The sequence below is a fragment of the Oncorhynchus clarkii genome, chromosome 12 (assembly GCF_045791955.1).
Source record: "Oncorhynchus clarkii lewisi isolate Uvic-CL-2024 chromosome 12, UVic_Ocla_1.0, whole genome shotgun sequence".
In the NCBI taxonomy this organism is placed as follows: domain Eukaryota; kingdom Metazoa; phylum Chordata; class Actinopteri; order Salmoniformes; family Salmonidae; genus Oncorhynchus; species Oncorhynchus clarkii.
The window spans coordinates 77,137,242-77,256,391 of record NC_092158.1 but is presented as its reverse complement, the minus strand read 5'-3'; the positions used below and the strand labels follow the sequence as shown (position 1 = coordinate 77,256,391).

The window sequence follows — 119,150 nt, the reverse complement described above, 5'->3', positions numbered from 1 at the left end:
CTAGGCACTTCCTCACGATGCCCCGGTGAGTCCTCCCATCATCATCTCAGATTACAATTGACAGTCCTGATCTAACTCACCAAACTGGGTTATTGATTTGAGTACAAGACTGATTCCTTTGTCTGTGTGAATGCCTGCCTGTTCATCCTGTCTTTGTGAATGTCTGTCTGTCTGTCTGTCTGTCTGTCTGTCTGTGTGTGTGTGTGTAAATGCCTGCCTGTCCGTCTGTCTCTGAGCAGGGTCCTAATGCTTCATATTAAGCGGTTTACGGCAGGCAACTGGGAGCCAGAGAAGGTGGACGATCCCATGTCCATCCCTGCAGAACTGACCCTCCCAGCCCTATGTGGGGAGACAGCCCCTGTCCAGCATGGAGCCAGGTTGGTTTACACTCTGTTTGGGGACATTGCACATTGAGCAGCCAACACACACCAGGATTTTCACACACTAGATATTGATTTTCATTGCCATCGATTTACACAGGGCAAGCTCACTGGGGAACAACAACATGGACAACACATCTGCAAACTCCCCGAAAGGCACCCTTGATAAACCAGGTAGGACATTGTGTTACTGACATCATGCAGAACAAATGGAGTCAATCACAACAATGAGTCACCCTCTCATGAAACAGGACTGTTGAGGAAAGCAAGTCGGAAGCTGAAGTTAAAAGTATATTTGTTGATAGGTTTCCACTTCACTTTCTGGTTTGTATTTACACTATATTTGATATACCCCCACCAGCTTCAAATTCCTCTGACCAGCTAGAGAAACCAGCTGACAGTGAGAAGGGGCAGCAGGCAGTGGTGAGGAGAGAGAGAGAAATATATATATATAGAGAGAAATATATATAGAGAGAGAGAAATAAATAAATAACAGATAATTAGATCCAGTTGAGATAGTTTGGGGGCAGGTCAAGATAAGGCAGTTATAGAAGGCACAAAATAACAATCCTATTATTAAATGTGTTTTCTTACAGAGACACCAGCCAGACAATATCTACAAATTGTCAAGTGTGATCTCACATCTGGGAGACAACATGTATACAGGTATGCAGGCACTCAGGTATGCACGCACGCACACGCATACACAATTCTGAAAGCTTAATGTACACTCTATTCTGTCTCCCTTGTTCCCTAGGCCACTACATCAGTGATGTTTTGGACAGCCGTGGCAGTGGGTGGCTCTGCCTGGATGACGCACGTGTCTTGAGGACAGATGAGGCCACTGTGCTGAGGGCGAGGGCACAGACTGCCTACATCCTGTTCTATGTCTGCAGGTAAGGCTCTAGCCCACACATTTGAGAAGAATGCCACAAATGGAGTCAATCACAACAATGAGTCATCAAGAAAAAAAAAAGTGTTTACCAAAGCTAGAAAGATGATTCATTTACCACACATTAAGAGTTGAATGTGTAATCTTTAATGTGTAATCTTTAACCTGCAATCCCTCTATATGTGTTATTTTCCAGACATTGTATGTACATGTAAGATCTCCCTGTCATTTCTCATTGTAGTGGAGCAGGGGAAGGAGACCAGGCCACTCAGGACCAGGAGAACCCATCATAAAACTCAGGGAGATGCACAGAGCCCAGGGACCACCTGGAGTAACACCTACCACAATAACAAGAAACATCAGATTAATCGAATTAGGCTGCCCTACACCACCATCAAGCTGCCCTAGACCACCATCAAGCTGTCCTACACCACCATCAGGCTGCCCTACACCACCATCAAGCTGCCCTAGACCACCATCAAGCTGCCCTACACCACCATCAAGCTGCCCTACACCACCATCAAACTGCCCTACACCACCATCAAGCTGCCCTACACCACCATCAAGCTGCCCTACACCACCATCAAACTGCCCTACACCACCATCAAGCTGCCCTACACCACCATCAGGCTGCCCTACACCACCATCAAGCTGCCCTACACCACCATCAGGCTGCCCTACACCACCATCAGGCTGCCCTACACCACCATCAAGCTGCCCTACACCACCATCAAGCTGCCCTACACCACCATCAGGCAGCCCTACACCACCATCAAGCTGCCCTACACCACCATCAAGCTGCCCTACACCACCATCAGGCTGCCCTACACCACCATCAAGCTGCCCTAGACCACCATCAGGCTGCCCTACACCACCATCAAGCTGTCCTACACCACCATCAAGCTGCCCTACACCACCATCAAGCTGCCCTACACCACCATCAAGCTGCACTACACCACCATCAGGCTGCCCTACACCACCATCAAGCTGCCCTAGACCACCATCAGGCTGCCCTACACCACCATCAAGCTGCCCCAGACCACCAGGGAATAAAGCTGCCTTAGACCACCATCAAGCTGCCCCAGACCACCAGGGAATAAAGCTGCCTTAGACAACCATCAAGCTGCCCTAGACCACCAAGGAATAATTCTGCTCTAAACCACCAGGACATCAGGCTTCACTACACCACCAGGACATCAGGCTGCCCTAGACCACCAGGCTGCCCTAGACCACCAGACTGCCCTAGACCACCTGGACATCAGGCTGCCCTAGACCACCTGGACATCAGGCTGCCCTAGACCACCAGACTGCCCTAGACCACCTGGACATCAGGCTGCCCTAGGCCACCTGGACATCAGGCCTACACCACAAAGCATGTACCCACTGTAGGCCATCTACTGTATGTTTACAATTATATAAATATAAAACATCTCACTGACCTAGTGCAATTTATTTTCCTTTACTGTACATGGTAGTGAATAAATGTACCTACAGTGTATTCAGAAAGTATTCAGACCCCTTGACCTTTTCCACATTTTGTTAAGTTACAGCCTTATTCTAAAATTGATTAAATTGTTTTTTTTCTTCTCATCAATCTATAAACAATACCCCATAATAACAGAAGAAAAATTATTTTTAGATTTTTTTGCAAATTTATATAGAAAACAAAAATCTGAAATATCACATTTACATAAGTAGTCAGAACTTTTACTCAGTACTTTGTTGAAGCACCTTTGGCAGTGATTACAGCCTGGAGTCTTCTTGGGAATGATGCTACAAGCTTGGCACTCCTGCATTTGGGGAGTTTCTCCCAGTCTTCTCTGGAGATCCTCTCAAGCTCTGTCAGGTTGGATGGGGAACGTCACTGCACAGCTATTTTCAGGTCTCTCCAGAGATGTTAGATTGGGTTCAAGTCTGGGCTCTAGAAAAACATCCCTACAGCATGATGCTACCACCACCATTCTTCACCGTAGAAATGGTGCCAGGTTTCCTCCAGATGTGACGCTTGGCATTCAGGCCTAAGAGTTCAATCTTGGTTTCATCAGACAAGAGAATCTTGTTTCTCATCTGAGAGTCGTTAGGTGGCTTTTGGCAAACTCCAAGCATGCTGTCATGTGCCTTTTACTGAGAAATGGCTTCCGATAGGCAAACTCTACCATAAAGGCCTGATTGGTGGAGTGCTGCAGAGATGGTTGTCCTTCTGGAAGTTTCTCCAATCTCCACAGAGGAACTCTGGAGCTCTGTCAGAGTGACCACCAGGTTCTTGTTCACCTCCCTGACCAAGGCTCTTCTCCCCCGATTGCTCAGTTTGGCTGGGTGGCCAAACTGTCTTTGGTTTTTGTTCTGACATGAAATGCCACTGCAGAACCTTATTGACAGGTGTGTGTGCCTTTCCAAATCATGTACAATCATGTGCAAGTATTTTTGTTTTTAATGTTGTATACATTTGCTAGAATTTCTAAAAACCTGTTTCGCTTTGTCATTATGGGGTATTGTGTGTAGATTGATAAGGATTTTACATTTTTTTGTCCATTTTGAATAAGGCTGTAACGTATAATGTGGAAAAAGTCAAGGGGTCTGAATACTTTCCGAATGCACTGTACAAGAGGCAATCCCTAGTGGAAAAAGTTAATATTACAATAATACTGTGTGTCTGTGCACAGTCTATAGTTTACGCGCTCCCTCAGGGCTTCAATGTAACCACCAATGAAGTAATGGAACAATGAATGGCAATGTAACATGGACCATACGTCACATATCAGTTTGGAAGACAGTCTTTCCCACAGTAGTTGTGGGAAAGACTAAGAGGACATCAACGTGTTGCACAAGAATTACAGAATAAATTAAATACTTTTCTATAATGGATATGTTTATTGGTCTTTTACAACAACAACAAAAAAAGGCTAGGAATACAAGAAATAAAAGGAGATGATGAATACCTGGTCGTCAACAGCCAGTCCACTAATAATAACAACCTTCAGGATGTTAAAGCTTTGAGCCCATTGAAATCCTACTTTCTGCCTGGCAGACAGAAGGCTCCATAAATCATTCTGTTATAACACTGGTTCACACCAATGTGACGCGAGAGGTGCTTATGGTATAATATGACACTAAAGCTATGAAACTGATTCAAACACTATACACTTGTTTCCCCCTCAAGTCTTTATTGAGAAGTGTCTTTCAAAAGAAACAGATAAACCTTTTTCGCCCAATTTGTTATGGTTTAAAATAATTAATTAAGGCCTCATATGTATTTACTAATTTACAAAATGGTAATTTATGTTTAACAATCAAGGCATCAACAAGTGTGCATATTCAAATTGATCGATTTCTCTACCCTGAACCACTGAATTAAAACCAACGCTCTAACACTCAATAAAAATGAATTACCCTTCTGTAAATCATGCTAATATTATTCAGCCATTTGTAATGCAATGATATTATGGTGACAAGAGATGCCAAAGAGACCTTATGCATTTTGAGTTAAGCATTTTGTACATGGTACAGAAAACATAACTGAATGGGCAGAATTATACATAGCAATATTGCAGTATGTCAAGCACACATTTGGGCTGTCTTCCTAAAAAAAGGGCCTTTGCTCCAAGTCTGACAAACCTAATTCCACACATTATCGTACACCACTTAATGTAGATTGATATGTCAAATATAAAATGGTGGGTTATTGGACAAGGTTATATTGGTAAAGTTAACAGGGTCTTTTGCTGGTCATATATATAGGGGGAATGCTGAGGCAACATGGCGTGGTACAATCTAATTCACTACAAACCTGCTACCAAATAGTTATTCACATAGTTATTTTTATAGTAAACTAAGTGGATTGCAGTATCTCTATGACAGTGGTGGTTTTGATGAGAAAAAAAAAATTGGTGGGATCGTCATTTAGGCTGCCATTTAAAAATCATTCCCTCGCTTATGCTGTGCTTTGTTTTACATATCCTGGTCCAATCCTGTACAATCATCAAAGACACATGTTTTTACAGACTTGTGTGCTGTCGTCCACCTGTGTGCCAGTAAACCAGCTGAAATGACAGTGGTTAATTCTAGCTAGAGGGCTGTTAGATTCTAATGGCTGTTCCAGGGAAGTAGCTTAACATAATTATGGTAAACTCCTGCTATTTGTTTTCGAGTGCCTATGCACACTCAGACGCCTATGCAATTTAAATGCACTTTTATCTGCAATTGATGTTAAAAACGAATCCAAGGCTTGATGTGCGGTATATTCATATGGAGGAGGTGATGGAGTTGCTTGGCCCTGCAGCTTGCCATAGAGGGGTAAGGCAGAGTAGTGGGGTCCACTGCTGGTGTCTGGGGTTAGGAGGACAGGGGGAAGGTTTGTGGGGGCGGAGGCCATGCTGCGTGTGGGCTGGAGGGAGAGCTTCTACTCTGGTTGGGGAGCTGCTGGCGTCTCGTTGGCATTGGCGTCCGTGGTCTTGTTTTCCACCTCGTCGTCGGATAGGAGGTCAAGCGATGTTCCATCCACCTGCAGCTGACGCCTGCCCGAGCGGCTGGAGGAGAAACTGATGGGGCCTCCACGCCTGCAGGGGACAGATGGGGCCAGAAGAGTTGGAGAGGTATTAGTAACGAGGACCACAATTTGGCCAATATACACAACTGATTGTGTGAAAAATATAATCTTAGAGTTTGTGTGTGTGTGTGGGGCTCTAAATACCTGAGGCGGCTCTTGAGTGTGTTGACCTCGCGGCTGAGACCCTCACTGGCCTCAGTTGCATCGTCCAGCTCCCTCTGCAGCTTCCTGCGGTAGGCGTTGGCACGTGTGGCCTCCTCCTCAGCCTCCTCAAGCTGCCTCTTCAGCTGCTTCATGCGAGAGTTGGCCTTCTCCATCTGACTCAGCCAGGAGTCACAACAGACATCAACAATGATGAACAGTCAATAATAATGCTTACAATACTCAGCATTCCTATGGTCCAGTGGTTACTGGAAAGAACCTACTGTTGGAAAGACTTCATTCCTAAATCTTCACACCTATCCAATCCTGTCCCACCTTTGCAAGTTGTACTGAATTGAATAGAATTCCGTCTTTAGCTGTGTACATCTTAAAAATGCACTATGCAGAATTTGCCTAATTTCTGTTTGAGTCAAAACAAGCAGTCATTGTGTAGAGAATCCATAACCAAAAAAATAGATATTTTCAGCTGTTGTACAAAACCGAAAGTAAAAGACGCAAAAACTAAACTTAAGAACAGGAAGCATAGAAATAGAGCACATAGAACAAACCTATCGCTTCTTAAACTTGTTTTCAATGAGAATTAAGTATATCGTAGCTTTAAGATCTGGGACATCCAAACATCCGTGACAAGCTCCTCACCTGTTCCTTGTACTGGTCGGAATGGCGGCGCTCGTCCTCCACCTGCATGCACACCTCCTTCAGCTTCTTCTCTGTCCGTCTCACAAGCTTATTGGCCGCTGCTCGCTCCCTGATAGGAGGACAGAGGAATGAGGTCATAGGACAGCTAGAGCACCACAGGAACTGCACTGTAACAAAGGCTGTCAGTCATAGATCTTCAAGTACATCTCTTAAGATTGCTTTTGACTCATTACATTGATCACATTAACATTTAGATCACATTCAAGAACCTCTCTTCCAACGGGCTGAGCCTGTTCTAAAGCCCTCATGAACTCCTCCTGAGTCTTGGTCTCCTATTTCACCCTGTCTAATAAGGTTTGGAGTTGTTATAAGAGAGTTGCTGTGTTTCTCACTTAGCCTCCTGCTCCAGCTGCTCCTCCAGCTGCAGTATCTTGGCCTCCAGGGCAGTGATGGAGGCCTTGAACCGGCTCTTCACAGAGCCCTCCAGCTCACCCAGCTTGGCCCGCAAGTCCTTGTTCTGCCTCTCCAGCTGCTGGCGCGAATTCTCACTCTTCTGGGCCAAGCTGCGCTCTGCCACAAGCTCCAGGGTCAGGGTGTCCACCTGGGGGAGGAGAGAGGTGGAGAGAGGAAAACAGGGAATGAAGGCAAGAGGGGAAAGTGAGAGAGAGATAAGAGTACTTTTTATGGTAGGGGCTGAATTATGGATTGTTCCCTAAAAGTCAGAGGAACAAGGGTAGTATGATTACAATGATCAAGTCTGCATGAAAAGGTTTCCTCCTGGCTCATACCTGCATGGTGGTCTTGCGGAAGCGGTCGTTAAGCAGCTCCATGTTGCCCTGTTCCTCCTCTAGTTCCTCCTCCAGCTGAGCAATGCGAGCCTCCAGCCTCCTTTTCTCATCCATCAAGGCAGACTTGCCCGAGGTGCTGTTGGAGATCTCGTCCGCTAGCTCATCCCGTTCCTGCTCTGCGTGGCGCCGCGCCCTCTCTGACGCCGCCAGGTCCTACAGGGCAGAGGTCACACAGAGGTCAAACACAGGTCACCATTTCTCACAGTAAGATGAGCCAGTCTAGACTACAGGAAACAACAGACCAAAACACAGAGTTATGATGGGAGCAATACTACAGCCCACTGTACCTCATGCAGCTGGAGAACCTCGGCCTCCAGGCTCTTCAGCTTCTTCTCGTTCTCCTTGGATTGGGAGAATATTTCGTCCCGAGAGGCCCGGGCGTCCTCCAACTCCCTCTGGTAGTCTTTCATCTGGGACTGAGGGAGAAAGTGGAGATAGATCGAATCCCATTATTGACCAAAATAATAAATTGTATATTTTTTTATTTGTCTTGTCTGTTCTACAGACGGTGTGAGTTTATTACCTGCAATTTGCGTAGCTGCTTGATGGCTTCGTCACGGGCCTTGTTGGCGCCATCTATCTGTCCCACCATGTCCATCAGGTCCATCTCCAGCTTCTTCTTAGCAGCCATGGCCAGGGCTCTCTGCTTCCTCTCATTCTCCAGCTCTGCCTCCATCTCACGCACCTGAGGAGACCAGGACAGACCAGGTCAGAGGAGGGGAAGGTGTACATTCTCTGAGAGTATGACAACATATTGTTCCTGGAATTTTTTCACACAATTCTTGTTTGTATGGAAGTAATGTGTCCTCTTTGCACCTGTTTGACAAGCGCCCTTTTCTTCTCGTCGTTCTGGTCGTCTCGCCCCTGCAGGTCTCTCTCGTACTGGGCCTTCATGGCCTGCATGTTGACCTCCAGACGCAGCTTGGCGTCCTCCGTGGCCTGCAGCTCGTCCTCCAGCTCCTCCAGCTGAGTCCTCATCTCCTCCAGCTGCTGATCCAGAGTCCTCTTGGACTTCTCCAACTCATGGACCTGGACAGTGGTAGAGAAGATACTTTGAGGTGATGATATTTGGAATGAACTGGCTTTTAAAGTTTAGGTTAAACCTAGTTTATTTCTGTAGGATGCAGAGCAGTCCATCTGAAAACAACAGATGCAAACCATTCTGCCCTCAGCTGAACAAAACACAGGTATTCAGTGCAACACTCACGTTCTTGCCCACGTCGTCCTTGGAGCTCATCAGGTCCTCCATCTCACTCCTCAGCTGCTTGTTGAGTCTCTCAAACTCCTCCTTGGCCTCCAGAGCCTCATCCAGAGCCCGGGCCAGAGACAGGGACTTGGTCTCCTTCTCCCTGGCCTCTGCCTCAGCCTTGTCCCTCTCCTCAGCGTAGCGTGCAGAGATGTTCTTCTCCTCAGCCAGCAGCTACAACACAGGGTAAAAACTGACTTACAGAGGGAAAATGTCCACCATCTATCTACACAATGCCATTCCATACTGTGCTCTAAGACCAAGCCAATTTAGCTACCATTATGGATGGCTTAGAGTGATCAGTCAAACCTGGTCAAACTTCTTCTGCTTCTTCTCCAGGTTGGAGACAATGGTTCTCTGGTGGTCCAGATCCACCATGAGGTCGTCCAGCTCCTGCTGCAGGCGGGTCTTGGTCTTCTCCATCTTCTCAAAGGCAATGCCCTTCTCCTCCAGCCTCAGGGTGGCCAGCTCCATGTCCTTCTGCAGCTTCCTCTTCACCTCCTCCAGACCCTCCACCATCCCCACGTCATCCTCCAGCTTATTTTTAGTCTCAACCAGCTACACATACATAAAGTTTATAATGATATGATGCTCACTGAAGGATGGCTACAGTAGGTGGTAGCTTGTTATGGTGATATCATCTGTGTTGCAGTTAATGTGTAATATTATTTGAATAGATACAATTAAGCTGTAAGGCACTGTATTGACCTGGGCCTGCAGTGTGCACAGCTGTTTCTCCAGGTTTCTGCACGCCACCTCGTCCTCCTCCTGCTGCTCCTGCAGGGTGCTCTTCTCCTCCTCCAGCTGGCGGATACGACTGCTCATGTTCAGCTTCTGACGTGTCTCTTCCTGGAGAAGCTCCTACACAGATAGACAGACAGACAGACAGACAGACACAGAGACAGAGACAGACAGACACCATCCCATATCCCAAAGATGAGACATTGACATGGAAACAGAATGCTACCTCCTCTTAATGTAATGTGGCAAAAAACAATTTTTCAAGCAACAATTTTGCTAGGACTGTCTGGGAGTGGGGAGGGGAAAACTGAAAACTAGCTGCTATTAGCAAATCGGTTTGGATCGCTCTTTGTTATTGGTCTATTAAATCAGTTTACCGCATGGCGATGTCACCATGGAAAGCCGAAACTCCCACGCATGCAAACCTGCTGATTAGAAGGACTTGCTGGTTGAAAATACAATTTATGCAATTATCAGGAAATAACACTGATCAAATTTGGTCAGTGTTAGTTTCATCAGCTGTTGTACAATATGATATAAAAGACAGGAAAACAAAATTGTGTCTGCACTGGGCCTTTAAGATACACATAATGTGTTCTTCTCCGATGAGAGGTTGTCCAGTCTAGCTCACCTGTGTGTCCTGCAAAGCACTCTCCAGGACAGTGGTGTCTTTAACCAGCTTGATTCCCTTCCTCTCTGCATCTTCCAGCAGAGCAGACACACTATCCAGCTCCGTCTGCACACACAGCAAAGTCCAGTTGAGAGACCATCACCAGCAGAGGTTAACGTGTGTGTGTGTGCTGCAAATGGCCCTCTCTCACCTGTAGTTTGTGGGAGCGGTCGGCCAGCTCTCCCTTGCCCTTCTCTCCCTCTGTGACCCGGGCCATGAACTCCTGGAGCTGGGCCTCCAGCTTCTTCTTCTTGTGTTCTGACTCCGTCTTGGCCTGCTGCAGCCCCTTTACCTCACTGACCAGCACCTTGTTGGCACTCTCTGTGCTCTGCTTGTTCTTCTCCAGGTTGACCTTGAACTGGACACAGACCAAGAGATATTACAATAGGAATCATGCTCAGACAACACAAAACATTTAAAACAGAGGAAGTACTACCTCCACTACCTCATCCAAGTTTTCTCTGACTAAACATGACCATGCGGTTGTTGTGAAGCCACCCACCCTTTTGGCCTGCTCTAGCTGCTCAGACACCTCCTCCAGGGCCGTGGAGTGTCTCTGCCTCATCTCCTGGATCTGAGCCTCGTGGTTCTTGGTCTCCTCGTCGATGGCCTTCTTCAGCTCCGTCACCTCCTGCTCACGCTTGGTCCTGAGCTCCTGCTGGGCTGCGGTGGTGTCCAGGGTGTCCTCTAGCTCAGTCTTTAAGGCCTCCAGCTCCTCACTCAGATCTCTCTTGAGCTTCTCAGCCTTGTTCCTGGAGACCTTTTCTGATTCCAGGTCTTCCTGCAGCTCTGCCAACTGGGCCTGTAGCTCCCGTACCTGCTTCAGGGCGTTGTTCTTCTGGGTCACCTCCTCGTCTCCCCTGACACACACATTTTAAATTCTTTATTAGGATGCAAAATACAACATTGTTGTACAAGTACAAAGGACCCCAAATAGTCAGGCCTATGCTTGGACAGTTGAACTAAGTTGCTATGCATGTATTTTCCACTGGTTGGCAGTATCAGACAATATATCCTGAAATAAACACAGATACCTTGTTTGTCACTACCATTGAGTATGTGAGTTAGTCCTGAAAGAGCAGAGTGTTTTTAATGGCCAGTGTTCAACACAGACTAGACGTGGGGCCAACATTTACACATTCCAACCCAGTGAGATCTGCTGAATAAATAGCTGCTGGGTGGTCTGGTCAGCACCGTATCATGACGAGAGGGCATAAAAATGGTAAATGCTCATAGGGTTTTAATAGTCAGATTACATGATTACCGGTGCAAGTCTGGCCAACTGTAGACCTACCATTGTTAAATATGGCATATAAAAAGACAGGTGTTGAGACAATTAAAATAGGAGGGAATTTGATGACGGCGCTATACAGCTATGTGATAATTACTTCAGTCAGAGAATCAGACTTCCTCGCAGTCAAACACCTTCCAATGGCAAAATACATCTGAACTATATCTCCAGGTGGCTTCCATCCAGCTTTGGGCCCTCCCTCCCTCCGTCCGTCTCACCTGGCCTGTGTCTGTCGGTCTCACCGTCCGTCCGTCACTCTGTCCGTCCGTCAGTCTGTCTCACCTGGCCTGTATAGCCTGCAGCTCCTCCTCCTTCTTAGCCAGCTGCACCTTGAGCTCCTCTATCTGGGCCTGCAGCTCAGCTATCTGGTCCTGCAGGTCTGTGGTCTCTCCATCCAGCTTCCTCTTGGCCTTCTCCAGCTCCTGACGAGTCTTCTCCTCCTTCTTCAAACGCTCTGAAGGGAGAAGGGAAGGAGACAGATGGTGTTAAAGTGTCTGGACTCACTACCTATAACTAGTGAGACCTTGTAGGTAAGAGGACACCTACCTTCCAGGTCCACCATCATCACCTCCTGCTTGTTCTTTGTCTTGCCCAGGTTCTTGGCCTTCTCCTCCTCCTCGGTCAGCTGGGACATCATCTCATTGACACGGTCATCCAGGAGCTTCTTCTCCTGGAGGGGGAAAGAGGAGTCCGGTTGTTTATAATGATAGTAAAGTCCAGCAGCATAATGTTAGTAAGGTCCAATATTTCTCAACACTAGACTGCCTTTCATCTCTACTCACCTTCAGGAACTTGGAGTTCTGGTCCTCCAGGAGCAAGATGTCCTCCTCAAATTTCTTCATCTTGGCCTCGGCTGTCACCTTCTCCAGCTGCAGCTTCTGCTTGGCAGCCTCCTCCTCATCCAACTGCTCCTCCAGGTCCTGAAATTTAAAAAAATCACAGCATTTATTAAGAAGGTAACTGGTAGAAATGTTTTGGGTCCAAAGAAAATATATTTTCTGTCATAAAATACATGCAACCACTTCCATGTTCAATCTTCACAAGCTTCCACTCTGCAGTCTCCATGTCTCATCAGTACCTGGATGTGAGACTGCATCTTCTTCTTCTCACTTTGCAGGCCCTGGGTCCTCTCCTCCTCCTCCTCCACTCTAGACTCCAGGTCATGAAGGATCTCCTCCAGCTCCTGCTTCTTAGCGGCCAGACGAGCTCTCATCTCCTCAGCCTCTGCAAACAGCTCCGTCTCGGCCTGCAGCTGCTCCGCTAGGATGTTCTTCTCCTCAATCAGCTACACAATGCAAACATGGGCATAATGGAATGAATGGTACAATGCGGAATTGAAGATCATAAAGGGATGATCCTTAGGGTCTACACTCTTAGAAAAACGTGTTCCAAAAGGGTTCTTTGGCTGTCCACATAGGATAACCCTTTTGGGTTTCAGGTAGAAACCCTTTTGTGTTCCAGGTAAAACCCTCTGTGGAAAGGGTTCTACATGGAACTCAAACAGGTTTTTACTTGGAACCAAAAAGGGTTATTCAAAGGGTTCTCCTATGGGAACAGCCAAATAACAATTTTACGTTCTAGATAGCACCTTTTTTTCTAAGAGTGTAGTCCACTATAGTTGGTGTGGACTGGACACTGACCTGTGAGTGCTTTCTTTCCATCTCCACCAGTTCTCCCTCCACCTTGGTCTGCTTCTCCTTCACCTTGACAAGCTCATCGTCCTTGGCCTGCATCTCCTCCTCCTGCCTGGTCACCTGCAGCAGGGGCTTCACCTGGGGGACAGAACACAGACCTGGGGTCAGCCACTGTTCAAACGTAGATGACTAGGAGCCTTATCATATAGCTATATAGAGAGACGTGACAATGCTGGTGTTACAAAGACAGATTAGCCATATACAGTAGATATAGTGTACTGTAATGGAGACATGCCCACCTTGGTAAAGAGTCTCCACCACTGCCAATGCTTCAGCTTCAGGTAGGCAGAACAGTTCCTCTGAAGCACCTTCAGACAATTCAGTTGCTGCTGCTTCTTAACAAACGCCCTGTCAGGTGAGAGAGGGGAGACGTGGTCAGACATACTGACCAAGAAGGTCAAAAGAAACATATATCTGTGGCATCTTTCTGTCCTAAGAAGTGTTCTAGTGGTCACGAAAAGGAAGGAATTGAGGAAAGGTAAGGCCATTGCATATATAGAACTCACTTGCGGGCCAGGTATCCCCGGCAGACAGACTGGAAGTAGATGATGATGTCCGTGATCTTCAGGTCTCGCTCCTCCTCCAGGTGGGCCAAGACTCCAGCCCTGAAGAAGATCTTACTCTGCCCAATCCTGAACAGGTTAGGATCCAACTCCAAGGCTCGGATCTGGAGTGAAAATGGGTCATAGATTTAAATCCAGGGAAGGAAGGCCAAATCATAATAAACAGTGTCATTTAAGCGATGCCCTATAAATACTAAGGAATAATCATGTCATGGGTGTTTATGAAGTCGATATACATTTAACATGCTTACCGTGCTCTAGCTTGTAAAAGGACAAAGAGCCTCTCCCAAGTATTCAATGTGCTAAACACAGTAAAATAGTGACACACAAATCCTCACCATTCTCTCACAGGCTTGCTTGCCATCCATGAAGCCCTTGGGGATGGCGTTGGGGGTGAGGATCTCATACCTGGCAACAGAGTGGACATGAACGTGTAAAGGCCCTGGGTCATTACACCACACCTCAATGTTGACTAGGACCAGGGTGTGAGGAGAGACGTGAGAGGCCTCAGATCTTACAGAAGCCTCACTGTTCAGAAATAGAACAGCTCCATGAGATAATCAAAGCACAACACCCAGGCCAATGGGAAACCAATGCCACTTTGTCCTGTATAATATCTCTCTCAAAAGTAAACACAGGAACTTGGGTTGAAATCAATTGGGTTGAAATACATAAATAGTCTGTATGAGGTGCGTGTACAGTGAGTACAGTACCTCTGTCTGAACTCCTGGAAGACAATACGGTTGGGGAAGCCCTGTCTGCAGATACGGATCCCCTCCAGAACACCATTACACCTCAGCTGGTCCAGAACCAGGTGGGGATCTAGCTTACCAGCCTTTTGGGAGGGAGGGGCATTGAAGTGAGAGGTCAGGGAGAGATACAGTACAGTACCAAACTTCATGCAAAGAAGATTATTCTAAACTAAGAGTAACTAAATGCTGTTACTGTTCATTTAGCTTTGACAATTTCATCCAGAAAATGTTTTATAGGGAAACAATGTTACTTCAAATATACTTGTGTAATATTATGCAAAATGCCATTCTACAATTAGGATTGCATAGGGACTAGACTAACTACTTGAACACATTCACACCAAAACAACCAGTGTTTATATCCTCTTCTCCATCCATACCATCCATTTATGACAGTCATTTGTGGTTGCGGTGCAGAAACAAGCGTGTCTAGTCTAAATCCCCTGGAATACATTAGGGAATACTTAACAGGCCCACATAGCCCATAACTCTTCACTCTGCTATTGTTTCATTTCCAGCCTTCCATCTGAGCTGGTGTGGGGGTTGTAGTCTGGGCTACAGTGGTTATGGTGGGAGGTGTGGGGTGTGGGGGTTGTAGTCTGGACTACAGTGGTTCTGGTGGGTGGTGTGGGGGCAGTAGTCTGGGCTACAGGGGTTCTGTGGGTGGTGTGGGAGCTGTAGTCTGGGCTACAGTGGTTCTGGTGGGTGGTGTGGGGGCTGTAGTCTGGGCTACAGTGGTTCTGGTGGGTGGTGTGGGGGCTGTAGTCTGGGCTACAGTGGTTCTGGTGGGTGGTGTGGGGGCTGTAGTCTGGGCTACAGTGGTTCTGGTGGGTGGTGTGGGGGCTGTAGTCTGGGCTGCAGTGGGCAGAGGGGGGAGGGACTGGTGGTCAGTGGTGGGGGGGTGCTGTTCATTGCTCACCCTCTTCTCGTGGTTGGGGATGATGCAGCGGACAAAGTTGGGGTTGGTGTTCCTCAGTGTGGCCATGAGCTTGGTGAGAGACTCCTTGTAGAGCTGGCCCACCGTACGGAACATGCCCTTCTTGGTCTTATAGGCTGCGCCGAAGGCCGTCTCGTTCATCCCTGCTACCTGGTCCAGACCCACGATACGGTCCACTGACAGAAGAAAGAGGGAGAGGAGAGAAGGGCAGAGTTAGATGGGTAGACGCTGGTAGAGGGGTGACTGGTGCCAGAACTAAACATATATACTGTATAATCAAGGACTAGAGGCATGACCAGGACAGATGAGGGCTTCTAAGCGCATCAACATGTAAACAACATGACTGACAGCCAGAGTGGGTGGGATGGGCGGTTGGCCCTAGCATGACTACATGTTCATTAAAAGCAGACAAAGGAAACAAAGACTGAACCAAGCTATTGCAAAACCTAATCCAACTTAACTCAAAACATGTTCATAATACAGCTGTTTTTCCAAGAACAGCACAGCCATTTTATTTGACCTTTCCACCCCCACCGTTACATAAACTGCAGTCAATTGGTTTTATTTGAATGTAATTAGACTAGCTAGATCAGTGGTTGTTCTTGCCATGGAATACAGAGAAATAATATCAACAATACCATCTTGTTTGCATATTCAGATAGCATCAATATATGAGGCAATGTTCTTTGCAGAGATCAAGGAGAACGGAAGGGAAGAGATGTTATTATTCAATGTGGTGTGTGGCAGCTCACCTTCCTTTAGAGACCAGTTGGCTGTCTCCATTTAGGACAGACAAAACAACCTCCAGGCTAAAAAAGGCATTCCTCAGAGTATTACTAATATAGTGCCTTTGGAAAGTATTCAGACCCCTTGACTTTACAGCCTTATTCGAAAATATATTACAACTTTTTTCCCCCCTCATCAATCTACACAATACCCCATAATAACAAAGCAAAAACTGGTTTTTAAAAATGTTTGCTAATTCATAAAAAAATTAAAAACTGAAATATCACATTTACATAAGTATTCAGACCCTTTACCCAGTACTTTGTTGAAGCACCTTTGGCAGCAATTACAGTATCGAGTCTTCTTGGGTATGACGCTACAAGCTTGGCACTCCTGTATTTGGGGACTTTCTCACATTCTTCTCTGCAGATCCTCCCAAGCTCTGTCAGGTTGGATGGTGGGTGTCGTTGCACAGCTATTTTCAGGTCTCTCCAGAGATGTTAGATCTGGTTCAAGTCCGGACTCTGGCTGGGCCACTCAAGGACATTCAGAGACCTGTCCCCAAGCCACTCCTGCGTGGTCTTGGCTGTGTGCTTAGGGTGATTGTCCTGTTGGAAGGTGAACCGTTGCCCCAGTCTGAAGTCCTGAGCGCTCTGGAGCAGGTTTTCATTTAGGATCTCTGTATTTTGCGCCTTTCATCTTTGCCTCGGTCGTTCCGCTGAAAAACATACACACAGCACGACGTTGCCACCACCACGCTTCACCGTAGGGATGTTGCCAGGTTTCCTCCAGATGTGACGCTTGGCATTCAGGTCAAAGAGATGAATCTTGGTTACATCAGACCAGAGAATCTTGTTTCTCATGGTCTGAGAGTCTTTAGGTGGCTTTTGGCAAACTCCAAGTGGATAGTCATGTGCCATTTACTGAGGAGTGGCTTCCGTCTGGCCACTCTACCATAAAGGACTGGTGGAGTGCTGCAGATATGGCTGTCCTTCTGGAAGGTTCTCTCATATCCACAGAGGTACTCTAGATCTCTGTCAGAGGGACCATTGGGTTCTTGGTCACCTCCCTGACCAAAGCACTCTCCCACCGATTGCTCAGTTTGGCCGGGCAGCCAGCTCTAGGAAGAGTCTTGGTTGTTCAAAACATCTTCAATTTAAGAATGATGGAGACCACTGTCTTCCTGGGGACCTTCAATGCTGCAGAATGTTTTGGTACCCTTCACCAGACCTGTGTCTCGACACAATCCTGTCTCGGAGCTCTACATATAATTCCTTCGACCTCATGACTTGGTTTTTGCTCTGAGATGCACTGTCATTTGTGGGACCTTATACAGTGCCTTGCGAAAGTATTCGGCCCCCTTGAACTTTGCGACCTTTTGCCACATTTCAGGCTTCAAACAAAGATATAAAACTGTATTTTTTTGTGAAGAATCAACAACAAGTGGGACACAATCATGAAGTGGAACGACATTTATTGGATATTTCAAACTTTTTTAACAAATCAAAAACTGAAGAATTGGGCGTGCAAAATTATTCAGCCCCTTTACTTTCAGTGCAGCAAACTCTCTCCAGAAGTTCAGTGAGGATCTCTGAATGATCCAATGTTGACCTAAATGACTAATGATGATAAATACAATCCACCTGTGTGTAATCAAGTCTCCGTATAAATGCACCTGCACTGTGATAGTCTCAGAGGTCCGTTAAAAGCGCAGAGAGCATCATGAAGAACAAGGAACACACCAGGCAGGTCCGAGATACTGTTGTGAAGAAGTTTAAAGCCGGATTTGGATACAAAAATATTTCCCAAGCTTTAAACATCCCAAGGAGCACTGTGCAAGCGATAATATTGAAATGGAAGGAGTATCAGACCAATGCAAATCTACCAAGACCTGGCCGTCCCTCTAAACTTTCAGCTCATACAAGGAGAAGACTGATCAGAGATGCAGCCAAGAGGCCCATGATCACTCTGGATGAACTGCAGAGATCTACAGCTGAGGTGGGAGACTCTGTCCATAGGACAACAATCAGTCGTATATTGCACAAATCTGGCCTTTATGGAAGAGTGGCAAGAAGAAAGCCATTTCTTAAAGATATCCATAAAAAGTGTTGTTTAAAGTTTGCCACAAGCCACCTGGGAGACACACCAAACATGTGGAAGAAGGTGCTCTGGTCAGATGAAACCAAAATTGAACTTTTTGGCAACAATGCAAAACGTTATGTTTGGCGTAAAAGCAACACAGCTGAACACACCATCCCCACTGTCAAACATGGTGGTGGCAGCATCATGGTTTGGGCCTGCTTTTCTTCAGCAGGGACAGGGAAGATGGTTAAAATTGATGGGAAGATGGATGGAGCCAAATACAGGACCATTCTGGAAGAAAACCTGATGGAGTCTGCAAAAGACCTGAGACTGGGACGGAGATTTGTCTTCCAACAAGACAATGATCCAAAACATAAAGCAAAATCTACAATGGAATGGTTCAAAAATAAACATATCCAGGTGTTAGAATGGCCAAGTCAAAGTCCAGACCTGAATCCAATCGCGAATCTGTGGAAAGAACTGAAAACTGCTGTTCACAAATGCTCTCCATCCAACCTCACTGAGCTCGAGCTGTTTTGCAAGGAGGAATGGGAAAAAATGTCAGTCTCTCGATGTGCAAAACTGATGGAGACATACCCCAAGCGACTTACAGCTGTAATCGCAGCAAAAGGTGGCGCTACAAAGTATTAACTTAAGGGGGCTGAATAATTTTGCACGCCCAATTTTTCAGTTTTTGATTTGTTAAAAAAGTTTGAAATATCTAATAAATATCGTTCCACTTCATGATTGTGTCCCACTTGTTGTTGATTCTTCACAAAAAAATACAGTTTTATATATTTATGTTTGAAGCCTGAAATGTGGCAAAAGGTCGCAAAGTTCAAGGGGGCCGAATACTTTCGCAAGGCACTGTATATACACTGGTGTGTGCCTTTTCAAATCATGTCCAATCAATTGAATTTACCACAGGTGGACTCCAATCAAGTTGTAGAAACATCTCAAAGATAATCAATGGAAACAGGATGCACTGAGCTCAATTTCAAGTCTCATAGCAAAGGGTCTGAATACTTATGTAAAAAAGGTATTTCTGGGCCTCCCGGGTGGCGCAGTGGTTAAGGGCGCTGTACTGCAGCGCCAGCTGTGCCACCAGAGACTCTGGGTTTGCGCCCAGGCTCTGTCGCAACCGGCCCCCACCGGGAGGTCCGTGGGGCGACGCACAATTGGCCTAGCGTCATCCAGGTTAGGGAGGGTTTGGCCGGTAGGGATATCTTTGTCTCATCGCGCACCAGCGACTCCTGTGGCGGGACAGGCGCAGTGCACGCTAACCAAGGTTGCCAGGTGCACGGTGTAGCCTCCGACACATTGGTGCGGCTGGCTTCCGGGTTGGATGCGCGTTGTGTTAAGAAGCAGTGCGGCTTGGTTGGGTTGTGTATCGGAGGATGCATAGACTTTCAACCTTCATCTCTCCCGAGCCCGTACGGGAGTTGTAGTTTCGGGTAGCCTTCCACAAGCTTCCCACAATAAGTTGGGTGAATTTTGGCCCATTCCTCCTGACAGAGCTGGTGTAACTGAGTCAGTTTTGTAGACCTTGCTCGCACACATTTTTTCAGTTCTGCCCACAAATTTTCAAATGGGATTGAAGTCAGGGCTTTGTGATGACCACTCCAATACCTTGACTTTGCTGTCCATTTTGCCACAACTTTGGAAGTATGCTTGGGGTCATTGTCCATTTGGAAGACCTATTTGCGACCAAGCTTTAACTTCCTGACTGATGTCTTGAGATGTTGCTTCAATATATCCACATAATTTTCCTTCCTCGTGATGCCATCTATTTTGTGAAGTGCACCAGTCACTCCTGCAGCAAAGCACCTCCACAACATGATGTGGCCACCCCCGTGCTTCACAGTTGGGATGGTGTTCTTCGGCTTGCAAGCCTCCCCCTTTTTCCAGAGGACATTTCTCCAAAAAGTGCGATCTTTGTCCCCATATGCGGTTTTGGAGCAGTGGCTTCTTCCTTGCTGAGCGGCCTTTCAGGTTCTGTTGATATAGGACTCGTTTTACTGTGCATATAGATACTTTTGTACTGGTTTCCTCCAGCATCTTCACAAGGTCCTTTGCTGTTGTTCTGGGATTGATTTGCACTTTTCGCACCAAAGTACGTTCATCTCTAGGAGACAGAACGCGTCTCCTTCCTGAGCGGTATGATGGCTGCGTGGTCCCATTGTAACGGATTTCCTCCTCTTCGTCTGAGGAGGAGTAAGGATCGGACCAAAACGCAGCGTGGTAAGTGTCCATATTGATTTATTCAAAACCACAACAAAATAATAAACGTGAAATATACAAAACCGAAACAGTACCGTGTCACACGGAAACACTCACACGGAAACAAACACCCTCAAACCAAAAGTGAAACCCTGGCTACCTAAGTATGATTCTCAATCAGAGACAACTAACGACACCTGCCTCTGATTGAGAACCATACTAGGCCGAACACAAAAACCAACATAGAAAAACAAACATAGACTGCCCAACCCAACTCACGCCCAGATCATGCTAAAACAAAGAATAAAATAACAGAACTATGGTCAGAACGTGACACCCATGGTGTTTATACCTGCGTACTATTGTTTGTACAGATGAACCAGACTTGTGGAGGTCTACAATTTTCTTTCAGATGTCTTGGCTGATATCTTTTGATTTTCCCATGAGGTCAAGCAAAGAGGCACTGAGGTTGAAGGTAGGCCTTGAAATACATCTACAGGTACACCTCCAATTGACTCAAATTATGTCAATTTGCCTATCAGAAGCTTCTAAAGCAATGACATAATTTTCTGGAATTTTCCAAGCTGTTTAAAGGCACAGTCAACTTAGTGTATGTATACTTCTGACCCACTGGAATTATGATACAGTGAATTATAAGTGAAATAATCTGTCTGTAAACAATTGTTGAAAAATTACTTGTGTCATGCACAAAGTAGATGTCCTAACCAACTTGCTAAAACTATAGATTGTTAACAATAAATTTGTGGAGTGGTTGAAAAATGAGTTGTAAAGACTCCAACCTAAGCATATGTAAACTTCCGACTTCAACTGTATATATACTGTACTGAAATATCTTTCAGAAATCCTCTGTTGGGGTCAGGCAGTATTTCCCTTGGCAGGGATGCATCATGCCTCTTTGATGTGATTTTAGAGGCTTATTAGGAAACCATGGTTTCACAGTGTAGTCGGCTGTCCTTAAATGTGGCATGGTAAAAGCTTCATTGGCATGGTAAGCTTCATTGGCATGGTAAGCTTCATTGGCATGGTAAGCTTCATTAGCCTTATTATGAAAGGATCTGGACATATGCATACACATTCTTCATAGATGGTGCAAAGGATAAAGTCATCAGATGAAAAGGGCCCTGATCCGTTTGGAGAACCAGAACCAGGCTTCTAAGCATAGGGCAATGGTCAAGACTGACAACTGATTGGAACAGGGACAGAGCTGAATCATTACAACTCTTTGAATCATATTCTCCCCTTAACTCTCAGTGACTGCTCGGATTTACTTCAATGTCCAAGGGTGACAGAAGTTTAAGTGACACTGACTGATGAATCTTTTCTCCTTCAGTCATTCCACATCAGCTTCACCGATATCTACAGGGTGATATTTTAGCAAAGCTTCATTTCACAATCTATCTTTTTAAATAAAAGATTATGGAAATCAGATCAGTGATCCCGCATGCAGGTTAAGGTTGCTAAAAAATGTACCCTCAAAAAACAGGCTTAGCCCATGCCAAAGGGATTATGAATTCCAGCAAAGTCAGTGTGATCTGTAGCTAAAATATCCTGTGAAAGAGGTGGAGGAGGAAGTCGGTCTCTATCCATCACTCTCCAGTCAGCTCCAAGCCTTACTGGCGTCAGTTTATAGGGGAGTGTTGAATACATTAAACAGCCATGGCCCTGGCAATGTCCAGGCTTTTTCTCATACATTTACTCCACACCAGCAGATGTCTCCATGCTAGTATTCTTCAAGGTCCTACCTACGATGGCTCTTCCAAACAAATTATAACAATCCTGGTGCTTCCTTGTGCAGGTATATCAAATAAACAATCTGAGCTGAGATTTGACAGAGACAGAATGGCACCAGACAAACCAGCATCGCTGAAAGGTACGGTCTTGGTTAGCAACAGTGCATTACGGGTCATGCAAAGCCTAGAGGCGGTGGGTGCATCTAAGGGTGCAGAGTGCAGCCGTGAGCGAGCAGGAAGAGCCCTACAGAGCAGCAGCAACGTGTGCATTCACCTGGAGGCTCAAGGAGACCAGAGGCCTTGTCATAGAAACAGGCTCTCTGAAAGGTCTGAATGTCTACAACTCAGAAACAGAGAGAGGGGAGGGTGTGAGGGACAACTCAGCTTTACATAAACATCCATGCAGACACAGATTTATTCTTATTATGTTACTGCATACACACTCACACAAACAATGATTAGTTGTGTACATTGTAAAGGACAGAGACATATTGCTGTTACTGGTCTAGTAGAATATTCCATGCACAAAAACAAAGCAATTCAGTCATTTTCTTTCTATTAGTTGTTTCTGTATACATTGTAGACGTCTAATGACTCATAATGAAACTCAAACGCTTTTTAAAACAAGTGGATGTGCCAAATGGGGAAATGAAAGGCGGGAGGAGATTTACGAGCGGATATTTCAAGTTACCTCACAAATGCACAATGTTTTGGCTGACAATACTCATCACAGAGAAGCGAGCAGCTGAATATGAACCAGACAAGAAGTCGAATGGATGAGAGCGCGTACAAATACTCCCTCCATAGCCACTGTCCTAAGTTCCAGGTTTTAAGGGGATTCTTCAATACGGTCACTGAACAACCAAGACTCAAACAAAGTGACAACTACATGGTCCAAACAGGAAGAGAGTATGGGACACTCACCGTCCTTCCACAGTTCAGAAACAAACTTGTCAGTGGACTGGTTGAGCAGCGTGGCCACGTTGTCGTTCAGAGGGTCCATGTTCTTCATCAGCCACTCGTCAGCCTTGTAGTCCACCTGAGGAGAGACAGACAGACGTAAGCTAAACAGGCTATATGTACTGGTACATCGTGTTAAACAGCTTCCTTTTATCTTGTCTCACTGACTTTCATGTCTGATCAAATTAAATAGATACCTGGTCAAGAGAAAATGAGTTTATGCGCTGTATACCAAACCTATTTATTAAGTCTTAACATGTGTGAGGACTACTGGTGCTGTGAACAAAATGTACATCTGAACTTTGTGTGACAAATGTAATAAGAAAATGGATGAAGATGATATGAACTTTATTTCATGTGGAGTCTGGCCTGGAACGTACACAGGCCCTCTCCAGATGGGAGACCACACTGAGGTGAAAGTTGAAAAATCCGTGATTACGTAACAGTGTAAAATCGGTCTCACACCAATGTGAACCAGATGTGGAGATTGGGAGCACAACTGGGCTTTTGTGCTAAGGCAATTACCTGTTAACTAGAGCTTTAGTGGAGACATGTCTGCTGCCTCAAAGGCAGCACTTTAACATTGACTGGTTACAACGTCATTCAGAAAGAAAACATGTTTCTCAAGACATTATGGAGCTGAACAATCATTCTAATTTCAAAAACACTGCTTCATCTTTCCAACACTCCAAACCCTAACCAGGCAAAGCAACAAAAATGTAAAAGGCAAATCAGTTTCTACGAATGAATGAGGCCCTCGCCAGAAAAAGGGAGCTCATATGGCAGAAATACCTTGCTTTCAGCAATCAATGAAACGATATGAGAGGACGAGCTGAGGAGAGGAAGTCATTTCAGTGTATTGAGACCCAGGCTCTGCGTGGACGTACCCTGCCAGCGTAGTGAATGATGCAGAAGTCGGCTTTGTCCTTCAGCTGCCGGGGTTTCTGGAACTTGGGGTGGGTGCCCTGCTCCTGGAGCACCTTGTCTACAAATGTCTTATCAGTGGCCTTGGGGAACCAGCACTCCTCATCCAACAGGGCCAGAACTCCTGGAGGGTTGGTCTGCAGACAGAGAGAAAGGAGAAGAATCTGATGAAGTTCCTCAGACATAATCTTGAGTAAAATACACCTATATGTGTAAAGATGGAAAGCTGACCGGTCTCTCAATCAGGTCGATGCAGGGCTGCAGGTCCAGGCCGAAGTCGATGAAGCTCCACTCGATGCCTTCCCTCTGGTACTCCTCCTGCTCCAGGATGAACATGGTGTGGTTGAACAGCTGCTGCAGCTTCTCGTTGGTGTAGTTGATGCACATCTGCTCAAATGAGTTCAGCTAGAGGAGGGATATGGGGAGAGAAAGAGATGTGAGAGATGAGTATTACACATCAATAAGACAAGACAGTCCCTCTTGGACATGATTATATGCCTGCAACAAGAGATGAATGATCTTGAAAATAAATTTACCTCAAAGATCTCAAAGCCAGCGATGTCCAGGATGCCGATGAAGGAGGCTCCCTGTCTCTTGGTCCTGTCCAGGGCCTTGTTGATGCGGTGGACGAGCCAGCGGAACAGACGCTCATATGTGGCCTTGGCCAGGGCTTCCACTGCAAAGTCAGCCTGAGGAGAGAACCAGAGAGCGATAGACGACAGTCTGCTGGGTACCAGTCTGTATCTACTTAACCCAACTTCATGGACCTGCATAGATTGGTGTTAGTGAATGCAGAAACAGTTAGGAGTGTACAACTGATGGGAACTGGAGAACAGCTCCTACCTGTTCTTTGGTCTGGGCCTTCTGGACGTAGTCTCGGCCCACTTTGATGCGGGGGGATAGAATGGCCCTGGTAAACTCCATCACATTCAGTCCCAACAGGTGGCACAGCTTCTGAGCCGCTGGGAGGGAAGACAGGACATTGGGTTACTAGTGACCCATCAGTGTTGCAACCTGGAGATGGGCACAGACGGAGCCTTCTATACAGTACAAATAGAGAGCTTTGTGTCAATTCAAAACAGTTGGGGAAATGTCAGACAGGAATATGTAATGAAAGACCTCAGTAAAGCACTACCGCTACATTTCACCCCAGCTACCCAAGGATATGGCCACAGTATGATGTATGATTCATCAGTTAAAATCACCAAGGATAAATCTCAGCAGAGACACATCCATTTTCCTAATGACAACCAAACTGCATGGTTTACCGTTATCAACTGACCATTAATGCAGAGCAATGTGCCAGAAATAAATGAAAAATGACACATTTATTCCTACTAGCCATCTCCGTCTGAAGTACAATAAGTCAAATACAGACACGCAGCATGAGCCCCGGGGTATAACATACCTGATATGGACTGCTACAATGTGCCTGCATGTCTTTATATTAACAAAATCCGGACTGTCACTGCAGGAGTTCTGAGGAATCTGACCTCAGTTCAGTGAAGTGTCTCTGCGCTGCCAGGCTTCATACTGTACTAAGGACAGACATCTGGAGCTGCTGACGCTTTGCTATCCTTGTCTCAGCCACAACGGTGAAGGATGACTCTACTCTGCTAGTGTTGTGATTCCAGCTGACTCACACTAAGACCCAATACTGATTTCAGCAGAATTTTAATGAAGCTGTTCTGCAGTAAATTATGTGGCCCAAGTGAGTGGACTGTTTTTGAGACTGAGCAGCATATGTGGGAGGATGATCAATGTTGAAGACTTGCAGCCCAGAGAGTAAGCTCACTGTAAACTGGGACAATGTATTTTCAGCTGTGTGGTGAGAAATGGTTCAACTTAAGCTGGATGATTTCAAAGTGCTGGAGTGTTGGTTGGATTATGTATGGCCTCTGAGGGTATAGCATTACCTGTGTTCTCAGGCATGGAGGCCTGGTCTGTGTTCCTCTCCTTCTTGAAGACAACGTTACCAAACTGTAGTACTGCAGACACCACCTTCAGCATGCCTGCAACCACAAGGGAGAGTAAATCAGACAAGAATAAAGACATTGATACTACATGCATGGTCTAGGGTGTGTATACTCACATACAATCTCCTCATGGGAGAAGCTCATGATGTGCATGGCATCCATGGTCTCCTGGAAGTTGTCCTTGTCCTGCTGGCCAGGGATGGTAATGTTGCCATTGGACAGGAAGCGGTAGTTGTCGAAGCCCTCCAGGAGCAGGTCAGCTGAGAGGACAGGGGTAGGGGGAGACAAATCAAAAACCAGTACTATAACAGAACAGCCAGGACTTATAACATGAGATGAAATAATGAAATGGCATATACAATATTGAACGAGCCATTTCTGGCACAGAACATTGAAAAACTGAAAATAATAGACATAGTTGTGATTCTTCTTGCAGAAGACACTATTGACAACCATTATAATTGGAATGGTGTATAAGATACTGACTTTTGAGGTGCTCCCCGGCTCCTGCCAGAAGCTGGTAGAAGACATGGAAGGTCCTCTCGTCTTTGGCCTGGCGAACGGCCCTGGACTTCTCCAGGAGGTCTGGTAGTCAGGGAGTCAAGGTCCAAAGGAGCAATGCCATCATTCCTGTGCTGGTAAATGGCTTACTGGTTATTGTGCCATGTCTAGCAGAATCTTCTCAAACATACAATGGATTGGTATGAATTGCTGCTTCTTGCTATACTTGTATGTTATACTGTAAAATAATAAGTATTCATTTCTGTTAACGCCAAACTCAATAGACTAATATGTTAAATGCGGTCCCAATCTAGAGATACTGGGCATAATTTGCTGGCCCTAAAATTGTAAAGTCATGTGTTTCTGATCACTTGTGTCTGAGTACAGGGTGTTTTGTCTAAAGAACAACCATTTTGGGCTTCAGGCAAGAGCTCAACTGTGCACATCACTGGACCTTAGTTTTACAGGAGACTGAAATGCCCACTGAGTGGGTTGCTATTTAGTCAGTGTTTCCAGAAACCTTGAGTACCACCATCTCAGAAAGTGAAATGCCTGTATAGCACACACCACACTGCTTTATAAATCATACTGTCTGCAACGCCAAATCTTGCACAACATGCTATTCTTGAGGGACACAAATTTGACATTTCTCACAAGCATAACGACCAGATATAATTCAATTTTAGAAAACGAAAACCAGTATTCTCCAAAGTCAACCTAAACATGAATAAACAACGGCTGAGTATGAATATATCTAGCTCTAAGAACCTAAGTCTATCCACTATCTGGTGAGCACTCTGCATTGAAGTGTGGCACAAATCCCAGAGCCCCTTGAGCCAAACCCTGACTATGTATGTACATCTGCAGACTCCTACATCCTCTCCCCCTTCACTTCCCAGTCTCCCATCTTTGAGGATACAGGTCTCGATATTGGCCCCAACAATGTAGCCGGTCACGTCAAAGTTGACTCTGATGAACTTGCCCTGTAGGGAAGGATACAAAATGTGTAAGGCAGCAGTTCTAAACATTGTGTGACATTGTAGGCCTCTGTGAGCCCAAAAGTCCCCACTGAGTCAACAGTATCACTTCTGCAGACATCCGTGACGTATAATGTCAGGTCTGGTCGGAAGTGGGGATACACTGTGAGTGTGTACAGTGGGGCAAAAAAGTATTTGGTCAGCCACCAATTGTGCAAGTTCTCCCACTTAAAAAGATGAGAGAGGCCTGTAATTTTCTTCATAGGTACACTTCAACTATGACAGACAAAATGAGAAAATAAATCCAGAAAATCACATTGTAGGATTTTTAATTAATTTATTTGCAAATTATGGTGGAAAATAAGTATTTGGTCACCTACAAACAAGCAAGATTTCTGGCTCTCACAGACCTGTAACTTCTTCTTTAAGAGACTCCTCTGTCCTCCATTCGTTACCTGTATTAATGGCACCTGTTTGAACTTGTTATCAGTATAAAAGACACAACCTCAAACAGTCACACTCCAAACTCCACTATGGCCAAGACCAAAGAGCTGTCAAAGGACACCAGAAACAAAATTGTAGACCTGCACCAGGCTGGGAAGACTGAATCTGCAATAGGTAAGCAGCTTGGTTTGAAGAAATCAACTGTGGGAGCAATTATTAGGAAATGGAAGACATACAAGACCACTGATAATCTCCCTCCATCTGGGGCTCCACGCAAGATCTCACCCCGTGGGGTCAAAATGATCACAAGAACGGTGAGCAAAAAACCCAGAACCACACGGGGGGACCTAGTGAATGACCTGCAGAGAGCTGGGACCAAAGTAACAAAGCCTACCATCAGTAACACACTACGCCGCCAGGGACTCAAATCCTGCAGTGCCAGACATGTCCCCCTGCTTAAGCCAGTACATGTCCAGGCCCGTCTGAAATTTGCTAGAGAGCATTTGGATGATCCAGAAGAAGATTGCTGAGTTACATCCAAAGAACACTATACCTACTGTGAAGCATGGGGGTGGAAACATCATGCTATGGGGCTGTTTTTCTGCAAAGGGACCAGGATGACTGATCCGTGTAAAGGAAAGAAGGAATGGGGCCATGTATCGTGAGATTTTGAGTGAAAACCTCCTTCCATCAGCAAGGGCATTGAAGATGAAACATGGCTGGGTCTTTCAGCATGACAATGATCCCAAACACACAGCCCGGGCAACGAAGGAGTGGCTTCGTAAGAAGCATTTCAAGGTCCTGGAGTGGCCTAGCCAGTCTCCAGATCTCAACGCCATAGAAAATCTTTGGAGGGAGTTGAAAGTCCGTGTTGCCCAGCAACAGCCCCAAAACATCACTGCTCTAGAGGAGATCTGCATGGAGGAATGGGCCAAAATACCAGCAACAGTGTGTGAAAACCTTGTGAAGACTTACAGAAAACGTTTGACCTCTGTCATTGCCAACAAAGGGTATATAACAAAGTATTGAGATAAACTTTTATTATTGACCAAATACTTATTTTCCACCATAATTTGCAAATAAATTCATTAAAAATCCTACAATGTGATTTTCTGGATTTTTTTTTCTCATTTTGTCTGTCATAGTTGAAGTTTACCTATGATGAAAATTACAGGCTTCTCTCATCTTTTTAAGTGGGAGAACTTGCACAATTGGTGGCTGACTAAATACTTTTTTGCCCCACTGTATGTGTTGTCAGTTCTGGTCGGAAGTGGGGATACACTGTGTGTGTGTGTGTGTGTGTGTGTGTGTGTGTGTGTGTGTGTGTGTGTGTGTGTGTGTGTGTGTGTGTGTGTGTGTGTGTGTGTGTGTGTGTGTATGCCAGGATTATGGAACATGGAAAACGCATTGCCGTGCTCTTTAGCAGACAGTGTTCTCCTTCCTACACTATTTCACTGTATTCTGGAGAGGCAGGTCCTACAATGCCTATTTACACATAGGGTCTGTGTATAGACCGTCTACAAATGTGTACATAAAACACAGTAAAGCTGTCACATTCAAGACTATTTGTATCCAAGTGTAGCTTTTTGAACTTACGAAACGTGACGAGTTGTCGTTTTTCACCGTCTTGGCATTGCCAAAGGATTCAAGGATGGGGTTGGCTTGCAGAAGCTGCCGTTCCAGCTCGCCCTGTAAAGTGAGGGAGAAACTGAGTGATATAGAGCCAGTTAATACCGCCACCACCTAAACCAGCCATGAACCGCTAATGAAAGACGTATTAAATCGGTATGGACAAGTGCCATTGCTTTCACCACAGGGTGGACATGGGAAGTAAAAAGAGTGTGAGAATGGAACCTCTGTTATGCAGTAGACATCTGCTATATTTCTACTGAATGAATAACCCATTAAAAGTATGATGTCAGTAAGATGACATTGTACCCAATTATTTCATACAATGTTGAGAAACACTAAATGTAAACCATATGGTTCAGCTCATCTGCAAAACGGAAGGTTCAGTGCACTCTTGACTGAGGCTTTCTTTAATAATGCATTCCTCAATATCAATACCAGTCTTTGGAGAGAAAAATACATTTTTGTTTGACTGAACACAAAATGATGCAGCACTAGAATCCTCCTCAAAAGGCCTGATCATAATGCTCTTAAATCAGAAGTGGCGGTCGTGTTATACTCATATTAACATCTGGGACTAAATATTATTCCGTTTATAATATTAGACAGTTTAATAATATTATGTCAAAACATACACCAACTGATCAATTCGAGCTAATGAGCAGAGCAAATACAAGCCTACTGTATGAATCGTGTAGACAGAGGTTTAAATGCTGTTTATATGCTGCTGGTCATGTCCATCACAGGTTGGAGGGCATAGCCAACCTCAGGGCATAGCCAACCACAGGGAATAGCCAGCCACAGGGCATAGCCACCCACAGGGCATAGCCACCCACAGGGCATAGCCAACCACAGGGCATAGCGAGCCACAGGGCATAACCAGCCACAGGGCATAACCAGCCACAGGGCATAACCAGCCACAGGGCATAACCAGCCACAGGGCATAACCAGCCAAAGGGCATAGCCGACCACAGGGCATAGCCGACCACAGGGCATAGCCGACCACAGGGCATAGCCGACCACAGGGCATAGCCGACCACAGGGCATAGCCGACCACAGGGCATAGCCGACCACAGGGCATAGCCGACCACAGGGCACAGCCGACCACAGGGCACAGCCAACTGTCTCACAGGGTTTGAGAGGCCACTAGTCTACTTCTTCCCCACATACAGAGAGGACAGAGGGTAAAAAGCAGCACTGCCTGCAGTAACTAAAGTGAGACATTGTGGGGTGGTGAGAGCATTCCTGTGGTTGTGACGATGCTCACATGCACCCTCCACTTCTGGGAGAAACTGCTGTGACGGGGCGGTGGCTACTTTCCAAATCCTCGAGCGGTGGGGGCATTCCACCATCCCGCACCTCGCCCCCTTTACCCACTTTAACCAGGGCGCTGGCTGTGTGGGCACAACAGAAATAGCACTGCAACCAGTCAGCCTGTACCGCCCTGGTTTCTCTTCGGGGATGGGACACTGGGGCCAGGTTTTTGTTGACCCGGTGGGCCAGAGTTTTCTGTGATTTTAAAGGTTGGGGGGTAGCGCTGCCCAGCCCAGCACAGATATGTGGGACAGGCTCAGCCTACATACGGGTGAGTGAGAGAGTGGTGCAGAGAGAAGTAGGGCTGCTGCCAGAAGGACTGGCCCACTTAAACATACTGCAGCCTCTACCGTGTAGATTTGTCCAGTCAACCCTGAAGCACATCCTATAACTCAGGTTTCTAGAGTTTGAGAAATGCACTACAGAGCATACATATACTAAACCCCTGGTTCCAGACAAGACACATTATTAACATAATGTTGTCTGAATAGTTAAACATGTCAACGTAAGAGAAGGGAGCATCACCGGGGTAGATTGTGTTTAATTAGCTCAATGACTCCACATATATCATTTCCAGGAATGAGACTGGAGTCGGGGTGCCTGGCGGGGCAGAACAGGACGTGAGGACTACTTTTCTTTCAGGAGCTCAACTCAGGGTGGAAATCAGATCTAAACTGTACAGATCACATGGAGGTATTGAGTTCCTCCTCCCACTGTCTGGATCAGAGTCAGAGAGCTGCTCCAGTCAAACCTCTCTCTCCTGATGGCTGGACGCTAAGGAAGGGTCATGTGTACATTTTCACTCCCTCTCTTATCCTTTACCTACTACACTGCACAATACCTCCCTAATGCACACACATTGTATCAGATCAATGCAATACTTCCACAGCTCTGCCCCACTGAAAAATCCCCAAGCTCCTGGCTACTGGGTGTCTGGGGCCCACTCTTCTATCAGAGCTGCTACTTGGCCCCCAACCTCCCCTCCCCTCTCCTCCCTCCCATCATCCCCTCGCTCCACATTCCTCTGGCCTGTGCTCATAGGGATCGTAACTGGACACAGAGGTAGCGTGGTGTGGGAGGGCAGTGGGCTGTAGTGGACTGGTGTATTCTGGCACATGGACCCAGGTACAGAGTTACAGCCAGGATAACGCCACACATCAACACTACATACACACAACCTGGGTGAGTGTAATTTTTTTAGGGGGTGTTTAATCTTAGCAGCATCTGCTTCAGCAAAGCATAGCTTTACAGAGGGGGAAAAAAAGGTTTTGGGAAAGACAAATAGCTCCTGGGCAAACTGAGTGGGGGGACAATGAGGGCCAGTAAATATCTAATTTACACTCAGAAGTATCCACAGTGGAGTATTCAGTTGGAAAGAATGCTGTAAAGTTAGAAGTCTCTGTGGGGGAACAGTGGATCATGAATCAAGCTGAAAAATGATGTGCGGTGTATTAGTCCCAGGTGAGCCTCCATTGTTACTGAAGCATGCCCATGTTATGCAGCAGAGAGACAATAGTAGCTTAATTTCATTCCCAAAGATGTGAGGATTGAGATGGGGGATAGGAAGTTCACAGCATTCCCACATCACTGACCCAACATGTGCTTATTGATTAGGAACAATCAAAAGCAACAGCTACTCACAGACTGTACTGTAGGACAGGAATCCACTGAGTGTGAATGAGTAGTCAGGTGTTATTATGGACACAAACAGTATTAGTGTGGCCGTGGGCATTAACAGTGCATTAAAGGTATTTGAAGCTATGCCAAAGGCTTTCTGAGCTAATCAAATGAAAAGCTAGCATGAATAAAGGAGAATGGTTGAGATATTAGAGGGTTGTTGTGGAAGAGGGTTTGGAGAGCCACAGTCTGACGTGATTTCACAGTTCACACCAAATCCTCTCATTGCCATGGACATTCAAAGTGGGAATGACAAAGATAAATATGACTGGAACCTAAACACAAACAGCACATGCATATGGGGTTAGTTATTGTTAGGTCACAGAAAATGAACAGTCACTGTTTTTCAAATGACAAAATATTTGTTTCCCTTTTTAAGGCTTACTGTATGTTGACACTGTTGGGCATTTCCTTTAAATAAACCTAAAACAACTGATAAAACACAATGTAATACGAGTCTGTCGGTTTGATAGCAGACTTAAACGTTTTTCCAGCACAAACAAATACCACATATACCAGCAGAGATACGTTCATGGGAAAAGACAGTACAGTTTGATTTCGGGAAGGGCATGCAAAAACATCCAAACTGAGCACAAGTGTTTTAGAAAGTGGGGAAACACTTGCCTGGAGCTTGTTCAACGCTTTAGGGGATTCGGGCTGTTTGTTTCAGGTAATAAACAAAGGGAAGGGTTAGACCTGGAGGTGCTTATGTCAAACACAAGCCATAAGCAGTGAACCTACTGGTGGCTAACATTATCCTGCTAACATTATCCTGCTAACATTATCCTGCTAACATTATCCTGCTAACATTTGTCTCTGACAGAGTGGCACTGAGCACCACAGAGCTGGAGCGGAGACCGTTCAGGTTAAGATGGTACACAACAACAAACTGATTAGACTCTACTGGAGGAGCTACGTTAGCCATTAGCATCAGGGGTCATTAAACTAGAACACATTGTTTAGAAGTAAGTTGAGTACACACTGTGCTAAAGCCTCGGCCTTTGGGTCCAGCATGGACACATTGGAGGGTTTAACAGGAAGAGTTCAGGAAGGGAACAGGGAAGTAGGGAATGGAAACACTCACAGGAATGTTGTGGTCTTTGCGTCCTTTGTGTGACGAGGCGACGTGGGCCAGGTACTGGATGACCTTTTTGGTGTTTTCTGTCTTGCCGGCACCCGACTCGCCTCTGTGTGAGGAGGAGACAGACAGACAGGACCAATACATATCATATACAATACATTGGAAGAGAGGATGGGGGGAGAGAGAGGAGGGGGGGGGGGGGGGTGGAGGGAGAGCAAAGAAACTGGTCTAATCTACTACCAAGCAGGCCTCATAAAATAAATAACATTTCAGCACTGTTGAACACTTCCAGCAAATAGTTGCATTACCCTTTGTCTACTGTTATGAATGTGCCTTTGGTTGCTAGACAGAGCCAAGCTTCCTGGAAGGCTTCCACATATATTCTCAACCAAATACAGTCAAAACACATAAACGACCCAGCCCAGCCCATAGGCTCATCATGTCAGATGGGGTGGCTCTGCTCAGCCCTGGGACATACTATAGACTAGAGAGAGTCTGATACTGTTGTTTGTTTTCCCTGCTCTGCTCTGTCTGATTTTAACTCCAGGGTCCTGTGGTTGGGTGGGCAGGTCTCCAGGGTTTCTAGGCTCTGCTTTTGGCCCGGCTCTAATGACAGGGATGTCCACAGCTCCGCCCAACTCTCACTCCCCTCCAGACCCAGCACACAGCCACATACCAGTGGCTTTACCATAGCCAGCTATTAGCTCTCCACACAGAATGCTGGCTTAATGGATAAATGGCCAGAGTGCAACTCAATGTGAGTCTCCTCCTCTACATTTTGTATATGGGTGGTGTGGGGGTATAGTGTAATATATGTTAATCAAATGCCATTTCAGATTCATTTGATGTCACATTACAATTGTGAGAACAGTGAGATGTTTTAGGTTGAAATGACAACATCAGATTTGGGCATGGGACATACTTTTCTTCATTCCAAGCAGACTGGCTTTCTGTATTAGTCACTCTTCTTATTCAAGCACAAGGTAGCCAGGTCATCAGTGTGTGAGGCCTGTGACTCTTGCATCAGTGTGTCACACTCTTAAGGTGAGAGATTCCACAGGTCTTTGACCCACTTTCTGTTCTGTAAACCAAATTATTACTCATCATGTGGACTGGCATGTAAACCAGTTCTCACTGGTTTTCAATGACAGGAAGACTGGATTCTCTCTCAGATAGTACAACAGAGTAGGTTTCTGGCCAGACATGACAACTTTATAAGATGGTGTAAGATTGGTGTGCTTATTGCTGTGATAATGGGTCGGTCTAAATGAGATCATTGGCATATAGCACTCAAGAACTCGGGAAGTAGCATCCTGGCCAACAGGGGGTGTAATTGTTTGAAGACTGTGTACCAAACCACACTCATAACTCCCTCTACTCTGCACAAAGTTTCTCAAATGCCAACTTAGTTCCATAACTACATCATAAAGCTTTTTAGATCTAGTCCATAATTGAGAACCAGCAGGATGGCAGGACCTTGCTAATCACTTCAGTATAACTCCCATTCTGACCAACTAACAGATGCTAATGCTGCTCACTTCACTCCCACATACTGTAGGCTTGTTCTGCCTTCTTCCCCGAGTCTAAGAGCTCGACTGTAAATCTGAAAGGAGTGACTGGGGTGCAACTCTGCATGGAGGAAATCACCAAAATTGAACTCAAGGACAAGACAGGGTACGTCACTGCGACCCTACTTAAGGTACAGCCACATCAGTCTCAGCGCCAGACAGGTTACTTTTCCATCCCATAAAGCCACTGAGTCTCCTCTGGAATCGGCCCACCTTAAAAAAACAACCTCTACCCTCTGAGTCCTCTTTGAGAGATGGTGTCAGAGCAGGACTTGGCAGGCTGAGGCGATCTGTTTACCTTATTGGGCAGTTTAATGAGGTAATGTTTCAGGAGCAGGACAGCTAGCATACTGACGGAGCAGAGCAGAGGCCTCAGAACATCCTCAGGCGTCATCAGGTGCATTAGCATGATGCAGTTTAGATAAAGGTTTGGGATGATAATATACCTTGGATGTGGAACACTGAAATATACACATAACTATTTTTGATATGTTAAATTTAGTCAATGTCATTACCCCCATTTGATTACCTCGACTAACCTGTAGCCCTGCACATTGACTAGGTACCCCCTGTGTTATGGCCTCGTTATTGTTATGTAATCTTATTGTGTTACTTTTTATTTCATACTTTAGTTTATTGAGGAAATCTTGTCTTTACTCTATTTCTTGAACTGCATTGTTGGTTTGGGGCTTGTAAGTGTGTATTCGGCGCATGTGACAAATACAATTGATCATTATTGACAATGATTTGATTTGAAAAGCAAGCTGTTTTCAATCATGTAAAATGTTTCAGTGAAATGTGAGTGAAAAGGATGTCAATTGAAATGATCCCAACAGAGTAGTAGGATACTCACGTGCAAAGGATTGATTGGTCTTCACGATCTGTGGGGGAAAAAAACAAAAAGACAGAGTCAGAATCAGCCTATTCCACTACAGATAATGTGCACACACACATAGGCCATTTTATGACATCCAGACAAGAAATGAACCCCCCCCACCATGCAGTGTTTATGTCAACAGGAGTCCCCTGGCCTGCAGTGACAGTGTGGTCCTGTTCTGCCCCAGCAGACACTGAGGAGTGTGATCAGATCAGCCTTACAGCCCATTCATAAAGACTCTAGCTGTATGAGAGACAGTCATGCTGTGTCAGGGTCAGATCTTAACACGTCTTTCATTTCAAAAGAGATTTCGATCCATAGCAGATTAGACATGCCTAGTCCTAAACTCTGAGGGCAGCCATGTAGACTACAAATCCTAGGATCCACAGAGGACTTCTCTGACACCCTGGCTCTGTGGTTGAGGAGGTGCTTGATATGATCAAATCATGCCCTAATTTCATCCATATATTGAAAAACAAGATATTCAATATGACAGAACTACTAAAGTTGAACACCCAGTTGCAGGGAATTCCCAGATGAAAGCCGCCAATTTGGCAAGCGTCTTCCTCTATGCTGCAAGGCAAGTGTTTAATCCAGTAAACACAAGCAACAAACGAGGTTAAAGAGTACTGGGCCTAAGTCTCAGATGTAGCTGGATATCACTGAGTGTATGCAGGTGCTCTGAAACTATTCAATAATAATGTTTCTATAACCTTTTATTCTGCCGACGGCGGTATGATAAGATCCCTAGCTAGCTACAATTGGGGGCTACTAAATGAAATCCATATTCCATTTAATTTGGAATGGCAAGCCAGACAAAATTAAACAGGCCTATTTATATAATGAATATGAATTCAGCGGGCTCTCACCAAAGGATTCAGTCATACAACAGGTATACTTTATTCAGATTACAACCTCTCACTTGAAAATGAAATAATCTCCAAAATATCACTTTTTTTAAATGACAATTTTACACCCTTTTCGTGGTATCCAAATGTTAGTAGTTACTATCTTGTCTCATCGCTACAACTCCCGTACGAGCTCGGGAAAGACGAAGGTCGAAAGCCATGCGTCCTCCGAAACACAACCCAACCAAGCCGCACTGCTTCTTAACACAGCGTGCATCCAACCCGGAAGCCAGCCGCACCAATGTGTTGGAGGAAACACCGTGCACCTGACGACCTGGTTAGCGTGCACTGTGCCCGGCCCTCCAGAGGAGGCCCTAGTGCGCGATGAGATAACCGGCCAAACCCTCATAGTCAATCCACCAATAATATAATAATACTCTTAGCAAAAATTTTTATCTTTAATTGACAATATGTCAAATCTATGAGAATAGAAAGGTTCAGAACTTTTGTGAAACATCACAGCTGAAAAATATATGGCAAATAGACATCAAAACTGGATGGTGTTCAGAGATGGATGGGAGGGGTTGAGGGGAGCTGAAGGGTGGGACTAAAAATAACAAGATAACTAAATGTAAAATATACTGTGTCAGTAAAATGTATAAAGGTTCAGAATCTTAGTGAAACAGCACAGTTGAAAAATACATAGCAAATAGAAATCAAAACTGGATGGTCTTCAGAGATAGATGGGAGGGTTTTGGTATTGGATAGGACTAAAAACAAACAAAAGATAACTATTGTAAAATATACTGTGTCTGTAAAATGTATAGTATGTATAAGCTGGAAGTAGAAGCCAAAGTGTTGTTGTCCATTAGTTTACTACAATTAGGGGAGGGGTGATAGGGTTAGGAAAAATAATAAAGGAAAATATATATATTTTTTAATACATTTTTTAAATATATTTGTATATATAGGGGATTGGAAATTATGCAGACAATTACATTGATGTAAGCCAAAATCTATCTTCAAAATTAAAGCTGATCCACCTGATCTAAAAGTCAATGTTCAAACAGCCTAGACCAGGGCTCTCCAACCCTGTTCCTGGAGAGATACCCTCCTGTAGGCTTTTATCTCCAACCCTGTTCCTGGAGAGATACCCTCCTGCAGGTTTAATCTCCAACCCTGTTCCTGGAGAGATACCCTCCTGTAGGGTTTAACTCCAACCCTCTTCCTGGAGAGCCAGCGACTTCTAGGATTTTGCTCCAACCGTAATCAAGCGCACCTGATACTAATAATTAGCTGGTTGATAAGCTGAATCAGCGAGGTTACAAATGGGGTTGGAGTCAAAACCTACAGGATGGTAGCTCTCCAGGAACAGGGTTGGAGACTCCTGAGTTAAAAGCATAGATAGAGACAGATGCTAGATAGATCAGTGGTCTGCCAGAGAAATACCTGCTGCAGCTGCTGTCCTCATGATTCTCCTTCTGCCTCTCATTATTCACCCCCTCAGCCCACTCATGACTCAGCATCTATTCATCTACTCTAACAAGAACCTGCTCTGTGGACTGGACAGTAACTCAACTCTCTTTTTTTCTCCATAGATTGACTCCGATGAAGCTCTTTAGTGGGTGTTGTGGAGGCATGCCAGTTTATCGGAGTGGCTATCAACCCCAAAAATGTAATGGAACAGGACCTGTCGGAATGATGTGACAGGCACTCTCTCAACCTCAGAATGTATGGGAAATGAAATTATGAAAAGTTATTTGGGGATAGGTGACATAGCTGACATGACACAGTGACACCAGAAGGTATATCATCCGGAGGGATGTAACACAGAGTCAACACAATGAGGGTCTCTGGGTAGGAAGCTATTTGAGTCCAGATGGAAACATCTTGTAAATTGGACAAACATCATAGCCACGGAGGCCCCTCTGTGTTTGGATAACCTTTTCTCCTAAAATGCAAACAACGTTCTGACGCTGTAAGGATGGAGTCCTCGACATTCATGGGAAGAAAGACAGAGGTTGTTTCATTTCCTGTGGAAATCCTCCAAACATACCTTAAATTCCTAAACATCAACATCACTGGGAGGAATGCCCCCTCCACTAATACCACCAACTCTTACCACCTCCATCAATATCTAACCAGTATTGCTGTGCTCTCCAATCTCTGAATGGGTTTGATTTCACAGTCCCGCTGCTGTAGGTTACACTAATAAAGTTGTCTTGTCACGTTAAAATGTGTCTGTGTAGCCCCGGCATTACAGACAACCACGCTGTGAGTGGCATTACAGACAACCACGCCTGACGCCCCTAAATCTACCCACCCTGGGGATGACGCTTTGAGCCAGGGAGAGAGTGGGAAAGGGGTGAAGTGAGGACACACTGATGATTCTTTGTGTGCATGTGCATCATGAATCCACTGCAATTCTTTAAAGAGAAAGGCATGTTGTAAACGGTGAAAACTGACATGACAGCTACAGTGGATGGTTATAGATGAAACAGTCAGAGCACTCTCAGAAGGGATCAGAGGGACACGAGCTTACTGTGTATGTGTTGGTGACAACTCTGGTCCTATTGCAACCCCTTCCCTCTCTGTGTCTCTGTCATAGCTCTGTCCTCACTCCCTAAAAGCTCATTGTGCCTCAGCCCCATTCAGACTCACCCTGGTAGCCCATGGTATGAGGTGTTGTCAGTGTCAGGTGGCTTGTGGAGGTCTGGGCGTGACTCAGCCACACTGAAGGTCACCATTGGATACCCTTTAAGGTCACTGTGTTTACCTGACCAGCCCCATGTCCCTCTGACTAACAGACTGGACAGCCACAGAGGGCAGCTGTCACTGCTGGACCCTGCGTCATGGGTACATTGCGCCCCAGCCCAAGCCCATATTTGATCAGAAGATAAAGAGCTTACATGGTTTTATTAAGCCCACAGATCCGGGACTGTGACCTCATGACAGATTTGAACAATGAGTCCCAGGAACAAATATAACTCTACGGATGATCATCTTTAAACTCAAATGATGGTTGGAATGATAAATCATTCATGTCGGTCACCTTTCATCAGAGAACTGACTGGCTACCTGAATGTCTACCAGGTGTTATAGGCACGACCTTTTGTTATGTCACTATAGTGTGAACTGCAGCTGGCGACTAGTCACACTGATAAATGACCATATCGTTGAGCGCTCCTATTTCTCTGGCCTGTGGTGCTCTTATTTTCCTCCCAGAGACACACTGTCTGTTTATACTCATACCTGTCTATTGCTCTATTACAGACAACCTTTCCTCTGCCTCAGCCAACCCCAAAAGCTATTGCTCTCCAAATTGTACGCGTCTGATGAGAATAGTAAAACAGGACGGATGATCCATGGTTGCTGAGTAGAAGTGGCCAGGTTCCTGACGACACACCAGACTCCAGAGCTCCAGTTTGATTACTCTTTGTCTCCGTGACAGAGCTTTTCACTGGGTTTTCATGAGAATAACTTTCTATTTAACTCCGATGGTTATCATCCACGTCCTGTTGATTTTCAACCAGACCTTGTAGCTGTGATCGCTTTGAATCGAAGCACCCAACACTCAGATATACATGATCAGAATATGATTCACATCAGAGACCAATCGTGTTTTTCAAAATGGCAGCTGAACGTCAGTAGTCAGCGATACTGATGACCTCAGCCATTGATTCATCGATCCAGTCACTGCTATAAAATGGTGTGCTGGTCTCTACCTACTTCCTCTGTTTTCACTTGTTCTAATACTCTCTCCTTGTCACCTGCTTTACTCCCTCTCCACTGACGAAGGCTTAGGCCTTCAAACTGTCATTTAGCATCTTTAATTCTCTTCTAAAGCCTAAATAAATAAATAAACAAGATAGTGACTTAAATGACCCGTCTCTGTGGGCCATTTATCAAAAGGCATTTCACAATCAGAAACCTGAGGATTCATCACAGGCAGAGCACAGAGCCAGACACCCAATAAGCTGAAGTCATTCTGTAATACATATCAAAGCCTAATTCTCTATGGCTCATATGATCTCCACGTTCTCAGAAAGCACACTAGCTAACGGTCATTATGTGAATGTGAATGTGTATTACACAGGGTAGATACTTCATACCTACCAGGAAATCATTCATTTAGTACGCATTGTGTTGTTATACTCACTATGGGGCTAATAATGATATTATCCATATCATATGAAAGAGAAATGTATTGGCTCCATACATTCATATCAATTCAAACCCATTGGCTGGTGAAGTGAGCCAGTCTCTCCTCCATTCTCGTGTTCCCATGCACAGAGGGCTGTCTGACTGTATCCATCTGTTCTGCCCATATATGCTCTGTCCCTGGCCGTTTCCTAGATGACCAGTTTCACATACCCTGGGCGGGGCCAATGAAAATTGTTCTACCAATTTCACACTCTATTGGCTCATCTCTCTCCCTCTGTCCTGACTGTTGCTCTCATCTCTTATTCTCTCAGTCCTCTGACAGTCCTTCTCTCCCTCTCCCTCTGCAGCCATGGCACAGAGACAAAGTATTATTCAGAAATAAAACAAAAGCGCTTTTGCGACTCACAGGTCCTTGATTTGATCGATTTATCAGCAATTCCAGCTTAGTTGTTGTCTCCTCCCAATGAAGTTACAAGCCACCATTATCCTGGGCCTAACAAGAGGACAGGGTCAAATCAGTCCATACATCCATCAAGCTGTGGACTACTGAAAAACCCTTTCTGAAGGCTCAGGAAGGCTGATCTCAGTACAATCAAGCTGTCAGTCTCCTGCCATCAATTCAGAGTGAACAGTTCACTATAACCAGGGGAGAACCTATACCCCTACCAACGAAATACAACAGTTCAGATAATGATTGCGTAGACACAAACATGTCCTTGGCCTTGTTGTCTGCTGCTCCACACAGCATGCAACAACTACGGGAATGAAAGAGATGGAAGGTGGCACACATAAACAACACCGCATCTCGGTCTACATAGACAAACAACCCTCTCCTCGTCTCCCCCCTGGGCCACGCAGCAGGAGACAGACTGGGGATCCGTTTTCCACTAATAATTTATTCCCCAGACGGATTAATGTACTCATTCCACACATTCCAGACCCCCCCTCAGGCCACCCCTTTTACCCCCTCAACCTCTCCCCTCCTCCCTCAACTAGCCCCCTGATCTCTCAACATTCCCATCTACTCCCCAAAACATGTCCAAGCCTCCCTAATCTTGAAAGGTAGGAGCACAGTGGAGCCCAAGTATGGATTGTAGTCTACTCCATTCCACTCTTCCTGCTGGACCACTCCAAAATCAGACAAGTCAAGGAGGCAGAGAAGAGAATGGTTTTATTCTGACTTCATGGGGTCTGTAGTTAGTGAAATATGATCACAGACCAGGGGAGGCAGGGTGAGAGCTGGTATGAGAAAACAGCCTCACCGCCACTTCAACTGGATACTACACTCTTTTTCCACATCCTTCTTCCTGCTCTCTAAATTAGCTTCATAAAAGAAGTCATAAAACCCCAACAAATGCAGTGCTAATTCTAGAGCCATGGTTACCACTTTGCACACATCAGAAATCCTGAGTGATGGCCAGTATTCCCCATAACCTCGAAGGGTATAGCACTACCCAGGCCTACCACACACACACACACACACACACACACACACACACCATAGTAGAGCAGAGGCATGGATCATCTACTAGGACTAGTCATTACAGCAGTAGCAATAGAAAGAGCTGTGGCCTGTTTACTCATATAGAGCAGTCAGGATGGATTCCAGGGGTACTTAAAGCCGGAGGAACAAAAGACTGAGTGTGTGTGAGAGAGAGTGAGGTCCCTGCCATGTCTGGGGTTTCTCACTGCTGTATTGTCAATGCTGCGACGCAGGGAGCCTAGCCCAATCTCAATACCCCCTCCACACACACACACACACCCCCGCCAGCCTACATTCTCAGACGGGTGAACTGGTAAACACACAATTAGATCTGGCCAGTCCTCTCTGTACCTGCTCTGTGTAACTGTCACCTCTGGGCTTCTGAGCTGTTATGATAACCCACACTAACACTGTGGAGTGCTGCTGCTGAGAGGACTGGGCCAGAGGGAGAGGCCGACATGCACAGTTCATTAAAGCAGTCACAACACAGTATGACTCTTCCTTGGTCTGAGGGGGATTCTGGTCATATATCCTGGCGGTAATGAAGAGCTCGTCAAGCCTGATGAATGTTGTAATGGAGACTGGGATTTTTTCTCTCATTTTTTAAATGTATTTGACCAGGTTTTGTCTCATTAAAATACCTACAAAGTGATACTTTCAGACCAGTTTGACACAAAGCTGAGTGTGTCAGATCAGAAGAAGACCCTCCAGTTCTGCCAGCTAGCAGTGCATTGTGGGCTGCAGTCAGTAATCAGTTATGACTGTTGGAATTCGGATGCCCATGGTTCCCCTCACCATCAACGCTGGGGTCCTGGGGCGAGGACATTCCTGTGTGGTCACAGAGGGTGGCCAGGCTTCCTGGCCCACAGCAACTGGTAGGGGTAAAGGGGAGGAGGTGAGGGGGCAGAGGAGGGGGGGGGGGGGGGGGGGGGGGGGCTGTAGACTGCACCCTTCAAGGCCATGGAAACCCAATGACAGTAATACATAGAGAGCAGCAAGTGCATGGTGGGACAGACTTGGCAATGCAGTGGGAAAGGTAGCATGGCGTCAGTCGACTCGGATACACAGATGAGGACATTTTAGATGTGGCATTGTAGGTCGGAAGGCAATGTGTTGCAGTGACTACTGTAGCTACAATAAATAGCTTCCCATCCTATGAGAGAGACTACTTTTTTGGTTTGCCTCAATTACAGTGGAAATTGAGATCATTGACAGGAATGGAATAAGGGTCAGATAGAAGGTGATGACTGTTCCCTATTTAGTGGATATGACAGGGGATGGTTTGTGAAGTGACCAGTGGGACTAGAGGGAGAGAGATCCTGCACATTAAAGAAAGGAAGTCATTGTCCTCCCTCACACCTAGCGAGGCTTCCTTCCTCCCACACCTGTTGACCCCCACAGAGGGTATCAGCCACACACACACACACCACACTCTGCTCATACCTCACAAAGCACATTTTCCACATGCTTCTGACGCGAGGGTGAAATGAGAAACACCTGTGAATGTGTAACAGCAGTAACAGAGGCCCATCATGGGGTTCTAATGTTGCCCTGCTGCTGGTGTCAACATCCTAGGGCTTATTGGAAACTGGAATATAATGTCTCTATTCCACTGAATTCAGCACGAGCTGCTCTGAGAGGGGATATAGAGGTACAGGAGAGTGGAATGAGAAGTCGTTGTTTCAATTCAAAGGAGGAGTAGAGACGTATTACTGTTCACTGGAGGGTTAGGTGGGTCAGACAAAGTAGAAACCCATTGCCCTGACAGACAACCAACAGCACCAAAATAGCAGGAGACACACACTCATGTTCTCAATGCTTAGGCTAGTCACAATAGAGAGGGGGAGCCACCATGCACTACTCCTGGTACAGTCCCTGTTCAGATCCAATCCCTACGTCTGATACAGTCCCTGCTCAGATCCAATCCCTACGTCTGATACAGTCCCTGTTCAGATCCAATCCCTACGTCTGATACAGTCCCTGCTCAGATCCAATCCCTACGTCTGATACAGTCCCTGTTCAGATCCAATCCCTACGTCTGATACAGTCCCTGCTCAGATCCAATCCCTACGTCTGATACGGTCCCTGTTCAGATCCAATCCCTATGTCTGATACAGCTCATCCCTGTTTGGACCCATTCACTAACACAACATAAAGCCATCACTGATTTAAACACGGATGCACCTCATGCTGTTTAGAATGCTTTACCTTTAAAACAGACTATTATTCATCCAAGCTCTTACCTACAGAGAGCCCAGTCTGGCAGAGCCCCAGCCTACAGTCATCACTGTGAGAACTACAGAATGACTCAAACCTGTCTCCACTCTTAAATATGCTGAAAACAGGTTGAGTCCGAGCATAGAACACCTGCTGCCATTGGGGGTAATACTGTACACCCAGGTAGTTGATCTGAATTCCTTGAATTGCAGATATTCCAAGGGATTTATTCCAGTGTACCATGAGGCAATCATGCAGTCCAGTCCTGTCCATACATATCCACATTCTAAGTGTGTAGTCACTGCTACATTCTCCAGACAGCGATTCAAACACTCCCTGCTTCCACAGAAATCCTCCATGTCAGAATGTATCACATTACCAAGTGACCTGGTTGTCAGTGTTCATCTGCCAACTTTCCATGCATGTCACATTCAAATAGACATCTCCAATGCTCTCATTTTATGGAGCATTTTTACATTCAGGCACTGCTGCTACTTATCCAGACAAACTAGGCACTTTTCCACATTTACCCTCACCCCAGAGGTCCACTAAATGTGTGTTTGTTGGGAAGAGTTTGTTGTATACTGTTCTACATGTCCCTCCTTTCCCAACCACAGAGGCTGGTGGCAGCTCCAGGGAGGGAGGGAGTGAGTGAGGGGCAGCAGCTTCAGGTAACCTCATCTCCTTGGCTCAGAATGCAGCTATCCCAGCTATGTGTGACCAATCAAAACACTTCTAGACAGTTGACGGTGGTTCTCGCTCTTCACCCACCCACCCAGCAACATGTCTCCAGTGGTGCCCTGCATGCCCAGACCGCGGGTGGATTAGTGGCATTGTGTGGCCACCCAAGACACAGGCCCCAGTAAAAGATTGGACTGACCTGCAGCGCTGGGGAAGCTGCCATTATAACTGAGGTGGTTGAGCTTCCCTCTCTACCCTTCCAAAAACATGTTTCCATGTGATCTTATGGGAAGTTAATACAATAACGTGACAACATGTGATAACATGAAACTACACTTGAAACCATGTGATCACGTGAAGTTTTCCAAAAGACCTCTAACATAAACAGCAATAAAGCACCTATTTATAATAATTTATTTCCTAACAGGACTGTCATTCATAGCCATGCATGTATGTTGAGAAAACTCCCCACATCGTCAAGTGCTTTCATGGGGTCTCCATTCAACCCCGGTCTGTAATCTCAGACTCTGCTCCCTCCCACCAGTGAAACCTCTAAAAACCAGTGAACTGAGGAGAACATGTTCATGTCTCTGGTTTATTAAGGGTGCATTCTTTCCCCCTATTGCAGAGACTCAACAGTTCATGGCTGTCTGAGATCAGAGATCTATGACAAGAGCCCGCCAACAGAAATACCATTTTATACTGAATGAACTCCACAGCTGTCTGCCATTAGGGGAGCATCTGCCAACATGTGTCTATATGAGTGGGATAGTGTGTGTGTGTACACTGCCATTTGTCTGAAACTCTAGTACATCCACCAAGGAACACAGAGTTATTTCACTACAGAGAGAGGGTCCCTAACAGACACACCCCTATCTTCCCTGGGGTCCCCCCTTCTACCATACCCCCGTCCAGCCTGGCCCTTCACACCTGTCCTGTCACTCAGACCTGACCTCTTCCCTGCAGTCAACCCTCTCTGCCCCAACACAAGGCCCCCTTCTCCCAGGGAAGAGCCCTGTCGGTCCGAGCCTCCCCATACTGCACCCTGGCCCCTTCTCCAGGCAACACAAAGCCCCCATTGTGAGCCACAATACAGGCCCCCCCATTTCTCTCTCGTCTGCTTTGGAGTGCAGGAGCACGTCCAGACCTACATGTCAGCAGCAGGGCATGCTTCGGACGAGGGGGTCAGAGCAGAGAGAGGGAGCCTCGTCTGTAGCAGTTCCTGAGACTAAAACGTGTCGGAGAGAGAGAGAGTGTCAAACACAAACAAACGACCTGAGGAAAGGGCTACATCCCATAATAAGCACCTAGAACTATTCAAGCTCTGCTCCTGCTGACAGCTTAGGTGCAGTGAGGCCTCGGTACGGTTCGGTTGACTAACCCCCTGACTGAAGCCAGAGGGCCAGAGACGCTGTTACTGTAAATGAGGAGAGAAGAGAATGGGACGAGAGAGAGAGAGAGAGAGAGAGAGAGAGAGAGAGAGAGAGAGAGAGAGAGAGAGAGAGAGAGAGAGAGTGTGATTGGTTGAGGCAGAAGAGAGACTGGTGAATGGTCCTTCCATAGCAATGCTAGAGCCGTAGTCTGGGCTGAAGTCAGAACACAGACATTCCACACACTTGTCCTCCTGTGTTCTCCTCACAAAGGAGGAAAAGGAAGGAACCACGTTGGGGAAAGAGAGCGCACAAAGCCACCCGGTCGTATTTTTCAGTTAACAGTGCCGTAAGTGAAAGGGTCCCAGAAAAGCCCTGGCAGGATGAGTGGAATTTTTCCTACAATGTCCTCCGAGCCAGAACATTTTGGAGAGAAAGGGAAAAAAAGACAGAACAAAATAAGGAATGAAAGAAAATAAGAGTGGAAATTAGATTTTCTTCTCCTCTCAGGAACTGGACAGAGAGCCATTATAGAACAGTGGGGGATACTTAACAGCCTGAAATGGCTTTTGAAACATCAATAGAGGCAGTCTTTCCACTCACAAATGAAATGATCTGTATAACACACTGTAAGCACTACGCAGATCAATAGTTATTTAACTGTGCAAGATACAAGATACTGTCAATATAAGGTCAGCTACTCAGAAAGTGAGCTGACACACTCCTCTGTGTGATGTGCCAGTGCGGGAATGTTATTTTGGTCACACTCATATCCATAGTGAGGCATCCCTCTTCAGGCAGCCGGACAGTCTGCACTCCGCAGTGATCTGAGGCCCATGACACTACCACGATGACTCAGTACTTAGCATGCTGCGGATCGCTAAGACAAGGGATGACCTCATTCCACAGTAGACCCCTAGGGAGTGTACACAATGACCACTATGTGGCAGGACTGGGGACAGTGGGGCAATGAGGGGGGTAGATTTGACATGGGGCCCCATTTCAAACACCTCTCATGTTGAAACTGAAAGGCAGGCTGGCCACAATGGGTGAGTGCTCTGTGCAGGGATTTTGCCTATATTTAGTTCAAGGAAAGTATGATGAGGGAGGGGGTGATTGGTCACAAGGGTTTCATGGCTATCACTGGTTAAGACACAATAATGTATGTGTGGATGGGGGTGGGGGTCACAAAAGGAAGTGAGTGACGAGACATTGGGTGAGGTGGGGGGACAGAGGTGTTGGAGTTGGACTAACCAGTAAAGCACTTGACCTACTGTATACGTGTGGCCACTGGCCAATATCATAGCACAAATGCTCATTAGAACTAAGAAGCAGGAAGGATTACTGCTCATCGCTTCAAGCTCTGGCTAAAAAAAACTACAGACACAGACAGTAACAGTCAAAAGTTAGGACACACCTACTCAATCCAGGGTTTTTCTGGATTTTTAAAATATTTTCTACATTGTAGAATAATAGTGAAGACATCAAAACTAGGAAATCATGTAATAACCCCCCCAAAAAGTGGTAAAAAAAATTCTTCAAAGTTTTATTTTATTTATTTATTTAACCTTTATTTAACCAGGTAGGCCAGTTGGGAACAAGTTCTCATTTACAACTGCGACCTGGCCAAGATAAAGCAAAGTAGTTTGACACATACAACAACACAGAGTTACACATGGAATAAACAAACATAGTCAAAAATACAGTAGAAAAAATATATATATACAGTGTGTGCAAATGAGGTAAGATAAGTGAGGTAAGGCAATAAAATAGGCCATAGTGGCGAGGTAATTACGATATAGCAATTAAACACTGGAGTGATAGATGTGCAGAAGATGAATGTGCAAGTAGGGATACTGGGGTGCAAAGGAGCAAAATAAATACAGTATGGGGATGAGGTAGTTGGATAGGCTATTTACAAATGGGCTATGTACATGTGCAATTATCTGTGAGCTACTCTGACAGCTTGAAATTAGTGAGGGAGATAAAAGTCTCCAGCTTCAGCAATTTTTGCAGTTCATTCCAGTCATTGGCAGCAGAGAACTGGAAGGAAAGGCGGCCAAATGACGAATTGGCTTTGGGGGTGAACAGTGAAATATACCTGCTGGAGCGCGTGCTGCGGGTGGGTGCTGCTATGGTGACCAGTGAGCTGAGATAAGGCGGGGCTTTACCTAGCAAAGACTTGTATATGACCTGGAGCCAGTAGGTTTGGCGACGAGTATGAAGCGAGAACCAGCCAACGAGAGCGTACAGGTCGCAGTGGTGGGTAGTATATGGGGCTTTGGTGACAAAACGGATGGCACAGATAAGCCGATTCCAGATTTAATTTTGGATTGGAGATGCTTAATATGGGTCTGGAAGGAGAGTTTACAGTCTAACCAGACACCTAAGTATTTGTAGTTGTCCACATATTCTAGGTCAGAACTGTGCAGAGTAGTGATGCTGGACGGGCGGGCAGGTGCGGGCAGTGATCGGTTGAAGAGCATGCATTTAGTTTTACTTGCATTTAAGAAAAGTTGGAGGCCACGGAAGGAGAGTTGTATGGCATTGAAGCTTGTCTGGAGGTTAGTTAACACAGTGTCCAAAGAAGGGCCAGAAGTATACAGACTGGTGTCGTCTGCGTAGAGGAGGATCAGAGAATCACCAGCAGCAAGAGCGACATCATTGATGTATACAGAGAAGAGAGTCGGCCCGAGAATTGAACCCTGTGGCACCCCCATAGAGACTGCCAGAGGTCCGGACAACAAGGCCTCCGATTTGACACACTGAACTCTATCAGAGAAGTAGTTGGTGAACCAGGCGAGGCAGTCATTTGAGAAACCAAGGCTGTTGAGTCTGCCGATAAGAATGTGGTGTTTGACATGGTCGAAAGCCTTGGCCAGTATTGTCTCTTATCGATGGCAGTAATGATATAGTTTAGGACCTTGAGCATGGCTGAGGTGCACCCATGACCAGCTCTTGGCATTCTCTCAACCAGCTTCTAGGAGGTAGTCACCTAGAATGCATTTCATTTAACAAGTGTGCCATGTTAAAAGTTCATTTGTGGAATTTCTTTCCTTCTTAATGCTTATGAGCCAATCAGTTGTGTTGTGACAAGGTAGGGGTGGTACACAGAAGATTGCCCTATTTAGTAAAATATCAAGTCCATCTTATGGCAAGAACAGCTCAAATAAGCAAAGAGAAATTTCAAGAACTTTGAAAGTTTCTTCAAGTGCAGTCGCAAAAACCATCACGTGCTATGATGAAACTGGCTCTCATGTGGACCGCCACATTAAAGGCAGACCAATAGTCACCACTGCTGCAGAGGATAAGTTCATTAGAGTTACCAGCCTCAGAAATTGGATCCCAAATAAATGCTTCACGGAGTTCAAGTAACAGACACATCTCAACATCAACTGTGCAGAAGAGACTGCGTGAAATCAGGCCTTCATTGTCACGCCCAGACCTTAGAGATCCTTTTAATTCTCTAGTTGGTTAGGTCAGGGTGTGACTAGGGTGGGCAATCTATGTTTTCTATTTCTTTGTTGGCCTGGTATGGTTCCCAATCAGAGGCAGCTGTCTATCGTTGTCTCTGATTGGGGATCATATTTGCCCAGCCTTTTCCCACCTGTTGTTTGTGGGATCTTGTTTTTGTGTAGCTGCCTGTGAGTAGCCCAGAACGTCACGTTCCGTTTTCTCCTGTATTGTTTTGGTGAGTTTCATATTTATTAAACATGTGGAATTCTAAGTACGCTGCGCCTTGGTCCATTCATTCAGACGATCGTGACAGAAGATCCCACCACCCACAGAACAAGCAGCGTGCCCAGGAGGAGCAGGGATCCTGGGCCTGGGAGGAAAGCCAACAGTGGAGGACATCCTGGACGTAGGACGAAATCATGGCAGGAGACAGAAGCCTGCCATGGAAGCAGGCAGAGGCAGCGAAGGAGCAACAGCGACGACGCCGGGGTTCGCGGCCACAAAGACAGCTCGTTTTCTTCTGTATTGTTTTGGTGAGTTTCATCTTTATTAAACATGTGGAACTCTAAATACGCTGCGCCTTGGTCCATTCATTCAGACGATCGTGACATTCATGGTCGAATTGCTGCAAAGATACCACTACTAAAGGACACCAATATGAAGAAGAGACTTGCTTGGGCCAAGAAACATGAGCAATGGACAAATCTGTACTTTGGTTTGATGAGTCCAAATTTGAGATTTCTGGTTCAACCGCTGTGTCTCAACGCAGAGTAGGTGACCAAATTATCTCCGCATGTGTGGTTCCCACCTTGAAGCATGGAGGAGGAGGTGTGATGGTGATGGGGGTGCTTTGCTGGTGACATTGTCGTGATTTATTTACAATTCAAGGCACACTTAACCAGCATGGCTACCACAATAGTGGTACTATCATTTGAGAATGATCCAACACACCTCCTGTAAGGGCTATTTGACCAAGAAGGAGAGGGATGGAGTGCTGCATCAGATGACTTTGCCTCCACAATCACCCGACCTCAACCCAATTGAGATGGTTTGGGGGGCCTCCCGGGTGGCGCAGTGCTAACAGAGACTCTGGGTTCGCGCCCAGGCTCTGTCGCAGCCGGCCGCGCCTGGGAGGTCCGGGGGCGACGCACAATTGGCCTAGCGTCGTCCGGGTTCGGGAGGGCTTGGCCGGTAGGGATATCCTTGTCTCATCACGCACTAGCAACTCCTGTGGTGGGCCGAGTGCAGTGCACGCTAACCAGGTTGCCAGGTGCACAGTGTTTCCTCCGACACATTGGTGCGGCTGGCTTCCTGGTTGGATGCACACTGTGTTAAGAAGCAGTGCAGCTTGGTTGGGTTGTGATTCAAAGGACGCATGGCTTTTGACCTTCGTCTCTCCCGAGCCCGTACGGGAGTTGTAGCGATGAGACAAGATATTAACAATTGGATACCACAAAATCGGGGAGAAAAGGGGGTAAAAATGGTTTGGGATGAGTTGGACCGCAGAGAAAAGGAAAAGCAGCCAACAAGTGCTCAGTATATGTGGGAACTGACTGGGAACAAGACTTTTGGAAAAGCATTCCAGGTGAAGCTGGAGGAAAGAATGGCAAAAGTGTGCAAAGTTGTCATCAAGGGAAAGGGTGGCTACTTTGAAGAATAAAATCTAAAATATATTTTATTTCCCAGTTTTCATGTCTTCACTATTATTCTACAATGTAGAAAATAGTAAAAATAAAGAAAACTGTCTAGATTCTAACACAGGGGCGTGGCTGCTAAGGGGGCCTGTGTCCAGCACCCTTCCCGTTACAAAGAGAATAGCTCAGTTTCTTCCTGAAGATAGCTGAGGAGGCAAAACTAGGTAAAACCAGACCCACTGAGAGACTGTACTGTTCAGAAGGCTGACGTTACTCTGAACTCATTGAAACTGAACACACACTGTATCTATTGAAAAGTGTCCCTTTCCAAGGAGCCAGAGATAGATGGAATTTCTCACTGAAGGAAGAAGATTAACAGTGAGTCGTGCATTTCCCTAGGATCACAGGTTGAGTTAATATCATCCTAAGTCTTGATCCTGGGCTCACACTCTCCAAATCCCTCAGTCAGTGGCCATCAATGTTAACAGGCTGAACTTTCACCTCTAATTAAACTGGCTTTTATCTGCAAAGGAGCCAGTGAGGTCCTGGTCCCTACCTGGGATACAGGACAGTCGGCAGGGCAGTGGACGGGCCTTAACACACTGCAGGTGGCCATTAAGGAAGGCTAATTATGAGCGCCAAGTGTTTTTTTTTTTACTTAACGCAAACAAATACATGCCATGCTCTGAAATTGAGTAATTCGTGTTTTGCAGACAATGTACATAACTTGCAGATAGACAGTACTCTGTGGTTTGTAGAACTACAAGCCTATTGTTGAGCTTTTACACATTACGTAGTCTATAAGTGGTACAGTATAGTCTGTCTGTCTTAGTAGATCCACATCAATAAGTAGTCTGTCAGACCCCTATGGCTAGCAGAGGCAGGGGGGCAGCTCAACCATGACTAACGATACCACTGCCTCCCTGACTCTGGAACCTCACACACTAATCTCCTGGATTATGCAGCAAAACCCACGCAATCCACAACTCAGCAGCGCACCTGCTAGTCACACTTTATGCACGTTGCGTCGCAGCAAAAGAGAGAGACGGAAAGAGACCACTGAGGAAGGAGTTATACCTTCCAAACACTGCACAAAACAGAGTGAGAGAGGAGGTTTACCTTGGAGCATGCAGCGGTATGCTGACTCTGAAATGGCGTAGATGTGTGGTGGCATCTCATGACGCTTCTTCCCTCTGTACATCTCTATGATGTTCTCTGAGTAGATGGGTAAGTTTTTGTAGGGGTTTATCACCACACAGAACAGCCCAGAGTAAGTCTATGGGGGGAGAGAGAAACAAAACACAAATACAGTAAATCGACAAAATAAGAGTAAGTTATGAATGCAGATTTTATCTCTAGAAGAGGTTAATATGGGACCGAAGGTTTTTCCAAGATGAGTATCCATTGTACTGTGATCTAGGGGGATAAACACTTGTTAGTTTGAGAAGTGATCAACTCTCTCCGCGTGGTTGAACTAAATCATCATACATAATTCAAAATAATTACTCAATCATAATTTTCTAACTCTAGTGGCTCTGAAGTGGTCTGCAAAATGTCAGTGCAATTGAGCGGTCATCATTATGCTACATTTTGGTCCCTTACGTCACCATAGTGGGCAGACTGAGCATGCAGTGGCATAGAGGCAATAGTAGAAAACAGATAAAGTGAGAGAAATAGTTGTGGGAAATGCAGTCAAATGGTAGACTAGCTTATCATGAACTATCCAGTTGAATGTAAGATCTGGCAGCTCCTTACAGTGATGCCTCCCCATTAAACAGTCTGAACTCCACGCCATAGTGAGTGCCTCCTTATCAAGCCCTGTGGCTAATGTTCTGAGAAATGACAGAGGCTTTGGTGGGATATTAGCTCATTCTCATGTGACTGGGGCTTGACATTCTCACTAGAGAGTGGAATGATCCCTCCCTACCTTCACACACACATTCACCACTGCCATGCTAGAATAATGCAATAACACATATTTTCTAACGTGCAATAATTGGAAAATAAAATGGATGACCTACGATCAAGATTATACTACCAACGGGATATTAAAAACTGTAATATCTTATGTTTCACAGAGTCATGGCTGAACGACGACACGGATAATATAGAGCTAGCAAGACGAGGTGCGGGGGTGTGTGTCTATTTGTCAATAACAGCTGCTGTTGCGCAATGTCAAATATTAAAGAAGTCTCGAGGTATTACTCGCCTGAGGTAGAGTACTTTACGATAAGCTGTAGACCACACTATCTACGAAGAGAGTTCTCATCTATATTATTCATAGCCGTCTATTTACCACCACCAACCGATGCTGGCACTAAGACCGCACTCAACCAGCTGTATAAGGCCATAAGCAAACAAGAAAATGCTCATCCAGAAGTGGAGCTCCTAGTGGCCGGGGACTTTAATGCAGACAAACTTAAATCAGTTTAACCTAATTTCTACCCGCATGTCACATGTGCAAACAGAGGAAAAAAAAAAAAAAAGTCAAACTCAGTCATCGGCTTCCTCAATAAGTGCATCGACGACGTCATCCCCACAGTGACCGTACGTACATATCCCAACCAGAAGCCATGTATTACAGGCAACATCCGCACTGAACTAAAGGCTAGAGCTGCCGCTTTCAAGGAGCTAGACACTAATCCGGATGCTTATAAGAAATCCTGCTATGTCCCCAGACGAAACATCAAACAAGCAAAGCGTCAATATAAGATTATATTGAATCTTATTACACCGGCTCTGACGCTCGTCAGATGTGGCAGGGCTTGAAAACTATTACGGACTACAAAGGGAAACCCAGCTGCGAGCTGCCTAGTGACACGAACTAAATGACTTTTATGCTCGCTTCGAGGCAAGCAACACTGAAGCATGCATGATAGCACCAGCTGTTCTGGATGACCATGTGATAACTCTCTTGGTAGCTGATGTGAGCAAGACCTTTAAACAGGTCAACATTCACAAAGCCCCGGGGCCAGACTGATTAACAGGACATGTACTCAAAGCATGCAAGGACCAACTGGCAAGTGTCTTCACTGACATTTTCAACCTCTCCCTGACCGAGTCTGTAATACTGACATGTTTCAAGCAGACCACCATAGCCCCTGTGACGAAGGAAGTAAATAATTACCGCCCCGTAGTACCCACGTCAGTAGCCATGAAGTGCTTTGAAAGGCTGGTCATGGCTCACGTCAACATCAGCCTCCCAGATACCCTAGACCCACTCCAATTTGCTTTCTGAAAAGATTTGGCATGGGTCCCCAGATCCTCAAAAAGTTCTATAGCTGCACCATCGAGATCATCCTGACCAGTTGCATCACCACCTGGTATGGTAACTGCTCGGCATCTGACCGAAAGGCAGAGGGTAGTGCGTAAGGTCCAGTACATCACTGGGGCCAAGCTTCCTGCCATCCAGGATCTCTATACTAGGCGGCGTCCGAGTTAGACTCCAGTCACTCAAGTCATAGACTGTTCTCTCTGCTACCGCACAGTAAGCACTACTGGAACGCCAAGTCTAGGACCAAAAGGCTCCTTAACAGCTTCTACCCCCAAGCCATAAGACTGCTGAACAACTAATCAAATGGCCACCAGATTATTTACATTGATCCCCCATTTGTGTTGTACACTGCTGCTACTCACTGTTTATTATCTATGCATAGTCACTTCACCCCTACCTACATGTACAAATTACCTCAACTAACCTGTACCCCCGCACACTGACTCGGTACCGGAACCCCCTGTATATAGTCTCGTTATAGTTATTGTGTTACTTTTTATTATTATTATTATTTACATTTGTTTATGTGGTAAATATTTTCTTAGCTCTATCTTGAACTGCACTGTTGGTTAAGGGACTGTAAGTAAGCATTACACTTTAAGGTCTACAGTGTAATGCTTGGGACAAATAAAGTTTGATTTGATATGACATAAGGACATTTCCATGGAAAAGGACCCATGAGCACCAACTTGCTAAGTTCATAGGAGCACATCAATTGGGTTTCAAATGAAAGCTAAGAGTCTATATTTTTGTGAAATTAAGACATATTCATTTTTCAACCATTTTCGATACAAACAAATTGGAATAAGCTAAGACTTTGATTTCTGGTCAAACAGATGGAAAAGGTGTCTTAGAAAACAAGCAAGAAAGAGTCTTAAGGTATTAGAAATACATCAAAACACACTAATGTTGAGCTAAAGACCCCTGCCAACTAATATCAACACTTATATTTCATTTTGGAGAAATTGTTCTGCCTTCTGTAAGAAACATTGCCTTGTGCCTTGGAATTCCGTTACAAAACCCCCCACATATCTTTAAGATATGTTCTCCTTTCTCTCCGTCATGAGGAGGGAGGATAATGAATGTTAGTGTTTTCCATGATTTTTTTGTCATTAATTATTAAGTGATTAAAACTAGAATTTCCGTTACCAAAATCTGTAACGGAATTTCAGAAATCGGTAATGCAATTTCTGGAATTGAATTGGCTAAAATGGGAAATCATAGTAGTCACAAACCACAGTTGGGTTCACAAGTTTGGACAGCACAGTACTGTACAGCACAGTAAAGAAAAGTAGCATATAGTACAGTACACTACAGCAGAGTAGACTATAATGTACTGTACTCTATTGTACTGTTCTGTGTTGTACTGTGCTCCACTGTGCTGTATTTTGATGTCCAAACTTAGATGTCTATTCAAATGTGGTCTTGTTTGGGGGCAGAGCTCATTAAAATAAATGGCCAGTGTTCAGAATAATATCAAAATACACATAGAAATATAATCCTCCTTTGCGTATGTACCTCACCATGAAGAGAATGACATTCATGTCCATAATTATGCATTTCTGTACAGTACATACTGTATCAGGGACCCATGATGAAATTCCATTACCACCATTCCGTTACTGGGTGTAGATCCACTTCACTTACTACTATTCAATAACAAAAATAGATTTTTTCAAACTCAATGTGTCATGTCCTAGCTGACACCCCATTCTTTCTGCATACATCATTGAATCTTACATTTTGAGCAGAGATATAACAGGGTTTTTGAAAAATGTGGAAACATGAAAATGTTACCAAAATTCTGTTATCAAACAGAGTTTTATGGTTTCTTAAATTAATGGTTTTTGTTTGGCATACATTTTAAGTGAAAGATCAGTGCAATTCTGTTACTGCCCTTATCACACACGTCAAGTACAATACAATGGGGGGGAGAGAGAGAATGCAGAGCAGAATTAGGACGAGACCGGCTGACAATCAAAATCCAGAAAAGAGACCTTAAATTCTACAAACACCTAAAATGAAGCAATTCTCAAATCTTCTACAAAACAAAGCCATCACCTACAGAGAGGTTAACCTAGAGAAATGTCCCCTAAGCAAGCTGTTCCTGGGGCTCTGTTCACAAACAGACCCCACAAAGCCCCAGGACGGCAACACAATTAGACCCAACCAAATCATGAGTAAACAAAAAGATAATTACTTGACACATTGGAAAAAAACTTACTAAAAAAGAGAGCAAACTGGAATACTATTTGGCCGAATACCTGACCACTATGACTGACCCAAACTTAAGGAAAGCTTTGACTATGTACAGACTCCGTAAGCATTGCTATTGAGAGAGGGCGCCGTAGGCAGACGTGGCATGGGTCCTCAAAAAGTTCTACAGCTGCACCATCAAGAGCATCCTGACTCGTTGCATCACAGCCTGGTATGGCAACTACTCGGCATCCAACCGCAAGGCTCTACAGAGGGTAGTGCCCAGTACATCTAAGACAGGGGTTAATTGGCATGGCCAAAGCAAGTGAAATAGATAATAAACAAAAGAGAAATAAACAATCAGAAATTAACAGTGAACATTACACTCACAAAATATTAAGCATTTCGCTACACTCACATTAACATCTGCTAACCATGTGTATGTGACAAAAAACATTTGATTTGACATCTATACCAGGCGGTGTCAGAGGAAGGATCTAAAAATTGTACTCCAGCCACCCTAGTCATAGGGTTAGGGCAAGCGGTACCGGAGGGCCAAGTCTAGATCCAAAAGGCTCCTTAACAGCTTCTACCCCCAAGCCATAAGACTGCTGAACAGTTCATCAAATGGCCACCTGGATTATTTGCAGTGACACCCGTTTTTTTTTTAAACATTGCTGCCACTCACTGTTTATTATCTATGCAAAGTCACTTTACCACTGCCTACATGTAGATATTACCTCGACTAACCTGTACCCCCACACATTGACTCGGTACTATACCCTCGTTATTGTTATTTTATTGTGTTACTTTCTTTTTATTTTAGCTTATTTAGTCAATCTTTTCTTAACTCTTATTTTTCTCAAAACTGCATTGTTGGTTAAGGGCTTGTAAGTAAACATTTCACCTGTTGTATTCGGCGCATGTGACAAATACATTTTGATTCGAGGTGGAAGCTGAGCTGCCAAATGTATGACCATATTAGAGAAACATATTTCCCTCAGATTACACAGACCCACAAGGAATTTGAAATCAAATCAAATTTTGATAAACTCCCATATCTATTAGGTGAAATACCACAGTGTGCCATCACAGCAGCAAGATTTGTGACCTGTTGCCACAACAAAAGGACAACCAGTGAAGAACAAACACCGTCATAAATACAACCCATATTTATGTTTAATTATTTTCCCTTTTGTACTTTAATTGTACATAGCTATAATATTTTGTGAGTGTAATGTTCACTGTTTATTTCTCTTGTTTATTATCCATTTCACATGCCAATGAACCCCTTTGGGGAGCGGGAGAGTAAGTTCATAGAACACACAGAGGTATCTACAACACACCAAACATGACTGACGGAGCCTCTGTTTAAAAGGCTTCTAATTGTTTCAAGAACTCTCATTTCATGCCTGAGGCCCAGTGGCTCCGTTCACCTCTTCCAAGGGGTCTGGATAAGGCAATGGGCGGAGGTGACCACAATAGAAATATAACAATAAATAATTATATTTTTATGAGATCACCAAAAATATATGGCTTACTTGACCTTATCCAAAACCTCGGGGGTGAAGCCCATGGGTTGTATATTTGTGAGCCACAAGATGCAACCCTGTCTAACAATCAGGAGTCAGCCAAGCAATTAAGGCAGAAGGATAATGACTCAGCAGCTTAGCCACCGACAAGCGGCCCTGGAGAGCATGCTCATGATGTAAGAAGAGCCCAGTCAGCCTTTTCAGGGGAATGCCTTGCCAAACACTGACAATGACATAGGGAGAGGAAGAGACAGAAACAGAGAGAGAGTAGGCTGTAAGGAGAGAGGGGAAAGGAAGGAGAGCGAGAGAGAGCAAGTAGGCTGTAAGGAGAGAGAGGGGAGAGGAAGAGAGAGAAACAGAGAGAGCGAGTAGGCTGTAAGGAGATAGAGGGGAAAGGAAGGAGAGAGAGGTGGTCTCAGTTCATCGGAGCTGGTCTGTGAGGCAGCTGAGCTGACAAGAATCCCTGTTGGTAGAGAAGCAGGGCATAATGATTCTATCAGCCTCCTCTCACTCCTAAACCTTAGGGGAGGTGAATAGGAAAAGCCAGCCCTCTGTAACTCTAACTTGAAGCTCCATTTTGTAGCTAATTAAAAATGGATTCCCTTGATCTGAAAGCAGGAGCTATTAATAGTGTGGCGGTGCCTCTGTTACGTGCAGGACCCAGGCAGCTGGCTAGGCAGAGCTACCTGGCTGCACCCACAGCAATAATCTCAGGGCCTACTGTAGCATCCCACCAGACTGCAGCAGGGTCGAGATGGTTAGACACCAGACCAGGATGAAACAACAATGTTTATCTTGTTTATTCCTGATAATAACTCTATAATAACATAATCAACAGTATTGATTTAAAATAACACTTTCCTATCATACTGATTATGCTTACTTTCAGGTTAAATGTGAGTGTGTGTCAATATCGAGTTAACACGGTCAACATTGCAGGAGAGTTTTTGCGTTTAGTTTTGCCTTTACTCTGGGTAGACCTACAATACCGTATAGATGCATCATTTGTCTCCAGTCACAAATTCAGCTACGTTGTAGAACACAAATAAATGCATTCTGCAGTACAGTCTACTCAGGAGGCCTCTCTCCCTCCCTCTCACCTCACCTCCCCACTCTCCCTCCCTCTCAGGAGGCCTCTCTTTCTCCCTCTCAGGAGGCCTCTCTTTCTCCCTCTCAGGAGGCCTCTCTTTCTCCCTCTCAGGAGGCCTCTCTTTCTCCCTCTCAGGAGGCCTCTCTTTCTCCCTCTCAGGAGGCCTCTCTTTCTCCCTCTCAGGAGGCCTCTCTTTCTCCCTCTCCCCTCACCTCCCCACTCTCCCTCCCTCTCAGGAGGCCTCTCTTTCTCCCTCTCAGGAGGCCTCTCTTTCTCCCTCTCAGGAGGCCTCTCTTTCTCCCTCTCAGGAGGCCTCTCTTTCTCCCTCTCCCCTCACCTCCCCACTCTCCCTCCCTCTCAGGAGGCCTCTCTTTCTCCCTCTCCCCTCACCTCCCCACTCTCCCTCCCTCTCAGGAGGCCTCTCTTTCTCCCTCTCCCCTCACCTCCCCACTCTCCCTCCCTCTCAGGAGGCCTCTCTTTCTCCCTCTCACCTCACCTCCCCACTCTCCCTCCCTCTCAGGAGGCCTCTCTTTCTCCCTCTCCCCTCACCTCCCCACTCTCCCTCCCTCTCAGGAGGCCTCTCTTTCTCCCTCTCCCCTCACCTCCCCACTCTCCCTCCCTCTCAGGAGGCCTCTCTTTCTCCCTCTCCCCTCACCTCCCCACTCTCCCTCCCTCTCAGGAGGCCTCTCTTTCTCCCTCTCACCTCACCTCCCCACTCTCCCTCCCTCTCAGGAGGCCTCTCTTTCTCCCTCTCACCTCACCTCCCCACTCTCCCTCCCTCTCAGGAGGCCTCTCTTTCTCCCTCTCCCCTCACCTCCCCACTCTCCCTCCCTCTCAGGAGGCCTCTCTTTCTCCCTCTCCCCTCACCTCCCCACTCTCCCTCCCTCTCAGGAGGCCTCTCTTTCTCCCTCTCACCTCACCTCCCCACTCTCCCTCCCTCTCAGGAGGCCTCTCTTTCTCCCTCTCCCCTCACCTCCCCACTCTCCCCCCTCTCCCTCCCTCTCAGGAGGCCTCTCACCTCCCCACTCTCCCTCCCTCTCAGGAGGCCTCTCTTTCTCCCTCTCTCACCTCACCTCCCCACTCTCCCTCCCTCTCAGGAGGCCTCTCTTTCTCCCTCTCACCTCACCTCCCCACTCTCCCTCCCTCTCAGGAGGCCTCTCTTTCTCCCTCTCACCTCACCTCCCCACTCTCCCTCCCTCTCAGGAGGCCTCTCTTTCTCCCTCTCACCTCACCTCCCCACTCTCCCTCCCTCTCAGGAGGCCTCTCTTTCTCCCTCTCACCTCACCTCCCCACTCTCCCTCCCTCTCAGGAGGCCTCTCTTTCTCCCTCTCACCTCACCTCCCCACTCTCCCTCCCTCTCAGGAGGCCTCTCTTTCTCCCTCTCCCCTCACCTCCCCACTCTCCCTCCCTCTCAGGAGGCCTCTCTTTCTCCCTCTCACCTCACCTCCCCCACTCTCCCTCCCTCTCAGGAGGCCTCTCTTTCTCCCTCTCACCTCACCTCCCCACTCTCCCTCCCTCTCAGGAGGCCTCTCTTTCTCCCTCTCACCTCACCTCCCCACTCTCCCTCCCTCTCAGGAGGCCTCTCTTTCTCCCTCTCACCTCACCTCCCCACTCTCCCTCCCTCTCAGGAGGCCTCTCTTTCTCCCTCTCACCTCACCTCCCCACTCTCCCTCCCTCTCAGGAGGCCTCTCTTTCTCCCTCTCACCTCACCTCCCCACTCTCCCTCCCTCTCAGGAGGCCTCTCTTTCTCCCTCTCACCTCACCTCCCCACTCTCCCTCCCTCTCAGGAGGCCTCTCTTTCTCCCTCTCCCCTCACCTCCCCACTCTCCCTCCCTCTCAGGAGGCCTCTCTTTCTCCCTCTCACCTCACCTCCCCACTCTCCCTCCCTCTCAGGAGGCCTCTCTTTCTCCCTCTCCCCTCACCTCCCCACTCTCCCTCCCTCTCAGGAGGCCTCTCTTTCTCCCTCTCACCTCACCTCCCCACTCTCCCTCCCTCTCAGGAGGCCTCTCTTTCTCCCTCTCACCTCACCTCCCCACTCTCCCTCCCTCTCAGGAGGCCTCTCTTTCTCCCTCTCCCCTCACCTCCCCACTCTCCCTCCCTCTCAGGAGGCCTCTCTTTCTCCCTCTCACCTCACCTCCCCACTCTCCCTCCCTCTCAGGAGGCCTCTCTTTCTCCCTCTCAGGAGGCCTCTCTTTCTCCCTCTCACCTCACCTCCCCACTCTCCCTCCCTCTCAGGAGGCCTCTCTTTCTCCCTCTCACCTCACCTCCCCACTCTCCCTCCCTCTCAGGAGGCCTCTCTTTCTCCCTCTCAGGAGGCCTCTCTTTCTCCCTCTCAGGAGGCCTCTCTTTCTCCCTCTCAGGAGGCCTCTCTTTCTCCCTCTCAGGAGGCCTCTCTTTCTCCCTCTCAGGAGGCCTCTCTCCCTCTCACCTCACCTCCCCACTCTCCCCTCTCAGGAGGCCTCTCTCTCCCTCTCAGGAGGCCTCCTTCTCTCTCAGGAGGCCTCTCTTTCTCCCTCAGGAGGCCTCTCTTTCTCCCCTCACCTCTCTCCCTCCCTCTCAGGAGGCCTCTCACCTCCCCACTCTCCCTCCCTCTCAGGAGGCCTCTCTTTCCCTCTCCCTCTCACCTCACCTCCCCACTCTCCCTCCCTCTCAGGAGGCCTCTCTTTCTCCCTCTCACCTCACCTCCCCACTCTCCCTCCCTCTCAGGAGGCCTCTCTTTCTCCCTCTCACCTCACCTCCCCACTCTCCCTCCCTCTCAGGACCTCCCCACTCTCACCTCCCCACTCTCCCTCCCTCTCAGGAGGCCTCTCTTTCTCCCTCTCACCTCACCACTCTCCCTCCCTCTCAGGAGGCCTCTCTTTCTCCCTCTCACCTCACCTCCCCACTCTCCCTCCCTCTCAGGAGGCCTCTCTTTCTCCCTCTCAGGAGGCCTCCCTCTCAGGAGGCCTCTCTTTCTCCCTCTCAGGAGGCCTCTCTTTCTCCCTCTCAGGAGGCCTCTCTCACCTCCCCACTCTCTCCCTCTCAGGAGGCCTCTCTTTCCTCACCTCCCTCTCAGGAGGCCTCTCTTTCTCCCTCTCACCTCACCTCCCCACTCTCCCTCCCTCTCAGGAGGCCTCTCTTTCTCCCTCTCAGGAGGCCTCTCTTTCTCCCTCTCACCTCACCTCCCCACTCTCCCTCCCTCTCAGGAGGCCTCTCTTTCTCCCTCTCACCTCACCTCCCCACTCTCCCTCCCTCTCAGGAGGCCTCTCTTTCTCCCTCTCACCTCACCTCCCCACTCTCCCTCCCTCTCAGGAGGCCTCTCTTTCTCCCTCTCACCTCACCTCCCCACTCTCCCTCCCTCTCAGGAGGCCTCTCTTTCTCCCTCTCCCCTCACCTCCCCACTCTCCCTCCCTCTCAGGAGGCCTCTCTTTCTCCCTCTCACCTCACCTCCCCACTCTCCCTCCCTCTCAGGAGGCCTCTCTTTCTCCCTCTCACCTCACCTCCCTCACCTCTCTCCCTCCCTCTCAGGAGGCCTCTCTTTCTCCCTCTCACCTCACCTCCCCACTCTCCCTCCCTCTCAGGAGGCCTCTCTTTCTCCCTCTCACCTCACCTCCCCACTCTCCCCTCTCAGGAGGCCTCTCTTTCTCCCTCTCACCTCACCTCCCCACTCTCCCTCCCTCTCAGGAGGCCTCTCTTTCTCCCTCTCACCTCACCTCCCCACTCTCCCTCCCTCTCAGGAGGCCTCTCTCCCTTCAGGAGGCCTCTCCTCCTCTCTCACCTCACCTCCCCACTCTCCCTCCCTCTCAGGAGGCCTCTCTTTCTCCCTCTCACCTCACCTCCCCACTCTCCCTCCCTCTCAGGAGGCCTCACCTCACCTCCCCACTCTCCACTCTCTCCCTCTCAGGAGGCCTCTCTTTCTCCCTCTCACCTCACCTCCCCACTCTCCCTCCCTCTCAGGAGGCCTCTCTCCCTCTCTCCCTCCCTCTCAGGAGGCCTCTCTTTCTCCCTCTCCACCTCACCTCCCCACTCTCCCTCCCTCTCAGGAGGCCTCTCTTTCTCCCTCTCACCTCACCTCCCCACTCTCCCTCCCTCACCTCCCTCTCACCTCACCTCCCCACTCTCCCTCCCTCAGGAGGCCTCTCTTTCTCCCTCTCACCTCAGGCCTCTCCTCCCCTCACTCACCTCCCCACTCTCCCTCCCTCTCAGGAGGCCTCTCTTTCTCCCTCTCACCTCACCTCCCCACTCTCCCTCCCTCTCAGGAGGCCTCTCTTTCTCCCTCTCACCTCACCTCCCCACTCTCCCTCCCTCTCAGGAGGCCTCTCTTTCTCCCTCTCACCTCACCTCCCCACTCTCCCTCCCTCTCAGGAGGCCTCTCTTTCTCCCTCTCACCTCACCTCCCCACTCTCCCTCCCTCTCAGGAGGCCTCTCTTTCTCCCTCTCACCTCACCTCCCCACTCTCCCTCCCTCTCAGGAGGCCTCTCTTTCTCCCTCTCACCTCACCTCCCCACTCTCCCTCCCTCTCAGGAGGCCTCTCTTTCTCCCTCTCACCTCACCTCCCCACTCTCCCTCCCTCTCAGGAGGCCTCTCTTTCTCCCTCTCACCTCACCTCCCCACTCTCCCTCCCTCTCAGGAGGCCTCTCTTTCTCCCTCTCACCTCACCTCCCCACTCTCCCTCCCTCTCAGGAGGCCTCTCTTTCTCCCTCTCACCTCACCTCCCCACTCTCCCTCCCTCTCAGGAGGCCTCTCTTTCTCCCTCTCACCAAAATGTGAATCCCTCTCCCCTCACCTCCCCACTCTCCCTCCCTCTCAGGAGGCCTCTCTTTCTCCCTCTCACCAAAATGTGAATCCCTCTCCCCTCACCTCCCCACTCTCCCTCCCTCTCAGGAGGCCTCTCTTTCTCCCTCTCACCAAAATGTGAATCCCTCTCCCCTCACCTCCCCACTCTCCCTCCCTCTCAGGAGGTCTCTCTTTCTCCCTCTCACCAAAATGTGAATCCCTCTCCCCTCACCTCCCCACTCTCCCTCCCTCTCAGGAGGCCTCTCTTTCTCCCTCTCACCAAAATGTGAATCCCTCTCCCCTCACCTCCCCACTCTCCCTCCCTCTCAGGAGGCCTCTCTTTCTCCCTCTCACCAAAATGTGAATCCCTCTCCCCTCACCTCCCCACTCTCCCTCCCTCTCAGGAGGCCTCTCTTTCTCCCTCTCACCTCACCTCCCCACTCTCCCTCCCTCTCAGGAGGCCTCTCTTTCTCCCTCTCACCTCACCTCCCCACTCTCCCTCCCTCTCAGGAGGCCTCTCTTTCTCCCTCTCACCTCACCTCCCCACTCTCCCTCCCTCTCAGGAGGCCTCTCTTTCTCCCTCTCACCTCACCTCCCCACTCTCCCTCCCTCTCAGGAGGCCTCTCTTTCTCCCTCTCACCTCACCTCCCCACTCTCCCTCCCTCTCAGGAGGCCTCTCTTTCTCCCTCTCACCTCACCTCCCCACTCTCCCTCCCTCTCAGGAGGCCTCTCTTTCTCCCTCTCCCCTCACCTCCCCACTCTCCCTCCCTCTCAGGAGGCCTCTCTTTCTCCCTCTCTCACCTCCCTCACCTCCCTCCCCTCACTCTCCCTCCCTCTCAGGAGGCCTCTCTTTTCCCTCTCTCCCTCTCCCCTCACCTCCCCACTCTCCCTCCCTCTCAGGAGGCCTCTCCCTCCCTCTCAGGAGGCCTCTCTTCTCCCTCACCCACTCTCCCTCCCTCTCAGGAGGCCTCTCTTTCTCCCTCTCAGGAGGCCTCTCCCCACTCTCCCTCCCTCTCAGGAGGCCTCTCTTTCTCCCTCTCACTCTCCCTCCCTCTCAGGAGGCCTCTCCTCCCTCCCTCAGGAGGCCTCTCTTTCTCCCTCTCAGGAGGCCTCTCTCCCCCCACTCTCCCTCCCTCTCCCTCCCTCTCAGGAGGCCTCTCTTTCTCCCTCTCAGGCCTCTCTTTCTCCCTCTCACCTCACCTCCCCACTCTCCCTCCCTCTCAGGAGGCCTCTCTTTCTCCCTCTCCCCTCACCTCCCCACTCTCCCTCCCTCTCAGGAGGCCTCCTCTGAATCCCTCTCCCCTCACCTCTCCCTCTCAGGAGGCCTCTCTTTCTCCCTCTCACCAAAATGTGAATCCCTCTCCCCTCACCTCCCCACTCTCCCTCCCTCTCAGGAGGCCTCTCTTTCTCCCTCTCACCAAAATGTGAATCCCTCTCCCCTCACCTCCCCACTCTCCCTCCCTCTCAGGAGGCCTCTCTTTCTCCCTCTCACCAAAATGTGAATCCCTCTCCCCTCACCTCCCCACTCTCCCTCCCTCTCAGGAGGCCTCTCTTTCTCCCTCTCACCAAAATGTGAATCCCTCTCCCCTCACCTCCCCACTCTCCCTCCCTCTCAGGAGGCCTCTCTTTCTCCCTCTCACCAAAATGTGAATCCCTCTCCCCTCACCTCCCCACTCTCCCTCCCTCTCAGGAGGCCTCTCTTTCTCCCTCTCACCAAAATGTGAATCCCTCTCCCCTCACCTCCCCACTCTCCCTCCCTCTCAGGAGGCCTCTCTTTCTCCCTCTCACCAAAATGTGAATCCCTCTCCCCTCACCTCCCCACTCTCCCTCCCTCTCAGGAGGCCTCTCTTTCTCCCTCTCACCAAAATGTGAATCCCTCTCCCCTCACCTCCCCACTCTCCCTCCCTCTCAGGAGGCCTCTCTTTCTCCCTCTCACCAAAATGTGAATCCCTCTCCCCTCACCTCCCCACTCTCCCTCCCTCTCAGGAGGCTCTCTTTCTCCCTCTCACCAAAATGTGAATCCCTCTCCCCTCACCTCCCCACTCTCCCTCCCTCTCAGGAGGCCTCTCTTTCTCCCTCTCACCAAAATGTGAATCCCTCTCCCCTCACCTCCCCACTCTCCCTCCCTCTCAGGAGGCCTCTCTTTCTCCCTCTCACCAAAATGTGAATCCCTCTCCCCTCACCTCCCCACTCTCCCTCCCTCTCAGGAGGCCTCTCTTTCTCCCTCTCACCAAAATGTGAATCCCTCTCCCCTCACCTCCCCACTCTCCCTCCCTCTCAGGAGGCCTCTCTTTCTCCCTCTCACCAAAATGTGAATCCCTCTCCCCTCACCTCCCCACTCTCCCTCCCTCTCAGGAGGCCTCTCTTTCTCCCTCTCACCAAAATGTGAATCCCTCTCCCCTCACCTCCCCACTCTCCCTCCCTCTCAGGAGGCCTCTCTTTCTCCCTCTCACCAAAATGTGAATCCCTCTCCCCTTCCCTCCCCACTCTCCCTCCCTCTCAGGAGGCCTCTCTTTCTCCCTCTCACCAAAATGTGAATCCCTCTCCCCTCACCTCCCCACTCTCCCTCCCTCTCAGGAGGCCTCTCTTTCTCCCTCTCACCAAAATGTGAATCCCTCTCCCCTCACCTCCCCACTCTCCCTCCCTCTCAGGAGGCCTCTCTTTCTCCCTCTCACCAAAATGTGAATCCCTCTCCCCTCACCTCCCCACTCTCCCTCCCTCTCAGGAGGCCTCTCTTTCTCCCTCTCACCAAAATGTGAATCCCTCTCCCCTCACCTCCCCACTCTCCCTCCCTCTCAGGAGGCCTCTCTTTCTCCCTCTCACCAAAATGTGAATCCCTCTCCCCTTCCCTCCCCACTCTCCCTCCCTCTCAGGAGGCCTCTCTTTCTCCCTCTCACCAAAATGTGAATCCCTCTCCCCTCACCTCCCCACTCTCCCTCCCTCTCAGGAGGCCTCTCTTTCTCCCTCTCACCAAAATGTGAATCCCTCTCCCCTCACCTCCCCACTCTCCCTCCCTCTCAGGAGGCCTCTCTTTCTCCCTCTCACCAAAATGTGAATCCCTCTCCCCTCACCTCCCCACTCTCCCTCCCTCTCAGGAGGGGTTGGAGGCAGCAGCCTCTTCAGCGGAGGACGGAGTGGTAGGCCAGGCCTGCTGCTGGAGGGAGTGGGTCAGGTTAGCCTGCTCTCTATGCACCATGCTCCAGGGAAGGGGATATTTCCACTGTGAAATCGGATCCGGGGATGCAGTGGCTTAGTAACAGCTGAGAAACCCACAGGCAACAGCAGACATAACAGTCGCTTGCATCTGCCATTTGGAATTAATAGCACCCCGACTGCAGCAAGGTGAGGACGGCCTAGTCCATTGATCTGTGGAGAATGACCTTGACAGTGCATATTCATTAAAGCTAATAACCCTTCAAAGTATGCTTTGAAATAGGAGCAATACTCTTTGCGCAGACATATTGAATGAAAAAGAGTGTCAAGCTAATAGCAGGGTGTTCAACTATCTTGATTTGATAATGTAATGGGCTTTTAACATAATCATATTAATAATACCTGGGGAAACTGAAAGAAAGATAGCTATGCCTTAGGTGGAATTGTGGCATATACTATAAATGCATGGCACTAACGTTACATAGCTCTTAACCCATGCCCTTAACCACCAGCTTAAACACAAAGCTACTCAGAAATTCTCAAAACAGAAGATTTTTTATAAAATAAAGAAACTGTTGCTCACTCTTTCTGGATAATTTAATTCAAAAATAACCACTGATAACTGCATGATGATCCATGAAAAGCCTGGTGCTGGTTTGGTATCCATGGAGTGTGTGTGTGTTTATGTGTGTGTGTGTGTGTGTGTGTGTTTGCCAAGTTTATGATAACACCTAAGATGTTTACATGCAAAATAGTTCTCCATGGAACAATGGCAATGCCATGACAACAACAAAAGACTCAAGATATGACTATGTGGGAGGCCTGAACACAATGCCACTCTTGAGAGGGGGTTAATGTACCCTTTATGCATGCACATAGCGAGTGAAAGCTTGTTCTTGAACCTCAATAAAGAAACATATCAGCCAAACAAGAATGACAAGACAGCTAATTAGTGGGGGTTTTCCATTAGTGATACCACCTACATCCTGTCAACCAAGAGGCAGCTGGCCTCCACAAGTACAGAAGCTCAGCCAAGACTGCAATACATTTATTCAATGTTTGAACAATCAAACATTTGAAACACCTAAATAAGTGCAGGAATATGGTTATTGGCATTGGGCAGAGCATTAGGACCGAGAAAAGAGAAATCGTAAATTAGAGAGTGAGTGCAGGAAAGGAGACAGGACAGTCAGACACATTGCAATGAAGTGGGCGGGAGACAGACGGACGCTGTTTTCATGAAAGAATGCTGATGCTTTCTGACAGCTGGGGATTATATGCTGACACAAAGGCCTGGTTGTAGCGTCGCTAGCTAGCGTTCCGGTTAGCCTGTTACCCACTGGACTGGCTCAACTCCCTGACTTCACATGGAGCCAAGGCTACGCCACCAAGCCATACTGGGGCCTCACTGAGGGACTGACCACAACGCACAGAGCCACATTACCCAGGAGGCTCCCTCTGCACGCCAACCCTAGCTCAGACACACAAAGCCTGGGGCAGCAGCGTACAGCGCAGCTGGGGATGGGTTATGCCCCACTGTGGGGGGAGGTCACCTCCTGGGGCTGGGGCACTCTCCCACTGACACAAACATGTTCTTCATTTATGTCACGCCTACTCCCTTCCCGCTCTCCGGCGCTCATTAAAAATCCTACAATGTGATTTTCTGGATATTTTTTCCTCATTTTGTCTGTCATAGTTGAAGTGTACCTATGATGAAAATTACAGGCCTCTCTCCTCTTTTTAAGTCGAAGAAATTGCACAATTTCAATTGACGGATTTCCTTATTTGAACTGTAACTCAGTAAAAACTTTGAAATTGTTGCATGTTGCGTTTATATTTTTGTTCAGTGTAGTTTAATTTTCACTACAGCCATTATTCAACAACACACAGATGAAGAGAGCCTTCAAGAAACATGGAGAAACATAAAGCTACTATCTAGTGGAATTCGTCATCAAGCCTGGTAGAGAAGATAAATCAAAAAGACTGCAGTTCCTCCAGAATCCCCGTCGCCATGTCTCTGGTGATAACCAATCCACATTCTATTCCTGGAACGCATGTCACTAAATGGGTCAAGATCACGACGATACACTGTATATAGGACATCATTAGCTAGACACATCAGCACCGAAACATAGCTGCAGATAACTCCACAAACAATGAAAGCATGCAATTTAAACCAATGCAAACTCGGACGTTGGATTTTATTGCACGTGTGCTTAGATTAAAAAAAAGTTTACGGACTACAGAATGGAAAATAGTGATGGGATACCAACAGCAAGAGGTAGCTTTAAAATCTCCCTAAATGAGTGACATCATATACATCACTGACACTATCTATCATCTAATGGAATTCTGGGATTGTAGGAGGTCTTTTCTACAGACGGCTTATGTGTGAGAGGACAAAGGCTCCCGACCATAAAGATGAACCAGACCTATCGCAGCCAGTCTGGGCCATAGAGCACAGCAGCAACTGTGACAGGAGGTGGGCCAGTGCCTCTCCCAGTCTGCCACCCTGCCCTGGGGCTCCACAGTCAACACACAGGGCCAAATGTGTTGGCTTTAATACCCAGGGACCCCACTGAGATGAGAGAGCCCCGTAGACAGCTCAGAGATCAAACAGGGCAACCACGAGGAATGGGGTCATACAAACAAACTGACCCACCAATGTTTATGGTAGAAATGTCACCTACAAAGGACATGTCACCTAAAGAAGATGGCAGGTAATATAGATACAGAGAGAGAACTTACCATCGATCTGAACTATCTGGAAACGGTTATAGAGTATGATCAGTCTTTGTGTGTTTTTTAAACTTCAATCAAGCCACAAGACAGTGGTGTATCCAAATACCCATACTAAATAGTATGCGAAAAAAAAGAAAGTGTTATAGTATATGCAATTTCTAAAATAGTACTCCAAATGAGTCATCTCATTGCGTTAACTGATTGCGTTAACTCCCGCCATTCGCTCATTTTGGTACAGCAGTCAATTTATCTGATTATCAGCTGTTGTCAGACACGTGAGTCAGAAAAGACAAGTGAATTCTACTAGATCAAACGTAAAAATCAGTATGCAGTTTATGTGTGTAGTACTTATTCAGACACAGACCCTGTTTCCTCAGAGTTCCCCAGAGGTTAGGTTCTGTAGGTGAGCCAGGCCCTCTCAACATTATCAAGAGACCAATACATGGGATTCTGTGGTCTGGGTCTCATTTAAGATATGCGTTGCCAGAGTTGCTGAAAAACAGCTAAAATATTGAACTATTGAGCAATGTCTGTTGTGTGCATTATGTGTGAGTATGGTTGAATTTGCTTTCTAGGTGAATAGATGTATAATAAGAATACACTCAGAAAAAAGGTGCTATCTAGAGAAGCCAACAGGGTTTTCAGGCTGACCCCATAGGAGAACCCCTATGTAGAACCCTTTTTCGTTCCAGGTAGAACCCTTTCCACAGAGGGTTCTACATTGAACTCAAAGGGGTTGTACCTGGAACCAAAAAGGGTTATCCTAACCCTTTTGCAACCCTTTTTTCTAACAGTGTACAACAACACAACCACTCACATAGATGAGGCCAGAGTAGTAGCGGTCTTTGAGGTTGTGCAGCACCGAGGCCTCATTCAGGCAGGTGAGCTCGGCCATGTCTTCCACCTTGCTGAACTTGGGCGGGTTCATCTTCTGGATGTCGTCCTTATTGACAACGGCCTTCTTGCCATTCTCGGACAGTTCCACCACCACCTCCTCTCCCCGCTCCTCCTTGATGCTGGCCGCCTCAAAACCATGACGCTCTGAAGGGATCCACACCACCTTCTTGGCTGTCCAGTCGGCCTGTGTGGCCGGGTTGTAGACCACAGCGCGATCCACAAACAGGTACCGCTCCGGGTCCTCCAGCCCACTTCGATGAGCCATTTTGGGGGTACCAGACAAAGAGTGCCACCTGGAAGAGGCAGAGACAGGCAGAAACTCAGTATAACAACATGTTTGTCATGAAATGTTAAGCACTCTCAGGCATGGCACTTATCAAGGTTGCATTCCTTTGTGACAATACAGCTACCCCCTTTTCAAGCCTAGATGTAGCCAGCAGATCCGACCCGCTTGCTTACAGTTGCACTGGGGTCGGACAGCATTCCTGTGTAGATTAAGACACCGTGAAGCCGGCACGAATATGGCTCGGAAAACGCACCTCAATCCAAGGATGAGAAAAGCATTGCACTCTGAGAATTGTCCCATTATCCCAACTGTTACACCGAGAAGACTGAACTACTGCTAGTTTTTACGGAAAGCTGTCCTTTTCGTCCTCATGCTAGGTAGAAGAAGCCACAGCAGCCATTTTGGAAGGTGTGTTTCCCGAGCCATATCGCACATCGGCTCTGCGAGATATCAAGGGTTTCCCAAACTTGGTCCTGGGCCACCCCCGGGGGCACATTTTGTTTTTGTTGCTGTAGCACTCACAGCCGATTCAAATAATCAAAGCTTGATGATGAGTTGGATATTTGAATCAGCTGTGAATTTGGGAAAACCTGTCTTAAACTATATAGGAATGCGGTCTGACCCTAGCGCAGCTGTAGCAAGCTGTCAGATCTGCTGGCTAGCCTAGGTGGGGACATTTTACTCACCTGTATCTTATTTTCAGGAGGTTATGAAGGGTTATGAAGGGAGGCACAGTGCAAAGTTGCATAATTTTACATGCTTACAAAAATGGATGAGATGAGTCTACTCTGCTGCACAGCACTAGGCCTAGCAATGGATAACAAATGGTAGCTAGGTAGCCTAAGTGCTTTCCAGAGCAGCCCAGAATTCTCGCAGGTTCCCCACTCTCTGAGGGCTTGACAGAAAGCTGATCAAATCAAATGTATTTATAAAACCCTTCTTACATCAGCTGATATCTCAAAGTGCTGTACAGAAACCCAGCCTAAAACCCCAAACAGCAAGCAATGCAAAGGTGTAGAAGCACGGTGCCTAGGAAAAACACCCTAGAAAGGCCAGAAGCTAGGAAGAAACCTAGAGAGGAACCAGGCTATGAGGGGTGGCCAGTCCTCTTCCGGCAGGGTCAGATAATAATAATCACAGTGATGTTTCCAGTTTTCAGGGATACAGTATTCAACATAAATGTAGGGACTATTTTTAAGGATGCTACATTATTGTACAGGTTACCCAACGTCCTCATTGTTTCTTTATTTCTCACAGGTTATACTTTAAGCGTTTTGAAAGCTAACTGCAGTACGACAAAAGTGTGTTTCTTGTGTATGATATTGGTTTCCGCCACACTATATCAGATATTGGACAGAGGACACAGATGTTTGTTACATTGTATCTGTACACGCCAAATAGGCCTACAGCATCATTGCTTTTTACAGCAGAATTTATCACACGTTCCTCATCCAAGTAGACGTTTGCAGCCAAACATTGAAAGCAATTCCTCACCTTCAGGTGGAGTATTCATCTTGTTGAACAAATGCATTCAGAATAAAGTAAGTGCCAAACAGAACCCACTTTTTAAAAACGTTTTTGTTGTTGATTTGCCTGACAGGCTGCCTACATTGTTAACTCGTTTAATAACGCGCGTCTTACGCTGACTTGACTAGAGCCATCTCGCGCGCTGGTGTAACGGTGTTGTGAATGGGAAGCAATCTGTCCACACATGACAATCAACATAGACAATAAACATGTATTTATTAGAGCAGCAGTTCCCCGAACAACCTATATCGCTATTATAGATCACATAGATTCAGATAGCTGCACGTTATCTGACATTTACGATCACTTTGATAACAGAAACCATCTGAAATCATGCAGAGAGCTCTACTGGTCAAGGGAGTCAATTTTGGTGTAGCAACAACTCCAAAGTCCTAATTTCTATTTTATTCAATTAAAATCTTCAATAAATATAACGCAATATATGCCTTTAACATATTTTAATTCAACGTATCTGGGTAATCAATAGTTCTGAACATAATATAACGACATCATTGCAAGTATTTCCACAGTTGCGCTATGTAGCCTAAATCCATCTAGCCGGACAGTCTTCAAGCTGCTAATGTAACCATGCAGAATACAATTATTCCTAAAAGAGCTGGTAATTTACCTGGTGGTGAGAGAAGAAACGAGGACAACGGTTCACACGAATAGACCGACCTCCCTCTTTAATATCACTTTATGGAACAACACAACTGATATTCAGGCATCTATCTAGGATTTGGTTTGCACCAAAGACACTGCCCCTATGGTGGGTCCCCTCAACCGAACAGATCTGACAGCTGTTACTCCGCCCACGATGGGTTGTGCAGACATAGATATTGACCAATAGATCAGCTCCTCCGAATTCAATAGCTCATTGTGATGCTTTACGTGCTATATTTTCTAAAGTGTTGATATCCTCTGAAAAACAGACGTCTAATGATAAACAAATACAAATCATGTTTTATTCTGAAGCCACATGAGGTGAATATAATATCAAGCTGTGAAAGTCTATACACGGCACACACCTACTAGATGCGGCTAAAACACAATTGGATTCGCACGCTGCAGTCTCTGCTACCCTCGCCTCCTATTGGCTAAAAACAGAGAAAACCCAACTATTTTTAGAGGAATTATTTCTGGTCCATCGTTTCACCTGTTCCCTGACACCATTTTCAACCGGACCCTCGACATTTAAAAAAAAGTTTTCTAATACATTTCCTTTCAATTAAATCATTATGCTCAGTGCACGAAATAATGCACGTCTTTGTTCCTTCAGTCATTAACACGCTGTTGATGCAATGTTCATTTTGTATGTTCGTTAGGTATCGCATGGAGAGATATTTGACATGGTACAAATGTTACAATAAACTGCCACAGTAACTGGTTAGATAATGATATGCGACACCCCCATCTTGTGTCCAAAGTGGTGGGGCTTCTTTGTACCATTATCTTCCTGGAAATATAGGTCATTGTCTATTTTTCCCCTGTTCATGTCACCTGCATTGCAAATATACATTCAAAATATTTAATGAAATATTTAATAAAAATTCACAATGTTATATTATAATATAAGGATTCCATTCATGTTGAACAAGCTTTATTATCAAATTGTGAATACAACTCACTGAAAATGGTATTGATTTTACATAAACATTTTATTACAAATGGAAAGATTGATTAGTAAATTGAACAAGTCATTGGTAATTAAATAGCCTGTCTCGGTCATGTGGTGGTTGTAAAGAAAGAGGCATCTGTTAATAATCAGATGTTTTATATCAAGGAGAAAATGACATGCTATCTGACAATATGTACAGTATTGTGTTATTCTACTGACACCTTTAACGTCCGCCTCTCCATGCTGCTCCGCCACGGTTTTTTCCGCCTCCTCCCCCTCTGCCACCTCCTCTCCCCCCCCCTCCGCCACCACCAGCACCGCCTCTTACTTTCTTCCTCACACCGCTGGACTGCTCTGTGTCATCCCCCTCTTCTCCTCTGGGCCGCTTCCTTTTTTCTCCTTGTTCCTTCATTTCCTGAGAGGGAAAGAGGTTATCGTGACGGACTTTAGAGCTCTTACAATGACGACACTGCTGAAAAGACACTGATTGAGACTCACAATTCTGGCGAATCGCTGTGCCTCGCTCACTCTCTCCACCAGCATCATCACTTCCTCCTCCTGCGTGGGGAAGGCAGGCAGCTTCTTGCCAATCAGAGTTTCGATTCGCTGGAACAGCTCCACATCATACCTGAGAGGTTAATATGTCAATCAGAAGAAAATATTTGGACAAAGTCACCAATTTCAATAGGATTGGTTGAGATAGAGCATAAAGGTGGCCCTTACTGTGTGACAAATGTGATGGATTTTCCAGACCGTCCTGCTCTGGCGGTACGCCCCACTCTGTGGATGTAGTCCTGAGCGCACACACACACAATTAAACACCACTAAAATAGCTCAGTTGGGTCATCATTTGTGATAACATTGAAGAGACTGCACAGACCGGGGAGAAACATCCACACAAGCAAGATTGATACCTTTGAGTGGGTTGGGATGTCGTAGTTAATAACACAGTCTACATGTGGAATGTCCAGTCCTCTTGATGCCACGTCTGTCGCCAGCAACACAGAGCGAGACTTAGACTTGAACTTGTTCAGCGACCCCAGACGTTTGTTCTGACCAACAGAAAGACATTTATACTTTCTTACATGCAGATTTCTCTGATGTGTAAAACATTTGGAAGTGTTAGTATGATATTTGGAGTATGGTGGTAGACAGTAGTGTGTTTGGATAAGGGGGGGTACCTGACTCATCTGCCCATGCAGGGGGATGGCAGTGATGCCCAAGTTCCTGAGCAGCAGTGCCACACGCTGGGCATTGTTACACGTACTGCAGAAGATCATGAAGGAGTTCCCAGCCAGCTCGTTGATGATGGACACCAGGTAACAATCCTGGAGACACAGCCAGTTAACTTACAATCCAACACTAACCATACACAGCTTCTGACTTCTCAGAGACAAATGACCTTGATACCATTAGAAAATCAAACTTCAAGTACCTTGTATTTGGAGGGTATGAAGACATAGTACTGCTGAAGTTTTTCTACTGTTGAGTATTTGGTGTTAACGGCACATTTAACTGGATCCTTCAGAGCTGCTCTCTGCAGCTTGGCGACCTTGGTAAATATAGAAGACATAGAAGGGTTAGTGTGACAGGCCAGGTGTTAGGGATACTCTGACAAGTCTCAAATGAAAAGCTAAAAGGAATAGATAAAAGGGGCTATTACGTGGTTACCTTTTTGGTCATGGTGGCAGAAAAGAGAAACGTGCGTCTGTCTCTGGGAATAACCTTTAGGATCTTGTCCACCTCAGTCTCAAAGTCCATGTTGAGGATCCGGTCTGCCTCATCCATCACCAGGAACTTCAGCGCTCGCAGCGAGAAGCCTTTGGTGTTCTCTAAGTGGTCTATCAACCGCCCGGGGGTGGCTGTTATGACATGCACGGTGAATACACAGTTAGTATCAACCAGGAATGCACTTAAAAGATGGTACCATATTATGCAACTGAAAGGGGTAGGTTGGATGAAGTTATTTTCTCACCAATGACAATGTGAGGTTTCTTGGCCAGGACCAGGGATTGGGACATCATATCAATTCCTCCAACGATAACAGCTGAAACAGAAAAAAAGACGAGTTAAAACAACAGTCACATGACACTTGAGTTCCTTCAAATATATGTTTCTACTCCTTCCAATGCCCACGTACCGGTCTTGACTCCGATGCTTGAGCCCAAGGCCTCAAACTGTTCTGCTATCTGGAAAGCCAGCTCTCTGGTGGGGGTGAGTATGAGTGTATGCAGCCTCTGAGCGGAAGCGAGGAGTGACTGCAGGATGGGCAGAGCAAACGCACCTGTCTTCCCTGAGCCAGTCTCTGCCAAGCCAATTACATCCTTTCCTGAGAAAGGAGAGAAGAAAGTGCATTGTGAGTGTACAAACAGACATGAGACCTTCCCCCGAGAGGACAGGTCTTTACCAACCATTTTATACATGGCACAAACAAGAACATTCCCCCCACTCCATCCAACTGAACTCACCTTGTAAGGCTACAGGTATGGCCTCTACCTGGATCTTTGTAGGAGTCTTCCATCCCAACTGTTCACAAGCTTCGCACAGCACTTCAGTTACACCCTATATTAAACAGATGCATGCCATGGCAGAAATATGTAAACATGTTAGAATATGGAGTTTATGTTACACATCTACACACATCGCATGGCTGAATGCGCGCCCCATTTTCAAATGTCTGTCAATGACATCACATCATCTCACAGCTGTACCTAGCTATCATCAGTAGGATGCTGAACTGTATGTTGGTGGTTGAAAGACAGTTAACTTGCTAACTTATCAGCGGTAGGTTGGTTTGTTGATGTGCTGTTTTAACTAAGGTTAGCTCGCTTCCAAGCCGGCAAGCTTATACACCATTTCAATTTAGCTAGCTAACGTTACTCACCAGATCCTTGAAGGTCTTCAATTGTTCATCATTTTCAGCGATATTAACGTTACTGTTATCATCATTACTCGAATCTTCATCCTTTGCGTCATCTGTTTTTATCTCAACAATTTTCTTCGAGTCGTCCGCCATGCTTGTTTGCCAACGTGCCGTCTACGCTAAAGTGCGCATGTACGGAAATGGATAAGATTTCATGCTAGGATTTCTGGGACTTGATGTTCCCCGTTGAATTCATAAATCGTTCAAATTAATTGCAATGTTTAGACCACATTCAGTTGTCAAACGTTGCAGATAGAAATGCCATGAATAGAGCTGATGTGATTCCTTAGCCTAGTTCTTCCATCTGAATGTTCCAAAACGTTGCATCCTGCTGAACGAGCCTGTTCATCATGGTGGTTTATTAATTTCTAGTCTGACTTATGAAAAGATACTTAAAAAAAAAAGATTGGAATGAAAATAGTTAATTGAGTTTAAGTATTTATTTAGTTGCAGGTCTAACCATTTCAGACAAGCATATGCACACTCATTTGGATTTTCCTACAAACACCCCCTTTCTTTCTTTGAAATCCATTACGTTTCTCAGTTCAACAATAAAATAAACATTTGACAGTCATAAAAAAACACTAGCTTTTTCATAAAGATTGAGCCAAATTATCATAGCCATGTACAGTAAGTTGGTAGGGAGGAGATTCTAGTCTCATTGTGAAAAACAAAGCCTTTCTGCTTCATTTAGAGGAACCAATGTGTTTCTGAAAAGCATCTGCTTGATGGTATCACTAACACTTTCTTCATGGCCCCTACTGTTCATTCTTTCTCAACACACCCACCCTTTTCACCCCGCAGCCCTTGTCAATCTCAGAGGAGTCCTTCCATCTCCCTCATGAAGGCCTCATACATCTGGTCCTTGGTCTTCATGTTGGGCTGAGAGACTGGGCCCATCTGAGTAGGGTTGGCCGACCCCATGGGGGCAGCCATCGACTGCTGCTTCTGGCCTCCCACCCTTTCATCTCTTCTTCCTCTCTTTTCCATAGGCCCTCCTCCGCTCCCGGCCCCTTTATCTCTGCGTACCCTCAGCGCCGTGGGCACGAAGCGGGTGACCTCTGTCTTGGGGTTGATGATCTGGGGTTTGGCTGAGATGGTGGCTCCGCCACTCCCCTGGCCTGTTGCCAGATTGCTGCCTCCGGCTGAGATAGAGGTGATGTTGGCCCGCTTCTCGATGGTTGGTGCATGGTGGTGGCTGGTGGGGTTTGCGCCCGACGGCAGGGCACTTGTCCCCGGGGGAGGGGGCATCTGCATCCCTGGACGCATGGACATAGGCATTGAGGGAGGGGGCAGCATGGAGGCATTGGGGTTGCTCTGGGAGCCATCTGGGTTGGAGCCGGGTTTCTGGCGGTGGACGATGCTGGGGGGAGCACTGAGGACGTTGGAGTTAAGCGGCGGGGGGAAAAGAGAAAGGGGAGGGGCGAGTTGGCGTGGGGGGCCAGATCGTGGTGGAGGGGGGATACCTACAGAAAGGGAGAAGAGAGGAGATTAGAGTGGGGGGAAATCCTGCTTTATTCCCATGCTTTGCTGCCCAAAATACATTTTACATTCATTTTAGCTTGAGGTATGTGCCATGTTGACATATATTTTTATTACTGTTAACTTTGGGTACTACTGCATAACTGTAGTTATGTTTAAAAAAAAATTATGTTTTGACAATATTCCGTGTTTAAGGAGAAGGGATAAAGTCGCGAAATTCCAATAAAAGGCACAAAAATACATCCACACATACCTGGGGGAGCTGGGGGAGGCAGTCTGGGTGGGGGTCCCCGGGGTGGAGGACCAGGAGGGAGACCTGGAGGGGGGCCTGGGGGAGGGCCAGGGGGACGACCTGGAGGGGGGCCTGGGGGCAGTAGCCGGGGCATCGGTCCCCTTGGACCACCTAGCATACCAGGCGGCCTCAAAAACGGGGGAGCACCTTAGGATGACAAACAAGACATATCATATGACATATCACATCATAGTGCTTTGTTTTAGTAATTTGATAGTAATGAAGCAACGTCATACAAGATGACACTGTACTCCAATCATTACTACACATAAAACCAACTAACCTGGAGGAGGGCCGGGAGGCAGGCCAGAGGGCGGACCAGGAGGCCTCATTGGAGGAGCTGGGGGTGGTCCCAACGGTGGAGGCCCTGTTCCTGGTGGACCCTGCATGTGTAGAGGTGGTTGCTGTCCTCCCATTGGTCCAGAGGGTGGAGGCATGCGCTGATTGGGTATAAGATGAGATTGGTTGTCGCCTGGTGGTCCCCTATCCTCGATGTCGGAGTTGTCAGAGTCAGTATACTCCTCCTCAACTTCCTCTTCCTCCTCTTCGTCTTCAGGGATGGACTGCCCTGTAGACAAATAATAAAGGGGATGAGTGAGAAAGGGATGAAGGAAGAAATTATAACCTAGTTCCCAAGGAGAAATCATCCTCCATACAAACCTCTAAATTACGTCATTCTCCAAAATAGTGTCAACAATCCAATCATTCATCTGCATCATCAAGTCCTGCTGAAGTGTGGTAGTGGTGTTGTGTGCAGACTGAAGGAGATACATTACCTGCCATCCTAAGCATCATAGCCTGCAGAGGAGTGATGGCCTTTTTCTTCTTCACAATCCTCTTCTTCTTGCTCTTCTCCCTGGGTGCTGAGGGGGGCATGTCTGCAAACCGCACACTGCGTCCTGCAAAACATATCACACAACCTTGTGTAAAACACCATATCCGTGTTATCATTCTTTAAACTACAACACCAAGTAGTGCACAGACTTGAAGACCGAACCCAACACACTTGGGGTGATCAAGAAAGCACATATGCGGACAAGGCTCTGCCTCTCACCTGCATGTCTGTCCCCTCTGTCCTCCTCTCTGCCCTTCTCTCTATCGTCCTCCATCATCCTCTTGTCAACCTCGCCTCCGTCATCCCTCTCTCCTTCACTGTCCTCTTCAGAGTCGCTGTCGTCTTCCTCCCCATCGTCTCCATCGCTCTCGCTCCCACTGTCCCTCTCTCCTCCCATCAGCATAGTGTCCATGGATTTCTCCATGTCAGAGGCCTGGTTGGACAGATCTGGTTGTAGGCAGAGAAAGGTGGATTTGGATGAGAAAGTAGAATGAAGCATATTTATTCCTCCCAATCCCATGTGCAAACAAGCAGTAGTGAGGTGTGTGTGCAGTACCTGCGTCTGCTGCGAACTGGGCCCTGCGTGAGGCGTACAGTGCCAGGACCTGAGACGGTGGGGGGCCAGGTGGGGGACCCGGGGGTTTCCTACCAGGGGGTAACCGAGGGACGCCTGCCACCGCTGCAGACATGGAGGCACTGATCCCCTTACTGAGAGAGAAAGAGAGAGTGAGAGAGTGTTTACAGAGCAGCTGGTAGGGTTGTGGTATGGTCCATAGGAACTGACAGCACTGTAAATTCAGGGGAGTGCCCACCTAAACGAGGAGCCCTTCTTCAGGATGGAGGGAGGCTGGGCCCCAGGCAGGGGGATGTCCTGGATCAGGATGCTGGAGGGGGCGTGGGGCATCTCTGGGAGTGGGATGCTATCCACCTCCACCAGTTCAGCATTCTAGTTGACAGAGCGAGGAAGAGAAAGTGTGAGTAGTGAACAGCAAAAATTATGACATAATCTCAGCACTGCTCGGTTTATCTGTGCAATTCATACATGTTCATCAGCATAGCATACACACCTTGACTGAGTCGAAGTAGAGTGACAGCTTGCCACGATTGCTCTCATAGTCCAGCTCCAGTTTGCGTAGCTCTTTGTAAGTGTCTGGGTTCTCTCTTTCGTACAAACGTACGATGCGCTCAAACGTCTCCCGTAGCTTCTTCCTCTTGTCCCTCAGCACCTTCTCATTCAGCAGTGGCTGCTGCACAGGGTTGAACTCTGGCACAGGAAAAAAACAGATAGAGAATGGATGTGAACAGGAGAAAAGAAAATGATAAGCAAGATCTTTTTGGAAGACAAATAACAAATCGCACAACCTTGTTTAAAACCCGTTTGCAATGGCTCACCCATTTCATCCAGCTTCTCCATGTCTTTGATGATCTGTCTGGGGTCCTTCATCTTCAGTACAGCTGTTCTCACCATCATCCTCTGCTTCTTGTTCTGTGGCGCAGCAAAGAAGAACACAGTGAGATTTATAGACAGACTACAAAGTCAACCTGTCATTGACATTCAACTTGTCAGCCAAGGTCTTACCTTCTTCAGCTCCCGTTTCCTGGCCTCCTTCCCTGAAGAGGAAAAGGCACCGCATTAAGTTTGATGTAGAACCTGTTACCTTACAGCTCTTCTACATTGATGCCTTTACTATTGTTCATAGAGCATGTGGTCATGCTCAAGGTGAGGTGAACGTATGATGTGAGCGGTCACATGACGATGGAAAGGGTATGACGTTACTTACTGGCCTGGTCGGTGGGGTTCATGAACTTCCCACTCTTGGTGGAGGAGGTCGAACGTCGCCCCATGGTGATGGTGCGTCTCCTTCACCCTGCCAGGGAAGATACAGTATCAACTTATTGCAATCTGGAGAAAATCTATAAGTTATACTTCTAAGATAGCTGCTGGGATGGTGTAAATAAAACTAGGCTGTATTACACACTGCAATGTATATTCCAACCATGAGCCCCAGCCTGCTCTGCTCTTGCTGAACAAAAACTTTTTTTTGTGTGATTCCTAACCAATGGCTGCGCTGTGTAGACCTACGGTGGCAGTTCAGAGGGAGAGTTTTTGGGCTTCTTCCCAAAAAAATGCACTCTTGCGCATGAACAGTGTTTCCCAACCCTGGTCCTTGAGTACCTCCAATAGTACACATTTCTATTGTAACCCTGGACAAGCATACCCGATTCAACTTGTCAACTAATCATCAAGCCCTCAATGATGCGTGTTTGTCAAGGGCCACAACGAAACAATGTACTGTTGGGAGTATTAGAGGACCAGAGTTGGGAAACACTGCTATAGCCTATCTTCAGTTAAGTTTAAGAAGGAGAGCGCAAAGATGAAAAGGAAGGCTGGAGGTCAACTTTATAGCTTGCTACTACTATATGGGTTTCTTGCCCATGATGTAGGCCTATTTATCAGAGTTATTGACCTCACAATAAGCCAGATTCGAGTAACTTACATTGTGGTGCTGAAATGAAGCAATCAATCGGAAATGGACAGCTCATGGTGCTGAAAGCAGGCAAATTCAAATAGGCATAATTCACTTCAACAGTCTTAATTTTAATTAGTTTACTAACAAGAGGGCTTTGTGTTGGAGCCTATTTAAAAAAAATAAGAGGTAGGCTCACCTGGTTGGCAGACTAACTTAGGCTATAGGCTGCTATGTCAATAGATTTGTTGGTCAATTCCACCATCCACTCTTTAAATAACAGCACTTCACTGACAAGGAGGCTAAGTTAAAACCAAGACTCAAATTGATGGGGTATGAGATGGTATGCCATAGGCCTGCTTTTTATTAAAGAAAATTGCAAAAAAGAAAAAACAGATCTGATTATATAAAGTGATCTATAACAGTGCTTTGGTCCGTGATGCTTTATGCTAGAAACAAGCTGTAAAATATCCAGGAAAGACATGATTCTGATGCATATGGGGATATCATTGTTTCTAGCACAAAGACAAAAAATGTCCTTTGCTTGGGAAGTAATCGTATTCTGTCACTACCAATTGATTAAGTTATTCACTTTCTATACAATATAAGTGTGTACAATGTATAATGTTTAAACCCAGACAGCTTTTAGGTAAACGCTTGTGACCTTCTCTCGTTGGGTTGAGCTACAGAAGAAGAGTAGCGAGCAGTTAAAGCTGCCATTTTTCTGCGTCGGTCTACTCTGCCTGGGGTGATAAGTTAGGCCTAACTTTGGAAAGCACCATGCTCAGATTCCTAATGAGGTCTCAGATTTTATTATTTGCAAACAGGGGCAGTTTCATTGCAAACAAGACATTTATTTGGCATTGGATTAATATGATGAGATGAACACACAGGCATATGTTCATTCTTAGCCTGTAATTTTGGAAAATGGTACGTATTAAACAAATATTCATATTTAAGGCTCTGGTCTGTCCAATAAGTGAGGGTAAACGGTAGACATGTTCTCTGCTATCCACTTTGTTTTAATTATTATTTTAGGTATAGGGGAGGGTCACTCGTTTTTTGCGTTCAGGGAGGGTTTAGGTAAAATATATTTTGCTCTAGGGAGGACCATCCATTTTCATTTCAGAGAGGTCATTTTTATAAATAACGTTCACTCTCTTGCTGCGCTTAAACCAATAATGAATTGCCTTTTGACATTGTGCTGGGAAACATACTTGTACATACAAGTTCGTCTCCCAGCACAATGTCACAAAACAATTATCGTTTGAATAGCAGCTAGTCAGAAGTATACGTTAACTAGTCCAAACTAACAACTAACGTTAGGTAAATTAGCTAGCAAAGCTGTACCAGTTCTAATGTTAGCTAGCCATAGATAATGCAAATACTCGCCAATATGAATTTGCTGAAATGTTAAATAGTTAGCTAGCTAGCACATTTTGTAACCAACGGTAGCTATATCACCAAAGTCTGCAGGTTTCACATCAGCATAACGTTAGCTAGCTAAATTAGCCAGTCAACTAGCTCGATGAACAGGTAACGAAAAAGCTAACTTGAATTGACTCTACCTTTATCCACGTGAAAACTGTGGGCAGTGCGCCTTTCCCCTCTCTTACTTTCCAATCGGGTGAATTGTCAACTATAAATGCCGTTGCCTGTATCAAACTAATGTATGTGATACCCTTTTAGATCACACTGACATAAACGCTTCTGGCTAATTGATGCCGTCCACCATGTTTTGATTGCCGCGAGCTAGGGCGGAAGTCTCGTGTGAGATAAACCGGAAACACCAAAAAAGAAGGTCAAACTAAATACGCTCAACCCCCCCAGTGGCTGACCTAGTAGACTGCAGTTTTGCACCCAAAGTCTTTGCTTCATGTCTGCAGTTTTGGGTGAACCTGCTACCTTTGCTACTGCTACTGTTACGAATAGCCTACGCTTCAACCAAGTTCTCTTGCAGGTGAGTGTGTGCCTTTTGCATTTTATTATACATTATTTTGTGGGTAGAATGGCCAGGTTAAACTAATATTAAGGCAAGATGACCTTACATACAGTTGAAGTTGGACGTTTACATACACCTCAGTCAAATACATTTAAACTTAGTTTTTCACAATTCCTGACATTTAATCGTAGTAAAAATGCCCTGTTTTAGGTCAGTTAGGATCACCACTTTATTTTAAGAATGTAAAATGTCAGAATAATGGTAGAGAGAATGATTTATTTCAGCTTTTATTTCTTTCATCACATTCCCAGTGGGTCAGAAGTTTACATACGCTCAATTAGTATTTGGTAGCATTGCCTTTACATTGTTTAACTTGGGTCAAACGTTTTGGGTAGCCTTCCACAAGCTTCCCACAATAAGTTGGGTGAATTTTGGCCCATTCCTCCTGACAGAGCTGGTGTGACTGAGTCACGTTTGTAGACCTCCTTGTTCACACACGCTTTTTCAGTTCTGCCCACACATTTTCTATACGATTGAGGTCAGGGCTTTGGGATGGCCACTCCAATACCTTGACTTTGTTGTCCTTAAGCCATTTTGCCACAACTTTGGAAGTATGCTTGGGGTCATTGTCCACTTGGAAGTCCTATTTGCGACCAAGCTTTAACTTCCTGACTGATGTCTTGTGATGTTGCTTCAATATATCCACATAATTTTCCTTCGTCATGATGCCATCTATTTTTTGAAGTGCACCAGTCCCTCCTGTAGCAAAGCACCCCCACAACATGATGCTGCCACCTCCGTGCTTAACGGTTGAGATGGTGTTATTTGGCTTGCAAGCCTCCCCCTTTTTCCTCCAAACAAAACAATGGTCTTTATGGCCAAACAGTTTTATTTTAGTTTTATCAGACCTGAGGACATTTCTCCAAAAAGTATGATCTTTGTCCCCATGTGCAGTTGCAAACCGTAGTCTGGCTTTTTTTATGCCGGTTTTGGAGCAGTGGCTTCTACCTTGCTGAGGGACATTTCAGGCTATGTTGATATAGGACTTGTTTTACTGTGGATATAGATACTTTTGTAACTGTTTCCTCCAGCATCTTCACAAGGTCCTTTGCTGTTGTTCTGGGATTGATTTGCACTTTTCGCACCAAAGTACGTTCATCTCTAGGAAACAGAACGCGTCTCCTTCCTGAGCGGTATGACGGCTGCGTGGTCCCATGGTGTATATACTTGTGTACTATTGTTTGTACAGATGAACGTGGTACGTTCAGGAGTTTGGACATTTCTCCCAAGGATGAACCAGACTTCTGGAGGTCTACCATTTGTTTTCTGAGGTCTTGGCTGATTTCTTTAGATTTTCCCATGATGTCAAGCAAAGAGGCACTGAGTTTGAAGGTAAGCATTGAAATACATCCACAGGTACACCTCCAATTGACTCCAATGATGTCAATTAGCCTATCAGAAGCTTCTAATGCCATGACATCATTTTCTGGAATTGTCCAAGCTGTTTAAAGGCACAGTCAACTTAGTGTATGTAAACTTCTGACCAACTGGAATTGTGATACAGTGAAATATAAGTGAAATAATCTGTCTGTAAACAATTGTTGGAAAAATGACTTGTGTCATGCACAAAGTAGATGTCCTAACCGACTTGCCAAAGCTATAAACTACAAGTTTTATTGACGCCAAACAAAGTGTTTGTAAACTTCCGACTTCAACTGTGAATGCGAACATTGGCAGTGATGACCAAGTTAAATGCCCCAGCATTGGGAACATTTATGCAATTGAACAGGTAGATAGATATGTTTGTTCATGCAATATAAAATGCAATGTAGTCTAAATGTTTTCAGCTGTCATAGATGTTTTATATTCATGAAGGTGCTGAAGATCTGTACATGCAACTTTGCTCTTTCAATATTTCAATAAACAAAGTCAGAAAATGTCAAGCCAAGGGAACTTTTTGCTCCACTATTGTTGCTCCACTATAGTTGTATCAAGGTCTTTACCAGCCTTTGATACCACAGAGGTCATTTCTTCAGGTCTCCATTAGTGTGTAACCTAATCTGTTTCTCATTTGTTCCCTTTAAGGAAATTACAGATCTCACACAATGTATCATGTTATAACATTGTTAGAATATTGTTATGTAATATGAAATAATTTTATGAAAGACACATTGTTTAGATATTTTTGTTGACCATGCTACACTACAGAATATTACCAAATAGTTATCTTGATAACTTCCCATTGTCCTCTTTCTCTCTTTCTCTCTCGCTCTCCCTCTAACACCGTATCAATTTATACTTCATTTGTTTAGATTTATTCAGATGTTTCACCCTCAGAACATTACACCTACTTCTCTCCAAAAAGCCTTGCAGAATGGAAGTTGGTTTGTGGAGTGTGTTGACATCTAGTATGGGATTGGTCCATAGAATTCGGTGTAGGCAGCAATGATCCCAGCTGTGTCCATCAGGTTCTCACACCAGTAGTTAAGCTCACACACCTCCCTCAGACTGGGAATGAAGGGGTTGGGCAGTTTCCATAAAATAAGAGGAAGAGGTGAAAGAAGAAAGGGGGGAAAAAAACAACATAGATAAAAATCTAGATATTATCCAGTGTGAAGAAAGAGGCTTATATAATTAACATTTCACTCCATAACAACAGGAAATTCCCTGAATATTTGTGCACATTTCATCTTAAATGAATCTTAAATGAAGTGGAAATGATGCTTGTTCCCATACAAACATTGATTAACATCAAAACACATACACTGAGTGAACAAAACATTAAGAACACCTGCTCTTTCCATGATATAGACTGACCAGGTGAATCCAGGTGAGAGCTATGATCCCTTATTGATGTCACTTGTTAAAGCCACTTCAGTCAGTGTAGATGAAGAGGAGGATACAGGTTAAAGAGGGATTTGTAAGCCTTGAGACAATTGAGACATGGATTGTGTATGTGTGAAATTCAGAGACTGAATGGGCAAGACAAGGGATTTAAGTGCCTTTGAACAGGGTACGGTAGTAAGTGCCAGGCACACCGGTCTGTGTCAGGAACGACAACACTGTTGGGTTTTTTACACTCAATAGTTTCCAGTGTTTATTAAGAATGGTCCACCACCCAAATTACATCCAGTCAACTTCACACAACTTATGACACCTTGTAGAAAAACAACCTTGTGTGCCAGGCTATCAGATGACAGACAGGGGACAACAGAACAGTACTGTACCTCTCCAGCTGAGTCAGGGACAAGTCTGCAAGGGCAGTGCCGGCTCTCTTCTGTCGCACCAAAGTGGAGGCCAGGTCCTTCTTAACAAACACACCTGTAAGGTCATAGAACATATTCACTTTTTAAAACGAGAGAAATATAAACAAGTGTAATCCCACTGCACTTAGAATAACCATGTTCAGTGCATCTACGACTGGTCATCAACATTACAGTACACACAATCAGACCCCTTGCCATTCTGGTACTAATTATCCTAGTGGTGTTTCTTACCCACTCTTTTCTCACTAGCAGGCTTTGAGGCAGTGGGGGTAGAGGAGTCTATGTAGACAGGAAACACTATTGTACATGATTAATCATCTCGATCTGAAAACACAACTACAACATTATAAATTGTTTACATGTTTTATTTATTCTTTAACATTTATATGAAGTTTAATTATTTATTTGATTATTTTCCTTATTCCATTTATGCTGAAATCCTAAAAAGAGTTGCACATTTTGCACAGGTGCAAAACCTTGACTAACGCTGTCTCTCTATCTCTGCTCTTACCTCCAATAGAGTGGCACACACATGCCAGAGCACAGAGGACACGGATGGCCAAGGTCTTCATCTTTCTCTTTGCTGTTGGTTCACAATCTGGACGATCAACAAGTATGAGATTTAGACTGTTCTGTCTTGCTTGTCTCTCTCACCAGTACATGAACACACACTCAGTTTATAGTTATGACCCTCACAATATCTTGAGTTGTAATTGGTTGAGGAATCATGTATCATACACCCACAAGCAACAGCAAATGTACACTGGCACCTTGAACAGATACACACACACACACACACACACTGAATTCTCAAATAATTGTTGCATACATTCTAAACATTCGAAAAAACATTCTACATTTATGCTTCATCATATTTTTTGGTGAGATCATGCTTTAAATGATTATGATTTTTTTTTAAACCCCATGAAAAAATAGTGTGACACCTTTTATACTTAACTTAAGATATGTACATGTCTCTAAAAATTCCCACACCTACAGTGGGGGCCAAAATGTACACCCTTGATGAAGATGAAATTAATAATTATTTTACTGAGTTAAATTGTATGCTCCAAAAATGTGGAAATTAAATAATTATTTTATTGAGTTAAATTGTATGCTCCAAAAATGTGGAAATTAAATAATTATATTACTGAGTTAAATTGTATGCTCCAAAATTTTTGAAATTGTATTATTTTATACTAATACACAGTGGTGGAAAACGTACCTAATCGTAATACTTGAGTACAAGTAGAGATATCTTAATAGAAAATGACTAAAGTAAAAGTGAAAGATATCCAGTAAAATACTACAAATACAAAAGTATTTGGTTTTAAATATACTTAAGTATCAAAAGTAAATGTAGTTGCTAAAAAATATACCTAAGTATCAAAAGTAAATGTATGAATAATTTCACATTCCTTATATTATGAAGCAAACCACACGGCACTATTTAGATTTTTTTTTATGGATAGCTAGGGGCACACTACAACACTCAGACATAATTTACAAACATAGCATGTGTGTTTAGTGAGTCTGCCAGATCAGATGCAGTAGGGATGACCAGGGGGGTTCTCTTGATAAGTGTGTGAATTGGACAATTTTCCTGTCCTGCTAAGCATTTGAAATGTAACTTTAGGACATCAGGGAAAATGTATGGAGTAAAAAGTACATTATTTTCCTTAGGAATGTAGTAAAAGTTGTCAAAAATGTAAATAGTAAAGTAAAGTACAGATACCCAAAACAACTACATAAGTAGTACTTTAAAGTATTTTTTACTTAAGTACTTTACACCACTGCTAATACAATTCTTCAGAGAAAGACATTTTGTTTAACAAGTAATACTTTTTTTCTCAAAAAGATAGGGGTCAAAACTATTGACATCCTTGTTTTCAGTACCTTTCAATACCTCACCTTGCTAGGATAATGGCAATGAGGCATTTTTTTTATGAGTTGGAAAACATATTGGGAGGGATCTTAGACCATTCCTCCATACATAATCCTTCCAGATCCTTGATATCCTTCATCTGTGCTTATAGATTGCCAGCAGCATACCACCCTGCATACCACTGCTGGCTTGTTTCTGATGCTAAGCAGGGTTGGTCCTGGTCAGTTCCTGGATGGGAGACCAGATGCTGCTGGAAGTGGTGTTGGAGGGCCAGTAGGAGGCACTCTTTCCTCTGGTCTAAAAATAAAATATCCCAACTGCCCTGTGTAGGGTGCTGTATTTCGGATGGGATGTTAAACGGGTGTCCTGACTCTCTGAGGTCATTAAAGATCCCATGGCACTTATCGTAAGAGTAGGGGTGTTAACCTTGATGTCCTGGCTAAATTCCCAATCTGGCCCTCAAACCATCACGGTCACCTAATAATCCCCAGTTTACAATTGGCTCATTCATCCCCCTCCTCTCCCCTGTAACTATTCCCCAGGTTGTGGCTGCAAATGAGAACGTGTTCTCAGTCAACTTACCTGGTAAAATGATGGATAAAAAAATATAGATTGCCCTCTTCTTTTCGAACCACAGGGTTTCTATGGATTTCAAGTCTTGAGAATGAGAGGACCATTCCAAAATGTTGATTTTGTAGCCAATTAACCATTTCTTTGTGGATGTTGATGTGTGCTTGGGGTTATTGTCTTGCTGGAAGATCCACTTGCTGCCAAGTTTCAACCTCCTGGCAGAGGCAACCAGTTTTTGGCTAAAATGTCTATGTACTGGGTAAAGTTCATGATGACGTTGACCTCAGCAAGGGCCCCAGGACCAGTGGAAGCAAAATAGCACCATAACATTCAAGATCCACCACCATATTTTACAAAGAGCTCTATTTTCATGTCATCTGACCATAGCACTGACTCCAATACAAGTGCCAATGCTGTTTAGCAAACTCCAGGCGTTTACATTTGTAGGATGACATGAAAATAGAGAATGAAAATGTCCCTTTTTTTTGTTGCATACAATATAGCTCAGTATTTGAATTATTTATTTTATACAGTCATTTTTGCTCATCTTTATCAAGGGTGTCAATAATTTCGGACCCCACTGTATAAAGACAACACTCCTTTAAATGTGCAGTACCACCAGACAACCTCAAGAGGTCCGAGTTTTACAGCATGCCCACACGACATCATATTCAAACCACTAACTAACTACTGGTTGATAAAACCATATGATACTAATCAAACAAGAAGAGAAACCGACATCCGTCATTATGTGACAGACTTTTGATCAGAGGTTTTGCTTTTTTATAACAAACCACAGTGATTTCCTATATGAAGAAACTGAAAGCAATTTTTAGATTGATTGTTGATTGTACATTCATTCACCAGTAATACACATATTATGGTATATCCAGTGCCTGTATGGAGCATTGATAGGCATATAAAAACTAAAACACATAAATTGTTCAACTACTGAAGTAGAACAAAATTCTATTATATTCGGCTCCATTTTATTCTGCTCAATTATTTTCTATTCTGCTTCATTTGATTCTATTCTGCTCCATTATATTCTATTCTGCTCCATTATATTCTATTACTTGTTGCCTTTTCCCCACTCATGTTCAACTTCTTAAGTAGCACTTTATTGCTTGACAGCATTGCAGAATGTAGAGACCTCACCCTTAAGGGGTGTGTAAAGACCTTACTGAAAGACCTCACCCTTAAGGGAAATGTCCCTCTATATTTTGCTCTCTCAGTTTCTTTCCAAGTCGGACTTCTGGGCCTTGACAATGTGGGGTGTAATTTCAGCGTCTGGGTCAGTGCTGATGTCGTTCCTCCACGTAGAGACAAAGTTCAGAAATCTATCCTAGCAAAGCCTTCATTATGAACATTTTGGTTCTGCGGAATCACAAAAAAACATCAATGTGACTGCCCGTTCGTGGGCAGTGGTGGAAAAAGTACCCAATTGTCACACTTGAGTAAAAGTTTAGATACCTTAATAGAAAGTTACTCAAGTAAAAGTGAAAGTCACCCAGTAAAATAACCTCTTGAGTAAAAGTCTAAAAGTATCTGGTTTTAAATGTACTTAAGTATCAAAAGTCAATTGAATTGCTAAAATATACTTAAGTATCAAAAGTAAAATTATAAATAATTGTAAATTCCTTATAATAAGCTAAGTGGAAGGCACCATGTTCTTATTTTTTAAATGTATGGATAGTCAGGGGCACACTCCAAATCTCAGACATTATTTACAAAAGATGCATTTGTGTTTAGTGAGTCCGCCAGACCATAGGCAGTAGGGATGTCCATGTGTTCTCTTGATAAGTGCGTGAATTTCACGCATTGAAAATGTATGGAGTAAAAATAACAATATTTTCTACAGGAATATAGTGAGGTAAATAAAATTAAATAATATAAATAATATAAAATAATATAAATAGTGAAGTACAGATACCCCCAAAAAATGACTTAAGCAGTACTTGAAAATATTTGTACTTAAGTACTTTACACCACTGTTCGTGGGTGTGCCATGACCAGATCCAGTGTGATGCTTGTGTCTCTCTCATCTTCTAGAGACTGACATTCACTGTGTTCAGATGACCTCTGGTTCTTATGGTACGGTAAGGAGCTGCATCTTGTCAACAAAACCAGTGACCAGCTGACTACTTATTTTTGTATGTGACCTGGGAATTAGTATTTTCTATTGATACCATTGATGCTCCCATTTACAAAAGTTAGGGAAAAAACTACCAAAAATATATACATTTACATTCCAAAAGAGGAAGATGAGGCCATACAAACTACTGGATTATCAAACAAATAGTAACTGACTTTGAACATAATTTACACTTACAGTTTAAAAACAGGTGCAAACTTTGTCATGCTGGTGCAAAAATTCAGCTTCCCTTGACTTTTATTGTTTCCACACTACATTTTTCTGATTTGTTGCTACCACACGGGTCAAACTGGGACAGCTATTAGCGTTCACACATCTGCTCCCTATTCAAAATCATATTCAACTGAAATTTGGCAACACGTGGAACCAAATGAGGTGGAATTCTATAGCCCACAAGTAAGGTTACTAAGCCCCTCTGAGGAATATCGTGACACCATAGGATTTAGACAATGAATGTAAGAAACTCTTCAAAAACACTTTTTAATACATATAAATACATATGGTTTAGACAGAGACTGTTGTCTTAGTGTGGATGGAAAAAGGGAACAATGGAGTTGGGTGTGAAGCTAATCTTCACAAACACAGATTTCTGAAAGCAGTTCTTCTTTGAGGGTGTGGTGATTGTGAGTAGGCTATAAAGTTATACAATAAATGGAGCTTGAATTATATAAATGCGCAAGATTATTGGATCACTGTATACGTAATTGATTTACTGATATGTTTTCATATATTTGTCACATCTCTTTTACTGTTACATCACCGAACCAATATCCTGTTACGTAATGTCAGAGTGTGTTGAATGAGCGTACAGTAAATCAATAGCAGGAATAATTGCTATGATAAGATGGACAGGGACTCAGAATCCACGGGTCCCCGTTGTGCCTGGATTCCTGGCTCCAAAATATCTCTGATAGGCCAGCTGGTAACCATAGTGATGGGCAAAGAAGCGACAGGGAGAGTAGTCTTCACATGTCTCTGTGCGCCTCTCCGCTGGAGACTTCATTGTTCTGAAACACAGACACAAGTCAACTACAATCACAGTCAACCATTATGAAACACAGATAAACAAAGAACACAGAGGCCTACAGTGCCTTCAGAAAGTATTCATATTCCTTGACTTTTTACACATTTTGTTGTGTTACAGACAGAATTGTAAATTTTTTATAAAAACATGTTTTTAGAAATGTTAGCAAATGTATTGATATTTAAATACAAAAATAACCATTTACATAAGCATTCACACCCTTGAGCCAATATATGTTAGAATCAGCTTTGGCAGCGATTACAGCCGTGAGTCTTTCTGGGTAAGTCTCTAACATGCTGACCAGATCGGACACGTCGTGCGCGAGCGTCGCAAAATAAATGTAGAAATCCATGTTATTCAATTATTGCACCCACACTGCTCGCTCGCGCCAACAAGCGTCTGCGTTACCAAGGGCTAAAATAGAAGTCATTCCTATTTCTGGCGCAGATCGCGCTGAAAGTTCTGCCTCTCCTATCTCCTCATTGGTTTATAGAAGCAGGTACCCACGTGCCATCTCCTCATTGGTTATACCCACGTGGGTGATTGAAAGACTAACTGTTTTGCCGGTAGTCGTGGTAATACTATGAACGTTTAGATGCAATCACCATATAAGTTCAACGATGAAAAAGCCTGGAAGCAGGAGAGATGACTAGAAACGATTCATGTGTGGATTAATTTGTCAGAGTAGAGGACCTTGTGCAGTTCAGGTAAAATAACAACTCAATGTTTATATCCCAGGACAAATTAGCTAGCAACAGCAAGCTAGCTAAATAGTACAAATTAGCTAGCAAGTGCAAGCTAACTAGCTAAATTGCCATACATGTTTAATGCTTTTCAACCTGTCCCCAAATTAATGTAATTGTTTCAGAGTTTGTTTTGATATTTTAACCTGCGTGTCGTGATCGCGTTTGGTGTAGGGGGACAAAATAAATGTATTCACAATAGCGCATGATGGCGCACACGCACAGCCTGTTTGAGTTCCGTGTAAGAGCTTTGCACACCTGGATTGTACAATATTTGACCATTATTCTTTTCAAAATTCTTCAAGCTCTGTCAAAAGAGTTATTGATCATTGCTAGACAACCATTTTCAAGTCTGGCCATAGATTTTCCAGCAGATTTAAGACAAAACTGTAACTCGGTCACTCAGGAACATTCACTGTCTTCTTGGTAAGCAACTCGCGTGTAGATTTGGCCTTGTGTTTTAGGTTATTGTCCTGCTGAAAGGTGAATTAATCTCTCAGTGTCTGGTGGAAAGCAGACTGAACCAGGTTTTCCTCTAGGATTTTTTTTCCTGTACTTAGCTCCATTCCTTAAATGTTTTATCCTGAAAAACTCCCCACTCCTTAATGATTACATGCATACCCATAACATGATGCAGCCACCACTATACTTGAAAATACAGAGAGTGGTACTCAGTAATGTGTTGTATTGGATTTGCCCCCAAAATAACACTATGTATTCATGACAAACAGTTAATTGCTTTGTTTTGCAGTTTTACTTTAGTGCCTTGCAAACAGGATGCATGTTGTGGAATATTTGTGTTCTGTACAGACTTCCTTCTTTTCGCTTTGTCAATTAGGTTAGTATTGTGGAGTAACTACAATGTTGTTGATCCATCCTCAGTTTCTCCTATCACAGCCATTAAACCCTGTAACTGTTTTAAAGTTACCATTGGCCTAATGGTGAAATCCTTGAGCGGTTTCCTTCCTCTCCGGCAACTGAGTTAGGAAGGACGCCTGTATCTTTTGTGGTGACTGGGTTTATTGATACACCATCCAAAGTGTAATTAATAACTTCACCATGCTCAAAGGGATATTGAATGTGTAATTTAAAAAAAACAAAAAAAACTACCAATAGGTGCCCTTCTTTGTGAGGCATTGGAAAACCTCCCTGATCTTTGTGGTTTAATCTGTGTTTGAAATTCCCTGCTCGACTGAGGGACCTTACAGATAATTGTATGTGTGAGGTGAGGAGATGAGGTAGTCATTCAAAAATCATGTTAAAACCTATTATCGTACACAGAGTGAGTCCATGAAACTTATTATGTGGCTTTTCTTAGCACATTTTTACTCCTAAACTTATTTAGGCTTAACATAACAAGGGGTTGAATAGTTATTGATTCAGCTTTGACATTATGGGGTATTGTGTGTGGTACCTCCTGTAAGTGCTGCCTCTTGATGGAGAGTTGTAGGCACTTCCCCTCTGTGGACTCTGTGGGTTGATGAATGAGTTTGCTCGGTATGGACTGACAAACACATCTGGAATGTAATGGAATTAAATAAAAACATTTTATTAGAAGAAATTACCCCCATCTCAACAGGGGCGGGCATACAGATTTCAGTGGCAAAATCATATTGAATTCACTAAATGGCCTAGTTGGTCTGGAATTCTAAATCAGATGAAATAATATTAATAAATGTACAAATATAGTGTTTTTATAATACATCAAATGTGTGGGAATGTTTTACTGCCATAAGAATCTGAAGGTCGATCACCTTCAAAGGATTCTGTGCTTTCTTGAGAATCTGTGGAAAAGAAGGGAAAGTTATCCGTGACTTATCACTGTAGATCACCAGGTTTACTAAAAAGATTCTGAATTGACGTAGCGTTGATTTGTAGAAATGTACCGTAGCAGACGCAGAGAGAGATGGTGACACACAGGGCCACACACTGGAGGAGAGTCCTCATCCTCAATCTGGCTGTCTGTCGGTCTCTTGGTCTGCTGGAGAGAAGACCGATGTTAAAATGTGTCATAATACCACCACCACGAGAGAAAGAAGGCATGGAGGGAGTGCATGACGTTACTGTACGTTAGGGACTGTGACTGAGCTATAAAACGCGTGAACTGGCGGTAAAGATTCTACATGGGTCTGTATGTGGGTTCATGTACATGTTAACGCAGCCATAAATCCATTGACTACACACTATTTCTCAATGTCAACAAAAATAATCATATCTAGGCCTATACATTTATGTATTTCCAGAGTAGAGGGCAAACAAACATATTCCCAAAACCAATGTTATTTTTGTATGAATGGATTTTAGAGTCCCTTGTGATGTACAGACAGGAAGTACAGACAGAGTTTCTATGGGCATACAGTGCTGTGAAAAAGTATTTACCCCCTTTCTCATTTTCTCTAGTATTTCTGATACTGAATGTTATCAGATCTTCAACCAAAACCTAATATTAGATAAAGGCAACCTGAGTGAACAAATAACAAAACAGTTACATACTTATTTAATTTATTTCATAAATAAAGTTATGCAACACCCAATGCCCCTGTGTAAAAAAGTAATTGCCCCCATACACTGAACAACTGGTTGTGCCACTTTGAGCTGCAATGACTCCCACCGAATGCTTCCTGTAGTTGTTGATCAGTCTCTCACATCGCAGTGGAGGAATTTTGGCCCACTCTTCCATGCAGAACTGCTTTAACTCAGCAACATTAATGGGTTTTCAAGCATAAACTGCTCGTTTTAAGTCCTGCCACAACATCTCAATTGGAATTAGGTCTGGACTTTGACTTGGCCATTCCAAAACTTCAAATTCGTTGCTTTTTAGCCATTTTCATGTAGACTTGATTGTGTGTTTTGGATCAGTGTCTTGCTGCATGACCCAGCTGTGCTTCAGCTTCAGCTCACAGACGGATGGCCTGACATTCTCCTGTAGAATTCTCTGATACAGAGCAGAATTTATAGTTCCTTCTATTAAGGCAAGTCGTCCAGGTCCTGAGGCAGCAAAGCATCCCTGAACCAGCACACTACCACCACCATGCTTGACCGTTGGTATGAGGTTCTTACTGTGGAATGCAGTGTTTGGTTTTCGCCAGGCAAAATGGCACCCATGTCGTCCAAAAAGTTATACATTTGACTCATCTGTCCATAGAACATTCTTCCAAGATTCTTGATGATCATCCAGGTGCTTCCAGGTGTTTTTTTGGAAAACCTGAGTCAACATTTTGGATGGGTCCCCTCTGTTGAAGATCTGAAACGAGGACTTGAAACGAGCAGTTCATGCTTGAAAACCATTTTATTAGAATTGAAGCCCTGTTTAAGCCGGGGGGTTCTAAGCTAATTTATGAATTGTTTTAAGATGACCATACCAAGGATGAGAAAAACAGTCATAGTGCTGGCAGCAATGGAGCAGTGACACACACACACACACACCTAATCTTAACCAAAAAACCTAACCTTAACCCTAAACCTAATCCTAGCTCCTAACCCTAAAACTAACCCTAGCTCCTAACCCTAAATCTAAACCTAATTCTAAACCTATCACTAATTTTAACCTTAACCCTAAACCCCCTAGAAATAGCATTTGACCGTGTGGGGACCAACAAAATGTCTCCAGTTGGTCAAATGTTCGTTAGTTTACTATTCTTGTGGGGACTTCTGGTCTCCACAAGTATAGTTAAACACGTCCACACACACACACACACACACACACACACACACACACACACACACACACACACACACACACACACACACACACACACACACACACACACACACACACACACACACACAGTGACCTTGCCACGTTTTTGACACCTGTACAAATAGTCAACAAGACCCCAACCTTGCGAACAAAAACCCCCACATTCACCCACATCCATGTGCCCCATGGCAGACCCTCTCTGTCGCCTCCTGTGTTTACAGGGTAGGATGACAACCTGGTACAACGCCCCTCCTTTACATACCCAATGGCACATGTCACCCCCCAGGCATGGGGCACAGCTGGCCCACAGGGAGGGAGCTCACAGACCTTACAGGCAAAAGGGTTACGAGGATATCAATGAGTGTGTGTGTGTGTGTGTTAGTGAGGTGCTGACAGCATCGTCTGCAGCCTTTTATGCGCGTATGAAGCCTGACGAACACACAGCAGGCCCTGAGACCCCCCCCAGGCCAGAATGTGCTCACCTCACTGGAAAAAAAACTTTACCATGCAGGATGCTACTAACCCACAGAACTGCACCACCAGGCTAATGACCCCTATTCACTCAGCACTCAGTAGCACATCAAATAAACTGAAGGCTGTACCCATGCATCTCACTGTATCACTATTTTTAATGGATCAAAGTCTGTATGTTTTGTTATTTACAGTTAATTTTAGGCTGCAAAAAGTGACAGCCAATATTTACACCTAAACATTAACCTCCTTTATGGGATTTGATCTCTGTTGGAGTTAAATCAAAGTTACCAATATCAAATGTATATCTTGTTTTTAATATATTGTGGATAGTATATTGTTATGTAGCTATGAGATAGTTGTACTTACCCTAAGAAGATAGTTATGGTGTCAACTCTCTGGTAAAGTCTCTTTCAGAATCCCTCTCTCTCTCTCTGGGGATATTTCTTTATTCTGTTTAGCAAGGCTTTTATACTTTTATACCTCTTCTCCCCCCACCCGTCTGTTTCCCCCTACTCCCTCTTTCTCAGCCTTCCCTCTCTCTTTCTCCTCCCTTCTTCTTTCTATCAGCCCATTCCACCTCCTCAATCAGGCCACACTTAACTCTCTCTCTTCTATAAACATACTCACACGTTCGCTGCAAAACAGATTATGGAAAGGTGGAGTGGAATGAAGCAAAACAGACAGGGTGTAAACAGAGAACGAGAGAGGGATGGAGGAGAGGAATAGAGAGGGAGGCCAGTAGCGGAGTTACCTGCTCCATCACAGCTACCTGACAATATTTACTGCTGTTTACCAACATGACAGCATGGTATGAAAAGAGCAAGTAGCATACGAACTCCACACGGACTGACTCCACTATTTATCATCAACACTTCACAAGAATGTCATGTAGAACTTTCACTGTAGTGCCAGTCCTTGTCCTTTCATGTTTTTGACTGCCAAAACAGTGTTCTTAACTGCATAGTGGGGTGATGCATTTACTATACTAATCATATATCTAGGGCTATTTGAGTATAGTTCTACAGTTGTATGTAATGACCTCTTTAGATTTCAGCTCAGATGAGAATACAAATCCCTTATGCAATCTCACTTAAGGTTCCCTTATGTAACCTCACTTAAGGTTTCCTTATGTAACCTCACTTAAGTTGGAATGTTCTAGGAATAACTCAGTGAAACCAGACCTGCCCAAAGGGAAACAAACAGAAGGTGAAGAGCCAGGCGGATACAGTGCCTTCAGAAAGTATTCACACCCCTTGACTTTTCCCACATTTGATTGTGTTACAGCCTGAATTTTAAAATGTATCAAATGTAGATTTTTTTTGTCAGTGGCCTACACACCATACGCATGATGTCAAAGTGGAATTATGTTTTTTCGAAAATGTTTACAAATCAATTTAAAAAACTAGCTGAAATGTCTTGAGTCAATAACTACACCTAAATAGGTTCAGGAATAAAAATGTGCTTAACAAGTCATGTAATAAGTTGTATGGACTCACTCTGTGTGCAATAATAGTGTTTAACATGGTTTTTGAATGACTACCTCATCTCTTCATCTCACACATACAATTATCTGTAAAGGTCCCTCAGTCGAGCAGTGAGTTTCAAACACCGGTTCAACCACAAAGACCAGGGATGTTTTTTCCAATGCCTCACAAAGAAGGGCACATATTTGTGAATATCCCTTTGAGCATGGTGAAGTTATTAATTACACATTGGATGGTGTATCCATACACCCAGTCACTACAAAGATACGGGCATCCTTCCTAACTCAGGTGCCGGAGGGGAAGGAAACCGTCCAGGGATTTCACCATGAGGCCAATGGTAACTTTAAAACAGTTACAGAGTGGTAGTGATAGGAGAAAACTGAGGATGGATCAACAACATTGTAGTTACTCCACAATACTAACCTAATTGACAAAGTGAAAAGAAGGAAGCTTGTACAGGACACAAATCTTCCAAAACATGCATCCTGTTTGCAAGACAATGTGGCACATTACTGAGTACCACTCTCCATATTTTCAAGCATAGTGATGGCTGCATCATGTTATGGCTATGCTTCTAATTGTTCAGAACTGGGGAGTTTTTCAGGATAAAAAATAAACAGAACGGAGTTAAGCACATGCAAAATCCAAGAAGAAAACCTGGTTCAGTCTGCTTTCCAACAATTCACCTTTCAGAAAGACAATAACCTAAAACAAGCCAAATCTACACTGGAGTTGCTTACCAAGAAGATAGTGAATGTTCCGGATTTGACTTAATTCTACTTGAATATCTATGGCAAGACCTGGACATGGTTGTCTAGCAATGATGAACAACCAATTTGACAGAGCTTGAAACAGTTTGAAAATAAATTTGGGCAAACGCTGCACAATCCAGGCATGGAAATCTCTTATTAGGGTTTTCACATATAGTCCCCTTTAAAATAACCTATCTCAGTCCTCTTTAAAGTGAACTCTGAGGTAAAAAAAGAGCTAGATCTCAGTTCTCGTTGTATTAACTGCCCTTGCCTTTGAATGAGGACTCAGCTGCCTGTTCACTGCCTGTTCACCCCGCTACCATCCAGAAGGCGAGGTCAATACAGGTGCATCAAAGCTGGGACTGAGAGACTGGGACCGAGAGACTGAAAAACAGCTTCTATCTCAAGGCCATCAGACTGCTAAACAGCCATCACTAACTCAGAGAGGCTGCTGCATACATACAGACTCATATCACTGGCCACTTTAATAAATGGATCACTAGTCACTTTAAACGATGCCACTTTAATAATGTTTACATATATTACATTACTCAGCTAATATGTATATACTGTATCTTGTACCATCTATTTAATCTTGCCTATGCCGCTCGGCCATCGCTCATCCATATATTTATGTACATATTTATATACATATTCTTATTTCATCCCTTTACATTTGTGTATATTAGGTAGTTGTTGGAAAATTGTTAGATTACTTGTTAGATATTACTGCACTGTCGGAACTAGAAGCACAAACATTTCGCTACACTTGCATTAACATCTGCTAACCATGTGTATGTGACCAATAAAATTTGATTTTAACTATTTTGCCTGTTCACGTCACCTATTTTGTGATCCAAATCCTCTTTGCATTCTCATTGCTATGTTTAGAAAGGAACCAAGATTTTTTTCCAACATTCCCTCAATGCACTGTGCAGGATAAGCCATTCCATCAGAATGTGTTATCGGACAGCTAGATATACTCTACCATATACCTACTTTCATTTTGGAAGCTAATAGATTGCATATAATTAAAAGGTGAGACATAATAAGTGTAATCAGAAGATACTATTAATATGCAACAATTATTGGTAACAGAATAAATAGCAGAATAATACATGCAGATTAAAGAACGCTATAATTAAACATGTACACGCAATGTAGGCTACTGTCCCTTTAAGAGCTAGAATAGATTTTATACCCAATGTTTTTGTCTTCTCACACAATTCAAACCCCACAATCGAACAAACAGTTTATGAAGCTCTCTTAACCTACAGATCACATAGTCAAAACAAATAATCTGAACTAAAAACTCCACACATATTTTGGAATGTCTGTGTATCCTTGACAATCGCTAAGCAATATCCAAAAAGAGAATACGTTTTTTCCGCGCATCATTATTTTATTTTTTTGTCGCACCAATGTGAGTGTCTATGGCATGGTAGGTTAGTGTGTGGTGCGGGAATAATTACAAGCGAACCTGTGGAGTTTTGTGTTCACATTTCCCTAAAAAAGGGAACCGGACCACGGAATTCAAGCGAACCAAACTCAGACCAACACTCGAGGTGGTCTCAGTTCGGTTCTCTTCAGGGGCTCATTTGAGTGGTCTGAGTTCCTTTGGAGTGTTTGCACTGCACACAAAGTTAAGCAAACTGCACTAAGTTCACAAAAATGGCTGAAAGGGACCAAGTGTGAAACACCCTTAATAGAGACTTACCCAGAAAGACTCACAGCTGTAATCACTGCCAAAGGTGCTTCCAAAAACTATTGACTCAGGGGTGTGAATACTTATATAAATGGAATATTTCAGCATTTTAATTTCAACCAATTTTCAAAAATGTCTAAAAACATTTTCACTTTGTCATTGTGAAGTATTGTGTGTAGATCGGCGATAGAGAAAACATCTATTTAATCAATTTTGAATTCAGGCTGTAACACAACCAAATGTAGAATAAGTCAAGAGGTATGAATACTTTCAGAAGGCACTGTCAAAATTAAGGCAGGGGCGTAGGCACATGTTGTCAAACAGACATTTGGTGCTCTGGTTCATACAGGGTTAGTGATGTGGTCATATTAGGGTTACAACACTGGGCATGAGCGGTCGTGCCGAAGTTGAATATCTAATGGCAATATTAAAGATCCTATTTCCTTCTACAAACATCAACAGGAAGGAGAGAGGCTGAAAGAAAAGGGAGAGGGATCATAAGAGAGAGAGGAATGCAACAAGACAAACATGAGAGGGAGCATATGTGTGTATTTATGTTATTTTTGTCCTGCTTTCACTGATATTTATATTGATTTAAGAGCTTTGGAACACGGCCCGATCATTACAATGCCAAGATAGTCTTGTTTGATGTAGATATTTTTTTCAAAAAATCTAGGGGAGAGACAGAGGCAGAAGGTTAGAGTAGGCGGGAAACGGAAAGAAACAGAGAAAGTGAGAGCCTGGAAATATTGACACCGTAACCCCAAACATCAGGTCCCTAAACATTCACAAGACAGTCTTCTCTCTCTATTTGAAGCTGTCTAACAGGTATAGGTGTACTTTGGGGCTCTATCAGCTGGTTTGCTGGCTAGTGGGAGAAACAGAACCCACACAAACACAACATTTGTGTTTTTCTAGCTATTTTTCCAACATATTTTTGTAATAGTCGTTGCTATGATTCACTGTCTCAAGTTATTAGATGACAGTAGACACATTTAGCTGCAGACACATTTAGAAAATGACTCAATAAAATGAGGAAATACGAACAGTAAACAACAGTGTGATATCATGCCGTAGCTCCACCAATACGTCGTCCAGTGGGGGATGTTACGAGACTGGACGTATGCAGACATTACGTCTCCCTATGAACCAACAATGGTCCCACTACTGTCCCAGTCCTTAGCTGGCCTGTGACAAGCCTGCATGGGCCTTGTGCAGGGTGGAGTGAAAGTTAGGTAAGTTACCTCTTCAATTCATCAGAACTGTAAAGTATATGCTCTCCAGGTTTAACATTTCAGCTGGCTCTTGTAGAATATGCATTCATGACAGATACTTGTTATGACAGAGTTGTTATTTTGATGTTTGCTATTTCTCCTCTTGCTTTGCCAATAAAGTATGTTTATTCAGTCCCACATCTCAGCAACAAACACGTCTCCTCTAACTGTCAGTGGGAAGGAGGAACAGGCAGCTAGCTGAACATTGCCAAATCCAAACATCTCTCTCTCCACTGCTCAACAGGTTATTACTTAAACACCAATTATAAATCATTTCCTGAATTAATTCATTGTGTTTTGTCTGCCATTCCCTTTGAAATGAATTGCTCTACATTCTCTTGTATACGCCCTTTGTGAATTATACGAAATCAAGGAGGAAAAACTTTATTACAGCAATATCTCTGTGCAGCTTTGTCAACAATTATGATAATACTTGTTTTCATAATATTTACCAGAATATTGTGTTCTTGGCTGTTTGGGCTCGCTAGACAACGGTTTGGATTTGACAACGAGACAGCATGTCTGTGTATAAGATACATGTGCAAGCTGTTACGGTTTATTCGAGGATGAGGTTAAATGTATCAATTAGTGGGGTCAGTCAAGGAGAGAGGTATACTTTGAAAAGTGCGTGTGTGCATGTGTGCGTACAGTATGTGTGTGTGAGTATAGTTCTGTCTGCATTCCACAGTTTAATCTGATAATATTCCTTGTTTGAGAGCACTATCCAACTTTCTCCTTTTAAGTAATCTCAGTCTCTCTTGCCTCAGTTCCCCCTACACTTCCTCAGTGCCAATACCAACAAACTGTCGTGCACAATGCCAACACTCATTCTACCCTGTCAGCAGTTTGAGGTAGGTACATACACACTCAGACATATCAAATACCTAAACAGACAGTACAGTCACAAGAATATTTAACTCCATCCTTTTATTAACACGTTTGATACATTCACAAACACACACATTCACTGTAACAGAGATACACTGACACAAGACAGGATAACATATGGTGTCAAATGTGAACAATACACACACAGAGACACATGCACACACACTGCACACAGACGAAGTTGAGAAGTTTGGACACCTACTCATTCAAGGGTTTTTCTTTATTTTTACTATCTTCTACATTGTAGAATAATAGTGAAGACATCAAAACTATGAAATAACACATATGGAATCATGTGGTAAACAAAAAAGTGTTAAACAAATCTAAATATATTTTAGATTTGAGATTCTTCTAAGTAGCCACCCTTTGCTTTGATGACAGCTTTGCACACTCTTGGCATTCTCTCAACCAGCTTCATGAGGTAGTCACCTGGAATGTATTTCAATTAACAGGTGTGTTCAGATGAGACTGCATGAATCAGGCCTTCCTGGTATAATTTCTGCAAAGAAACCCATACTAAAGGACACCAATAAGAAGAAGAGACTGGCTTGGGCCAACAAACACGAGCAATGGACATTAGACCGGTGGAAATCTGTCCTTTGGTCTAATGAGTCCAAATTTGAGATATTTGGTTTCAACCGCCATGTCTTTGTGAGACGCAGTGTAGGTGAACGGATGATGGTTCCGCACGTGTGGTTCCCACGTGAAGCATGAAGGTGTGATGGTGTGGGTTGCTTTTCTGGTGACACTGTCTGTGATTTATTTTGAATTCAAGGCACACTTAATCAGCATGGCTACCACAGCATTTTGCAGCGACAAGCCATCCCATCTGGTTTGCACTTAGTGGGACTATCATTTGTTTTTGAACAGGACAATGACCCAAAACACACCTCCAGTATGTGTAAGGGCTATTTGACCAAGAAGGAGAGTGATGGAGTGCTGCATCAGATGACCTGGCCTCCACAATCACCCGACCTCAACCCAATTGAGATTGTTTGCCATGAGTTGGGCCGCAGAGTGAAGGAAAGCAGCCAACAAGTGCTCAGCATATGTGGGATCTCCTTCAAGACTGTTAGAAAAGCATTCCAGGGGAAGCTGGTTGAGAGAATGCCAAGCGTGTGCAAAGCTGTCATCAAGGCAAAGGGTGTCTACTTTGAAGAATCTCAAATATAAAACATATTTTGATTTGTTTAACACTTTTTTGGTTACTACATGATTCCATATGTGTGATTTCATAGTCTTGATGTCTTCACTATAATTCTACAAAGTAGAAAAAAATATAAAAAAATAAAGAAAAACCCTTTAATGAGTGTGTCCAAACTTTTGACTGGTACTGTACATAAAATTGCGCATTCACATACAGAATCATGGCTTTCAAAAAAGGGTGTTGAATGCAATGATATGAAAGCAGTGGACAGGCAAACTCTCCCTTTGCAATCTGTTTTAGAGGCAGGTCCTCAAACCAAATCCCCATAGTTATTGTTATGCATAACCACAAAGACTTAAATGCAACAGTCTGCTCATCTATAAATAATTCTCTATCTTATTCACTCACTCTCTCTCTCTCTTTCTATTTTTCCTGCCTCAACACAACAGTACTTTTCTCCTCTTCCTTTGGCTATAGGCTCCCCACTAATTATCCACAACCAACTCTGAGCTCAGTATGTCTTCTCTTTTTTGGAATCTATACTTGAACTTTATAGCTGAATTTCTCTGTCTATGTAGGGTATAACAGGTTTTATAATAATCCTAGTCCTGAACTTTATTGTCGAATTTCTCTGTCTATGTAGGGTATAACAGGTGTTATAATAATCCTAGTCCTTCTACCCCTCCTCATGTCTGAGTTAAACACCTGTACCTTTTACTGGGACACTTTCGCTCTTTCATATTTCCTATGATTTCTTGCTTTTCATCTATATTTGATCAGTCCTCCCACCCTTTGTGCACTCTCTGCCATCTGACACTCTCTCTCGCCCCCTTCCTCTCTCCCCCTCTCTGTCGCCCCTCCCTCTCTCCCCCTCTCTGACCCTCTCTCTCACCCCCTCTCTCTCGCCCCTCACTCCCTCTGTCCGTCTGTGGTTTGTTGAGGTCTGTGTAATAACATGTGTTGAACCAATAACACAACACGCCAACACAGAATGTAACCAGCAAGTGACAGACAGACAGTCCACAGACAGACACATACACAGAGCACAGAACACAGCAGGGATGTACTCAACAAACCCCATCAACTCCTTCTCTTTAGCAGACTCTCTCTATAGTTTAGAGATGGCCATGACAATGACATTGTATATGAACATGAGTGTGGACAGACTAACACAGTCATTACTCAGTGTAGTACTTCCGAGAACTGTTTAAGAATTATGAGATGTTGCATGTAAGGATTAACTATAAAAATATATAATGTTTTTTAAGCATTTTACAGGTAATCAGTGAGCTAGTTAAGCCATTGAGATTAACTATGTTCAGGCCATATTCACTTGTGAATTAGACAGCATAAACCTATGGTCTGCATGTGAACTATATGACACCGTGAAGCTCTGATAATCTTATCCCTAATCTCTCATCTGTAGTTAGATGTAATGGTATAAAACCATTCACAGTCCCTGCTCAGTAGAGTTAGTCTGCCCTCTGCAGGTGGATAGTGGGAGGTGTCTGCATGTGATCAGTGGAACCTGTTTTGCAGACAGTCAGTCCCCTAGCATACTTCTGTTGACACGGTTTTACTTTGAACAAGGATGCCACAGATGAGTAAAGTCGATGAAGGACAAGGACATTTGGACATTGTATAGCAATGTTTACAAAAATAAAATGACAGTAACATTTGGGAGAAATATAAATGAGTTGTAAAATAAAATGTATTTAGATCAGAGACAGACCTCAGATCTTAGGCAGATACACACAGAACAGATTCGTACAATATGCAGGCTATTTCAACACCATCCCTTTTGTTCTGAGACTCTTTCATTTACGGTGGTTTTGGGGTGCTTGCCAATCCCATAATTCCTCGCTTGTGGCCTCATTTCCTGTCCGCATGCACCCTCCAGCTCCAACTCACCTACCCTCGCCAGGAAGATCACCAGCCAACAGGGCTTGGCACTTGGAGGCCCATGCCTACATTTCCCCATTGCCACGGCGACAGAAAGGTCCTACCTAGATGAATGGTATAGCAACATAATAATGACAGCAACTAGGAATAATGAACTGCATATCATTGTTTCCCTATGAGTATTTCCATGCCGGTCTCTCTCTTCCACTATGAGTGTTTCCCGACCTCTCCCTAATTGCCTGTATATCCTCCTCTCAGCTATCAGTTAACAGCTGTCAGTGACAATCTGAGAGTGGCTTAAAGGTTTTCCTCTCTTTTCACCATCTGATGCTTTGCCTCCCATCACTCCCTGTCACGTTTTAGGGTTTTCCTTTCTCTCCCTCTATCCTCATCGCATCTCTAAGCAACATTTCTCTCTCTTTCTCTCTCTCTCTCTCTCTCTCCCTCTCTCACACACACACACCCTCTATCTCGCTCTCTTGCTCCATCTATCTGTACATTTTCAACAGTGTGGGTGTGACACTGAGAGTGAGACCAATACCACTGAACCCACAAGGCTGGACTGAAGTATGGGAGGAGGAGAAAATCTGGGGAAGTTCAATATAGACTCTCCATGAGCCAACAGTCTGAACATCCACTTAACCCGGGTTGGGGAGTCCGTTACATGTAAGGGATTACAAAACACAGTAACTGTAATCCGTAACATAATAAGCAATAAAAATTGTAATCGGATTACAGATACTTTTGAAAAACTAGATGATTACTTCAAGGATTACATTCAGAAAGGATGTTTACGACAAAAAAAAATCTTTGACACTTCTCTGTTTTCTTAATGACATTCAAATCAGCATTGAAAAAAGGAGCACATTAAGTTTGTTCCACCTGAGCGAGTCTGACCACAAGTCGAAGACCACTATGATGACACCAAATGTGTTTGATGGCTCGTGGGAAAAGAGCAGGAATAGGCTTTTGTAGGATACAGTTCAAGCTATGTCTTCCAATGGTGCGACTGCTGTGGTGTGGTCTACGGCGACACAGATATCATTTATTATTGATCAAAGCATGCCATTCCATGAGCACAGCATTCATTTTTCAACTCAAATCAATGATCCCAATCAGTTCACCATGACAACAAAATCATAAACAACAGAGTAGGGCTGGCTAATAAGTTCATTGTTTTGGTGCTCAGGTAAAACATTATGGCTAATCTATACTTCCATATTTCCAAGTCCTATTCTTGAAGATCAAGGGGTATGACCTTTATTAGAATAACTGGAATTCTGATAGACTTTTTTAATGTAAAGATATATTTGAATCGTATTATTATATGTAGTAGAAAGTGATGGGTTAGAGGAAGCCTACATAACCAACCCATAAAGTCAAATGTAACATCCATATATGGCCAGCTATGTAAACTTTAACATTGATTTATCCTGCAATAGAAGTTGTTCAATTGGTAACATACATTTTTTGTCTTCTTCTAATGCCTCTTAAGGGGAAAGTAATCTAAAAGTAACTGAATGTAATCAGATTACATTACTGAGTTCTGGTAATCCAAAAGTTACGTTACCGATTACAATTTTGGACAGGTAACTAGTAACTGTAACGGATTACATTTAGAAAGTAACCTACCCAACCCTGCACTTAACACACTAAAAGCCTGAATGACAGGGGTATAAATATACCCAGTGTTGTCTGACATGCTTATAAAAAATGACATATGCAGTAAGTAGAATAGCATAATATTATCTGGATATATGATTAGTTCATTGGTGTGTTCTATTCAGTAAGAGATACATGTGTAATAAGGGTATGCTTAGCTGTGACTGTGTCTATAATCTCTTGTGGGCAGACTTCGCAAACATTACGCAAGACTTACTGAGCCTACAAAGGTCTTTAGAAAACCTCTGCTGTAGGTTCGCGGAGTTTGTTTTCTCCTGATTTGTTTACTGTTGCACTGCAGGTATTGTCTGACACAGATTAAAAGTAAACATAGCATTTTTTATTACATTGAAGCTTAAATGTGGAAGTTGTTGGGTCGTTATAGCTTCTTTGTTTGGCTTGGAAAGAACCTGTGCTGTAGCAGACAACACTACTGGGAAAGAGTGAATGGTGGGCCAAGAAATAGCCTGGATACAGGATTTCATAATGACTGTTGACAAGTCCTGTCAACCATTTCCCCCTGTTTTAAAGAGACAGACTCATCTAAACGACATTGAGCTGGAGAACGTAAAGTGGACTTTTGAGAAATATTTTGTTGATGTACAGTATCAAGACATATGGCACATTGTATGTGTAATTGTTTTGCAGACCTGTGTGTCTGTGTTTGAGGGAGGAGCATGCATTAACGCTCTCAAAATTCAACTGAACCCACTTTGTGAAAGCTTTCTTTTCCCATGATCAAATTAAATGACGTAATGGTCTTGGGTACTGTAAAACTCCCACCAGGTAGACCCCCCTCTTCCAGTTTTCAGAATAAGTCATGTGGGCATGGTTATATACACTGAGTATAGCGAACATTAAGAGCACCTTCCTAATATTAAGTTGTACCCCCTTTTGCCATCAGAACAGCCTCAATTCATTGGGGCATGTCCTACACAAGGGGTTGAAAGCATTCCACAGGGATGCCATCCCATGTTGACTCCAATGCTTTCCACAGTTGTGTCAAGTTGGCTGGATGTCCTTTGGTGGACTACTTGATACACATGGGAAACTGTTGAGCTTGATAAACCCAGCAGCGTTGCAGTTCTTGATACCAACCAGTGCATCTGGCACCTACTACCATACCCCATTCAAAGGCACTTACATTTTTTGTCTTGTCCAATCACCCTCTGAATGGTACACACACAATCCATGTCTCAATTGTCTCAAGGCTTAAAAATCCTTCTTTAACCTGTCTCCTCCCCTTCATCTAAACTGATTGAAGTGGATTTAACAGGTGACATCAATAAGGGATCACAGTTTTCACCTGGTCAGTCTGTCATGGAAAAATATGTTTTGTATACTCAGTGTTTATATTATATCGGGTTCAATTCAGTTCCAGTCCTGATGTTTTGAACCCAACATCCGAGGATGTGTACAATGAAAAATAACTCAATCTGTAACCAATTAGATTGAGTGGTAAAAGTCTACATATGGCAAGTATATACATTGACTATTTGCTATAATGTTCAATGATCAGAAATGAAACTAAAATTAACTGTTATTTCTCATTAAAGTTATATTTTATTGGTGGGTTAGGTTGGTCTGTTTAAACTAAATATGGCTCTGAAATAGGATTTTAGTATAAATCTCTAATTTCAATCCAAATGAATGCATTTTTACCACATTTAAAGGATAGCCAAAGTCTTAGACTCCATGAGAAAACCTCAGAGTTTTAAAAGCAGAATGTAAGGGGACGATGGGGAACCTCAAGTGTATAACATTAAATGAGACTGCAATATGAGAACTCACATCAGATCAAATCAAAGGCATAATTTCCCCCTCAGTGTTCTGCTTCTTCATGTTGGGGTATGTTACTGTGAATGCCTCTCGGCGCTGCCTTTGAACTTTGGCCACACTGAATAACGTCTTTCATGCTGTTTATTTCTCTGGTTCTCATCTCAAGTTATCCCCTTATATACTCTCTCTCTCTCTCTCTCTCTCTCTCTCTCTCTCTCTCTCCCTTTCTCTCACTGTCTGTCTGTCTGTCTGTCTGTCTGTCTGTCTGTCTGTCTGTCTGTCTGTCTGTCTCTCTCTCTCTCTCTCTCTCTCTCTCTGTGTCTCTCTCTCTCTCTCTCTCTCTCTCTCTCTCTCTCTCTCTCTCTCTCTCTCGCTCTCTCACTCCCAATTCAATTCAATTCAAGGGGCTTTATTGGCATGGGAAACATGTGTTAACATTGCCAAAGCAAGTGAGGTAGATAATATACAAAAGTGAAAATAACAATAAAGACATTACAAATATCATATATATATACAGTGTTTTAACAATGTACACTCTCTGTCTGTCTGTCTGTCTGTCTGTCTGTCTGTCTGTCTGTCTGTCTGTCTGTCTGTCTGTCTTTCTGTCTCTATCTCTCTCTCTCTCAGTCGTCGTCCGTCTCTCTCTCTCTCTGTCTCTCAATTCAATTCAAGGGGCTTTATTGGCATGGGAAACGTGTTACAGTTTTTCTCAAATGCTAAAACACAATTTCTGAAACCTTGCTCCATTTCCAGAAAACATTAAACACAAAACCTAATCTTCAAGCACTATTTACACAACCTCTGACTCCTCTTGCAAAATGAAACATTCGCCTCAAAACAGTTTTACCTGTGTTCAAAATCAAACACTGCTCTCAAATCATAAACAAAGTGATCAGGGCCTCCCGGGTGGCGCAGTGGTTAAGGGCTACCAGAGACTCTGGGTTCACGCCCAGGCTCTGTTGCAACCGGCCGCGACCGGGAGGTCCGTAGGGCGACACACAATTGGCCTAGCGTCGTCCAGGTTAGGGAGGGTTTGGCCGGTAGGGATATCTTTGTCTCATCGTGACTCCTGTGGCGGGCTGGGCGCAGTGCACGCTAACCAAGGTTGGCAGGTGCACAGTGTTTCCTCCGACACATTGGTGCGGCTGGCTTCCGGGTTGGATGCGCACTGTGTTAAGAAGCAGTGCGGCTTGGTTGGGTTGTGTATCGATATAGTAGCTACTAAAACAATTGGATACCACGAAAAAGGGGTCAAATTAAAAATATATATATATTTTTTAAAGTGATCAAAATGATATACACTCTCAAGCAGTCAGTAAACAATACACCGAAAAATAGAAAACACATTGTACAAAACATACAATTCTCAGGGAGAAGTACATTTTTAATCTAAAAATATATTCATATTTTTTCGTCATTGTCTTTTGATGAACGAAAACATGTTCTATCATAGTAGCTCAAAATTGATCAGAAATTACTACTCTGCTTTGCTCTTTGCAATTTTGTTTTTTGTTCTTCCCCCTGTTTTTACAGTACTGTACCCTGCATCTCACAAACTTGTCCTTTGTCTCTGTGATACTGTAATTCTTGTTCTTTGTTGATATGAACCTGCAACCAGTCAAAATCTATTGAGCAGTCAGTACTGTTAATAAATGGAAAGCACAATGTTCAGGGCCATACAATTCATCAATTGTACAGTATACAGCCTACAATGCACTGTACTACAGTATCCATTCTCAGACTTTCTCCTTCCCACCTTCAACAACCTGTTTGCTCTCTGAACTGGCTTATATTGGTTGTGTCGCATCATTTGTTCAATCAATGACATATGTTCTCTATTTGTATTTGATTGTTGCCACTTGTGTTTACCAGTATGGATGACATGTGCATTAGAGTGCAGAATGTGTTTTGAGAATGAGAATGTGTTTAGAGTTTTGCTGAAAGTCTAAGAGAGATCTGCAAATTGTGTTTTATCATGTGAAATGGTTTAAGGTATTGACAACAGACTGCATAATTAGCTAAATGAGTCCAGGCAACTGAGAACTTTGTTCAGCCAATGGGTTTTAGTGTTTTAGCAATTGAGAAAAACTGTAACATTGCCAAAGCAAGTGAAGTAGATAATATACAAATAGTGAAATAAACAATAACAATTAATAGCAAACATTACACATACAGAAGTTTCAAAACAATAAAGACATTATATATATCATATTATGTATATATACAGTGTTGTAACAATGTACAAATGGTTCAAGTACACAAGGGGAAACAAATAAGCATAAATATGGGTTGTATTTACAATGGTGTTTGTTCTTCACTAGTTGCCCTTTTCTTGTGGCAACAGGTCACAAATCTTGCTGCTCTGATGGCACACTGTGGAATTTCACCCAGTAGATATGGGAGTTTATCCAAATTGGGTTTGTTTTCAAATTCTTTGTGGATCTGTGTAATCTGAGGGAATGTGTCTCTAATATGGTCATACATTGGGCAGGAGGTCTCTCTCTGTCTCACTCTGTTTCATTCTTTCTATCTCTATTCTCCTCTCTCATAAATACCTACTATATTTGTTACAGCCAATGAACCAATTTACAAGGCACATGCAGTGTTAGTGTTGTTCACCTTGAATGTTCTTTGCTCTGCAGAGAGCCGTTAATTGAATTAACACGCATGCATACCTTCACCCATGCACGCACAAGCGAGCACACACACACACACACACACACACACACACACACACACACACACACACACACACACACGCACACGCACACGCACGCACACACACACACACACACACACACAGAGACACCTTTTCCCTCATATCCTTCTCAAAGCTTGGATTCAGAGCCTATTTGTGTATAGAAAGCATCATTAGCTCACCGTGTATACATGGCTTGGCTTGGCATTGTTGCCATATGGTGTGTACACCATCCCCTCCGTCACAGGTCCAGGCTCTCAGACACAAGGGGTGTAAAGTAAAAATGAAATTGAAAGTATTACTTAAGTAGTTTTTGGGGGTATCTGTACTTTACTTTTTATATTTTTGACAACTTTTACTTTTACTTCACTACATTCCTAAAGAAAATGATGTACTTTTTACTCCATACATTTTCCCTGACATGCAAAAGTACTCACTACATTTTTAATGCTTAGCAGGTCAGGAAAATTGTCGAATTCGTGCATTTAAAGAGAAAATCCCTGGTCATCCCTACTGCGTCTGATTTGGTGGACTGACTAGACACTAAACCTTTGTTTGAAAATGATGTCTGTGTTGGAGTGTGCCTCTGGCTATCCGTAAATTAAAAAAACAAGAAAATCAAGGCATCTGGTATTCTTAATTAAAATAATTAGAAAATATTTATACTTTTACTTTTACTTTTGATAGTTAAGTATAATTTAACAATTACATTTACTTTTGATACTTAAGTATATTTCAAACAACATATTTTTAGACCTTTACTCAAGTAGTATTTTACTGGGTGACTTTCACTTTTACTTGAGTCTTTTTTAATTTTATTTTTTACAATTGGGTACTTTTTCCACCGTTGCTTTGACTTCAGGGCCCTGATTTTGTCATATCCAATTAGTGCCTGCGCTGAGGGGAAACACTCAGTCCAATCTAATAAGTGTCCTGGCTTTAATACCCATAGAAAGCCTTAAAGCCCAGATTACAACTACTGCTCTCTATCTATTTTTCTCTATCTCATCTCTTCAACTTGACCTTTTCCAACTTCAACCCTCCCTCACGCTTTCTCTTCAATTCTCTTCCTTTCTCTCTCTTTCTGTCCCCTTGTCCATGTTTCTAGAATCGACACGTTTCTGTGCTGCCTCATCCATGCACTGTGTGACTTCCCTTGAGATTAGGGTCACACTGATTTCCTAAGTATTGTGCACCCCAATCTGTTCAACCAGTCATGGTTACCATGTCGCTAAGAAGTGGTTCTTGTTATTGTGGTAGTGTAGGAGATGGATTGGGCGTTGAATGATAAGACAGTCCCCTTGTGAAGTGCCCTTTAAAACAAGCATGCTATCAGATCCCAAGCTGATCCAAACGGCATACTGCAGTGACTCACTCCTATCTATTTCTCATCTTCTCTCTCTGTATCTTTAATCTCCCGCTTCTTCCCTCTCTCATTTTTTTTCCACAATTTGTGGTTGATTTCTAACTTCAAAGCCAAGGTCACGTTCAGGAAATCTCACAGTGTATGACATCCTGAATCTAAATGTAGATTTCGCTGTTTGTAATTCAGATTGTTGGTAGCAGCACAGCTATTTGCCAACCCTCACGTTGCTGCACACAAATGAACATGTCACACACGTCCACTCTCACTGGAGAGTTAAAAACCCAACAGGATTCTGTGACTCCAAGTACCTAGTAGCTATAATTGGTCAGAGAAAGGTGGTATTTATACATCAGGTGAATATTTTCTGCCAGGCCTTCAATGTGGCAAGAAGGAGACAAAGTAGGATCTGAAGACACCATATGAATCACATTGGCAGCTGCAAGGCTATACAGTACCTTAAAATCACAGCCAGAAACCGTTTCCAATTTCAATCTAAATTGATGATATAAAAACATTGTATGTGAAACGATCTATTTGCATATATTCCTTTTAAAGGTTGTGTTGAGGTATTTCTATTGTTCCAGTGTATCTTGTATCATTCACAGTAGGGCTATTTCTATTGATCCAGTGTATCTTGTATCATTCACAGCAGGGCTATTTCTATTGATCCAGTGTATCTTGTATCATTCACAGTAGGTGTAACGGTCGTCGATGGTGGAAGAAGAGGAGGACCAAGATGCAGCGTGCTATGTGTCCATATTTATTATGTGAACACGGAAATAACTAAAATAACGAGAAACGACCGAAAACAGTTCTTGCTGGTGCATACACACAACAGAAAACAGAAAATAATCACCCACGAAACACAATAGAAAACAGGCTACCTAAATATGGTTCTCAATCAGGGACAACGATTGACAGCTGCCTCTGATTGAGAACCAGGCCAGGCCAAACACAGAAATAGCAAATCATAGAAAAACTAACATAGACAACCCAGCCAACTCACGCCCTGACCATACTAAAACAAAGATATAACAAAAGAACTAAGGTCAGAACGTGACAGTAGGGCTATTTCTATTGTTCCAGTGTATCTTGTATCATTCACAGTAGGGCTATTTCTATTGTTCCAGTGTATCTTGTATCATTCACAGTAGGGCTATTTCTATTGATCCAGTGTATCTTGTATCATTCACAGTAGATCTATGTCTTTGTCATTCTGTAATATGAGCAACAGGGGCTGCAGATCAAAATGAGCTTGCGCTAAATCCGGTGTAATGTATGAAATTTGTGCACCTTTGTGAAAACAGTCACATGCTCCCTGACAAATGAATGAATTCAATATTGTAGTTGTCATTCACACAGCCTAACATGGACATTAACACAACTGTCACCTAACAACTTAAGTTCAGAATTTTGCCAAATACAGTTTTAGTCTAATTAAACATTTTTGAATGACCATTCAGTAAATAATTAGTGATCTTGTCATTAATTAATTATTGTGATTCTCCCATAGAGTCAACTTGTTACACTGGTGTCTGAACTGGTTCAATGACACAATTAAGAATTACATAACAACAAGACACATACATTTGGGAGGATTATTGACACTATAGTGATAACTTATGTTGATACTACAGCTTCATAATCAACGTAAGCTAAATGATAACTCTAACAGTGGCTTTCAAAGCTGCAATATGTCACTTTTTGGGCAACCCGACCAAATTCACATAGAACTGTAAGTTGTAGAGCTGTCATTCTCTTTGAAAGCAAGTCTAGGAAGTGATTTACCTGTTTGTAATTCAAAATGTTGGTAGCAGCACATCTATTTGCTGTTCTATGTGCACTATTTCTTTGCTTCCCAGTCTTACATTTTGTTTTCACTTCTTTTACTTTGGGTTTGTACACCAGCTTCAAACAGCTGAAAATACAATATTTTTGGTTATGGAAAATATATTTTACAGCGGTTTAGATGGTACAATGATTCTCTACACTATACTTGCTTGTTTTGTCACAAACTGAAATTAGGCGGACTATTCGAATTTTAGCAACCAGGAAATGCCGGAGCGATTTCTGCATAGTGCATCTTTAATTTTTCAATTATATATATTTTTTAAATACATCCCAATGGGGTTAAAGTATTGGTGACTTGTATCTAGCATGTTTGTAGTGATTTTAAATTGGATACAATTATGTTGATTAGCCTACTACTGACAAAATATAGGCAACACAATATCTGATCCACGCCCACATACAAATCAGTCCGATATTGTGAAAAGAATGAAAAAGATGTGAAGACGCTGTCTGCGAGACAAGTGATTTTTAACAACAATGTGAATAATTCCGGAGCTGTAGTGCACTGCAGTGCTTAAAATTCTAATGCAAACAAATTACAAATAATCCATGAGCCAGGGGGGTCGGTCAGGCTCCCTTGGGTTGTCGATATCTCATAGTGATTTTCTTGAAATGTCCTTTGAGTTGGAAAATGTGTGATAGCAGTGCAGCAATGGGAGCTTTCTCTGTGTTATCACTCTTTCTTTCATCCCTCCACCCCATTAATTTCTCCCATAGGGATTTCAACCTATGACAATGTCAGTATACAACAAGTTCTTGCTCAGGTGTACCCTTTAATCATATATCATTGGAAAGTTTAGATCCACAGTTATCCATCAGACACCTTTTTTTGTGCCATTGACATTAGGATGTTGAAACCTTAGCTTATATCTGCCTCACTAGATGGAATTATTTCAAATTGCATATGATTTAAGGGTTTATGTGAGGAATAACTTGTTCTATACAAACATAGTTTGTCATAGGTTAAAATCCCTATTGGACAATATGGGATTGAGGAATGAAAGAAAGAGCTCTCATTGCTGCACTGCTGCACATTTTTCCAACTCTAGGGACATATACCTTTAGAAAGTGTTCACACCCCTCACCTTTTTCCACATTTGTTGTGTTACAGCCTGAATTTTAAATGGATTACATTGAGATGCTGTGTCACTTATCTACACACAATAACCCATAATCTCAAAGTGGAATTATATTTTTGGAAAGGTTTAAAAATTAATAAAAAATGAAAAGCTAAAATGTCTTGAGTCAATAAATATTCAACTCCGTTGTTATGGCAAGCCTTAATAAGTTCAGTAGTAAACGTTTGCTTAACAAGTCACATAATACATTGCATGGACTCACGCTATGTGCAATATGTGTTTAACATGATTTTTGATTTACAACCTTATCTCTGTACCCCACACATACATTTATCTAGAAGGTCCCTCAGTCGAGCAGTTTTCCAATACCTCGCAAAGAAGGGCACCTATTGGTAGATGATGAAGTTATTCATTACACTTTGGATGGCGTATCAATACACCCAGTCACTACAAAGACACAGGTGTCGTTCCTAACTCAGTCGCCGGAGAGGAAGGAAACCGCTCAGGGATTTCACAATGAGGTCAATGCTGACTTTAAAACAGTTACAGAGTTAGGAGAAAACTGAGGATGGATCAATAACATTGTAGTTACTCCACAATACTAAAATAATTGACAGTCAACAGAAGGAAGCCTGTGCAAAAGAATCCTGTTTGCAACAATGCCCTTAGAAATAGTGCTAAAAATGTGGCAAGCAATTATCTTTGGGGAAAATCCAATGCAACACATTACTTTTCATGAATTCACCTTTCAGCAGGACAATAACCATAAACACAAGGCCAAATCTACACAGGGTTGCTTACTAAGAAGACAGT

The 119,150-nt window shown here is 44.5% G+C and overlaps 5 protein-coding genes across 10 annotated transcripts; all 5 read right to left on the bottom strand.

Annotated features, from left to right (window-relative positions):
- Positions 1–4,123: 4,123 nt before the first annotated feature.
- On the bottom strand, positions 4,124–74,168 carry LOC139421361 (myosin-10-like). Of its 5 annotated transcripts, none has more exons than XR_011635613.1 (41): positions 74,002–74,162; positions 71,481–71,853; positions 53,041–53,197; positions 36,045–36,072; positions 33,627–33,729; positions 33,167–33,199; positions 29,519–29,611; positions 27,421–27,484; positions 26,487–26,585; positions 26,117–26,260; positions 25,941–26,036; positions 24,868–24,986; positions 24,561–24,713; positions 24,256–24,429; positions 23,988–24,161; positions 23,065–23,179; positions 15,344–15,537; positions 14,386–14,507; positions 14,011–14,080; positions 13,616–13,776; positions 13,349–13,457; positions 13,056–13,187; positions 12,494–12,700; positions 12,198–12,335; positions 11,962–12,085; positions 11,698–11,869; positions 10,627–10,984; positions 10,276–10,482; positions 10,086–10,190; positions 9,422–9,574; positions 9,023–9,271; positions 8,675–8,887; positions 8,284–8,496; positions 7,991–8,152; positions 7,755–7,883; positions 7,408–7,620; positions 7,012–7,220; positions 6,620–6,728; positions 5,963–6,135; positions 5,615–5,828; positions 4,124–5,362 (listed from the first exon to the last, which is right to left on the bottom strand). XR_011635613.1 is itself a non-coding variant. In XM_071172159.1 (41 exons), the coding sequence occupies exons 2-41, from the start codon at positions 71,823–71,825 to the stop codon at positions 5,672–5,674; spliced, it is 6,039 nt and encodes a 2,012-aa protein (XP_071028260.1). In that variant the 5' UTR covers positions 71,826–71,853; positions 74,002–74,141; the 3' UTR covers positions 4,124–5,671. The 5 variants fall into 5 exon arrangements, 4 of the variants coding, with proteins under 4 accessions (XP_071028260.1, XP_071028262.1, XP_071028261.1 ...); XM_071172159.1 differs by adding an exon at positions 22,415–22,477 and having other exon boundaries at positions 4,124–5,828; positions 74,002–74,141; XM_071172161.1 differs by having other exon boundaries at positions 4,124–5,828; positions 74,002–74,166.
- A 788-nt stretch (positions 74,169–74,956) lies between these two features.
- On the bottom strand, positions 74,957–78,040 carry LOC139422249 (probable ATP-dependent RNA helicase DDX47). Its single transcript, XM_071173427.1, has 11 exons — positions 77,876–78,040; positions 77,460–77,553; positions 77,132–77,320; positions 76,967–77,038; positions 76,663–76,853; positions 76,427–76,543; positions 76,173–76,319; positions 75,906–76,043; positions 75,715–75,785; positions 75,490–75,619; positions 74,957–75,406 (listed from the first exon to the last, which is right to left on the bottom strand). The coding sequence occupies exons 1-11, from the start codon at positions 78,005–78,007 to the stop codon at positions 75,215–75,217; spliced, it is 1,473 nt and encodes a 490-aa protein (XP_071029528.1). The 5' UTR covers positions 78,008–78,040; the 3' UTR covers positions 74,957–75,214.
- Positions 78,041–78,339: 299 nt separating this feature from the next.
- LOC139421360 (WW domain-binding protein 11-like) lies at positions 78,340–84,768 on the bottom strand. Its single transcript, XM_071172158.1, has 12 exons — positions 84,560–84,768; positions 82,305–82,391; positions 82,103–82,134; positions 81,916–82,009; positions 81,591–81,787; positions 81,336–81,469; positions 81,080–81,231; positions 80,743–80,970; positions 80,465–80,587; positions 79,972–80,256; positions 79,650–79,835; positions 78,340–79,380 (listed from the first exon to the last, which is right to left on the bottom strand). The coding sequence occupies exons 2-12, from the start codon at positions 82,366–82,368 to the stop codon at positions 78,731–78,733; spliced, it is 2,145 nt and encodes a 714-aa protein (XP_071028259.1). The 5' UTR covers positions 82,369–82,391; positions 84,560–84,768; the 3' UTR covers positions 78,340–78,730.
- Positions 84,769–87,338: 2,570 nt separating this feature from the next.
- Positions 87,339–88,771, bottom strand: LOC139422248 (osteocalcin-like). Its single transcript, XM_071173426.1, has 4 exons — positions 88,711–88,771; positions 88,431–88,478; positions 88,161–88,254; positions 87,339–87,441 (listed from the first exon to the last, which is right to left on the bottom strand). The coding sequence occupies exons 1-4, from the start codon at positions 88,769–88,771 to the stop codon at positions 87,339–87,341; spliced, it is 306 nt and encodes a 101-aa protein (XP_071029527.1).
- A 4,502-nt stretch (positions 88,772–93,273) lies between these two features.
- LOC139422247 (matrix Gla protein-like) lies at positions 93,274–99,374 on the bottom strand. 2 transcript variants are annotated; one of them, XM_071173423.1, is made up of 5 exons: positions 99,117–99,374; positions 96,463–96,554; positions 96,331–96,360; positions 95,991–96,093; positions 93,274–93,816 (listed from the first exon to the last, which is right to left on the bottom strand). In XM_071173423.1, exons 2-5 carry the CDS (start codon positions 96,521–96,523, stop codon positions 93,666–93,668), a joined length of 345 nt encoding a protein of 114 aa, XP_071029524.1. In that variant the 5' UTR covers positions 96,524–96,554; positions 99,117–99,374; the 3' UTR covers positions 93,274–93,665. The 2 variants fall into 2 exon arrangements, with proteins under 2 accessions (XP_071029524.1, XP_071029525.1); XM_071173424.1 differs by having other exon boundaries at positions 93,430–93,816; positions 96,463–96,557; positions 99,117–99,178.
- Positions 99,375–119,150: the final 19,776 nt, after the last annotated feature.

What these genes read in the sequence shown, in the direction of transcription:
- LOC139422248 (XM_071173426.1), bottom strand. Translation starts at nt 88,771, where the DNA reads ATGAAGACCTTGGCCATCCGTGTCCTCTGTGCTCTGGCATGTGTGTGC. An exon ending in TGCTAGTGAGAAAAGAGTGG is followed by an intron (nt 88,255 to 88,430) that starts GTAAGAAACACC and finishes ATGACCTTACAG; the next exon opens with GTGTGTTTGTTAAGAAGGAC. An exon ending in TCCCTGACTCAGCTGGAGAG is followed by an intron (nt 87,442 to 88,160) that starts GTACAGTACTGT and finishes CTTCATTCCCAG; the next exon opens with TCTGAGGGAGGTGTGTGAGC.
- LOC139422249 (XM_071173427.1), bottom strand. Translation starts at nt 78,007, where the DNA reads ATGGCGGACGACTCGAAGAAAATTGTTGAGATAAAAACAGATGACGCA. An exon ending in CATACCTGTAGCCTTACAAG is followed by an intron (nt 77,321 to 77,459) that starts GTGAGTTCAGTT and finishes CTCCTTTCTCAG; the next exon opens with GAAAGGATGTAATTGGCTTG. An exon ending in AAGCATCGGAGTCAAGACCG is followed by an intron (nt 77,039 to 77,131) that starts GTACGTGGGCAT and finishes TTTCTGTTTCAG; the next exon opens with CTGTTATCGTTGGAGGAATT.
- LOC139421360 (XM_071172158.1), bottom strand. Translation starts at nt 82,368, where the DNA reads ATGGGGCGACGTTCGACCTCCTCCACCAAGAGTGGGAAGTTCATGAAC. An exon ending in GGAAACGGGAGCTGAAGAAG is followed by an intron (nt 82,010 to 82,102) that starts GTAAGACCTTGG and finishes GCTGCGCCACAG; the next exon opens with AACAAGAAGCAGAGGATGAT. An exon ending in TATGATGCTTAGGATGGCAG is followed by an intron (nt 80,257 to 80,464) that starts GTAATGTATCTC and finishes ATTTGTCTACAG; the next exon opens with GGCAGTCCATCCCTGAAGAC.
- LOC139422247 (XM_071173423.1), bottom strand. Translation starts at nt 96,523, where the DNA reads ATGAGGACTCTCCTCCAGTGTGTGGCCCTGTGTGTCACCATCTCTCTC. An exon ending in CTCTCTCTGCGTCTGCTACG is followed by an intron (nt 96,361 to 96,462) that starts GTACATTTCTAC and finishes TCTTTTCCACAG; the next exon opens with ATTCTCAAGAAAGCACAGAA. An exon ending in AGAGGCAGCACTTACAGGAG is followed by an intron (nt 93,817 to 95,990) that starts GTACCACACACA and finishes TCTGTGTTTCAG; the next exon opens with AACAATGAAGTCTCCAGCGG.
- LOC139421361 (XM_071172159.1), bottom strand. Translation starts at nt 71,825, where the DNA reads ATGGCTCATCGAAGTGGGCTGGAGGACCCGGAGCGGTACCTGTTTGTG. An exon ending in AGGCCCAGACCAAAGAACAG is followed by an intron (nt 24,714 to 24,867) that starts GTAGGAGCTGTT and finishes TTCTCTCCTCAG; the next exon opens with GCTGACTTTGCAGTGGAAGC. An exon ending in TGGAAAGAAAGCACTCACAG is followed by an intron (nt 12,701 to 13,055) that starts GTCAGTGTCCAG and finishes TGCATTGTGTAG; the next exon opens with CTGATTGAGGAGAAGAACAT.